At 39.6% G+C, this 139006-nt stretch overlaps 15 protein-coding genes and 1 long non-coding RNA gene across 34 annotated transcripts in view; 8 read left to right on the top strand and 8 right to left on the bottom strand.

Moving 5' to 3' along the window:
* polr2a (RNA polymerase II subunit A) overlaps positions 1-8818 on the top strand; it is a 13822-nt gene extending 5004 nt beyond the window's left edge. The window contains exons 15-28 of the mRNA XM_042401592.1: positions 1-377; positions 698-869; positions 973-1078; positions 1582-1787; positions 1891-2154; positions 2250-2457; positions 2546-2646; positions 2736-2840; positions 2961-3143; positions 3230-3433; positions 3553-3739; positions 3844-3957; positions 4051-4200; positions 4886-8818. The exon at positions 1-377 is cut by the window's left edge and continues 30 nt beyond it. Coding sequence (XP_042257526.1) covers positions 1-377; positions 698-869; positions 973-1078; positions 1582-1787; positions 1891-2154; positions 2250-2457; positions 2546-2646; positions 2736-2840; positions 2961-3143; positions 3230-3433; positions 3553-3739; positions 3844-3957; positions 4051-4200; positions 4886-6036 — 3528 coding nt within the window. The 3' untranslated portion in view covers positions 6037-8818. The remainder of the gene's footprint in view (positions 378-697; positions 870-972; positions 1079-1581; positions 1788-1890; positions 2155-2249; positions 2458-2545; positions 2647-2735; positions 2841-2960; positions 3144-3229; positions 3434-3552; positions 3740-3843; positions 3958-4050; positions 4201-4885) is intronic.
* Positions 8819-12175: 3357 nt separating this feature from the next.
* Positions 12176-27017, top strand: capgb (capping protein (actin filament), gelsolin-like b). 4 transcript variants are annotated; one of them, XM_042402085.1, is made up of 10 exons: positions 12176-12280; positions 14690-14749; positions 17799-17992; positions 22223-22377; positions 22993-23151; positions 23341-23490; positions 24219-24305; positions 24399-24531; positions 26271-26362; positions 26606-27017. In XM_042402085.1, the coding sequence occupies exons 3-10, from the start codon at positions 17800-17802 to the stop codon at positions 26669-26671; spliced, it is 1035 nt and encodes a 344-aa protein (XP_042258019.1). In that variant the 5' UTR covers positions 12176-12280; positions 14690-14749; position 17799; the 3' UTR covers positions 26672-27017. The 4 variants fall into 4 exon arrangements, with proteins under 4 accessions (XP_042258019.1, XP_042258020.1, XP_042258016.1 ...); XM_042402086.1 differs by lacking the exon at positions 14690-14749 and having other exon boundaries at positions 12178-12280; XM_042402082.1 differs by lacking the exons at positions 12176-12280; positions 14690-14749 and adding an exon at positions 14784-14977.
* A 3451-nt stretch (positions 27018-30468) lies between these two features.
* si:dkey-219e21.2 (nuclear factor 7, brain) lies at positions 30469-35760 on the top strand. The gene is made up of 9 exons (XM_042400461.1): positions 30469-30791; positions 31119-31267; positions 31448-31546; positions 33103-33234; positions 33320-33445; positions 33595-33723; positions 34605-34683; positions 35083-35109; positions 35223-35760. The coding sequence occupies exons 1-9, from the start codon at positions 30689-30691 to the stop codon at positions 35753-35755; spliced, it is 1377 nt and encodes a 458-aa protein (XP_042256395.1). The 5' UTR covers positions 30469-30688; the 3' UTR covers positions 35756-35760.
* Positions 35761-35763: 3 nt separating this feature from the next.
* On the bottom strand, positions 35764-41726 carry LOC121888892 (CD209 antigen-like protein C). Its single transcript, XM_042400462.1, has 6 exons — positions 41357-41726; positions 40253-40348; positions 39193-39315; positions 38837-38997; positions 37733-37857; positions 35764-36815 (listed from the first exon to the last, which is right to left on the bottom strand). Exons 1-6 carry the CDS (start codon positions 41406-41408, stop codon positions 36698-36700), a joined length of 675 nt encoding a protein of 224 aa, XP_042256396.1. The 5' UTR covers positions 41409-41726; the 3' UTR covers positions 35764-36697.
* Positions 41727-43000: 1274 nt separating this feature from the next.
* On the bottom strand, positions 43001-53634 carry LOC121890157 (receptor-type tyrosine-protein phosphatase H-like). 2 transcript variants are annotated; one of them, XM_042402445.1, is made up of 12 exons: positions 51880-53634; positions 51681-51774; positions 50855-50943; positions 49434-50136; positions 48238-48486; positions 47347-47598; positions 47053-47176; positions 45642-45772; positions 45251-45505; positions 44553-44816; positions 43520-43617; positions 43001-43417 (listed from the first exon to the last, which is right to left on the bottom strand). In XM_042402445.1, the coding sequence occupies exons 2-12, from the start codon at positions 51727-51729 to the stop codon at positions 43328-43330; spliced, it is 2304 nt and encodes a 767-aa protein (XP_042258379.1). In that variant the 5' UTR covers positions 51730-51774; positions 51880-53634; the 3' UTR covers positions 43001-43327. The 2 variants fall into 2 exon arrangements, with proteins under 2 accessions (XP_042258379.1, XP_042258380.1); XM_042402446.1 differs by lacking the exon at positions 45251-45505.
* A 205-nt stretch (positions 53635-53839) lies between these two features.
* On the bottom strand, positions 53840-59523 carry tp53 (tumor protein p53). Its single transcript, XM_042400499.1, has 11 exons — positions 59372-59523; positions 58062-58208; positions 57864-57969; positions 57535-57723; positions 56083-56257; positions 55874-55986; positions 55304-55413; positions 54937-55061; positions 54762-54853; positions 54594-54664; positions 53840-54054 (listed from the first exon to the last, which is right to left on the bottom strand). The coding sequence occupies exons 2-11, from the start codon at positions 58148-58150 to the stop codon at positions 53958-53960; spliced, it is 1167 nt and encodes a 388-aa protein (XP_042256433.1). The 5' UTR covers positions 58151-58208; positions 59372-59523; the 3' UTR covers positions 53840-53957.
* LOC121888913 lies at positions 56264-61383 on the top strand. Its single transcript, XR_006093380.1, has 3 exons — positions 56264-56735; positions 56809-56889; positions 61226-61383. It is a non-coding gene; the product is annotated as an uncharacterized LOC121888913 (long non-coding RNA).
* Positions 61384-63399: 2016 nt separating this feature from the next.
* On the top strand, positions 63400-78384 carry LOC121888909 (solute carrier family 2, facilitated glucose transporter member 4-like). Of its 2 annotated transcripts, XM_042400497.1 has the most exons (12): positions 63400-65797; positions 66358-66500; positions 67837-67932; positions 70009-70169; positions 72214-72338; positions 72547-72662; positions 73169-73331; positions 74894-75081; positions 75235-75339; positions 75813-75914; positions 76009-76212; positions 76802-78384. In XM_042400497.1, the coding sequence occupies exons 2-12, from the start codon at positions 66378-66380 to the stop codon at positions 77018-77020; spliced, it is 1602 nt and encodes a 533-aa protein (XP_042256431.1). In that variant the 5' UTR covers positions 63400-65797; positions 66358-66377; the 3' UTR covers positions 77021-78384. The 2 variants fall into 2 exon arrangements, with proteins under 2 accessions (XP_042256431.1, XP_042256432.1); XM_042400498.1 differs by lacking the exon at positions 66358-66500 and having other exon boundaries at positions 63402-65797.
* Positions 78385-78580: 196 nt separating this feature from the next.
* On the bottom strand, positions 78581-83141 carry LOC121888912 (Y-box-binding protein 2-A-like). 4 transcript variants are annotated; one of them, XM_042400502.1, is made up of 10 exons: positions 82970-83141; positions 81927-81990; positions 81753-81786; positions 81586-81675; positions 81237-81479; positions 81029-81117; positions 80741-80939; positions 79810-79941; positions 79633-79706; positions 78581-79208 (listed from the first exon to the last, which is right to left on the bottom strand). In XM_042400502.1, exons 1-9 carry the CDS (start codon positions 83046-83048, stop codon positions 79671-79673), a joined length of 966 nt encoding a protein of 321 aa, XP_042256436.1. In that variant the 5' UTR covers positions 83049-83141; the 3' UTR covers positions 78581-79208; positions 79633-79670. The 4 variants fall into 4 exon arrangements, with proteins under 4 accessions (XP_042256436.1, XP_042256434.1, XP_042256437.1 ...); XM_042400500.1 differs by having other exon boundaries at positions 79633-79709; positions 82970-83138; XM_042400503.1 differs by lacking the exon at positions 78581-79208 and adding an exon at positions 79225-79372.
* Positions 83142-87275: 4134 nt separating this feature from the next.
* LOC121889464 (eukaryotic translation initiation factor 5A-1) lies at positions 87276-94229 on the top strand. Of its 7 annotated transcripts, none has more exons than XM_042401437.1 (6): positions 87279-87768; positions 89689-89861; positions 90005-90109; positions 91771-91902; positions 92212-92284; positions 94018-94229. In XM_042401437.1, the coding sequence occupies exons 2-5, from the start codon at positions 89694-89696 to the stop codon at positions 92272-92274; spliced, it is 468 nt and encodes a 155-aa protein (XP_042257371.1). In that variant the 5' UTR covers positions 87279-87768; positions 89689-89693; the 3' UTR covers positions 92275-92284; positions 94018-94229. The 7 variants fall into 7 exon arrangements, with proteins under 7 accessions (XP_042257368.1, XP_042257371.1, XP_042257370.1 ...); XM_042401436.1 differs by having other exon boundaries at positions 93276-94229; XM_042401433.1 differs by having other exon boundaries at positions 92950-94229.
* Positions 93899-99398, bottom strand: gps2 (G protein pathway suppressor 2). The gene is made up of 11 exons (XM_042401429.1): positions 99216-99398; positions 98653-98770; positions 97158-97267; positions 96912-97024; positions 96734-96813; positions 96544-96623; positions 95930-96101; positions 95656-95739; positions 95490-95566; positions 95235-95330; positions 93899-95070 (listed from the first exon to the last, which is right to left on the bottom strand). The coding sequence occupies exons 2-11, from the start codon at positions 98744-98746 to the stop codon at positions 94978-94980; spliced, it is 999 nt and encodes a 332-aa protein (XP_042257363.1). The 5' UTR covers positions 98747-98770; positions 99216-99398; the 3' UTR covers positions 93899-94977.
* Positions 99399-100236: 838 nt separating this feature from the next.
* LOC121890155 (gamma-aminobutyric acid receptor-associated protein) lies at positions 100237-103417 on the bottom strand. The gene is made up of 4 exons (XM_042402442.1): positions 103151-103417; positions 101635-101713; positions 101396-101514; positions 100237-101255 (listed from the first exon to the last, which is right to left on the bottom strand). Exons 1-4 carry the CDS (start codon positions 103238-103240, stop codon positions 101175-101177), a joined length of 369 nt encoding a protein of 122 aa, XP_042258376.1. The 5' UTR covers positions 103241-103417; the 3' UTR covers positions 100237-101174.
* Positions 103418-106691: 3274 nt separating this feature from the next.
* Positions 106692-119310, bottom strand: LOC121889567 (CTD nuclear envelope phosphatase 1A). Its single transcript, XM_042401610.1, has 8 exons — positions 118545-119310; positions 115390-115456; positions 113343-113461; positions 113165-113236; positions 112480-112596; positions 112200-112311; positions 110243-110327; positions 106692-108084 (listed from the first exon to the last, which is right to left on the bottom strand). Exons 1-8 carry the CDS (start codon positions 118647-118649, stop codon positions 108024-108026), a joined length of 738 nt encoding a protein of 245 aa, XP_042257544.1. The 5' UTR covers positions 118650-119310; the 3' UTR covers positions 106692-108023.
* Positions 119311-120871: 1561 nt separating this feature from the next.
* elp5 (elongator acetyltransferase complex subunit 5) lies at positions 120872-123504 on the bottom strand. Of its 2 annotated transcripts, XM_042400678.1 has the most exons (9): positions 123403-123504; positions 123158-123278; positions 122907-122967; positions 122729-122809; positions 122129-122340; positions 121709-121884; positions 121534-121629; positions 121337-121437; positions 120872-121229 (listed from the first exon to the last, which is right to left on the bottom strand). In XM_042400678.1, the coding sequence occupies exons 2-9, from the start codon at positions 123210-123212 to the stop codon at positions 121121-121123; spliced, it is 891 nt and encodes a 296-aa protein (XP_042256612.1). In that variant the 5' UTR covers positions 123213-123278; positions 123403-123504; the 3' UTR covers positions 120872-121120. The 2 variants fall into 2 exon arrangements, with proteins under 2 accessions (XP_042256612.1, XP_042256611.1); XM_042400677.1 differs by having other exon boundaries at positions 123158-123489.
* An 89-nt stretch (positions 123505-123593) lies between these two features.
* Positions 123594-128218, top strand: phf23b (PHD finger protein 23b). The gene is made up of 5 exons (XM_042400676.1): positions 123594-124175; positions 125269-125300; positions 125419-125511; positions 125612-126227; positions 126336-128218. The coding sequence occupies exons 1-5, from the start codon at positions 124148-124150 to the stop codon at positions 126527-126529; spliced, it is 963 nt and encodes a 320-aa protein (XP_042256610.1). The 5' UTR covers positions 123594-124147; the 3' UTR covers positions 126530-128218.
* A 6633-nt stretch (positions 128219-134851) lies between these two features.
* LOC121888995 (phospholipid scramblase 2-like) overlaps positions 134852-139006 on the top strand; it is a 16289-nt gene continuing 12134 nt past the window's right edge. The window contains exons 1-2 of one of the 4 annotated variants that reach the window (XM_042400673.1): positions 138266-138284; positions 138494-138530. The gene's annotated coding sequence lies outside the window, so the exon portion shown is untranslated. Of the gene's footprint in view, positions 134957-138178; positions 138285-138493; positions 138531-139006 lie in introns of those variants that run through there. The other 3 variants (XM_042400674.1, XM_042400671.1, XM_042400675.1) reach the window with 3 other exon arrangements.

Here is a 139006-nt window from a genome sequence, read left to right as displayed (position 1 = left end):
GAGGGTAAGCGAATCCCCTTCGGCTTCAAACACCGCACACTGCCTCACTTCATCAAGGATGATTACGGTCCTGAGAGCAGAGGCTTTGTAGAGAACTCCTACCTGGCTGGCCTGACACCAACAGAGTTCTTCTTCCACGCCATGGGAGGCAGAGAAGGTCTTATCGACACAGCTGTCAAGACTGCTGAGACCGGTTACATCCAGCGTCGTCTCATCAAGTCTATGGAGTCTGTAATGGTGAAGTACGACGGCACGGTCCGTAACTCCATCAACCAGGTGGTCCAGCTGCGCTACGGCGAGGACGGCCTGGCAGGAGAGAACGTCGAGTTCCAAAACCTGGCAACAGTCAAACCCTCACACAAGGCCTTTGAAAAGAAGTAAGAGACACATCATGTATCTAATCAATTGGAGAAATGAGGCGTTGTATTTCCTAAAAATGTGTTAATGACTATGAGTAGTTTCTGAGCTTAATGATATTTGGCTGTAAGCACATTGTAGCCAAACGAACCTTCATTTATTGAGATAATTAGTATTGATGTCAAATTTATTAAGCTTGATCTGCTTTCCAGTCCCTATTATAAATGTGTGACCGTCACAACAGAGTTCAAGCACCAAACACTGTGGTTAAACAATAGCGGTTAATTTACTAGAATCAGCGACTTAAATGTCGTCTCATCCTCTCGACTAACCTGTTCAGGTTTAAATTCGACTGCACCAATGAGCGAGCGTTGAGGCGAACGCTGCAGGAAGACGTGGTAAAAGACGTGCTGACCAACGCTCACGTGCAGGGTGCCTTGGAGAAGGAGTTTGAGAAGATGAGGGAGGACAGAGAGATCCTCCGAGCCATCTTCCCCACCGGGGACAGTAAGGTGTGTGTGTGGTCACATCCACCAGACACCATCTCTGCTTTTAAAAACGTGTCTTCTTCTGCTTCTTACAAACAAAATTACTCATGTATCACAATGATTGCAGGTGGTGCTGCCGTGCAACTTGGCCAGAATGATCTGGAACGCTCAGAAGATCTTCCGCATCAACACTCGAACCCCGACAGACCTCAATCCTCTAAGGGTGGTTGAAGGTAAGCTAAAAAATCAACATACCTCACCACTGTGAACTCGGCGAAGTCGCCACTCAACCAATCTCCTCCAACCGTATTCTTAGTCAGAGGATTTTGTTGAACCCTGTGGACAAACTGTACTGTAGAATTATAGCCAAGAGTTCGTGGCCTGGCCTCTGGTGCTCTCTAAAGCTCTTTAAAGCCGCCTGGTGAAGGTGAATCCACACCCGTTATATAACAAGTAGAGCAGTCTGAGTCCTAGTGAAAATCTTTTATAGTGAGCAGAAATGATCACTTACAACATCAGTTTCATGAGGATAACACAATGACAGCAATATAAAATATTATCTGGGAGACTTTGAGACTTAGGTTTCATAAAACAGTGAATTTCTGTAAAATTTTGCATGTTGTTTTGGATTTTATTTAGATATTATATACTGTACTTACATGAAGCCTAATGAATCTCAATAAATCAGAAACTCTGCATAAATAGTAATCGTTTGGGTATCTGTCTGGCTCCTCAGGTGTTCACGAGCTGAGTAAGAAGCTGGTGATCGTGAACGGTGACGACCCCCTGAGCAGACAGGCCCAGCAGAACGCCACTCTGCTCTTCAACATCCACCTGCGCTCCACGCTCTGCTCAAAACGTATGACCGAGGAGTTCCGCCTTTCGACAGAGGCTTTCGACTGGCTGCTGGGAGAGATTGAGACCAAGTTCAACCAGTCCATTGTAAGCTTTGCATATTAATGTGTGTGGTCAGATTGCTCCCATTAATTTTCCAAGATAAGATCTGTTTTTCATGTTAGTCTCACACTTCCTGCTCTTTTCCCAGGCTCACCCAGGTGAAATGGTTGGCGCTTTGGCTGCTCAGTCGCTGGGAGAGCCAGCCACCCAGATGACCCTGAACACTTTCCACTACGCTGGTGTGTCTGCCAAGAACGTAACACTTGGTGTGCCCCGTCTCAAGGAGTTGATCAACATCTCCAAGAGGCCAAAGACCCCCTCGCTGACTGTTTTCCTGCTGGGTCAGGCAGCTCGTGACGCCGAGAGGGCCAAGGACATCCTCTGTCGACTGGAGCACACCACGCTGCGAAAGGTATTTATTCGATTTTTCCCAATGCAGTAACTCATAAAGACCAAAATGTATCCTAATCTGAAAGGAATCACTAAAAAAAAACCCTTTTCTGTCAGGTGACAGCCAACACCGCCATCTACTACGACCCCAACCCCCAGAACACGGTGGTGGCCGAGGACCAGGAGTGGGTGAACGTCTACTATGAGATGCCTGACTTCGATGTGACTCGCATTTCCCCGTGGCTGCTGCGCATCGAGCTCGATCGTAAACACATGACCGATCGTAAGCTAACTATGGAGCAGATTGCGGAGAAGATCAACGCAGGTCGGTTGTGCACACATACTCTCTTTTTAGTGCTATTGACAGAAACTATGCACTTTTTCCTTAACGTCACCTTTGTTCTCTCTGCAAGGTTTTGGAGATGATCTGAACTGTATCTTCAATGACGACAACGCTGAGAAGCTCGTTCTGCGAATCAGAATCATGAACAGCGACGAGAACAAGTTCCAAGAGGTGAATAGTAATATTACAATCAATAACATAAACTCACTGTAGTCAATTTTCACATTAATAATAAATAACTGTACGTTTTTCTCGGCTAGGATGAGGAGGTGGTGGACAAAATGGACGATGACGTTTTCCTGAGGTGCATCGAGTCCAACATGCTGACAGACATGACCCTGCAAGGCATAGAGCAGATCAGCAAGGTAACACGAGTGGACACACACCAGTATTATAGTTCCCCTACAGGACCGTTACTGATTTCATCCGAAACATAATCGTCGGTAACAAATGGATAAGTCAAAGGTCGATCTCCTCTCCTCCAGGTGTACATGCACTTGCCCCAGACGGACAATAAGAAGAAGATCATCATCACAGAGGACGGTGAGTTCAAGGCCCTCCAGGAGTGGATCCTTGAGACTGACGGAGTGAGCCTCATGAGGGTCCTCAGCGAGAAGGACGTTGACCCCGTCAGGACCACCTCCAACGACATCGTGGAGATCTTCACGGTATGAAATAATTCCGATGGTTTGTGATGAACAGCATGAATCACAGTATTTCTTCTAACCTCGTCCTTCTCGTTCATCTTACGTAGGTGTTGGGAATTGAGGCTGTGCGAAAGGCTCTAGAGAGGGAGTTGTACCACGTCATCTCCTTCGACGGTTCCTACGTCAACTACCGTCACTTGGCTCTGCTTTGCGACACCATGACTTGCCGCGGTCACCTGATGGCCATCACACGTCACGGCATCAACCGTCAAGACACTGGACCCCTCATGAAGTGTTCCTTTGAGGAGACGGTGAGAGGATAATCACATAACCCTTTAAGACATTGAAGTAAAGCACAAAAATGGAACGTAGAATAACCGGATTTCCTTTTTTCCCCCCATTCTCCACCTTTCTTGTATTTCTTCTCCAGGTGGATGTGTTGATGGAGGCGTCATCCCACGGTGAAAGTGACCCCATGAAGGGTGTGTCTGAGAACATCATGCTCGGCCAGCTCGCCCCAGCTGGAACAGGTTGCTTTGACCTGCTGCTGGATGCGGAGAAGTGTAAATACGGCATGGAGATCCCGACGAACATACCTGGAATCAGCGTGGCTGGACGTAAGTGGAGAAATATTTGAGGGAATTAATGCAGAGCTCTTTTTTTGTATCACAAATTCATTAAAAGCTATGATGTTAATTATCTCTATCTTTCCTTTTTCCAGCCACTGGAATGTTCTTCGGCACTGTTCCAAGTCCTATGAGCGGTATGTCCCCCGCCATGACCCCGTGGAACACAGGAGCGACACCGGCCTACGGCGCGTGGTCCCCCAGTGTCGGTGAGTGCGCGCTCAGGTCGAACAGCTCTCCTCCTTTTACTTTATTTAATTCCTTCCACTGACTTTCGGCTTGTTTTTTTTGTCATCCTTCAGGAAGCGGCATGACACCTGGAGCAGCAGGTTTCTCCCCGAGTGCAGCTTCAGATGCGAGTGGCTTCTCTCCGGGCTACTCCCCGGCCTGGTCCCCCACTCCTGGGTCTCCAGGATCTCCAGGGCCTGCCAGCCCGTACATCCCATCTCCAGGTTAGACACTACAGAAATATCTCTTTTAGGTTACAGTTTGTTAGGAAAAAAAATCCTAATAATTATCAACTAAATTAGGTGATGTGGACTTCAAATCAAACCAAGTACAAAAAAGTGGAAATTCAATGGAAAGTACTGAGCAAAGTTGGGGGGAAAGTTCCAAAAGAAGCTTATTAATTACCTCAACCTAAATAGTACATAGAACAATATTAGAAATATGTGTACATTATGCAAGATAGAAGAAAAGGTTAGTCTTTCTTATGCATGTTCTGTAGAACAATATAGAGGATGTAAGAGTTTTAAAACTTTAATTTCAAACCACTATATATTATTGAAAAATTTGAAAACTGAAGATTTAGATATTAAGGAGTCGATGGTGCAAGGATTTGAAAAGGTTATTTCATTTATTATGAAAAGTGACCAAAACAACAGACTTTTCTAATTATACTAATGGATAAAGTTACTTTTTTACTGACAAATTCCATAATCCGTTATCTTCAACTCAAGTTTTGTGTGATTCTTGGGAATTTTGTAGCAGAGTCTTGAGGTGTTTCATTCATCTAGAGTGAAATATTTAATAGATTTTTACTTTATGTCTAATTTATTTAGTCTGAATGATTCTTTATGAGCGAATAAACCAGACTTCACTTCAGTAATTGATGACTTTTTCTGTTTTCCTCTTCAGGTGGAGCCATGTCACCCAACTACTCACCCACCTCACCCGCCTACGAGCCTCGCTCCCCCGGCGGCTACACCCCTCAGAGCCCGGGCTACTCCCCGACATCTCCCTCCTACTCCCCCACTTCTCCTTCCTACTCCCCCACCAGCCCCAACTACAGCCCGACATCTCCCTCTTACTCTCCCACCTCGCCCAGCTACTCCCCGACCTCCCCCTCCTACTCTCCCACATCTCCGTCTTACTCCCCAACGTCTCCTTCATACTCCCCCACCTCCCCATCTTACTCCCCCACCTCCCCTTCCTACTCCCCCACCTCGCCCAGCTACAGCCCCACGTCGCCCAGCTACAGCCCGACCTCACCCAGCTACTCACCCACTTCTCCCTCTTACTCACCCACCTCTCCCTCTTACTCGCCGACGTCTCCATCCTACTCTCCCACCTCCCCCTCTTACTCCCCCACCTCTCCTTCTTACTCGCCGACAAGCCCGAGCTACAGCCCCACGTCGCCGAACTACACCCCCACCTCACCCAGCTACTCCCCCACCTCCCCCTCCTACTCTCCCACATCACCCTCTTACTCCCCGACCTCCCCCAACTACACCCCGACCAGCCCAAACTACTCCCCCACCTCTCCCTCATACTCCCCGACCTCGCCATCCTACTCGCCCTCCAGCCCGCGTTACACCCCGCAGTCGCCCACTTACACACCCACCTCCCCCTCGTACAGCCCCAGCTCCCCCTCCTACTCCCCCACCTCGCCCAAATACACCCCGACCTCACCCTCATACAGCCCCAGCTCCCCAGAGTACACCCCAACCTCTCCCAAATACTCGCCCACCTCGCCAAAGTACTCCCCGACGTCGCCGAAGTACTCCCCCACCTCCCCCACCTACTCCCCAACCACCCCCAAATACAGCCCCACTTCCCCTACCTACTCCCCTACCTCCCCGACCTACACCCCCACCAGCCCCAAATACTCCCCAACCTCCCCGACTTACTCCCCAACCTCACCCAAGTACTCACCCACATCCCCTACGTACTCGCCAACTAGTCCTAAAGGCTCCACGTACAGCCCCACCTCCCCCGGATACAGTCCCACCTCGCCCACCTACAGCCCGGCCATCAGTCCCGACGACAGCGACGAGGAGAACAACTGATGAGCGGCAGAGAAGAAGGGGAGGAAGCTGAGGAAGGCGCCCACAGAAACCCCGTCACCTCATGGGGACGACTGAAGGACAGCCGGAGGTGGCGGCTCTTAGCCACAGGGGTCCCATTTGTGATTATTTTTCTTATTTCTTTGGGGGAAATCTCCACTTTGGGACCTCTGTAACTGCCCCTCCCCCCTACCTTTCAGTCTTGACCATCTGAGGGAGTTGCCCCCTTTTACCCTGAGAAATAGTTAAAACTATTATGTGAAAGACTGGAACTGCTTTGCCTGAAGGAGAGAGAAAAAAAAAGGCTGCCTTTTGAAATAGTTTTTTAATTTCCACACGGGGTGTCGAAGCAAAACTGCAAATCCCAAGAGGGAATGAAAAGGAGAGGAAGATGTGGTGAACACATAAGGGGAGGAGAAAAAAAAGTCCCTTTTTAACTTTATAGTGTACTGCATCCAGTCTCTCTCTTGTTCTCAATCTAAACGTTGGGTGTATAGCTGTTTTTTGGAGAGCGTACATATTGCCAAAAGCCTTTTTCGAAAAGTGGATTGTAAATCGCTAAAGCATAAGCTCTAAAGAAAACGGAGGAGTTAAATGGTTTAGACTTTGTTTACCGCATATTTCACCAAGGTGTATCTTGTTAGATCTCTCGCCGCTTTCGTGAAAAGTACAGTTGTTGGCTGTCTTTTGTGGATGAGAGAAGCTGAAGTGTTTGTCGTATTTTAGAAGATTAGCTCAGATCGTCTGCGCTATAGTGGACGAAGACAAGCCGGATGACGAGCGGAAAAACACACACACACACACACACACACACACACACACACACACACACACACACACACACACACACACACACACACACAGAGGATAGGAGAGAGAGAAACTGGTTTGCAGGGGGAGAAGAAATTTCACTCCGAACATCATTTAACTACATAAGTGTACGTACCCATCGCCCTCCCCTACTTTCCTCCTTCACACCCCAAAGACAAACCTGAAAGATGTCATGATAAACACCCACCAGCACCCTCTTGTCCTCTACCATTTTGGAGACTTGTGCATCAAAAGCAAAAAAAAAAAAAAAAAAAAAAAAAAAAAAAGAAAAAACACTTTTCCAGATAATATTCTTCCCTCGACACTGGGAATTTAAAGATTTATATGAAAAAAAAATACTGTCAGAATGATTATTCTGTCTTTAATTTTTGATTCTAGGAAGAAATGGGGCGCACGTGGACGAGGGATACTAGTTTGGCGTTGCTGCTTTTGTCATTGTTTGCATGAGTAGCACATGTTAATACATTTTAATCAAGCTTTAGGTTGATTTTTTTTTTTTTTTTTTTTCAAATCCCTCCCACTTCGTCCCATTTCTGATAGCTGACATGTACGCAGGTTTTCACTTTATTTGGACTATTCAATTTATTTAAGAAAACTACTATTCTGTGTGAATATGAATAGAGGAAAATTAAGAATTTTTTTTTTTTTTTTGCTTTTTTTTCTCGTTTTGCTTTTGGTGACTTTGTAAACCTGTTTGCAGGAGGCTCATGTTCAGATACTGTGGATGAAGAGTCGGGGGACGGAGGGGAGTGTTGGGTTTTTTTTTTTTTTTGGTTTTTCTTTTTCTTTAGTCGCCCTCGTTCTTCCCAACAGTCTGAGCAGAGTTGCCGCGGCGACCACTGCTCTTTTTACTAACATTTGTACAAAGTGTTGCACGCTGTCACCAGGTCGTGACGTCGCTTCGGTTAAAGGGCAAAAAAAAAGAAAGAAGAAAAAAAAAAAAAAAAAAAGTTCAGCGCTCAGTTTTAAGGTTTTCACTTCTCGGGACGCTAGAGGGCAACATTTGTCCTCCTGGTGACCTTTTTTCATTTTCTTTTAAACAGAGATTGTCCAAAGAAACAGCACTTTTGGCCTCTCGATTTAAAAAATAATAATAATAATAATCTTACCCACTACATTAGTGTGAACTTTGTTTTGAGTATGGGTGCTTTCTGACATGACTCTACCTAGTTGGACTGATTTTAGGGAACCGTCTGTCCGCCTGATGATGACAATGGAAACATGTTTTTCTCTCCTCGTTCCATTTGATCATTCGACACAGTTTTTTCAAAATTCTTGGACTAGCTGGGTCTCCTCCCTCCTCCCTTCTTCATCCACAAGTGATCCTCATTTCTGAAATCAGTGTTTCTTTTTTTTTTTCTACCAGTGTATGTACCTGTGACTATGGGAATCATGGGGAGGGGGGGAGGGCGGGGTGTGTTGGATCTGACTGGGAGTCCTGATTGGATTAAAAAATACCACCGGTAATCTTTTGGGTTATGTTCTGAAAATGTTCAAACTATTTGTCGAGATTTTTTGTGAAACAAATGTCGCTTCCGAAATGGTCTTGAATTGAACAGACTGCCATCTTCTGGCCTTTTGAGATGAAGCAGGTTTGGGATTTGCACTTCAGTAAATATTGTGGTGGACTTAAAGCCCCCAGATATTGTGATATTTTGTCCACTTCGGTTGCATCCAATCCTCTTGTCTTAACTGTGCGCTGTCCAGTCAATTCAAGACAATCAGGACTCCCAGGTTGGTATGAATGTCTTGAGTGTGTGTACGCGTGTGCGGTCAGTGTGTGCGTCCGAGGGCGAGACAGGGTTTTCAAGCTGAGGAAGACTTCACGTGTCTGGGCAAAGGAAGGTTTAACTTAAAATTGCCACTGTATAGAAATCAATTCATTATCTCATTCTCTGTATCTTTGTTCTGTTTGTTTTTTGACTTGGAAAAAATGAATAAAAGTTTTACTACATTTCTGTCTTGTTTTTGTGTGCAACAACTAATTTTACAGTATTTGGGGGAAAAGGAAAACGCTACATTTAGTTAGAGGTAATTACGACAAGCTTGTTTTATATTTTGGGCAAATTTGGACAATGTTGGAAAGTTCACACTGATGGTATTTTAAAACCCAGCTGGTCTAAACGCAGGTGCACAAAGCTTGTAAATTAAAGATTTCAGTCTTTGATTTTCTGAAAACATCAGTTTTTGTGAGCAGACTAATTTCCAAAAAGGTAAATTTAATCCATTTAAAATAAAATCTACAACACAATTAAGTGCATAAAGTGAAGGGAGCTGAATATATGTTGGTTTACTCCAGTATTGTACTATTGTATTGTAGTTTACTTGAGTATTACCATTTTAAACTACTTTATACTTCTACTGCACTACATTTCAGAGACAAGTATTATACTATTCACTCCACTACATTTATTTATCGTTACTTTGTAGATTCAGATTTTACATACAAAATATGTGATCATCTTTAAAACGATATTACACATTAACAAGTGTTAAATTAAAGAGTTAAACTATTCAACAGCATATAAAACAGCTCAAATTAGCTGCACTTTACAAAACACTCCTTACATGACGATAAATCAGAAATAATAATCCAATATCATATTTGATAATATAACATAAACTTGTTAATTTTTACACATGTAAAATACACAAAATATGTTTAATACTGGATTAGCAAAGTAGCATTAACTCTTTTCATGAACTACTAGACTAACAGACTTTTCTTAATTAATTAAACAGATATAATTAATTACACTGATCGTGCTTCATTCCTCCTACGTGTGATTGTAATTTTCTATAATGATACTAAAAGCATCCACATATTAAATACTCGTTTATTGAAGCAACAGCAGTACATTTACTGAAGTACCACTGTACCACAATGCGAGCGCTGCAGGTAAACACACTTTTCCTCTTGATGGCGCTCTCACCTAAAGCTAAACTGTCCATCAGACACAAACTGGCAGAGAAACAGGAACATGAAATCTCAAGATAGTTTGTTGAGAACAGATACTGAACATTTTCACACTGAGAGGCGAGTTTGACTGCTGAATCACCTGTTTTTTGAGATTTAACTTGAACTCATTCTGGAAACTGAATTTAAGGTAAAACATGGTTTTTTATGGGTTTTTTTTTATTGCAGTTGGTTTTCTTTACTTTACTTTACTTTACTTTACTTGGGTATCTCTGTTTTATGCTACTTTGTACTTTTACTGCAATACATTTCAGAGGAAAATATTTACTTTTTACTCCTCTTGCCACATTTTTGTCACAGTTCAGCTACTTTTCACATTTATATGTTACATTTAAAAGTTAATATACAATCCAGCCAACTAGCTAACCAACAGTATAAGTTGTTAAAATGAGCTCTACTTTGACAACAATAAAATGCTGCTTACATCTACACATCAATGAATCATCATTGATATTACAATAATAAATATAATTTTGTATAGAGTGTACGTTTACTTTTGACAGAATGCTTCTAAATGTACTTTTATTTAAATTTGAGTCAGGATTACTTGTAAAGGAGAAGTTTTTTCTTTGTGGCTTTGACACATTTACTTCACTTTGCTTGAATTTTGTTATATCACAGATCGTTCAAGATAAATAACTCAAACCCGCTGAATCTGCAGATATGCTGTTTGGTAGGCATCTAAAAACATCACAGCAGGACTGTAAAATAACAGAACAGTTGCTATATCGCCACCACTTCATATAATATTTATTTATGCCGGTCTGGTTGCTTACAATGAACCCTAAAAGGTCGTGGCTGTTCAAAGATGATGAGGACAAACATACAAACTCTGCATATATTTGAAATACAGACGACCCTAAATGTGTTTTAATATTCACGGAGAGGTTTTTCATTGTAGGAGAATTTATGACATCACTCTCCTCCAGCAGGAAGTGAACCATCGTCACATCGCCCCTCCCTGTCCAAAAGTTTGGACTTGACTTTGGTGTGTTTGTTTCTTCACAAGAGGCCTTTCAGAGTCTGAGTCAGAGAACACATCAACGGTTTTCCCCGTTTTCCCCTTTAAGTTGATTAAACTTTCTGTTTCATCTTGTTCCAACTTTTCATCGAAGTTATAAGAAGAGCATGACGTTTACATGGAGGGAAAAAAAAACTAAGATTCCATGTTTTTTAAGGCGGCACTTCCATTAAATCTAAATATTCTTGATGTTTTGTTCATAGTTTTCCCCAAAATGCAGGCTGACATACTTGGTATCTTTAGAAAGTTTGAGATTTTCACCAGAATTTTGAATTAAGTTTTGTAAGTTTGACAAATGTTTGCATTCACAACATAAATGACCGACTCACGCCGGACCAGTGAGGTTTAAAGGGTCTGTCTGTCAAAACCGCAACACAGAATAAACTCAAAACACTCAAAACTTCTGTGGAAACTGATTACCTACAACTATTTGTCTTCATTAATCGTCAATTATGACTTTTTTCTCAGTTTGCTTAACATTTTAAAGAATTTCTTGTTGTTAAAATTGAATCCCAGCTAAAAAAAGTTCACTTCTAGTCCATCCACACCCTGACATAGAGGTCTTTCCTAATTTGTAAGTGCACTTTTAAGGTGGGTAATCTCATAAACCTGTGGAAATGTTGAATCACAGGTTTCACACTGACCACACAGGATAAAACCTGTGGGAGTACGTCATATACTGATCACAGCCTCCACTGTGCTTCAGGTAAGGGTGTGTTTAACTGGGAGAACCCATGTATGACGAATAAGTGTGTTTGAGCTTGTTACCGTGGTGATATTTACTGACTGTGGAGTCCTCGTGATTGAGTCATTAATGAGTGAATGATTGTTGAAAGGAGAAGCATTATCTATAAGTAGTAAATAATGATTTATTTAAAGCCTTGTGTTGATTATTATGATCAAACAGATATTAGAAAAGAACTTTTAGCAGAAATATGCACGTTACAAAACTCAAGAAAGCAACAATCTCTTATGTTTTTGTAATTTTTTGTTTTTTAAAACATAGTTTTTATATTTCTGATTTAAAAAAACAATCTAATGAAAGTCTAAATATTAACAAATCAAGTTTAAAATGAGCTGTTGCATCGGTTTCACACGATAGACGATGATTTTCTCAACCAAGTCTAGTTTGCATTTCAAGTTTCCCTCCACTCGAGTTCTGATTCAATCAAGTTTCCGCACTTTTGGCGTCTTTTGTGAGTGAGTCAGAGGGGCTGGGCTTGGACCGCCGCAGACAGAGGCAGGAAATATTTTGTGTGCGTGTGTGTGTGTGTGTGTATGAGAGAGAGAGAGAGAAAGAGAGAGAGAGAGAGAGAAAAAAAATTGTGTGTTTAGGACATGTTTCTCCTTGCATGAGCACTTTTCTCTCCACTCTTTGCTCCGACGTGTTGCGTCCCAACGCTACTTCACTCTCCAAGGTAAGCCTTAACAACTTGAATTATCCTTTTTTTTCTTTGTTTTTCCTCTTATTTTCCTTCCTCTGCCTTTTACCCAGCATTTGTTTTTTTTCCCCTATTTTTCCTCTCCTGCACTCTTTTCCTATTCACACATCACATTCCTTCTCCTGAAATCAGCTGAGCAGGACAATGACTCCTCGGAGAAACTCGACTTCTCTCTGAGATCCATCTCTCTATTCAAACTTTGCGCTTATCCTCTGCTCCACATTTCTGTTATCAGTAGGGAAAGTCCAACCTTTCATTTCCTTTCCTACTCTTTTCCCCATCTCACCTCCTACACACCTCCTCCTGGTCTTATTTACCGGTGTTTCACAACTTCCTCTAAGTAAGGGTGGGGTACTAAATCAACCCCTGGGCAGCCTCAGAAGAATAAGCTCGGTATTGATATCAGTTATAGGTTAAAAACACATTTTCCTTCAGCTGGAGAAGTGTAATTTAACATTTATAATATACTGTATTTCCACTCTCATTCGCCTTTGTTCTCCGGTCCTCTCAGTTTCTCCCCGTCTGCATCAGTCTGTCTTGATTTCAGTGTCCTAATCTCATAATCATACAGTGCATCCAGCCATACAAACACACACAAACACACACACACACACACTCACTGTCAATTGACCGATTGCTCTCCAATCACTCCACGCCTGCTGCTCTGTCCGCCCGCATATTGTCTCCTCTCATATTTCTGTCTGCTTAACAACGCATGAATGACTGATTGACTCAGTGACCCCTGCAGCCTATCTGTGACCCTGTGTCTCCATCTAAAGCCCTCTGTCCAAACTCTGTCTCTCTCTCTCTCTCTCTCCGTGTCTCCATCTAACCAGGCGCCAAAGGTCGCTTCAGTTGCCAAAAAGGCCTAAAGGTCAAGTTTCTATCTTCTAACCTCTCCGGCTGCCTTGTTTTCTTTTTGGTGACATTATCAAGACTCACATTTGACTTTATTCATCACTTGTTTCCTCTCTTTGTTACCCTGCTTTAAATCACTAGATTGGATTATAGAGATTAATGAGATTAATTGCATTTTACCTGAATGCATATACCTCACATTTGCTTCAATATGGCAAACCAGTATTTATGTGTGGCTGAGGTAACCAGGCATATAAATATAGATGCATATCAGCAGTGTTGACACAGACGTAGCATGTTGCTGTTTTTCACATGACTCTGACTCACCAGAAGCTCAAAATATGAAACACAAAACTGAGAGTAGAGAGTTTAAAACCTCCGGATGGCTCTGTCTGGCAATGACAGTAGATTAGAAGCAGCAACGATGTACCTAGATTTACATAAAAGCTCCTTTGTCACCTCTATGAATTTTTTTCATAACAGATTATGAGCAAAAGTCACACTTCTCAGGATACAATCTTATGGATGTCTGAAATATCATCATGGCCCAAATATTGTTCCTATTCAAAGTCTGCAATGAGGTCACTTATGTCTCTGTAGTGTTTAAAGAGGACATATCATGCATATTTCCAGGTCTGTTTTTTTTATTCTGGAACAACTTTGCATGATTTACAGTTTAAAAAACTCCTTATTTATCTTATGTTGACCCTTTATGAAGCCCATCAGTTCAGCCTCTGTCTGTAACAGGTCGTTTTAGCTCCTGTCTCTTTAAGGCTGCCCCTCAGCAGGCTATGTTTTGTCATTCTTTACTCAAAATAGAAACTTCTCACATACATCCATACATGTTTGAGCCTGAATCTGATATGAAATATGCCAGTGAACATTGGCTACAATCTTATCAACAGACGGCCATCTGTGGGCATCACACGATCTTACAATCTGACGTCATTTCGAGGAGGTAACGTTGCAAACGGAGCACTTAGAGCAGGCTGAAGCCCTGGATTTTGACTTTCAGGGAGCATTTTAATATATGTTCACCTCAAGTTTTTGAACTTTAACCATGTTTAACGTAGGTGTCCAACATCATAACAGTATATAAATGACACAAGATCACAAAAAGCACATGTCCCCTTTAACAAATAAGTCCAAATTCCTTTTTTGCGTCTTTTTAAATTCTTTCAATTTCTAATATTTGTTGCTGGAAAAATAAGTTTGGCCTTTCTTCAGTTAAAGTTAAATATGTAAAAATGAAAACAGAGACAGTGTAGTGTATGATATTTGATTTCATTTTATTCATATACACATTACAGTGAAGATGATAGTTGACTGCATCTCATAGTTGATGCCGTTGTAATCCTCAGAGTCTGAAAATCATTGAGAATCTGTGTAGAAGGAGGAAAGACAGTCAAGACTGTGAGACAAAGACGAGGGAAAAGGAGGAGGAGGAGATGGGAAGAAGGGGAAAGATGAAGGAGCCAGCGTCTTGCTCTCCCAGTAATTATCCGCTTGGTTTTTATCTTTAACCAGGAACCAGGAATCCGACTCTACTTCCCCCTCCCCACACGGCGTCCTATCCACAGGCTGCAGGTAGGCTTTCATCACACCGGCTCCAGTTACCTCTCACATATAAGCTAACCAGGCCAGGTGAGCGCAAACACTCCTCCTCGCCAGACCTCTCGATCTCTTACAACCACACGCACACACACACACATACACATACACACACACATACACAGGTTCACACACACTTCAGTGGACACGCAGAATGGAGCCGGAGTCAGACAGCATGCCGGAGGTACCAGGGGAGATCATACAGTTAAGTGGACCGGGGCTTTTTCTCTGCCTCCTTACTTACTCTTGGAGCGGCTGTCCAAGCATTGTAACCCTAACCCCCGGGGGCCCCTGCATGTGCTCCCTCAAGCCCTTTCTCCCTCTTCCTTGCACCCTCACTTCCTCTCCTCCTCTATCTGGCATGTTCTGATCAGTAAACAGCACCTGTTTATTGATGACAGAGTTGTGAAAGTATTAGCTGATATAAGATATCAAGGGAGGAAGTCGTACGAGTTTTCTGTAAATGGAAAACTTTAAAAACGGAAAGGGGCGGAGATGCTGTTGACATCCTGTTCGGTTGACCACAATGCTGACAGTTTGCGGTAACAGTTTCAGCTTTTTTTTCCTACTGCCTACAGAGTCATTTTAACACACAGTACAGGAGCAGTCGGCAGCAGTTTCTGAGATGGTGGATTAGTGTCCTTAGTTGGCTCTAATCATTATAATCATGTTAATTGTTTGTTTTTCCGTCCTACTTTATCAGTTATAGTCACTGCCTGGCGCCTGTGGGACCTAAAATGAAACATAAACTGCTGACTTGTATGAAAGCTCTCTCACTAAGTGTAGTAAACGCTCCACCCAAGTTTATGTCAAGATTGTTATATTTATTTGTTTATATTACCCTGACAGAATTTATGTAACCATAAGGCCCAGCGCTTTTCTTATCAAAATAAGCTAAACCTCGGGAAGATGTTATTTGACGTCACTACAACACGAGTATGTTAAGGCTTTAAATGTTTATGCGTTATCACCCAGTGAAAGGTTTATGATTGTCTATAGAAGCATGTAATCTAAATTTAACAAGTTGTTTTTTTTACAGCAGATATTTTGAGAAGATTTTTGAGTGAGAAACATCTAAACAAAGAGCTTTAAAAATGATAGACGACATCTTTCACAGCAGACATTTGACTTGTCATAGGAGGAAAAGCGCAGGTGTTACTAATATCATTAACGATGGCTCCACTCTAATCAATTGTCCCAGTAAGTCATGACAGTGTGCCTGCATGCAGAATACAGGGAACATGAAACTGAAGCAGCTAAATGGAAATCAGCCTTCATTTAATCTGATTATTTACAGCTGTGCTTTTCCTGCTGTGACATGTCAAAAAGGCCCATTGCGTCAAATATTTTAATATGAAGTATTGACAACAGTTGCTCAGGTCATTTAAGTCACATGATAAATACTGAGATGTGGCTGAGAGCTTTGGACAGAGCTGGAAATTTTTTGTCATTCAGCAACAATTTTGATAGTTGATTGGCTGTTTATTTATCACTTGTTCCTGCTTCCCAAATGAAAGGATTTGCTCATTGTATTTGTTTTATATCATTATAAATTTAATATTTTTGTGTTTTGGACATAAGATACAGTATAACAAGTAATTTGAAGATGTCAGCTTTGGCTCTAGGATTATGATGAGCATATGTTACAACCTTTAGATGTTTTACAGACTAAAAATGGTTAATCCGCTGAGTCTGAAATGTAACCTGGTGGTTATTCATGAAAATAATACCCAGATTTACACTCAGTTGCAGCTCAGTTACAACACAGTTGCCAATTTATTAGGTGCACCTAGTTAATACAACAGCCCTGCAATAAATTCAACCTTCATAAAGGTTACAATCTAGATTATAGAGAGATGTTTCCAATTTTTTTGTATCAGTAAGGGTAGAGACTTTGGGGTGGGTTTTGATGTTTGTTTTTGGTAGTAGCTTGTCTTGTGTATTTTTTATTTTTTTTCACTATCTTTCCAGTCCCTGTTCCCAAGTTATTTGAGCAAAAAGTGTGATTATGATTCTTGAAAGTTTGATTCTTACCAGAAATTCAGTAAATGTATCTCAATTCTAGCACCTGTGGCCACATCACAATATAGTGGGACAGAGTGAGAAACCGAAAGAAATGAAGCATGCAAGTGATTCGTGTATCTCTACAAACCTCACTCAGCTAAACCTCAAAGATAGCAAAGCGAAGACAGGAAGAGAGAGATGTGTGGTTGGGTGACGCAATTGGTACACTGTTGTCCTTCTTCCTGTGTGATTGTGTAAGAGATAAATAAATGAATATATATATAAAAATAAAAAGAGGGTGTACATTAGAGTGACTCAAACAAGTCCATACTTGGCCTGTTCTCTAACTGTGACATGATCCAGCCTGCATATAGCCACACCTTGTTTTGTGCAGTGACACTAGTGTTTTGTTGGTGAGCCCACTTGGTGTTTAGTTGCATAACAGTGATGTAATGTAGCTTTAAGCTGCAACACAAGCTCTTATTTTGTGTCAAGTCATGGTGTAATAACGCTCATCACATCAACCACATCATTATCTCTGTCTTTTTTAAAGTGATTCTGGTCTTTGCAGCTTAACTGATTTTCTTCCATTTACACCTCAAGACTAACTCTCCTCAGTCAGTTGACCTTCACACATGGTGGGAAGCTTAATTTAAAAACATGTCTCTGACTTCCGTTGCTTGTCTTCTGACTGTGACTAGTTGTGGGCACTTCCCTCATTTGTCAGAACTGTGTGGGTTTAACTTCTGCTTTTAATTCACCTTACACTCACCAAAAAGCAGGCATCTTCTCCCAAATGGAAACGGTGACAAAATGCTATTTATTCATACATCCTCTTTCAGTTAACTTCTCTTTGTGTGGTAGAGGAATTAGTGTAACCCACCAGAAAAATGTAAAATGTTTCAAACAGTCTGTGGTGACTGTAGGAATCCATCCCCCGCTATGTTCGTCCTTCTCCACAGTGACATTTGTCTTAGTTTCTTTTGTCTTATCAATCTTTCCCCTCTTCCTCTTTCCACAGCATGCTCCCCTTCAAAGCAGCACCAGGTCAGTTCAGTCCAGAGGTCCGGGAGCCGGGCCTGCGGGTGTGGAGGGTGGAGAAGATGAAGGCCGTGCTGTTGGATCCCTCTGAGGTGGGAGCCTTTTATAACGGGGACTCCTACCTGGTGCTGGAGCACCGTGGACAACTGGGAGCCGACCTCCACATGTGGATAGGTGAGAGACTGAGAGTAGCCACTGAGCAGAGAAACATCTGGATGATGTAATGTGTATCTGCTGTCGACAAAATAATTCTACCCAACGTGATTCAAAGGGATCACTGAGAATGACTTTAGGGACAATTAAAAGGCCACTACCAGAAGACCTTAGGGTTCATAGGCTAAAACCAAATCTGATAAATAGGTAGGACCAACACCATTAAGAGCTTTATAAACCAATAAAAGGATCCTAAAATCAATCCAGAAGCTGAGTTTTGAAGTAATTGTAATTGAGCTATATTCTTTTTAGGGAGACCAAAAAGTAGATCATTACAGTAGTCAAACCTGTGGGTAATAAAAGCGTGCATTAGTGTCTCTGTGTTGGCTTCAGAGAAACAATTGCACTCTGTCAATGTACATGAGGAGATAAAATACATTCTTATTCATGTGTCTAATGTGAGGTTGAAAACTGAGGTCTGAATCAAAGATAACTCCTAAGTTTTTAACTTTAATGCCAGTGCTTGCAGTTTTGCATTGAGTTTGTCTCTTTGAGCTTCAGGACTAATAACCAAGACTTCAGTTTTTTCCTGATTGAGCTGTAGAGAATCCACTGTCATCCATAACTTGATATCTAAAATACAGTTAAAAAGGGCATCTATTGGCCCAGAGTCATCAGGAGACATGGCAATGTAAAGCTGTGTGTCATCAGCATAGCTATGGAAATTTCTGCCAGGCCACCTGATGATTTTTCCAAGTGGCAGCATGTAAAGGTTGAAAAGTCTAGGGCCTAAAATTGAACCTTGAGGAACACCACAATTCATTTTATAACTTTTAGATGAATATTCATCCATGCTTACAAAAAATTCTCAATGGGCAAGATAGGATTTTAACCAATTAAAAACAGTACCAGAAATGCCAATCAGACTATGCATGCTGGTCTGAAGTTATTAAGAATTGAGGGACCTAAATTGTTTCGCTTCAGAAAAGGTTTAACTATGGTGGTCTTAAGAGCAGTGGGGAAAACACCCATCTAAAGAGAATAGTTTACAATGTTGAGTGAATCTTCATCAAAAAAAGCTATAAAATGTTTTAAAAAAGGATGTGGGAATGAGATCTAAAAAGCAGGTTGCAGGTTTTAATTGGGAAATAACTTTGCCAAGCATCTCAGCATCAACCAGGACACATTTCTCCAGTGTTTCCTCACATAAAAACAAGGTTCTGGGGTATTAAGATTCATAGGCTGACGTTGACATAAATTTGATCTAATAGTGTCTATTTGATCTTTGAAGTGGACTACAAATTTTTCACATTTGGAGTTGGTAGACACACTGCTATTAATTTATTCTTTCTCCACTTTCTTTCTGCTGTTCATCAGATTATCTTTAGTTTAATTTCAGATTAGATGTTATCCTTTGCCGTTTTAGTGGGGGCACTGTGTCAAGGGTTGACCGTAGTTTACTGTTATCAACTATCTACAATAAAATCACAAGAGGAGTGCCAAATATCTGCAGGGAATGTTACGTAAGAGATCAATAAAACTCGCAGTCTACGTAGTAAGATAGCGTTTGCTGACAGCTCTTTCTGGAATATCACGTTGTATAAAACACTTGACCGTAAGAGAGACACAGAAATGATCAATCATACATCCACAGCTAAAGAGATGTTGGCAGACAGGCCGTGGATGATTACAAAGTCTAAAATGTGGCCTCTGAGAAGGCTGAGTAACATGTTGGATAAAATTCCTACAGTTCAGAAATTTCAAAAGAGTCTGCTTGTCCACATGCAAATTAAAAAATCAACCAGTATTGGGAGGCCACTGATATTTAATCAACTTATTTATTTATTTTTTTTACAAAAGAAAAAGCACAATGAAGACTAGTTTTCACTGAAGACTTACTTTTTCTTTTATAAATCAGAGAAGAAGAGAATCAGAAAAAAAAAGAGAATAGATAATCAAAATAATGCAAATATTTCAGAAGAGATAATTGGAGATAGTCTGATTAACTGAAGAGATAATCAGCATAACTAAGAAAGGATAATTGGAATAAAATAAGAGAGGAGATCATCAGAATCAGAGAATAGAGATAATCTAAATAATTGAGAAAAGGTTATCAGAATTATTGACGAGAGATTATCTGAATCAGAGTAGAAGAAATGATTGGAATAATTGAGAAGCAATCATCAGATTCAGCAAAGGAGAGATAATCAGTATAATGAGAAGAGGTATTGGGAATAACAGAGAAGATATAATCGGAATCAGAAAATAAGAGATAATCAAAATAATTGAGAAGAGACTTTATTCACCAAAGAGAGATTGAAATTTGACTTGCAGAAATTTACATCAACCCCAACTCACAGGACGACACAAGAGCTAATAGACAAATGAAATGCTGCAAGAACAACACGCAGCTGGACATACATGTACACCAGAACAAGCAGTGTACATGATACATCACGTGATATACTTTGTATAATAATCTGTGAATTTTAAGCCCTTGACAGGAGATGAGTGGAAACTTTGCTGCTCGTTGTGAACCATGTAGTTATGACTTTGCTGGACGGAGTAAAGTAGAAATAGGACAAGTATCGTATCCTTCTCTCCAAGTAAACAAGCTAACCAATGTCCGCTGCTTACTACACACCTAATCCTGGCCCTGTGCTGCGGTTGAAAAGCTAATAACCCTGCCACTAATGGTGATGACACACGAGACACAGCGCTGACCTGCTGCATCATTGTGCGAGGAGAGAGAGGCTGGATAGAAGAGGGACGATGAGAGAAAGAGGGGAAAGAGCTCCCGAGGGAAACGGGGATGGTTTTTGAGCAGGGCCCATTAAATATGCAGGAATACTGTTACAGTACTCAAATGTGGCTGTTGTTTCCAGCATGTATCCGGTGCTTAGGTAACACTAAGCTGATTGTCACAGCTTGGAGAGGGTTCTCTTTGCCCAAGCATGCGTCTCTCCGAAACAATCCCTCCCTCCTCCGCTTGTTTACAACCCGTGACCACCTTGTTGTCTTTGTATGTTTACTGGACGACACGCTTTTCATCTCTTTGTCTCTGTGACCGATCACTTCTGTCAGCAGCTCTTTGTCCTCTCCTTTTTTGACATTTTTAACTTCCTCATTCTCTCTCAGGTGTCTCTTCTCTCATTTTTTTTCTGTATTTCTATTTCCTGTCTTCACTTCATCTCCCTCTACCATGGAAAGAATCACAGGGTGCTAAAAATAAAGTCACAAAAGGCCACTTGACTCTCATTTTCAACAGTTTTTTGTTTGACAAAATAATCCCAACTCAAGGTCCACTTACTACCTCTTTCCAGAGCTTTAATCATATCACACACACTTCACTCTTCATCAGGAGCTGTTAATTTACAAGCTCAGTTATGATTTCATCCACAGAAGGACTAATTGTCTGTGTTGGCTTAAGAGTTAAGCATATAAATTTATTCTTGATCTTGGAAGTATAAGTTTGACAAAACAAATCCAACTCAGAGTCCACTCACTAGCTTTTTTCCCCAGAGCTTTTAAGCATATCACATGGCCCCCATCATTTTTGTTGTATTTTATATAAAAAGCAAATGTCTGGCTCTGTCAAAGTTTACAAAAATTCATTTATCAGTAGGTTAGTCATGAGAAAATTTAAAAAAAACTACACGGTTTTGACCTTTTTTAAGTTGTCACCCAGAATCAAAGAAAGAGATAATACTTTGGTTTGACCTTTTTTGTACAAGTCAATTTATTTATATAGCACAACACATCACAACAGAATCTTATCTCAGGGAGCTTTTCACATAGAGCAGGTCTAGACCGTACTCTTTAGTTTTCAGAGATCCAACATTTACCCCGTGAGCAAGCACTTGGCAACAGCGGCAAGGAAAAACACCCCTTTAACAGGAAGAAACCTCGAGCAGAACTGGGCTTTAGGTGGGCGACCATCTGCCTTGACCGGTTGGGTTGAGAGAGAAAGAGAGAGGGCGAGAGAGAGACACAATAGCCCATAGACAAATGTCTATACTGGATAATTAGGACAGCAGGGGAAACTCACAAAACAAAAGTTTTGCAGAAAACAATGGCAACAGAAAAGAATAAATCAGAAACAATGAACAAAAAGAAATCAAAAGTTATCTGCCTAAATGTCACCAATATGTTTTATGCTAAAGTAAAAAGGTTAGAAAATCTTTTCTTTGCATGGATGTACTGTTGCATCAAGTTATATCAAAAGGTTTCTCGTCCCTTTCTCTGTTACAGGTGAGAAGTCGTCTCGGGATGAGCAGGTGGCGTGCGCCATGCTGGCCACCACACTGGACAACTTTCTGGGTGGTGACCCCGTTCAGCACAGGCAGGTTCAAGGCTATGAGTCCCCTGAGTTTATGGCGCTCTTCCCCAGAGGAGTCAGCTACAAGGTGAGGACCAGGGATAGACCTGATTGTAGAAGCTACTTGAACCAGCAAGATGTTCAGATACCTGAAAAGTAGAAACGCCTGGCAAAACCCTATTATTAATCGCTATTAGAATTAATGAATTGTAGGTGTACAAGTACTGAAATCTTTCCAGGAAAGTTTTGGAAATTATTCAGAAATTAAAGATAAGTAAAGTATTACCATCTAAAAACAAGTATGTACATATTTAAAGATTTTTTTTAGACCTAAGGTTTTCATCCAACAGTAGTAATGTGATACATTGATTGTGATTTATACTTGATTCACTTGCAAAGTCATTTTTCTCATATTTTAATCATAGGTGGGAAACTGAAAGCAAAAATTTTGTTTAGTCATAGCTCTCATTTTATTTAGCATCTTTTTATTGCTAGATTATCATTTTACAGCACCCCGGATATTATTGCCTCTGTACCAAAGTGCCTTCATGTTAATGAGTTTACAGAGATGCCGAGTCAAGCTTGTTAAACCAGATAAAGCTAAAATCGCAGTGTCATTTAACAACAAGTCAACTGACCTAAAACATAAAAAAAACATATAAAAACCCAGTGTTTTTAAATGAATATCCCTCTTTCCTCACAGGACGGCGGTGTGGAGTCAGGCTTCAGAAGGGCTCAGGACTCTGGGACGGTGCAACGTTTGTACCAGATCAAAGGGAAACGCAACATCCGTGCCAAGGAGGTGGAGCTTTCCTGGAGCAGCTTTAACAAGGGAGACTGCTTCATCCTCGACCTCGGAGAGGTGAGGACACCCACAATCCAGCATATTTAGTATAGCTAAAAAAGTTATGTGATCTAAAATCCATCTGTGCACAACAAAATAAACAGCTTGTCGTGAAACTGAAGCACATTTAAAACTGCAAACTACATTTAAAAAAAGTGCAAATTTCTCATCGTTGTGCTGACCTGCTGCCGCCTCTCCGCTCTCCAGATCATCGTGTCGTGGATCGGATCGCAGGCCAACATCTTCGAGAAGCAGAAAGTGCGTGAGATCGCTTCACTGATCCGTGACACGGACAGACATGGAAAAGCCCGAATCGTAGACGCCAACGAGGGGGAGGAGCCAGAGGAGATGCTCAAGGTAAACTCACACTTTTAAAGGTATACTATGCAGGGTTTTCCTAAAAAAAAAAAAAAAAACAATGTATAGACCCATACAAACATAATCCCTCTCAATCATCACTTATGACCCACTACAAGTGTGTGGCAGTGTATTCATCTGCAAAGACCCTGCCCTCTGCTTGTATTTTCTTATTATTTTGCTGTGTTTGGGACGCTTCTGGTTGTCAACCTTTGGGCAGTGGGTGTGTAGGCCACAGCCAATAACAGTGTGCAGGGTGTGAGGTCGGGGTTCGTACCAGTTTTATCTCCGTCTCTCTCTCCTCTGCTCCGCTCTGCGTCTGTGTGTCTGTTTGACCAAGGGTGGGGCTGAGCTACACACACGCAGAGCAGAGAGGTCACAGCGGACAGCTATGCGGAGGTGTGGGCTTGTTTATTTGCGCTTTAGAGCACAACTGCCGTGAAAAGAATCTGAAAAGAACATTTTATTTATCTCATTCACGGCTTTGTTGTCGCTACCGCCGCTCCCTCTCTCTGAGCTGGGGAGGAGGGGCCAACTTTGAATGGTGTGTTTACAAACAGCAACTGACAAATCCTGCATAGAGTGCCTTTAAGAACTATCCTCTCATGTCAAAGTATTTTATTCAGGTGACATTTGAAATTTACTTGTAGTGGACATAATTTGTGTTTCTCGAGCAAGGGATACTGCCAAAAAAATGTTTTAATGTTTTCTGTTTTGTTGATGAGCAGGTCTTGGGGCAGATGCCAGAGCTGGCAGAAAGCACGCCAGAAGAGGACACCAAAGCAGACGCCTCCAACTCTGCCTCCCTCTACAAGGTAACTTCAGCGATTTATCAAACTATGATATGATTGTTTTGTTTTTTTTTAAGTGAAATGCAAAATAAAACCTGTGTACCTTTTACTCCACAGGTGTCTGATGCGACAGGTTCCATGACGATGACCAAAGTGTCAGAGAAGAGCCCGTTTGCCAAGGAGCTGCTGGTCCGTGACGACTGCTTCATTCTGGACAACGGTGCCAACGGAAAGATCTTCGTCTGGAAAGGTGAGGAAATACGACTTGACCCCAAACCAGCAGACTTCTGCCGCCTGAAATGCATACCGAGGGAAAGTGATAGTTGTTAGATGCCAGCGATATTCAGTATCTAATTGGATGAAATTTTAATGAGTGTTGTGAAAAATAATGATTGACAGTTTCACAGGGAGGTAAGTTTGAGGACACAGTTGGATATGTGTACTTTAAAGTGTCCACAAATGTTTCACTATTCATTGTGCAGTACATACTATATGTTTTTATATTTTCTACATATTTTATCATTTTCAAAATAAAAAATATACAGTCGTCAAATCTAACTTGACATTAGCTGCTGTTACTGCAAACAAAGACACATGAACTCACCTGAAAAAGACAGAAATGTCGATTAGGATATATTTTCTTTCGGAGACTTCAGTTTCAAAGGAGAATGTAACATAATAACATATAAGAACAACAAAACAGAGCAGCAAAAGTATCCAGGAGGCCTTAAACCCAGAGTGACTGTTATAAACACTTTTTGTTGGAATGTCAAAGAGCTTCGACACATGTAGAAAAGTCCTGATCATGTTCTGGTGCTCCTGATCAATGGGGGTATTTTTTTAATATTGAGTATCTGCTGATGCAAAGTCTCATTTGATATTTACTTTTATTACATTTTTGCTTATTTTTCCCCACATAATACAGCTGTGCATATTTGCGCTGCAGTAAACCCACATATAATATTTTGTATTATGTCCTGTAGCAGTGACGTCCAAACTTTTGACTTGTGACTTTAGACGCTGCTTCTTAAAGAGCCTCCCACCCCGAACCAATGGATAGATATTGTAAACAGTATATATTGCACAATATGACATTCAGTTTAAGATTACAGAAAGAAAAGGAAGAAGAGTATTGGACTAAATGGGATACATACCTGACTAATGAAGAGTCTGACAACTGAAACTACAGCAAATGCAATTGTGAAACATAAAAGTGCACGTTAGTTAAAGTGTACCATGCTGTGACTAGTAACTCCAAATTATATCATCCATTATAACCAAGTGATGTCAAGTTTATTGTGTTCATAAAACAGAACTATAAAAAAACTTTTTCTGTCATTGAAAAAAAGATATGCCTCCCTGCCCATTAATAATTTTTTTTTTATTAACGACAAGTAAATTTAATGTGGAATGAAAAATGCAAGAAAAATAGCACATGACTGCCAGAGTTTTTAGACACAAAAGGCATAAATCTCTCACTCTATAATGATAGTGAACTTGACAGCAAGACAGGTTTCATCATATTTCAAATATGCCGTGTTTTACCTTCTTCCCTGTCAATCATCTGTCCATCTTATACATGTCGTGCTGTCGGAATAAATCTTTACAACCCTGAATATCGCATCATTAGAGCACATTTGTCTGGTAATTGTCCTGTCATGAATCATTTAATCCTTTAACTTTACATGCTCTCAACATCCGTCTCCCTGGTCATGTGCACCCCCATTTAGTATTTTTGTAATATGTGTGGAGAGCAGAGTTAGACCGCCTCTCTCCATCTACCGTGTGAACAGAATACCTGAAGTCCATGTGCATTTTTCAACCAACAGCAGCACTTTACAGCTGTGGTTCACCTGCAGAATGATGCAAAATGTCCACTTGTCAAGGATATCTCCTACTATATAAAGAGTGTACATACTGCAGCAGGAACACAAACTTGGTGATTTGATTTAACTGCCAGTATTAACACCGTTCATTGTTACATGTCAGGTAACGGAGCAAATGCGGAGGAGAAGCGGGTGGCCCTACAGATGGCGGATAACTTCATTGAACAAATGAAGTACCCCAAGATGAAAACACAGGTACTAACTCTTTCTAAAAATTAACCTGAGGTTTTCTTCCTGTCCTCATAAAGGAAACACTGATTCCATTCTTACTGTAAATGTTTTCATAGCAGTTATATCTCACTATAAACACCAGCTTGTTAAGATGTTAAATGATCATTTACAGGTTTTTTTATTATCACCTCCTGTGTGTTTATTGTAGTTTCTTTATGTATACAGTAAAGCTGTAAAAGTTAATATGAGCTCTGTGTTGTTCTTCAGGTGGAGATACTGCCGCAGGGGAAAGAAACCATCATCTTCAAGCAGTTTTTCAAGAACTGGAACTAAAACATTTCATGGAAACATTTGACAAATCCTGCACTTGAGGAGGGAATACCCTCAACAGCCGACTGTATATCTGAAAACAGACAGCAGCATCCGATACAAACACAACATTTTTTATATGCATTTACTGATATGTACATATTTGTAAGGTACCATGCAGACAGAACACACTGTAGTTTGTTTTGGTAGAATCAGAGATGTGATGCCACTTTTATAAATGATGAGAGTATAAAGACATGAAGAGATAAAAAAAAAGAACCTTAAGTCAATGAGTTGAGATGTTTTTTACATTTGTTCTGGTGTCACAGATTTGCCTGCATTTGAAAAATAAATCTGAAACTGACTTGTAGAGGAAGTGGATTGTGTTGTTTTTTTTTCCTGCGTCATTGCAAGATGGTCTCAGCTTTGGTGTCGAGACTCTCGGCCATGCATGAAAGTAGACCAAAGGTATCAGTGAGCCCTTTTTATGTAACTTTGTTTCAAAGTATGCTCTCTCTGTTGCCATGGCAGTATGATTATTACCTGCACACAGTAATCTAATAAGATAACACATGGCAGTCAAGGTCGGTGGTGGTTTGTACAGTAACAATTTGAGGTGCTTTACTTGAGTATTTCCTTTTTCTTATGCTTCTACTCAATTCAAGGTATTATGGAAAACATCTATTACATTAATCTGCAGATTCAAAACCTTTTTTCAGTTTATAAAATGTTTTATAGATTAAACAAGCCAATGGTATTTAAAATATTTAAAACCAGCTCCACCTCAACCAGCTAAAACAGTATAATGCTGCTTATATATTAGGTAATAATAATAATCAAATCATATATAATATACCAATCACAGAGGCCATTTTTGTGAAAAATTAGTAAGTTTTCCTAATAATATTTAGGTACTTTTTGAATACTGCATTACTTTTGCTTGTAATGCAGTATTTTTACACTTTTGTATCGCTAGTTAATGTCTGTGTGATTCTTTCAACATCGCCTATAATTTTAATCGCACATTTTTATATCAGTGGTATATGTTTAGAGCTGCACGATTAGTCAATGAATCGATTAGTCCGTCAAAAATAGTTGCCGAAAATTAATCGGCAACTATTTTGATAAGCAAATAATCATGCAAGTAATTTTTTAAAGCAAAAATACCACAAGTTTGCTGATTTCAGCCTCTCAGATGTGATGATTAGATAGTTTTCTGTGTCATATATGACAGTAAACTGAATATCTTTGGACTTTGACTTTGAATCTTCCAGATTCGGTCCAGGGTGCAGACACCCTCTCTATGTTTAAGAGTAGGCGTAAAACTTTCCTTTTTGATAAAGCTTATAGTTAGGGCCGACCAGGCTCACCTTGGATCAGCCCTTAGTTATGCTGCTATAGGCCTAGACTGCTGGGGGACTTCCCATGATGCACTGAGCTCCTCTGTCCTCCTCCTCCTCTCCATCTGTATGCATTCATGTAACATCAATGCATGTCAATAACTTGGCTTCTTCCCTGGAGTTTTTTGTGCTTTCTCATTTCGCAGGAAACCCATGGTTGCAGGCCGAGCCTTCGCAGTCCTTCACAATCCTGTTGGCATCTTTCCCTGGCTATTGACCCCCTCCCCCACCCCTCACCCTTTCCCTCTTTCTTTCTCTCTCTCACCCCAACCGGCCTGCTCTATGTGAAAAGTGCCCTGAGATGACTTTTGTTGTGATATGGCGCTATATAAATAAAAATTGATTGATTGATTGATTGACTTTTACAAAACAAGACATGTAAAGACATCACCTAGGATTTTCAGAAATTATAAAAGACATTTTTCACTACTTGAAAATAATGCATCAGTTCTTAAAACTTTACATCAATGTTCCTTTTACATTCAGTGTTTTACTTGTGGCATGTTAATGTAATCTACATTGATATAAATCCACACCTCACATGCCCAGAATGATTTTGGCAAAATCAACTCAAAGAATAACTGCATTTTTTCCAGCAGTTTCTGAGAAATTTTGACGAATTGTTCCATGATACAGAATTACCTTTAATTGAGTAAAGTTTGGGACTCTTCTGTCATATCTAGCACTGCACCGTAACTGCTCTGTAATTTTAATCTCTTGTTTATTTTGTTTTACTCCATTTTACCTTATTTTTATATTCTATTTTGCTCTTTTAAAATCCCATTTATATGAAGTGCCACACAAATAAACAACAGCAGGTACATCCAAGCTTACATGTTTATCTTACTGCAGCTCAGTTGACCCCCCACAGGTCATAAATAATGTCTACTGCAGTGTAACGTATTTATGGCCTAATAGGCTGTTGACTGCAGGTTAAGAGGGTAGAGAGATGATAAATGAAGGGAGGGCATGTTTCTTTGACGTTACTTCCCATAGAGAGGCAGTATGGTCAAAGGTTAATAGCCGGCATTCAGCATTTTTATGTAAAATGTGACGTAACTGTACTTTTTTTTTTAGCTGAGTAAATTTTTAGGATTTTGCATTGTACTTAACACACAATTGTGTGTGTGCAACAGAAAGGTTTTTTCTATTTTATTTTAATTGACATTTATCAAACCAGGATGGTCTCGTTCATTGTGAAATGTCTTTTTTTATACAGTGTTTGCCAAAAATATCAGCAAGAAATTAGGGAAAAGCATTCAAGATAAGGAAATAAAACACACAACGTCTGGGAAAAAAGTGTAATCACAGTCTGAGGAATCACATTAAGATTTATTTATACATGATAAAAGTAAAAGTTTTATGATAGTTTAGTCTGGCGCAATATCAATCTGAAAATATCCTTCCAAGATCCAAAATGGAAAAACTCCAAATCTATCTTTTATGGCAGTTTTGTTGGGGAGGAGATATGACTGATTAAATTACAGTAAACAACAACTGCTGGCAACCATTAATATTACGGTTGTCAAGGCGGATACAGTGTTGTTACTGGAATTTAATGTGTCATAACTTTACTGGCACAATAAAATATTGAAAATAGATATACTTTATAGAACATATTTAGACCAACAATTTAAAAGTAAAAAAAAATTACTTTTGTTGTCAAATGTATATTTTTACTTATTTTTAAAATGTTGACACATTTTGTTATTCAGTTTTTTAAAGACCCTCACATTGCCAATTATATCTTAGCTCCAGCTTTGAAGAATACCATTATTACATTTACAATAAATCAAAGCAGGTGTGTCACTGTAATATCCAGACACTTATCACTGTTATAAAAAAAATCATGCCCGCTTCACGTTCACTGGTAAACGTGCCAGCAGCCACCAGGAAACTGGAAAGACTTCGTGTCAGAGATCGGTGAGTTTCATCATGCCATGTCACACAGGCCATAAAAGAAAAGTCCAAAGATCAGGAAGATGCTGAACAAATAGGCTGGACGAGTAGCGGTAGCTGCCCAGTCTTCGCCACCAGCAGAGCTGCACCAACGCTCACCTCAGACGACAGGTAAGACATGATGAATATCAGGTTATGTATGATATACTGTATATATCTATGGTTCATATGACTGGACATATTTAAATATTTATGATGCTTTATATATTTTTAATAGAAATTAAATAATTATTGAATTATCTTCTCTGTTGTTTTTTTTGACCCAGTGTTAGTGTTTTATTTTATTTATTTTTTATTTATTTAATTTTTTACTTTTTAATATTAACTCTGGGTTATTTATAATTTTAATAGTTTCATTTTAAAATAAAACATGGTTGTTTTAACGCAGTGTTAGACACAAGATGCTCAAGTTTTACCATAAAATTCTTCTTATTAAAGTTATTATTACATGTATACATTTAAAAAGTGTAAATTATAACAGTTTGCAAACATATTTTAGTTTGACTGAATAACCCAACAGTAATATCAAAATTACACTGATACTGTCAGAACAAACCCTTTAATGTTAACCCATTATTGAATAGTTGCTATATTAACCCAAATTAACCAAAAAATCCAGTGCTTTATAGTGTGTAGTTACTTTATATTTCCACTTTTTATTGCTAGAGAAAATGTATTGTAAATGTGTTTAGTTATCAAACATGTCATCTTTTTCATGCGTTCTCTTCACCACAGACGTGAGGACGCCACCGTGGAGATGAAGAGTATCCTGAAAACCAACAAAAGTAGGTTTTTATTCAATAACTGTCATCCATTGCCTACTTTTCTAGTGGAGGGAGATAATGTGGCATCATGGAGCTTCAATCAAACTTTCATAAATGTTTATATATATCATTCATGGATGAAGTCCAAGCTGATATTTCACCTTAATAATGGCTTTGAATGTGGTTTAAAGCCTTATGATCAAATGAAGCATCAGTAACTTATTGCTTTGATTTACTTCCTCTGTTGGAAAAGTAAATCTTCCGCTTTCCCCTCATCTTTTGGAAACTAACCATGAGAAGTGATATCAACTGTGACTCAAAAGACGTTGCTCTCTCCTGAATCTGCAGCGGCGAAATCGCTGCTGAAGTCGGAGGATGGCAGCACCACCCAGAGCAGCTCCATCGGGGCCGTACGCTGGAACCTGCCCGACGAGGACGTCCAGGCCCACAGCTCAGCCCCCACCATACCCACCAACAACGTCACCAAACACTCACAGGTACGCTACAAATCCTTGATTTTGTTGACACTTCCCTTTTGTTATTCAGTGTTTTGCCTTGAGGTTTGTGAGTATGATCAATTTCACATTTGGCTGTTTTACTTTCACAAAAACCCACTTAATGAAAAAAACATTTAAATATATCTCTCTATATATTTAATACTTGTTATGTTCCGGCAGCAACACCCTCGTCAGAATGGCCTCAAAGATCTGCGCAGCCTGCAGGAGTGTGTGCAGTTCATCCATCACTGGAAGGAGCAAGTCGACCAAGTTTGCAAGGTAAGACATGGTAGGGAAGAAGAAAAAAATGTGAGTCAGTGGCTCAGCAGGCACATATTGTTATTACTCATAAACAGCAGTCCGATAGTCCGATTCAGAGGGGAAAGAGCAAATAGGTTGTATAAGTGCATGTGCACTGATATTGAGGGCTTTTAACTCTTAATTTCCTTCACCAAGATGGCGAAATGCCATGATTCTTTACCAAAATGGTGTTGCCAAGATGGAGCTCCCAACAGTGCGACATTGCGGTACTCTCTCAGTCACTTTTTACCTAGTTTTGTTGTTTTGTGCGTTTGATGGGGAGGAAAACAGTCTTCCCCTCAACACTGATACGACCAAGGAGCTAATCCCGGATTTCAGGAAGAAAGCTCTCCCCTCTGAAACCTCTGTGGATTAAAGGTACCGAAGTGGAACGGGTCGACAGCTTCAGGTTTCTGGGCCTGCACATCACCAACATCCTGAGCTGGAGTAAATACCTCGGGCGCAAGAAGGCGCAGCAGCGGCTCTATTTCATCCCTCAGCCTCTCGACCAGGCCTACAGAGGTCTCACCAAAGGTATAACTGTGCGGTATGGAAACACCACACTAAAGGAAAGGAAGGCCCTCAAGAGGACTATTAACACTGCAGTGAGGATCGCAGGAACACAGCTCCCCTCCATGGACACTCACCACTACAGGAACAAACTGCGCGCCATTCTCAGAGACCCACATCATCCTGGACACTCTCTGTTTAGGTGGAAAAGCTCCAGACACCAGCTATGAAACCACTGACCAGAGAGCATCAGAATAAACAGGAAGCACTTCCACAACAGTTTCTTTTTATTTCTTTTTCTATTTTTTTTATTACTTGACTGAGAGATCCGCAGAAGTATTCCAGTGCTGTGGTATACCTGTACCTGAGCAAATGGCAAATAAAGTTTTAAATCTTGAATATGGAGGCTACTGTAGGCTTGTCATCGCAGAAAAAAAGAATAGTTTTTTGATTCTGAGAAAAAAATGACAAAAGAAGACGGTACAGCCCAATATGGTTGATCATTCCACCCTGTTAAAGTTAATAGCTGCAGATCAATAGTGCAAATGTGCAAAGTTTCACTGTGACATGCACAGTTACAGGTCATTGCTTTTCTTCTCAGATATGAAGCCTTATTTGGTGTTCATGTTCAGGTGAAGCAGAATTTATGACGGTAGAGATTGGATAAGCATTGCTAGGGGGAATGATTATTTTGCTTGTTCATACAGAATAATGAATCGGTCAACTGATAGGACGTGTTTATTGGCTCTTTTACAGCTACATGACTCTCTGCCCTGTAGCGCTGAAGCACAGGGCTGGGACATGTAGAGTGGGTGTCAGGAGTTTTTACAAGGGGCTCATATGACTTCATCCTGGCCCTTTGGACATCTGTCAATGGAAAGCTTCCCACATGCGCCCCATTTAATGCAGATTTGGCCTGAAAATCAGCTGTAGATCTTTTCTTTAAATTAGAATCACCTAATGTCAGGTGGTGGTAATGTCATAATGAAACACCATTATGATGTGTTTGTATTGTTTTGTAAAAGGGTGAAAGTGATCCAGATGAAGGTACCAGTAAGAAAGAAGCCCAGAGTTCAGACCGGCGTACCGAGCGCAGTCTGGAGGAGAGCAGGAAACTGATCCAGGAATGGGCCAGCGAACTCCACCATGTCGACAAGGTCAGTGCTCACACCGACTGATGTGTAATCGAGTGGTAATGTCCTTAAATATATCATATCTTACTTATTGATTTTGAATCCTTAGCTCCTGTGGGAAACCCCATGGAAATCAGAGTGTCAGGAACAAGAAGATAAGAAAGATTTGGATGCCAACGAGGAAACACAGATGAGGATAATGGAGTGGGCGAAGGAGCTGCAGTCGGCCTCTGAGGTGAGGAGTCCTAAACCTAGAACTGAAAGCCCAAAGCTCATTGAAAGATTTGAGTACTCTTAACTGTTAGCAGAAACCAACACCTGCAGAGGAAATGCTTGCTGCTGTCATGGGAATTTAAGTGATTATTGGTGCATTCGTGTATACAGAGCTGTGGCGTGCAGAGCGAGGAACTGGGCAAAGTGTTGCGTCTGCTGGGCCTGAAGAAGAAACGCCTTTTCAATCTGCTGCCTCTGCTGGAGCTCATCACCTGGTGTCTGCTCAAGGAAGACAGCACGGTGAGTCCCAGAGACTAACATTTTTACAGTTTCTTTAAAAGAAAAACAGAAAATAAGAAAAGAAAATGTATTTAGCAGAACTACACATTCAGGAAATTCATATCTTTAAGAAAAACAATAATTAGCAAGTTTCTTCTGTAAAATTGTGAAAAAAAATTGATTCATTGGAAGGTCAGAATGAAACAAAAATGGTGGGAGGAGACTTGAAAGAAAAACATTTTCATTTCTCAGAAAGCCATAAAAAACAAAATTGGCTTCAGCTCAAAAACCAAAACCAAGCAGTTGTTAACGTTCAATGTCACGCCGTGCAGGCATGACCAGGTTATGAACAGCCTTTACGTAACGTCATTTGAGTGAACCCTGCTCTCCGAATGCGTGCTAAGCATCCATAAATGAACTCCTTGATCCAGTTTATGACCCTGATCTACCAACGTGCTGATAACCTACAACAATCAATGTTCTTTAGCAGATGATAGTGCGGTTTACATGAAGAAGTTCTTGAATCAAATCTGGAGGAATATTTTGTGGTTAAAACCCTGATTTGACTTTATTTCAGTTTGAGATCGGGCATGAGTACTTCACGTGACTTTCCGCAACTCCTGCACTAACAACCTGCTCCTTTTTGGCTTTCAGAGCACAATGAGCCTATTGTTCTGCATTATTGCCCTAATAAAGCCACGGGTCACCACAGCCACCTAAATTTAGCCATACACTAGCAGTGAGGGAAAGAGTTTCCTGGTTCAAACAGTTCAAGAATTTGCTGTTTAAGACTAATGGTTATATCTGTAAACAACTCGGTCATAAGGAAATGCAGGAATTAATATATGAGAGTGCTGCTCCTGTGAAACACATTTTTTATCTTTCGTTTCTGTCCCTTTTAGGCGATGATTCCACAGTTATGGTTACTGGCAAAGCAACGCACCTGGAAAGCAGGACTTCCAAGATACATCCCCAACTCAGGTGTGCATTTTTAATATCTGTTTATTTGAATTTGACATCTGAATCTTAGCTTTCAAAATGACACCGATTAGCCAGAGGAGGAAGTACCATTAAAACTCATAACAGGGTGACATACTGTTGTTTAGACCACTTGTTCTCAACTGTTTTGGCTGGTGATGCCTACTTGTGAGCCCTTTTCACAGGTTGCATGTATATCTTGTGCTCCTCAGGACGTAAAATGCTCCAGGATTTGAGAAAAATCAGAAAAAAAGAAACTTAAGTGTAATCTTGTTAATAATCTTCCTCTTGACAGGGCCCCAATGCCCAGGTTGGGAACTAGTGGTTTAAACAAAGAAAATAAAATATTTCCCTCATTTAACCCCTTTAGCTATATTAAAATGTATGTTTATCTATTTTCAGTTTGGAGTTGGATTTGCAAAGCAGCAGGTAAGATAAAAAAAAAACCTAATCTTTTCTCACACACAACAGAAAAACAGCAAAAATCACATTCACAGTATGACACGCTCACTTGTGCCATCTGTCTCTCTTTCTCCTGATAGCCGATGTGATTCTTGACCCCATGACCAACCACGCCTGGCTGCAGCTGTCAGATGACCAGCGTCAAGTCCAGGAGGGCCGGTCAGAGTCCGACCTGCCTTACAGCTCGCAGCGCTTTGACAGCTGGCACGGCGTGCTGGGCTGGGAGGGCTACAGTAGCGGCCGCCACTACTGGGAGGTAGACATAGCCAACCATGGCTACTGGCGCGTGGGAGTGACCACCACCGACTCCAAGCGGCATGGCCGGTTCCCCATGACCCCAAAGATGGGTTACTGGGTCCTGTGGCGCAGCACACAGAACTTCTACGCCTGTACCAAGCCGGAGACGCCACTGCCTGTCAGCCTCATACCAAGAAGGATGGGGATCTACTTAGACTACGAAGAAGGCCAGATCTCCTTCTACAACGCAGAAACAAAGTCTCACATCTACACCTTCAGTGGAAACTTCAGAGGGAAGCTGTACCCTCTGTTCGCCCCGCTGGATGGACGCACGCTCATGAGTATCATCCCGCCACACAAAATCTCAGTAAACTGAGAGAGATGGACCCTCATAACTGGACACTTGAAAGAATTCAATTTCAATTTAGGAACTGAGGATAAAATTGTTAAAAAAAAGAAAATACAAAAAACAATTCTGCAGGAAGTTAAAGATGATATTTTTGAAAAGCAAAGTAGTGTCATCAGTTAAATTAAGTGTTTAAAATCTATTTACAATCTCTTCATCTTAAGTTACAAATTGACTGTTGACACGTAGATAAAGGCTGAACTATATCAAAGTGCTGGTGATAGTGATAGTAAATAAAAACATATCCAAATACAATCATAGCACTTTAAAATATATAATGCATTTCCTCAGAACAATGTTAACAATGAGAAAAACCCAAACTTTGAAGAATTGACCTTAGGTTAATCTAAAAATATTTATTTTTAAAAGTAGATTTAAATGAATAAGCTAGCCTTTAAGTATTTTAATGCCTCACCAGAAATGAATATTTTGAGTAAATTCCTACAATATCTAAACTTGTATGTGTAGACATGAAAGCGTAAACATACTGCATTTACATACATGCATGCACCTTATAATGCACTCTCAGATATACACATAATAAATGTTTTATGCACGTATCATGCTGTCTTATTTACCTTTACCTATTTTTTTCTGACTTCTTGTTACATGCACATTTCACAGTCTGAAAGAAAAATCTTAACTTAGTCAGCTATTTTTTTTTACCAAATATCAAAAAAACTCTTTGGACACACATTTCCTCAATGTTTGCCTTTTGCAAAGCTGACTTTCATGCAAGAAAATACATAACTGTGCATCACAAAGTGTAGCTGGAGTGCAAAATTATGTAACAGATTTTTTTTTTGGGGGGGTGCAGTGAAAAATATCAATCTTTCAGCTCTTTGTGATAATATACTCTGGATATTGTACCACGACAGCATGAGTGGACTGGGATGGTGAGTTGTGTTTACATCAGGACTCCCTCTTACAAACCCAGGGTCCGTACGCTTCACAGTCAGCAGCAAAGAGTCTCCCACCCCCCCTCAGGTCCGCACAGTCCCTGTGATCAGCATCCCACTCCACCGTCACCCTGCAAAACACACACACACACACACACACACACAGTTAGGTTCACTTGGCTGTTGGCAGTTCAACATCTGAATCCAAATAAAACTCATCTGTATTGACATATTTAGAGTAAATGGTGATTGGTGTATAAAATACTGCTATAAAAATACATTATGACAAAGATTAAAGTTGCATGTATGTATCTGCATGTCACTGTATATATGTGTGTATATGGACCATAATAGTTGTATTAAAAGCAAATTAAACTCAATTTTATCAGGGTTGTGTGTTAATATAAACTTCAAGATTAAATATTTAATGTGTTTTCTGTCATTATGTACTTGACTCACACTACTAATGTACAGTATATTACTGGGAACTACTGCATGTATATATACAATATATATTAGAGGTAAAGATTATAATCCTGCTTTTATTCTCTTGTCTCAGATTTTATTCCATTCTATTTATGTCACTATTTTTAGATTATGTGGCTTTTTTTATTGTCGTTGTATTGTTGTTGTATTGTTGTTATTTGTTTCTAACCTATGTCATTTGTTTTTTGTGTTTTTTGTGATGTGGATGCTTCAGTACTGCTAAAGTACTCTATCTATCTATCTACAAATAAAATTACTGCTTCAAAAACACTGGATAAATAAGTACTTTGATCACTTGTTGTATTAAACGCTGTAATGGGCTCGAATAATGTGCATGTTACCAAATTGATGTCTTAAAATCTTAAAAATAAAAGAAAAAATGAAGAAATCATTTTGTGAGCAGATTTCTTTCTTCAGCAGAGCTTTTTTCTTTCTGTTTGTTGACCTGCAGAAGATTCTCCTCTGATTGTCTTCTCCGGTGTACTTCTCACCTCACATTCAGGTGTGCTACCCTTCTGATCTTGCATTTTAAAGACTAATGTGTCAGTGGATGTAAACTTACGGCATGTAGTGATGGACGTCGGACCCGTCCGACCACAGCCACTGACCCTCCTGCTTGGAGTCGGTCAGTCCCACCCACAGGAAGGAGAACTGACGGAACTTCTGCAGCACTCCTAGAATAAATTCCTGAGGAGGAAACGACATTTAGAGGACATTATTTCAATGCTTCTGTCTTCTCTGTAAATACGACTTCTATTGCATGTTTCTCCATCCCAAAAGACGTCTCCTCTAAAGTTTCTCTTCCTGATGTTTATTCCTTTTTTTTTGGTAAAGGGTAATTTTGTGGAGTTTTTACTTATCAAAATCAAGGGTTTAAAGATATAAGATGTTGTATGTTGTACAAATTGTAAAGCTACTTTGTGATTCTGGGCCATACAAATAAAACTGACTTGACTTGATTGCAAGATTATATTCAAGATGAAACTGAGAAAGGTTTTAATTGAGGACCACAGAGAACTTGTGACTATCAGGGCTGCAAGTGTGAGCTCTTCAGATCCCTTTTCTGATGCCTTGGACTTGGACTTATGGAGTGAAACCTATAGAGTGTAACGATCTTCAAACTTGGAGGTGCTGATTAGTAAAAATGTCCACGTGAAACTTCATCTTTTTAAACATTATTTTTCTATATTTTGAAAAACATTAGGGCTGCAACTAGTGATTTTCATCATTATTGATAATTGTTTGGTCTATGAAATGTCAGAAAATAGTGAAAAATTACCATCACAATTCCTCGGAGTAAAAGATGACATCTTCAGATGTTTTGTTTTTTCCAACCAACAGTCAAAAACTCAAAGATATTCAGTTTAATATCATAAATGACAAAGAAAAGCATGAAATCCTCACATTTGAGAAGTTAAAAACAGCAAAAGTTTGGAATATTTGCTTAAAAGATGACCAAGATGATTATTTGATCATCAAAATACTTCCCGTCAATCAACTAATCATTGCAGCTCTAAAACATATGTATGCTGTTTCCTAATCTTAACTTGAGCTCCATTTGATCTGGTCTTGGACTCTTAGGTGGTGTTTACTAGTAGCCCTAATGCTTCCCACAGGGTGTCACCATTAAGAAAAGTACATCTCCCCCTGCTGTGCACTGTGTTACCATCTCTGCAGAGTCTTTGATCACCACCAGGCTGCTGTTGTGTCGCTGGCAAAACTCGGCGCTCTCATTCCACTGACGATTCTCCTCAAGTCCCCTTGAGAGGAAGTAGCAGTGACCCCTCCACCACCGCCAGCCGTCGGGACACAAATTACACCTGGAGTCTACACACAGCAGGATAGGAACACTGATGAGAGCTAATACTCCAGCTCTTTGTTGTTTTAAACAAATGAAAGTGGGATACAGTAGGTTTTTGGTAAGATAATAAGTGTATATGTCTTACTGACAAAATCCAGTGGGCTTGAGACGGTAAAATGTTATATTTAGCAGATGTGTGTGTGAGAGAAAATATAAATCACCTTGAGTAGCAGCGTGGAGCATCAGGTTCAGATCACTTTGTTCTTGCTGGCACTGCTGTAGTTGCTCCATCAGTTCTGCAGCTTTAGAGGTCTGATCCGCTTCTGGTGACGCTGTCCACTGGACTGATAAAGGAATTTTATTACACAGGTTTTACAAAGTCAGACTGACGGTTCATTTTTAAGATTAAGTTTGTGTGATTTCAACAAGAAATGTCTGACAATGACAGGAAATGATGTTAGATGGAGCTACAGACGAACGTGACTTAAAGGAGCCCGCACGTGCACACGGGTGTTTTCACTTATTTTGATGAATTTGATTTTTGCTCAGTTAGAGGTTGAGCTTATAGCTCCTCTGAAATAATGTGAAACCACCAAACTACATGGACCAATATGGTGCAGTCAGACTGAAATTTGTAGAGAGACTGACCTCTCATCGAGGAAATTATGTTTGTTTATATTCATGTTTTATAACTGCGAGGCAAAGTAATACAAGAAGCAGAGAAGAAGAGGTGATCTGTGACTGGATACTAACAGTGAAATGTCTGATAAACGCTGGTTTCATATTATTATCGTGCTAGTAATTCTGCCGGAGTTTAGATTTACAACCCTAACCATGCTATTTCCTGTCCCTGTTCCTCTTGGCCACGCCGCAGAATGTTAATGTCTAACTTCTCCCGCCCTATTAGGTGCAATAAAACTAATAAGAGGGTCAATCAATCACATTTTGAACATGACCGCACAGTCCTGAGAAGAGGTGTAATCAGGCAACAGATGTGAAAACACTTGTGTGGGTGAACTTTGACTTAAATTGAGATGTGAACAAAGACAGTCATGAGATGAACATACAACTACATGCAAAAGTGATAAAACATGTTCACACTTAGAAGACATTAGAGGATGCAGTGAAACTTAACGGCGTGTAAATACATTTTTAAAGGCATATTGAGGTTAAACTAGTTTTATAAAGCTTCATATAAATACACTGAAAACATATACATACTGTATATAACATGTTATATGTTTAGGTCTGCATGTTTTTCTATTTCACATTTATACTCACCAAATAACATCGAAGACAAAATAAGTCCCATGACCAGGATTATTGTTGTTATAGCAACAGCCACTCCAGTGGTCCGATGACAAGTGTGACAGGATCCTGCATGTGGTAAAAAAAAATAATAATAATAATAAAAAAGGTTTTCTGGGACATATTTCAACCTGATGTCTCTTTGATCAACACGCATTCATTTTTAAAGTGAAGTTTCCAATAAAATGATCATTTACGCCGTCATCATTGCAACCTTTTTTAACTTTCAACTTATATAAAATATTATCTATGTATCCTTGTTAAGAATCAGACCAAAAATATTAGTTTTTGTATAATTTTTGAATCTTTGATGCCTCTGAAAGAACCTCAACATCTTACAGTAGGTTTATTATTCAAATTCTCTAAAATGCTGAGAATGTAATCAGTGTTTATTGCCTATATACAGTAAATACTGTATGTAGACCATCACCTTTTAAACTCTGATGACTCCTTAAGATAAAACTGACATTTTTTCAGAGGAGGAAAAGTAAAGTTGGACTTTGAAACCAGAGAAACTGTAGTTTTGCTTGTTATTGCTGCGCAGTCAGATGATGAATCTTCTACTTACATCACTGTCACTTTAATCCTTGCTGATCCGAAAAGTGTCCCATTTTTCTAAAGCTTCATCTTTCTGCCTCATATAGTGATGAATAATTAGAGCTGCTCAGAACTGTTGATTTGAAAGAGACAGGACGGCCAAAAAGTTGGCGAAGATGGAAATATTCGAAGACGACACCCTCTCCGTGTGGAAACTGTTCTTGTTTTTTAAGCTTGTTTGATAATTTTTATTGGATTTATGTTACTGTTCTTGCAAAACAACATGTATCAAACAAGTATCAAAGTTATTTTCATTGTAAGTAAATCTACCGATTGTTTTCTCACTCAATCAATTAGTCTAAATTGCCCGTCACAAGTCCCTAGATGTCATGGTTGCTTTTCAGAATTTCTTGTTTTGTCTGCTCAACAGTTCAAAAAGTTAAGTAGCTTATTATCATAGAGTGTTAAACCTCAAAATATTCACACAAAAGTACAGTTTATTTACAGTAGTCGTGTTATGATATGCTGTTAATAACTAACCTCTAGATGTTTCCCTCTTGGTATCATCTTCCTGGCTCAGAGACAAATCCATCCTGCTGCTTGATGCTCTTTGCTCTTTTTACTTCGACTGTTTAACACTGTTTTTGACTCGTGATTACATTTTCACGCATCTAGTTGATCAAAATGTGACCAGTCCACCCCTTCCTCATATTATAGCCGCTCTCCTCAACATGGGAGCTAAAATAAGCCCCGAATTGACTTATGTGCACTTAACAGAGGAAGCTGGCAGGGTGTGCTGAAACATAGCACATTTGGTTATTATGCTACCATCGGACGCTCGAGCGGTTATACGCGTCACATTTGCATGCATGTTGTTTTATTGCAGAAATGCTTCACTGGAAGCAGTGGTGGAAAGTAACGAGTATTTCCATTTGATGCTACTTTATACTTCCTCTCCACTTTATTTCAGAGGGAAATATTGTACTTTCTACTCCAACACATTTATCTGACAACTTTAGTTACTTTCAGATGAAGATTTGACACAGTGGATAATATAACAAGCTTTTAAAATACAATATAGTGTTAAAGATGAAACCAGTGGTTTCCAACATTTTTGGCTTTTGACTTCTTACAAAAAGCAGTGTGTAGTCAGGGTCACATTTCAGATGTCTATAAGTTAACAGCTCCACCAAATAGTGATTTTTCCCTCTAAACTTCTCACATGATTTCATTTCAATAAATGTTAAAAGGATCCAATATTTCACCAAAAATCAAAGATTAGAGGAAAAAGTCCAAAAACTGAAAACTGATTTGTGTATCAGAACTTTGTTTTTTCTTCTTCTCTCTCCCATTAATCATCTCACGACCCCTCAGGTTTATCTGGTGACCCTTTGGAGGGGCCCAACCCCTAGTTTGGGAACCGCTGGACTGAACTAGCTAACAAGCTACAACAATAACATGCTGCTCTAACACTGACGCTTCAGTATTAATAATCTAATGATGTCATATATATTGATATATCAGTCAGAGGGACCAACCCACTGCAATAATTTAACTAGATAACTTCCGTATGTGTTTATCTGCTGACCTGACCTGCTCTGTCTGCTGCTTATCTATTGATTATCTTCATAATCAAACAAAGCCATCAGGTCAATCTGATTCTCACTTTGAGGTGTAATAAAGTTGGTTTCTTTTTGATTTAACAAAAAAAGCTAAAACTGCAACTGTTAAGACTTTATTTAAGCATAGTTGATGAAAAATATTTTCTCATTTACAGCTTGGAAGAAGCAGGAGAGTTAGTGTAAAACATACATAAACACAGTTTTTAGTGTGTTAGTATTGTTATTCTATCAAATGAACGTTCAACGACTTTTATAAGGACTGTGTGATGTAAAATCAGCTAGAAAAATAAATGATTTCCAACAAAGAAACAATCCCTTAAAAAAACTTGACTTTTTAATTGTTTAATTGTTTCTTTAGTCAGATAAGATGCATATATGGAAGCCCATTTCTGCCTGGAAAATTTAAAAAACTTAAAGGTAGACATGATGAAAATACAAATGCTCATGGTTTATTATCTTATAAATTTATTTAGTTTCATAATTTTGGACTTACTGAATCAAACTGTTGACCTACTAACTATTAATTTTGACTTTTACGTGTGTATTTTTACTTTGTCATGACTTTCTTTTTTTTTTTTTTTCTTCCTGATATGGGCTCCCATACACAAAAACCAACAAGGAAAAAAAAGTAATAAAGTAAATGTAAAGAAGCAATAGTATTAAATATATTGTAAACAGTACTTCTGAAAAATGTTTATGATTATAATTTTGAATATGAAACACAGTCAGTTGATGCATATTTGATGAACTGTAACTAGATTTAAAACCACACCAAACAAAATGATAACTCTTATTCCTACTGACTAAATATCACACACACAGCTGCTTGATATTCTATTTTCTGAGCAGCAGTACGCTGCCAAAAGCTTTTAGCATGAACATGTTGACATTATGTTTCTATTGTCCCTGAGTTTCCAGTCATCCGCGCCAGGGTCCAGTTAATATTGTCCCCCAACACACTATGGAAATGTTGTGTCAACTGCATCAAAACAAACACAAAAACACAAAAATGAAGAAATCTGTTAATAGACAATGGAAGATATCTGTTAAAAAACATTTCCCCAAGTGGTGACTGACATACCTCTTCAAACACATGTTTCTTTGTGCCGTTTCTATCACAGAGCAGAGACTCTTTTGAAGAGCACATCATAGACAGAGTGATCTCCCTAAAGTCAGCGACTGGGGAACAAACAGAGTGTTAGATGTGTGACGAGGAAGCTAGAACAAGCTATGCTCATGCTGTAAAATTTGCAAATGGAGGAATGAATAATAGTTACCAGTTATATATAGTACAAACTGTATAAATACTTCCAAAGAACATCTCACAGTTGTCATAAAAGACCACAGTGGTGAATTTGCATGTTTGGCTCGTTAACTCCAAGTATACCGCAAACATGAATATAAGAGTTTATATGAAGATAATGTGAAGCTTCGGCCATCCAAATGAGTCAAATCAAGTAGATATCTTTTAAGGTTACTGTCTTTTTAGTGCCAAATTCCCCGTTTGTGTTACAATCCTTTCACTGCAGCCGAACAAAAGCAGTCTGTCAAGGGACAAATAGGGATTTGTTTTTTACTGTAAAAAAAGACTGTAAATGTGCCAGATGTCCACTTTATTTGACTAACTTAGACTGCTGAAGCCTCATAAAAGCTTCAGATAAACTTTTACGTACATTTTTGCTAAAAATTACTGTTCCTCATCCCTTACATTGAAAGCACATTTGAAGTGGATCTTTTAATAGCCAGATTTCCATATCAAAGTCGGACTCAAAACACTAGTATCTAGTAGCTGTTTTGAAAATTCTTGTTGCATAAACGCAAGTTTCAACACTCAAGAATGGAGAGTTGGTGCCAAACTACAACCTTTTCAATAAATAACCACCAAATTCTTTTTCATGTTGGCTTATTGTTTGTCGTCTCAGTTGATTTCCCAACAACAGAGTGTGTGAATGTAACGTTTTTGAATAGCTGACTCTCGAACCTCAGATGTTGGAGTTTCTCAAGAACATCTCTACCAGTTTGTTTTAACTTAACTGACACTAATGAAGAAAATCAGTCTGGAAACTTATGGAAAGCTCTGGAAAATGTAATGTTTGTAGGTCAGAGTGTCTCACCTGTATAATGTATCTCAGATGCAGGCTCGCTTAGACTTTCAGCGCTTGTTCGTACTTCGAAGTCATACTTGGTCCCTGACTTTAAAGGACCTAATATGATGCTGGTTTCGTCTTTCACAGAAACAGTCCAATTCTGGCCCCAGAAGCTGGAGTTGACAATGACTCTGTACTTGGCAGTCGCTGTGTTATTAGGGGCAGTCCACGTGAAGTTCACATGGGTTGCATTGAGATTTGTGACATTGGGGTTAGTAGGCGGCCGCGGCACTAAACAAAGACAAGAGAGAGAAAATGAGGCAGTGATTTATCATATTATCTTGCAGTTTAAAGACTTTCATGGTAAAAATGTTTTCAATCAGGGAAAATAATGAGAATGACTCATTTTAAAGTTATGATCTGTACATTTTTTTCATGAAATCAAGCCCTGTTTTTGACACTATTCATTTTGGTATCTTTTTAGCAAGAGCCATTTGAAGTATTTACATTCTGTAATTACTTTACACTTTATTAGACCAGATGCTTATATTTTTATTTATGTATTTCTGACAAAGTAGCTGGTCAAGGAGTGCTTACTGTAGTATTAAACTGCACTTGCTGCGAACACGGTATTTGCAGGTGTTACCAAATCAGTCATGACCGAAATCTGAAGAGTTATTTCGTTAAAACACACAAGTGGGGGAAATACAATGAAAGTGACTCACAGGTGAAGACAGTCTTTGACACTGGTGAGCTGCTGATATGTCCGCTAATACTGGAGACCGTCACTGTGTACTCGGCTGCGCTCTTCAATGTGTCAAAGTTCGTGTATTGTTGTGTTACGTTGCCCACGTGTTGATTTTGGCCATAAAGACAGAGCGTAACATTGAAAAATGAACAATTGCCCGAAGGATATTCCCAACTGGCATGGATTGAGTCAAATCCTGCCTTCAATTTCAGGTTTGAAATTGGTTCAGGTTCTATGAGGGAGTCACAAAGTCAGATTATTGATATTCAGCCCAGCAGGAGAGAGTGTTTGTTCTCTTTCTGTCAATTATGGATTTCTCTCCCCACCAACATAAGCAGTAAATGTCAAGAGCATGAATCCAAAGTTACCAGTGTAGCTGACCACCGTCACTTTGTCTCCCTCCACAGTGTCATTGGCCAGTGCCACCACGCTGAGCGTTATTTCTGTGCACGTCGGCAGCCCGGTTACATTAATTTCTTTCTTATCCGTAAGTAATGGTCTGTTTGGAAGAGAAACAGTTAGTGATTCAAACTGCTGCTGGCAAAGCCAACCATGCATCTCCAGAGTGACATGTTTTCAGAAATTAAAAGATTTATTACAAGTTGTTACAACAATTTGTGTTGTATCAGTCTCATATGTACATCGCTGTGGATGAAAGCATCTGCTAAATGAAAAATGTAAATGTAATGTAATGTAACTCGTGTCTGATTTTCATAGTTCGGGTCATCATTCCTATTGCATTTCCTAGCATTGCTCAAATTAAGTTGATCATACCAGTTTTAAATAAACTCAAAGTTAGACATATTTGGAAGAGAAAATAAAGGCGAACAGTAAAGTTATAACCCAAACCGTGCGCTTTGAACATCCATCACGGTTTACAGATTACCAACTTCTGGTTCAACTTTGATCCACTGTAGCTGTACACATTTTTGGTGCACTCACTTTCAGTTTTACCTCCAAATGAAGTGGATTATAGATAATCATGTTCATCTTTTTGCCTTGTTTACAATCTGCATGATCGTCTGAGTGCTCATGATTCTTCCCATTGGATTTTGTTTTAGCTGTATCATCATGTTCCCACACCTCAGGAACTACTTTGGTGAGTATTATTATCACTGATAGAAATTATAGCAAATACAAATAAACTGTAAGGCCATCTGAGGTCAGGAAAAAGACTTTTTATAAGGGAAGGAACAAGTGTTTTGTGAGTCCAACACAACCAGAATGCAGCGCTGAACCAGTTGAATTCCAGTGCTTGTGAAACGGATGTAGTGATGTGTGATTTAGGTTAACCTTTGTTTATACAAATCTTAGATAGACTTAGTGTCTAGAGCCATGTGGCGGCTATTTGAGCTAAATGCTAATGTCAGCATACTAACAGGCTCACAACGAAAATGATAACATGCTAATGTTTAGTAAATATCATTCTAACTAAGTTTACCAGCTTAGTTATCATGTTAGCATGCTAATTAGCATTTAACACAACATACGGCTGAATCTGGTTATGAGTTTTGTAGGTATTTGGACATAAATCAAAGTATTTGATTATAGTAAAAGTCAAGGTATCACCAAAGTTATTGAGATTTATCCTAAGTGGAACCAAATTTCATGGCAATCCATCTGATAGTTGTTAAGATATTTCAGTCTCGACCAAAGCGATGGACTGAATGACAGGCCTACAGCCATGCTGCCAGCATGCGTAAAAACAAACATCACTGTAAATATACCTGAATTTAATTAAGTAAATAAAGTCTGGACTATTCATCTACAAACACATACTCTTTAGTGTGATTCACAGCCATCACCCAGAAACCTGTGTAAACTCCTTCGGGCGGATCCCACTGAAGCAGCATTGAGTGTTTGGTACTGTCAGACACTTTCAGGTTGGTCACTTTCCCGGGCTCTGAGAGAGAGAACAAACAGACAAATGAGAAACGGTTGCGACATCATTTTGCACACTGCTTTCGCTGCTCTGTAGTCTGTAGAGAAAAGTGCAAGAGGTGTAACATACAGCTTACTTAGCTACATCTCTCCTGTCAGGCATTATAACCATTTTATGTAATATCAACTCACTGGTATATGTTGCTCTGTCAGTTGCTTTGCTCAGTTTAGGATTGTCTTTGTCGATTCCTGAGTAGACTTTGAATGTGTAGCGGCTTCCAGGTATCAAGTTGGTGATGTTTGTGGGTGCTGTGGAAATGTTCAAATGCTTATCCAGGTACTCGACTTGATAGAATTCCACGTTTCCATCTGGTTTGCTCCAGTTCAGGAAGACAGAGGTTTCTGTCACCTTGACGACGTCAATGGATTTGATTTTGTTAGGTACTGAAAAAAAAGAGAGATGTAATCAGGGTTTATAAGCGTGTTATATTATTTTCTGCTTTTCATAAAAAGCAAATAAAGTATCTGGGAATTTATCAGTGCATATTTTGATTTTTAAAATAGGAGTGAACATCTGATCGATAAGACAGGAATCAATTAGAAAATGTATTAATTTATAGATAAAAAACGATTTGCAGTGAAATCTTCTCTCCTCACCTGCTATTATTGAAAGGATTTTCTGAACTTTGCTTGTTTCTAGAAACTGTGTTGATCAGTTTTCTCTTGCAGTGCGAAAAAAACAACTTTAGATGAGTGAAAATCTGGATGTTTGAACTCATCTACATCAGTAAATCCCATAAATATCACTGTGTAATGTGTCTCATGAATATGTGGTATTAAAATTATGAATAAATTATATCCCTTGAGCCAATAAGATTTAGTCAATTGGGTGGAAAAAATTTATGCTTGAAACATTCGTGAAGAAAAAAGATGGAAAATGGTCATGTGGCCTTCAGACATGTTGTGCGCTCATGTTGATGTTTTGTCTCAGAGTATAAATAAGCAACTTACTTATCTTGCTCTAGTTGAATCTGAATAACTGTAATCTTAACAGCTAAAACGATTGTCAGCTGCCGAACTCACAGGTGTGGATGTGGCGCTGCTGTGGGTTGAGGTCTCTCCCACACTTCACAGGGAAAACCTTGATTACGTAGGGGGTGCCTTCTGTCAGGTTTTCAAAGACATGCATCATATCAGTTGCGTTGGCTGTCAGATTCTTGTCACCTTGGATTTCTACACGGTAATGGCTGATGTCACCAGGCGCCTCCAGCCATGTGAAGCTGACGCTGGTGGAAGTCAAGTCGGTCACGTTGACTTTACCAATGAAAGGATCTGTGTTTGGAAATAAGACAACGATTGTGACAGGGAAGTAGAAATACACAGAAAAGGAGTAAAAAAAAAGCTGCAAAACTTGAGTATATAATACTGAATAAAACGGAGCACATCATGGATTAGATGATAAATCAATACAAGTTGTACATTTATCCTCTAATTTGTAAATTAGTGTGGACAACTTCAGTAATAAGGTCATTTTTCATATTGCCCTGCATGTAAAAGCAGAAAATAGACATGTATCCCTTTTTTTTTTTTTTTTTTTGGCAGGCTGAAAATTGAGCCATATTTAAATCAGTGTTAGATTTAATGGTTAATTTTAATCCTAGATAGCAGACAATGCAGGATACTACTTATGATTACTTATCTCATAGTCATATATAAAGTATATATAAATGAAGGCTGTGTTGCAAACTCGAGAGCTGTGGTTGCCGGGTCCGTTTTGATGTTGTATCTCTTGATGTATGGAGGATGAAATATGTTGTATTCATAAATAAACAAGTGGCAAGAAAAAAACAAAACAAAAAAAACAACAGAACCAATTTGGCTGAAATTGAAGTGCTGCCTTAAAAAAATGGGTGACTTCCTTTAAATTGAACAAAGTTACTGCATCATCACCAAAACTAGGTGATGATATCTGTAGAGAGATGCGCCATTTTGAAAAACCCAAACAATATCTTTGTGAAACTGTGGAATTATCTTATAATAAATCTAAGAAAAATAGATGTAAAGAACAATGGGATTTACATTTGTATGTATGGTTGTATTTTAGAATACCGTTTACATATTAAAGTAGGGAAAATTAATATAAATAAAGGTAGATTTAATTTAAAAGATACTGTTTGGGTGCAGTGCTGAGACTGGTGCAACCGCATTGTCACATATTTTGGTTATTTTTGAACTGTGTGAGATAAACTAAACTCAAAGTGGCTTTAAATGAGTCCTACCTTCATAACAAATAAAACGCAGAGGCTCTGAGCAGTTTCTTACAACCCAAGCCCCAAAGCTGAGCATGGCCACACAAGAGTCTTCATCGTTGTCCTCATCGATGTTGAGTACCAGTGGTATTATATCTGAATTACAAGTTGCTTCTTCTGACGTCTGTGTGCTCATCGGGGGTGGAGCTGAGGTTTTATCAGAGGTTGTCATTTCTGAGCGCGGCGTCTCCGAGGTCATGGTGGATGGAGCTGAGGTGTCATAAGAGGTTGTCATTTCTGAGTACGGCGCTTCCAAGGTTATCGCAAATGGAGCTGAGGGGTCATCAGAGGTTGTCATTTCTGAGTACGGCGCCTCCGAGGTCATCGTGGATGGAGCTGAGGTGTCATAAGAGGTTGTCACTTCTGAGTATGGCGTCCTCGTGGTCATCGTGGATGGAGCTGAGGTCATATGAGAGGTTGTCATTTTTGAGTAGATGCAGGAGCATCTGCACCCATAGACTCTGGCTATCTTTGGCCAACCAGGGTACCAGTTCTGGAAGGTGAGGGGATCCTTGTTGGCCCAGTGGGTCCAGTGCATACTGGAGTTGCTGGTGGAGTTGCCGGTGGAGTTGCTGAAGCTCTTGCGGAGGCCGATCCAGTAGTCAGAGGTGAGATCCTTGGCGATGGCCTGGATGTTATCAGGGGTCAGTGTTACCAGGTCTTTGAAACAGACCTGACAGGATGTGAAAGGCTACAGTTAATCTCTTATGTTTAATACGCTTAAAGAATTTGAATCTTTTCAGATTCTTTATTGGATCTACTTGGGTTTAGCTTTTGAACAAGAGCTTTAAGTAGTTTTAGTCAGACCAGACAGACATTCATGGTTCCCAGAAGATGAATCCAACTGTCCCCTGACTTGGTTCAAAGTGAAATATCTATAGGATGATATTTGGTCCAGACAATTAAAGTTCCCCACAGGATGTATTGTTATTATTTTAGTGAGAAGTAACTTCCTGGAGTCTAGTTGTCACCTTGATGTTGCCAGACAACCAGGAGAGACTCAAGAAAGTCCTGGTCAAGAGATAGTCCTACTCGTAACCCCCTACTGTCATTTTTAACTTTTTACATTTTTAAAACTGGTTTTTGTACAGATTTAAGGAGATACAACATCATAATTGTTTTTTGAGCTTTAGAGGTGCTGGTAGCTGGAATTTGTTACCTTTGGACAAATCCAGGCTAGGGCCCCACCCCAGCCCAAACCCCCTAATCCTGACCCTCAATTCAGTACGATATCAGTTTTTACTGTACTGTATAATTAAACGCAGCCCCCCCAACCACACACACACACACCTTAAAGATAAAAAATCATGACCTCATCAGCTTTTTTTTTTTACATTCTGGCCTCAAGTTTCAACATCCTCGTGTACATTAACCCGCCATCCATGTTTTACCTGGCAGTGATTCCTGGCATTATCCCAGGGGAGAGTTTGGTCCTGGTGGAAGTACTCTCGACTTGCGACACTGCACATCAACAGCAGAGCTGAAGTGAAACATACAGACAGGAGTCAAAAGTTATTCTATAGTTTTCTCTAATCTGTCAGCAACTGAACAAATTTCTACCATTAACCAACAAACAGATTATTTACTATACTCAACAGTGAGAATTTGAGTTTTTCAAAACTGGCAGTAATATTTTAGTCATAGCTTCAAATTAACTGTATCTTGCACCCTAATTAAATTATCCATGATATTCTTTTATGTTTGACTTGCAGACAATTTTACGGAGCCCCTGACATTCCTCAGTCTGGACTCAAACGGATGACCCCAGTGTTTGAATTACTAGAATAATTTAGTGAGAATGTTTACATAGTTAACAAATCTGCTAGACTGCCAAATTAGCTTCAATTTTTGAGTAAGGGCCCTTTAATTCTGAAATCTTACAGTATTGTAAGATCGTTCAGATTGTTGGTTCGGACAAAATAATTGATCTAATCTCTACATATTCGTAATGTGACAGGCGCATCAGAAGAAAGCTTGAATAAAAAATGTAAAAACTCCTGAATTATGTCTTGATTTCTGCTGGTATGATTATTATTCATGTTTCAGTTTGCTCAATTTTCATCAAGTATACCGAAGACGTCACCTGGAGACATTTTCTGCACCAAATAAGTAGATTAAATGAAAAAAAACCAAAAACAACTAGATTTACAGCCCTGAACTTTGACCTTAAAAAGTGCTGCATACAAAATGACAACAATCACCATTAAGAAAACTCACCCCAACAACTTAAAATACAGATTTTAACCTGGAAAGATAACTTTCCCATGTTGGTTTCCAGTGGATCCTACACAATTTCACCAGATCACAGCTACTGTATTGACAAGAAACAACAGGTATCAAACAATATAAATATATTTCAACCAAATCCAAAAATATTTTTAGAAAATTGTACTGAAGTTGACATGTCACTACTCACCGAGGCTACAGGGGCATCCTCTGATCTGTTGCTCTCAACAGAAGGAAATGATCTCTCGGTATAAGATGAGATCATATAAAACACAAAACACACCTCTTCCAATAACAGGTAATAAAACAGCACATTTGACTAGCAGCACAAGGCTCCATTCAATCAGGTCAGATGACTACCCATCAACCTGGTTTTGCAGAAATGCAAAGGCAAAATAAACAACATTTGCATATGTTGTATTAACAGAGGACAAGGAACAGTTTCACTTTACGCATTTATTTTTTCCTTAGAGCTTTAATTAACAAAATGAAAAATTAGTACAAAAAAAATCCATGAAAAAAAAAAAAAAGACAATGAAAAATAGAAATACCTCTTTTAAAAAACTAAGTTCCCATAATAATCTATACGGATACAGAAATAAAAACAAAGAAATGCCTTAAAGTAGTTTTTTTTTTTTTTTTTTGGCAGTGTAAAAAAAAAAAAAAAAAAGAAAGTGGTTATATTAAAATGACAGACGGGTCACAACAAAATGAAGTGCTGGGGCAAACTAATTAATGACACAGTGATTTCTTTTTAAGGCCTGATAAGAACTAAACTACGTCCCTCCTTTAAAAGAACAGGGGATTTAGCTTGTGGGGTGATCCAGCCAGCCCCTCGGCCACCAAATCTAGTGTTGATTTTAACAAAAATAACAACAGTAATTGTTCCCTGCGAACAGCATCACCGCCATGGAAGAAGTGACACTAATGAGTTTCAGTATCCTTGGAAATAAAAAAAGAAATAAACTTACAGCTTTGTGATGAAAATAAAATTTTAAAAAATGGGAGTAAAAAAAAAAAAAAAAAGCCCCACTGACAACGTGTGATTTCTGTTAAACCTGCATTTTTCACTACATTTGTTCTTCTGTTTTTATCTTTAATTTCGCTTGCATAGCAACTCTGATCAGAGCTGGACAGAAACATTTAGGGCCTATGGATCTTACCGACAGACATGCAAATAAAAACGTCTGAATTTGCATGAGCTATGGCAGAGTAATACAGCAACATTAATGGAGGTAAAATACCATTCAAGTTTCACAAATTTAGTTTTTTTTTTAAACAAATGAATGGCAGTGACTCGTGTTAAAAGACATGGTCCTTGGTAATAACATCTTCCTTAATTATTGCTAACAACCAACCAAACTGGAGCTCGTTTTAACCCAATTAAAATCAGAATTACTATTCAGACAAAACATAAAAATAAATGTCGTTGAAAACCAAGAAACAAATTTCAGTTTTTGTCAACAATTTGGCAGCATGACTGACATCAAGTTTAAAAATTAAACCATTAAAAAAATCAAAATGAACACTGATTAAAATGCAGTCCCTCTCAATTTTAGGCTCCACTGCAGCCACAGAACAGATGATCTCAAAACCATTTTTACAGGACTTTTAAATGCAACAAGAGCACTGAGGAGGATGCAAAACAGCTAACAGCTGCTCTACTCTGCATAAGCCCCTTTATTCATTTGCATCAGTCAAAAACAAAGAACACTGTACAGTACTTTCAAAAGGACCAGGATGTAGGATTTAGGGGATTTGAGCAGTGAGGTTGCAAATTTCAACCAATTGACAACCCCTCCCCCCTCCCCCCTCCCCTCCCAAGCATGTAGGAGAAACTACGGTGGCTGTAAAACTCATGAAAACCGCAAAAGGCCCTCTCTAGAGCCAGTTTGATTTGTCCATTCCAGGCTACTGTAGAAACATGGCAGTACAACGTGGCAGGCTCCCCATGTAGATATAAAGGGCTCATTCTAAGGTAACAAAAACACAACAGTTCTTATTTTCAGGTGATTAGACACTAATGAAAACATACTTCTGAATATTATATTCCATTTCTGCCGATTGATCCCCTTAAATCATACACATTGGTCCTTTAAGAGCAGTAACCGGTCAGGCAGTACAGTGATGGATCAAGTTTTTTTCGAACATACTCAGGCAGGACGTGATTTTGGGGTTCAAATGACGAGTAAGAACCTGAAATAAACGTGATGGTTTGGAAGGGGTACGAGATTGAGTTTGCTCGCATGATCAAGGCAACAAAGCTTCTCAGTCGCTGTCACTCCTCTCTCCTCTTTGCAGGAGTCTCTTGCCGCTGGAGGGCAGAGGAACCTCTTGTTTCACAGACGCGCTGCTCTTGGTTTTGCTGTGGAGACATTAAAGCACATGTGACTCATTCGTAACAATAATAATGTTTTAAAATTGTTTAATCTGCATCCTGATGTACATCAAAATATACACAGAGACCGGGACGATGGATTCATGTTTCATATCGACTTTTTCTTTATATAAGAGCGGCAGCAGTTCATGAGAAACTAAACTGGATTAACAATCAATAATCCAAACATATCTTACTAGTGATTATTTTCACAGTGATGTTACAATAATCTGCACAACACCTCTGTTGATCTGTGTGCAGCAGGTTTAACTTAAACACACACAGCGACCTCTAGTGGCAAATGATTTCTACAAGACACAGCAGTGAAATTCAGACAAACATGCTGCTGCGCAACAAGCTGCAGCTTCTGACGTCACATCATTCTGGGACTTTGGGTTCAAACTCTCAATAATGTGGCCAAACTAACGACAGAGGGTCTGTAATATGCGAGCCAAGTTGAGATGTTTTTGCAAAGTTAGAAGTTGTTAAGGTCGTTTTTAAAGGACGGTTTCTGTTGCACTTCTTACTTCTCTTTCTCGAGCAGGTCCTGACCGTCGTTGATTCTCTTCAAAAACTCATAACGCTCACGTCCACGAACCTGCAGATGAGATCAACAGGAAAATTTTAGCCTGGTAAATTTTGTGATAGTATCCTGCTTTATAATAACAGATGTGTGTGTGTGTGTGTTTACTCACATATAGAACAAACACCTCCTTGTCGTCCTCCTCTGCACTGGAGGCAGGTTTGGACTTCTTCACAGAAGTGGTGTCAGAAGCAGGAGCGCTCTCTGCAGGGACGAAAAGGAGGTTAACTGGGATCAGCGAGCAGAGACAGAAAATTAAATCTACTAAAATCGCAGCAAAAACCTACTTCGCTTTTTGGTTTGTTTGGTGCCGTTCTGCGTCTTGGTGCTGTTCTCCTCCTCAGTTTTGCGGTCCCTGCCTGGACAAGCGCAGACACGCACCTCAAAACACCTCCGCCCCAAAACCAGTCCCCTAGAAAGTAGATGAATATCAGTAAAGGTCTCAGAGCTTTCCTGGGCAAATACAAACTGTAAGACTTATGTGGAGCATCCTTAAAGAAATAAACCCAAGACCATTTTCAAAAAAATGTTAACCAAGATATCCGGTTACTCCACATCCCCCACCTCCATCTCTTCTCTATACCTAAAAAAAAATCCAACAACTCTCCACCCTCCCCCCGTCACATCAATTAAAAAGAAAAAAACAGGACGTACTCTGGAGTCTCGAGGGTCAGGATGGTGAGGATGGGTCTGCGGTTCATTCCTCCCATGCATGAGCTGTTGCACATAAAGCTCAACAGGATGGTTGTCATCTCGGAGCCCAACTGAAAAAAAGGAAAAGCGCAATTATTTTAATTATTGCAGACTGAAGTTCATATGTGGAGAAACAGTCTGACCACCTCTTGCTAAATTGTGTCATGTTGACAAATGTTTTTTAAGCATGACTTTTTTGTCTTTTTTTTTTTTTTTTTTTTTTTTAATTCTTTGTCTCCTAATTGACTCTTCTGGACGTCCAGTATGCAGCTGCTTTAAGGCCACATCTTAATTTGGGGGACGTTATTTAAGGATTTCAGAATTGCTGTAGTAGATGTGCAGTTTGTGTTCACGTTATGATTTTTTCAAGCTAAAACATGATGTGGTTGGTTCAAATACTCACATAGAAAATCTTGTAAGATCTGACATCACAGGACATGTGAATGACAGGTAAAAAATAACAGCGCTGTAAAAAGTAGAACTGTGAGTAGAAACATTCGCCTTCAGACAGATCACGTGTGACTGGTGTACCTGCGGAGGCTCGTACGGGACGGTCACACTCTGCCTCTTTGTGTGCAGATCTTCGAAATACAGAGCTCTCTGGCTGCCCTCCACTCTGATCAGATGGCTGCGATGCTCCGCGCCTACATGGGTAAGAAAAATAAAAAACATGCTATGCTGACAGATTCTTCTAATAACCACCTTACGTACAAAGTCACTCTTCAATGAAACTTTCTTACTGTCTTCGTTCTGGTGGTGGGGACATCTACGGACCACGTCGGCCACGTGCTCGGTCTTCTTGTAAACCGCCGTGGCCCTGAGTATAGCACCCTGAGGAGGCTCCTTGCTCACCAGCACTTCAACAGGGCTGGTCTTCGCCAGCTGGCAGTACAGTTTGTTGAGAAGCTCCGAATACTGAGAGGAAGCACAGGTAGAAATCCGACAGCTATTATCAGTGCGTTTGTGGAGCAACAGAGCTGTGAGTACACAAGTGAGGATTCAAAAGTGAAGCACTGGTTTGAGATCAGTCTCAGAAAAACACGAGCGCAGCAGTTCTAAAACTCAAAATACTAAAAACGCTTAAAGTCTTTAAGTCTCTTTCTTCACCAAAAATAAACAACTCAAGTTTAAACTAAATCTTCAAAATCATGAGTATGACCAGATTTATCAAACTAAAAGATGATTTTTACCTTCCTCTGTTTCATTTTTAACCCTTTGGGTGCTGCCCAAAGACAGGAAGACAGTGCAGGAACATGTCCTGTCATGTCAGAGCTGTGCTTTATAACCAGACTGCTCCTCTCCCACAGTCCGGAGCACAAGTCGCAGCGGGCGGGAGTTTGAGTGCAGACCACCCTAACATCGACTAAACTGGCCAACTGCAGAGCGCTGCTGGGTGAGTCATCGTAGACGCATTAATGTGATTGGTTCTTGAAATGCAGCGACTGACTCTAGACCTTAAAATTTAGCAAATCGCCACAAAAGAATAAGATTCCACTTGAACGCCACCATGAGAACTACGAAAGAACAGATTTCTAACGCACACCAAGGTAAGAGATTTTATTTTACTTTATTTAAAAAAGTTTTCAAACTTCTACACACTGTTGTGGGTGATAAAAACTTCGGAGGCCAGCGAGTGAATTTACTAAATAGTAACAACTTTACATATAAAAACGTCCAATTTGAAAATTCTGTGTATTTCCTTTGAATTCAATTTAGTGAATTACAACAATCCCCATCAGGAGCAGAGTTCCTGCATATAAAATGTATACTGTAGTGGAAGAAACTGAGCTGAAGAGTGAAATAGCGCCTGGACACTGAGCAGCTGTTGAAACGCCTTTTGTCTCAGTCGAGGGGCTCAGACAGCAGACTTCTACATTTTACCATGTTAAGTTGCAGGAAAATCTGCTGCAAGTCCCGCTGAACTTTTAACATTTGTGTCGTGGCATTTAGATTCTTTGTCTCTGTTAAAATTATACACTATGAGCAGTATGTACAAGATATTTATAGCTGTGATTGTCAGTAATTGGTCTTAAATTGATCTGGACAGATAATCTGGTAAATATACCATTTGTAATTTGTGAGATTTATTTGTATATTTACTAATCACTTTAAAAGAAAAAAAACAAAACCACATGAATCAACAAACAAGTAGAATTTCTAAATTTTGAGAGCTAAAATCTGGGGTTGCTTACGGTGGAAGTGACGGACTTGGCGGTGCCGGACTTCTGAAAACGAAGCTGGAAGCCAAATTCCCCCGGGTAGTCGGTTGTGACTGGGACGGTGGAGGCTGGGGGAGTGACGCCATCTTTGATGGACACCTCCGGGGCAAGCTCAAACAGTTTCTCATCAAACCCCTCATGCAGCACTTGGTCATCCATAAGCTGTAAAAAGGAGAGCAAAGAGAGTCAGTCTACTTAAATATATAAATTTATCATATGAATATCAACAATTATCTGAGAGAAAACCTTCTCATACAGCAATTCAGACTCATGTTACACGGGGGACATGAAGGCATGCTCACCATGATATCATCTGTCTTCCATCCCTCATGAGGTGCATCATTCACCGTTAAAGCGGTAAACATGGAGGGAGTTACAGCTGGAATGGTGGAGATGGAGGGTGTACATCTACAAAACAAACATACAAAGAGATGTTGACTCATTCTTTTTAAACAAACTGAAATATCGAGACGTTGTCTACTATTAAAAGCACAACTTACACACTCTCCCACAGCTGCTGAAAGGAGTCCTGGCTCAGTGGCAGGTTCTGGCTCAGAGACAGATTGTCGACACTTTGCTCTTCCATCATTAATTTCCCTCCTTTCCCGGCTGAGAGAAAATGAGGAAGAGCCGAGATGCAGGAAATGCTGTGGGGATAACCCGGAAGAGAACACTCCAGTTAGACAGACAGGGTGTGTATCTTCATTAAACTAGATGTTAACACTTGAGTATCCATGTGTGCAGCTAAACTTTAGAGCTGCAAGTGAGTCTTACTTTAAATATCCTACCAACGCTACAAAATTCACCTATGATTCATTTACAATTATATCGAACCAGAGAAAACCAGACATCATTACATTTCATTTATATTTTTCGATTAGCTGATTAGTTGTTTAATCGTTTAGCTGATAGTGTCAAAAATGAGTGGCAAATGACATACCATGATTAACTTTTAGAGCTCAAGGTGTCTAACCAACAGTCCTGACCCAATGATATTCAGTTTACAATCAAATAAAATGCAGAAATATAGCAAAACCTCTTATTTCAGCACGATTAATCGAGTATCAAAACAGTTGGCGATTAATATTTAGTCAAAAAAATCGTTTAAGCACCGCTAAAATTGTAATAAGCAAGGTCAAACAAACAAATGGACAATGTTAAAAGGACAAGCTCGGACTAAATGTGATACATAGCATGATGGAAAACGTTTAACTCTGGAAATGCAAGTTCACAAAGTTCATTTTCACAGGCCTTCAGCCCTACGAGCTGCTAAATAACGTCAATCTGCGTAGCTACCGCTTGTTAAAACCGCCATTATTATGTTATTTATAAACACAGATGATCATAATTCTCAAATACACTGTTTGCACGTTAGTCTGTCAGTAAATGACTTCACAGTAAGCTGCACCAAAACAAACACGAAAAACCATCCAACATGCTAACGTTAGCTTCCACCATTTTCTCTAAAGCAGGCCCACAAACACTGAATGAAGTTAGCTTCATTCGACCGATTTAACTACCGATAACTCGATGAATAACAGCACAGCTTTTCAACTAGTTATGCTATGTTTATGACAAACTATATATCATCTCTGGTGCTAGGTTTCGGTTTTCATTTTTAGCGAATAAACGTTTTGTGGCGAGCTAGCTTTGCGTTAGCTTCATTGGCTAATTACGTTAGCTTTACGTTCTGAATTCCAACGGACTAACGTTGGTTGGCTAAACTGCCGTAAAACTTTCTTTATCGGACAAAATAAGTTGCTTTCGTGGTTTGTTTTGACGAATGAGGTGTGTGTGACCATTCAGCTACCTTGTATATCCCGCTACGGCTGTCCGAAGGAGATGAGTCACTGATGAGTGTGAGGGAAGCGAGCTGAAACGGTCGAAAAAGCCAAAATATTTTGAGACGAAGCTGAGCACGTTGTTGTTGGGGATTTCCACAAAGCCAGGGGGAGGGGCAGGTCTCCTGATGTGCTTAAACGCAACAATGCGGCCTTCACAGACTATTGGAATTATTGCAACTCATGAACGACAAAACAAAATTATGATTACAGGTTATGTTCTGTACATAACAAAATAAACTTTATTCCAAAATTCTAGCGATAGATAGATAGATAGATAGATAGATAGATAGATAGATAGATAGAAACTATCAGCACCTGGACACATGGATAAGTGATGTGCACGACAAAAACACAAGACAATAAAAACTCCACAGAGCAAATAAAGAGTAAAAAAAGACCTAACAGACAGCAGTAATAAATAATTATAAAGGCCACTTAACTCAACTTTATTTTTCACATACACATTATCAGGACAATGGCAGTGAAATGTTTTCCCACCATATGAACAAGCAGTATAAAATTTTTAACACAGATAGTAAGACACATAATATAAACATACAATATAAATGTAATATAAACATATAATATAAACATACATATGCAACATATAAATATGATATAGACAACTCATACTAAATTTACCTACATAATTTCACTGAAAAACTTCACCGCAGCAGGCACAAAGGACCTCCTCAATCGTTCTGTTGAGCATCGGGGCAAGAGCTGTTTAATCCACTAAAGAGTTTATTGAGGGGTGTTCTTCATATTTTAGGATAACTTAAATGTTATGTCCCCTGCCTCCAAGAATGAGTTGATGTCTTACCTAAAGTTCCTCTTCAGCAGATGAATGTGAAAACAGCCTTCTAGTGTCAAACTCTGCACATACATCATTCTGTACAGTGAAGCTCAAGCATCCAACTGTAGGAACAAGAAGAAAAACATATTTTTGAGTGTAGACAGACTTGAAATAAAGATAATAAAAATGCTAATTTCTTCTATAACATATGACACACTAAAGAAAACTACAGCCTTCTGATGAGCACCTGAATGCAACATGATGACATCATGACGTACCACTGCTCAACTTGTTGTGAAGATAGTTTGTGTGTAATATATCAGTAACCAGTGGAAGTTATTATTAGTGGAAGTGCCATTTCAATGCATGGGCTATATACATTCAACATAAAGAGCTACATACAATATAATGGTTAATGACCAAGCTGTGAGGGAAATATTACTGTATATACATCAAGTTTCCAAGTATCAGACTCTCCAAGATCATAATGATTGTATTCATTTTTGTGCACTCACAGGAAACAATTACATGATTGTGCCTATAGTTAAAAATACTTACCACTATGTCTGTACTGTGTGATATTAGTATATGTATTTGTGCCCTGCACCTTCTATTATACATCTGCAGTGACCAAAGCAATGCTGATACTTTGATACTTTAGGGTTACCATCCCAACGACAATTTTGTACCTTAAAGTAGCAAAAGCATAAACAAACACCAATATTGTACATGAAAGTTTATGTTTTGATGTCAGAAATGTCATTTTGCCTTGAAATGCAACAATTTCAAGCTAAGATCTATAATCAGTTTCTCAAGAACCATTGTCCTGTACATTTGATTGCTGTCAGGATGATGTATCACCAATTTCAGGTCCTAACTAACATCAGAGCGGGCAGGGTCTCATTCAAGGACCGTCATGGATGGTTTCCTCCAGTACATCTTCCTTCCTTTAAACCATGTATGTTGACATTACCTGATTCCACACCTAAACACTGTAAAAAGACTTCATAATCTGCTCTAACAGGCTGGATGACGTTGCTTCTCATCACCCTTCAAATGCCCCTTTGCTGATAAGATAAACCTCTGCACCGGCGGGGCCTGGAGCTGTGGAGAAACTCCGGGAAGGACCTAGGTGCTGCAGCCAAGTGGGGCCACTTTGTGCTCGGCCGCTGGTGACTTGTCGTCAACTGACAACTGGAGTCACATCAAAAGCCCTGAAGGTTGGTTCTTGTCCATCTCTCTGAGTGCCACTTTGGGGCTACGTAGCTGTTTGACCTTTGAATGAATGTGCTGATGGTGCCAGCGAGTCCACTGTGAACTTGATCCCTGTGGCACTGCATATAGATACAATAGTGAGGTCTAACAGAACGGGACCAGTGCAGAGAGGGAAAGAGGTTTTGCATTATTAGGTTGAAAATTTGTCATGTTGCCGGAGAAAGTTGAACTAATCTGATGCTATGTGTAATTAAATCGTCATAGTGTGCTTTGCATGAGGCAGGAGAAGAAGGCTGCATGAGTGTGCGTGTGTTTTGAACCTCTTCCAGTTGTTACCTAAGGCCGCATGGATACAGTCCAGGATGACTGCAGGAATACAGCAGACAGCTTCATATAACATTTCACATTTCATATCGATCATTTTTCACCACTGGAAATAGAGACTCTTATTATAATCTGGTGGTCATAAAGTGTCTTTCTGCATGAGGCCATACGCTGTAGGCTTTTGAAGACGAGCCCTTCTGTCCTCTGGTGAAGGCCAAAATACAGCCTGAGCGACATGCATGATCTGGTGCCAGTCTGTCATAGTGCATTTATAGGATTGACTGCAGTGCGTAGACTTTATTATTCATTGCACAACCTGTGTACGTGCCAGTCTACAGTGGCTGATAGTCTTTTATTAGTAGGGTCCAAGTGTTTTGTGTATAAGCTACGTATAAAGATAGAAAACCTACATGTTATAATAATGAACCAACTGAAAAGTCGGTCCTGTTAGTACAGATACCAAATATTTAAATTGTTTTTTGTTCCTGTCTCCCCCACTTAAAACAGGGAGAAACACTGCAGGGAGTAGGCTCAGGCTTTCACTGCATGTAGGGTGGTTAGCATTTAAAGGTTCATGAGCATTAGCAGCTTGGCAGAGTTAACGGAATAGTTTGACATTTTGGGAAATACCTTTAGTTACTTTCTTGCAGAGAGCTTAGTGAGAAGATTGATACCACTTTCACGTGCATGCAGTAAGCGATATTTATATTGCCAGAATGGCAAAGTCATTCCCCTCCGTACTCTGCCTCTGATTGGCTTGCCCTGATATTCTTACCCTAACCCTAACCAATCTCACTCCTCATGCCTAAACCTAACCCACCCAACCATCAGAGGCAACGAGTACTAGCCAATCAGAGGCAGAGCAGGGCAGGTCATGACTTTGCCATCCTGGGGAAAAAAAATTTGACGTACGGTAAACATGAAGCTAGCTAATACCCATGCGAAATCAGCAAAGCGTAGTGTTTAGCGTCCTTTTGTTGATTCTGGTAAGGACAAATCTAAAGTAAATTAAAACAATATAAGATTAGAAAGGTAAGAAGTTATACTTCACTTTTACACCATTAAATCAGTTGGAAACATTACATAGCCATTTATAACAGTAGTTGAAGTAGATTTTTAATAGAATGTTAGCAAGAAGGCTCAAGACACAGTGACGTTACCTCTGCCTGCAGCTAGTTAGCTTAGCTTATAGCATAAAGACTGGAAACAGGGAAACAGCTAGCCTGGCTCTGTTTGAAGGCAACAAAATACACCTGCCAGAACCTATAAAGTTCACTAATTAACATGTTATATAGTTTGTTTAATCTGTACAAAAGCTGAAGTGTATAAATGACAAGTTGACATTTTACTGGAAGTTATGTGCCGGATTATTTTTTGGTCTTTTTTTCTAACCTTTAGGCAGAGCCAAGCTAGCTGTTTCCCCCCCATTTCCAGTCTGTATGCTAAGCTAAGCTAACTGGCTGCTGGCTGTTGCTTCATTTTTAAATTACAATTATGAACGTGGTATAAAATTTTCATCTAATTCTCTGCAAGAAAGTGGATATAAAAATATTTCTCAAAATATCAAATTATTCCTTTAAGTTTGTAGCAAAAAATTACTATTTCTTTAATAATTATTGAAATAAAGATACGTGTTGAGATTTACTGCTTTGCCCACATTTTTATTTGGTCATTATAGAAACTTTTATGAAGTGAATGTATGTTAAATTTGTGAAATCATGGTTGGTCATTTAGTTAAATCTAATTTAACTACACTTTTTCCTAATTATCCTCTGTATTGGGTCCCACATCGTTGCATTATTTCTGGACTAGCTAGTTGATTTGCTGACATTTTCCCACCACGTAAAAAACTGAACACATAACTTAATATTCATACATGTTAACTATACAATGACCCTCATTACTGATGTTTGTTTCTGAGGTTTTTGATCATATGAAGTCAGAATTTCTCTCCCAGCAAACAGTCTGACAAAGAAACGTGATGTAAATGTCATTGCCTGTCACACACTGACAGTGACCATACAACGCAACACCTGCCAACCATCACACGACTCAGTTTACTGTAGCATGATTTTGAACCAGCTGACCCCACAAACCACACACACACACACACATGCACACACACACACACACACACACACACGCACACACATACAGGGTCATGAGAAGGAGGAACATTATTTACATTGGTTGTTTCTCGTTATGAGGCGAGTATTAGAGGGCAGTCACATGCCGTGTGGTGGTGTGACTTTTTGTTTCAGATAACAGTAAAACATGCGCCGGCTGACGTCTCCAGTTTAGCTTTAGATGATTGGGTTTAAAAAGTTTCACATGGGGCGAAGTTGTGAGTGCAAGCTTATTTATATCTTTTTCTAAGTCGGTACGTGTAGTTCTAACATTGTTCTTGGCTCTCTCTGTATGAATTCATGTGATACTTTTTGGAAATGTAATACTATCATCTGGCTACGTACATGAACCCCCAAACTATGTCTGTAGGGGCTCTACGCCACTGTTCTGATGGTGTAAAGTTTCTCTACATTTAGTCAGAGTCACATACTCACACATACATGCTTGGGGCCCCCTGGCTGCAGTTGAGAGGTGTCAGGTTGTCCTCTTCTTTCTCAGTGTGCCTGTGAGGGAAGGGAAAGGCAAAAGGCAAAGGCGGTGAGCTCCAAGGAGAGAGTGGTGTGAGGTGGGGGTGTGTCTGCGAGGGGTGGGATCAAATTATTTTATTGAGAGATCTAGAGCACATATTTTTCCACTGAGCCTCTTGGCCGACCTGTACATTTCCCGCTCGCGGTAACCCTCCCACAGCACACCCCCTAATCCCCGCCTCAGTCACACCATCACACCCACCTCCAAACTTCCCCTGGCCACACCTAAACTGCTAACTCAGGTGGCACAGTCCAAATTTAGGGTCCACCTGTTGCCTGGTGGAGGAGGATTAGGCTTTGTTGTGTGCAACAGGGGGAAGGGTTTGTGTGGAACGGGGTGAGCTTTGGTGTGTGTGACCCCTTTGGCATGCGCTCTGAAATAGAAAGGGATTTATGGATGTTGGGAAGACAGACAATGGCAACCAGAGTGACAGAGACGAGCCCCTCTTCGCTGGCCATGAGAAGTGTTGAGTCATGGCTGGTGGTGCTGGTGGTGCTGGCAGACTCTTGGGTTCGTCTGAGGTCCAGCACCTGTGAAACTATGTAACCTCTATTATTTTAAGTTTCGGAGCTGATAGCATCAGAGAAGTTGTAGCTGGAAATCTTGCACCTCACGAGCAAAGAAAAAGAGTGAAATACACCACATTCTTGTTGTGAGGTTATTCAAATTTGTCTCTTTTTTGTATCCACACAACTGAGTTTATCATTCTTTACAAGGGCAGCACACATAATATAACAGGGCTCATAAAACTGGATAAAATTTGGGCTCAGCAAACCTCCTGCACATGATTTCCAGGGAAATTGTTGATTTAAACAAGAATCTTCAACTATAATCACACCTCTAGCACTCCTACACCTCATCTCTTTGGCCCCAAAATAAAAAGCCAGACCCCCTTGACTGAAAGACCCCCTTGGTTCTGTGTTGCACGGTCTTCTTCCCGCACACATGCTCTCTCCTTTTGCCTTCAGCCAATGGTAGTTAAGGTCAAGAGAGCTTCCTGCTTGCGTCTCGACCTCTGTTGCAGGACCTCAAGATCAGTCAAGTGGGCCTCTCTGGAGCTGCAGCCTCACCCTCTCCTCCCCTCCCTCCCCTCCCCTCTGGATAGAGGCGTGCACGTGGGTGTGCGGGGGGTGTCGCTCTATCCCAGCTGGACGGACACAACACAAACTTCAAAGAAGGGAGGACACCCTGCAGCACCGGACGCACCAGATTAATCACTTCGAGCTTCTCTTTTGGATTCTACTTCTTCTAAAGTGCTAAAGGTTTAAGTCCGGTTTTGTTGTCCTTTTGGGGGAGTTTCACGTGTCTCCTTTTGGCACCAGACGCATCTGTCACCAACTGCTATTGGGTGTCTGGAACTGCCAAAGTCATGCCAGCCGGGTTTCACCAACTCGGGGGGGAGGTAAATTTCTTTTTTTTTTCTACAGAGCTTTTCACAGCTCATAAATATGGCTGTGATTGCTTTTTATTCCCAAAAAAGTTGTGTGATGAATTATGCGGTGTAAGAAAAGCTTTTATTTTTCTCTGTGCGCATTTCTTTGCTCAGTGTGTATTTTTATTTGGAGAGATTTTACGCACAAGTGTATCTCTGTTATACACCAAAACTCTTAGAGAAATTGCAAAAAAAAAAGGTTTAAAATGTGTTTAATAATTGCCTGTTTCAGCAGGGAGAGACATTAACATCAGCCTCGATCTAAAGGGACGTTGGCCCTTATTTAGTTTCTGAGCGTTGACCTTGACAAGGCAAATATGTGAGTTTACAGGTCAGAGCTCAGTATTGTGGGTTTTGTTAGGCCATCTAGTTGGACTGGTTCCTTTTCAGTGCACTCATAAACAATGGCTGTCTTGTATGCTACCTCCAGACAAAAACCATTTCTAGGCCAGATGGATGTAAGTGTCTGTTTTAAGTGTTATTCCTCTGATTGTGGACAATTCATTCTCACCATATGTTTGAAACAAGAGGATCCGGACTGTTATCTGTGATGCCATCAAGAAACAATTCCCGAAGCTGCTTCCTTGCCAATAAACAGGAGACTGACTGTGGACTGTCTGTATCAGGGCAGGTTCCAGGGATGTGGGAGAAGCTTAGAAGTTTTGGCTTCGATGTAAGATAAATCTCTTAAGCATGAAAACTCAAACAAAGCAAAAAGCTGACACATTGTATGAGCTTCCCCTTTTAGTGCCAAGGTTTTTTTTGTTTTTTTTTAAAAAGATACCACAAAAAAGACTTAAATAAAGCTTGAAAATTGTACTTATAAAACTGTACCAGATGATACTTATGTCTTCATGAATGAATCTGTACTTGCTTTTGAAAGCTGTAAGAAATAATAGAAGTCCACATTTCTATTATATCTTACAGTTTGTTAAAAGCAGGTACCGCTTCATTCATTATAAGCGACGAGTAACCTGCACGTTTTCGTGAAATGGGGTTAACATGGAGTGCAACAGAACATAACTGGCTGCTTCTGATGTTTTACCTTTTCTGCAAGGACACGTGCACAGACGTGCGCGCAATCACAAACACACACCCTTTTGTTTTGGTGCATGAATACTAAACAGCCCTTATTTTGAGACTCAACACAGCAAGGTCGAGTCACAGCGTCACAGACTCAAACAAACTTAGAGTAGAATAAAAATGAAAACAACAGAATGGAAAGCTGAATACATACAAAAATACTTTTAGATGTTTTGTCATTATATTGGGTAAATTATCCAAATAGTAAACATTAGCCAAGTGTGTATGATCTGTAAAAACATCTTTCTATATTTGGGGCCAAACATCACTTTAAAACTTGAAAATTGTGAAAAACCCACATCTGTCACATCTGTCAACTTTTCAAGAAGCCTTGTTATCACCACAGTGTCTTTTTCTTCTCATTCAGCAGCTTGAAAGAGTTCATAAGCCACAAACTTGTAGACTGAAGCCCTAAAAAAGCATAAAAATGACTAAATAACCATGAAATCACTGTAAAAATCAGTTTTCAGCTTTTATGCCTCTAGCATCTTAATGCTAGGTAACCAATCTGCCAGTTATGAAATGGCTTAAACACAGTTCGCTGGAGGGGAGGATCTCAGCTCCCCAAGGTCGTCTTGTCTGTCACCGTGGAGACAGGTGCTTGTGGGGCCTGATGGGAAACTGGAGGGAAGTTAAAGTTGAGACGGGTGTCAGCAGTAAAGAAGCCAGTGAAGTCATTGACAATGAGATTGTCTCTCATCAGGATCACAGTTATATATAGTTGATATTAGTGGATAAAGGCTATGAATGTGTGTGTGTGTGTGTGTCCGTGAGTGTTGAACTCTCAGTTGTCCACCTAAGCTCACTTATAATTTGTCACTGTTATCTTTACAAAAACAATTCTCAGTATTACTCACTGTTCTGAAAATAGTGTTGTTTTAATGTGTGTGTGTGTGTGTGTGTGTGTGTGTGTGTTTCTACTCCAGACAGTGACAGGAACCCTTGCTCTCTCAGTCTTCACCGCTGTACTGGGATCTCTGGAGTTTGGGTACAACATCGGTGTCATCAATGCACCTCAGAAGGTAAGATTGATCACTAAAATAATGTTCAAAACCATCCAATAGTAACAGAAGCCAATCTCCATTAAAAAAAAGAAGCGTTTAAAAGAATTGCAGAAGTAAGATGCAGGAGCCTCACACACTGACATTTAACATGACGTCAACAAGTCTTTTACAAGTTTACAAGGTGGCATGTTTAAAGACACAACATCTTGTGATGCTGCTTCAAATAATATTTGGAACATAAACTTGGAAGAGGGGACCAATCCCAGGCGTGGGAAATAGGAGATCTGTGTGATGCGTAGACAAACACTTGCTGTTCAAGAGGGCAAGTCTGTTGTTGTGGGAAATAGATATTTCTGTCTGTTTTATGTCACATTTGGACAGAAACATGCTGCTGCACACGTATAAGAAGCCATTAAACATTGCATATACTGTATAGATATCTATATCTACATATATCCATCCATCTATCTATATAGATCTATCTATCTATCTATCTATCTATCTATCTATCTATCTATCTATCTATATCTATATATATATATATATATATATATATATATATATATATATATATATATATATATAATATCTATCTATCTATCTATCTATCTATATATATATATATATATATATATATATATATATATATATATATATATATATATATATAGATATAGATATATAATATCTATCTATCTATCTATCTATATAGATAGATAGATAGATAGATAGATAGATAGATAGATCTATATAGATCTATCTATCTATCTATAAAGATATATATATATATATATATATATATATATAGAGAGAGAGAGAGAGAGAGATGGACATATAGATATAGATATATAGATATATAGATAGATCTATATAGATCTATCTATCTATCTATAAAGATAGATATCGATATAGATAGCTAGATACAGATATATATAGATAGATAGACAGATATAGATATAGATATAGATATATAGATATAAATATAGATATATATATATAGATAGATAGATAGATAGACAGAGACACATGATTCTGAAAACCTGACTTGCTCAGCCCATAAAACGTTGCTCCTCATATTGCAGGCACATCTGGTCTTCCAGTATGGAGGAATGCTTGAGTACTACATGTGAGACACGTATCAAGATGATTTATGACTATATGTATACAGTATGTACTGTATGTGTCTTACTCTTTCATAAATACTGAAAAACGTATGTCGGTACAGAAATGCATCGCAAAACGACTAAATATAAACTAAACTCTGTTGCTTAGCGTGTTGGAAAGTGTTTCTTGTTTTCTGACTCAGCTGCTGGTATTCAGGCATCACCTTGACTCTCAACATCAAACGTGACTCAGCTGACGTAGTTTCACAGTGACACTAAAACCAGAAGAGACGCCGAGCTGTTTGCATGACATTTTGAGATGGTTTTGTTGGTCATTACAATAGAATTGTTTAAAAGCTACAGAGTGTTGGTTTTACTGTTACCTAAAGATTATCCCTTCATCATGCATGATACGCATATTCAGTTGTTTTTTACATTAAATATTATTATCAATATTAGAGCCGATACAATACCTGAATTTCAATATAAAAATGATACAAATACCCTAATTTGAGAAAATATGAGCATGTTCAGAGAACAATACTACAAATTTGACCAGACATTCAATGCTAGCTTTCAGTACTTGACAGCTTTAAATACTTTGACATATTTTACTAACACATTTTAGTTGGTACCTAAAAAGTATTGAGTAAAAGTAAAGAGTAAAGTTCAATACTCATGACTAGATGTGAATAGGATGTGTTAAATCCAGAGATTTTGCCAAAAAACAGCATGCATGGCAAGTAAATCCTCCTCTGATTAAAAAAGGTGAATTGAGTTTTTTTTTAGTTCTTTAAACTTTTTATTTTTGTGCACTTGCACAGTGTCCTGGGATATTTAAAATACGGTAATATATTTTAAATATCAATTATTAGTTTCACAAGCCCTGAAGGTAAACGCTATTTCAAAAACTCTTTAAATGTAACATGTTAAACATTTAAATGTAACAATAAAACATTTAAAAGTAACTTTTAACATGTTTCTCGTGCAGATCATCGAGGCGGACTACAATGAAACATGGGTGCAGCGGTACGGAGAGCCCATCCCCACAGGGACCCTCACCTCCCTCTGGTCCCTGTCTGTGGCCATCTTCTCCATTGGGGGCATGCTCTCCTCTTTCTGCGTGGGGTTCCTGTCTGAGTGGCTGGGCAGGTAGGATGTCACACACCCCAGTTTAAGTATTTTCTACTGGAACCTGCACGGTGCATAAACACAAGCTTTGAGATGCAGCAGGCGTCAGCTGATTAATCCTATATTTTAAATGTGGAATTTTAGGTTCAGGTTTGGATGTTGAAGCAAAGAAAGATCTTCTAACAATCCAAAATCTATCCTACAATGTGTTTTTGCATAGAGATGAATCAGAAATTCACTTATTTATCTTACTTCTACTTGAACAAAACATTTCAACCAAACAGCAGAATGTTTTAAAAGTCTTATGTGGTTCCCAACCAGAGGGTCAGGATCCCCCAAGTAGGTAACAAGGTAAATCCGGTATAGTAAGAAAATTCACAGGAGAGGAAAGCCAAAAAATGTCCTATACGAAATATATTTTTTTCAAATGAAAGTTAATCTAATCTTGGCTTATTTCTTGTGAGTTATGAAATAATATTTTGTCTTTTGGTCTCTAAAAATGACTCAAATAACTACTTTTTGGTTGATTTGGTCATATCTCATAAAACATATGACAAGAAAAAGACTTTGGGAACCACTGGTCTTATGTAAGGGAATTTATACATATTTGTCTATTTTGTTTGAACATATTGTAAAATTAAAGCTTCTAACTGCTTCATCCATGAAGTCTTTGGGGAGGCAGTAATGAGAGTCAAGCACTCACAAACTCTACATGCATCATGTCACAGTCTGATTCACTTGTGCAGAAACACACAATGAGGACAATGCAGACAACTTACTGTTGGACAAAAACTTAAATGCACTGTGTCACATCTGAATAACCTCAATAACTGGCATATATAAAATGGACCCTGTCGTCCAGTCTTAGTCATTCAGGGGGAAACTCTACCCAGGATGTTACTCGTCGACCCAATTTCCCGCTGTAACCTGAGCTGGGATGCAAACTGGACTACAGCCCACAGCTTTACTGACTAAAAGGGGATCTTGGCTGTGGAGCGGTGGGGGGTCGGATTGGGCGTTGAGCTCGAGTGCACTCAGGACAAGGTCTTCCGAAAAAAGCAGCGTTAAAGACAGCAGGAGCTGCGCGACCTCTGAGGTCAAAGCGATTTAGATGCAACTCAAGTCTCCTGTGCACAAAGAGTTCCTCGTTAACAGTAGCTCTGACTGTTTGCTGGGAGACACTAGAGTTTAAAGTGACAGATGTGAGCACAGGCAGAACAGTAAGCAGTGCTGTTAAAAAAAATATTCTGGAGGTTATTACAATTATCTTGATGTTGATAATTAACTTTTAAATGTAGGTGGCCCTCAGTGATAACCATAGTAACAGGAAAATATGTGGGAAGCATACCTTTTTGGCACGATTTGCAATGATCAGGGTCCAAAAATAACTTCAGATGAAATGGAGTGATGCCAAAGTGCAAGGTGGACTATATTAAAGTCCATTGCTTCACTGTGTGAATCATAATTAGGTTTCCCTAAACGGTTAGTCAGCATAAAATATTTGCTGACCTTCTCTTCCTGCATCCACTTTTTTGTTCTATCTGTGCCTTCTACAACATTTTACATTTTATAAATAAAGAAACATTTCTGTTTTCAGTCAGGTTGAGCAGCCAACTTCAGTGTTTTTGTATGACACTGCCCTCTGGAGGCTAAAATGTCACAGATTTATGATGTGTGCACATCCAAAGGACCTTTGTGTAGACTATACTGTACATCTAACTACAGATAAATATTATAGTCAAAGCTGTTAATAATGTTCGTCTTTCAAATACTACAAAGTGTGTTTTTAGCATTCTATATATCAACTTTAGACAAACATCTTTCCATCTGTCGGTAAAAACTTTGTTTTGTCCTAATATTTACACTACTAGCAGTAATTTGTATGTTGATCATGATTTAATGCTGTAGTGATTGTGTAGCGAGTAGTGTTTTTTAAATGTATGTACTCAGAGTGTTTGTCAATGTCAGATTTAATATTTCAAATATAACTGTCATTAAAAAAGTGAAGGTATGTAACATCTGAGAAGTGAATGACTCCAACGATACCTTGTTTGTGTTTTTCCAGGAGGAAAGCCATGCTCATAAATAACTTGTTTGCCTTCATTGGTGGAAGTCTGATGGGGCTGGCCAAGCTCTGCAGGTCCTTTGAGATGATGATCCTCGGACGTTTCATTATCGGTGCCTACTGCGGTAAGAACCACACTTTTTTTGAATTTGAAAGTTGGCAGACTTATGTATGATTGAGAGTTTATCTGACTACATCTGGACATCTTTTCCATGCAGGTTAAACATACTGCTAACAATTATTTGCAGCTACTTTTTGTTGTGTTGCAGTCACTCATTTCCCTCATGCCTGATAGACAGTTTCTGACTCTCACCCAACTTTTTCTCCCTGCAGGGCTGGCATCAGGCTTGACACCGATGTACGTGGGTGAGATTGCTCCCACGAGTCTGAGAGGGGCACTGGGCACGCTGCACCAACTGGCTATAGTCACTGGTATTCTCATAGCACAGGTATGATAGTGCACCGTGATGTTTTTTTCTCTTCCTGTCTGTACAAGGACTGAAATAAACATGTGAAAACAGCATATGTGCACTTTTATTTGCCATAAAAACCACAACATGGCCATTTCTCAAAATCATATTGATGATTCTGGATCCTCAAACTTGCAGCTAATTTGTGACGAAACATCTTAAGATTAGTCAGAACTTGTTTTTGTCTCCTCCTTATCCTTCCATCCTCTGTTATCCTGTCTTTAACCATGAAACTCTACATACAAAAATACAGTGATGAGGCCTCTACAAGCAGAAAACAACCCAACCTAGATCTATTAAACCCATTCACAAGAACATCTTGAAGCTTTGCAGCCAATTTCTTTATGTCCATGTTCTATTATACCAACAAGGATAAGTGTTTCATGTTTTATATTAATATTTTGTAATAGTTTTTTCTGATATGTTTTATGTGAACTTTTAAAATCTTATTCCATCTGTTGTATCTGTCTCCTGTCTCTGGGCAGATCCTCGGTTTGGAGTCATTACTGGGCGGTGAGGACTTGTGGCCCGTCCTGGTGGGTTTAACTGTTGTCCCAACTGTACTTCAGATGGCTCTTCTGCCTTTCTGCCCCGAGAGCCCCCGGTTCCTCTACATCGTCCGCTGCCAGGAGCACCACGCAAAGAGTGGTGAGTGAAGCTGGAGTACTCCAGACTGGTCTTTAAAGTCCAACTGAATTTTTTTTGTCTACTACAGCATACATACCTGCTCTGTAAATCACTTGTCCTGTGATCTCCATTGAGAAGAAATCAGAGACCAAAGGGGGAAATTTACATTTTAAATTTGGTGTTTTCATGATGGTGCCCCCTAGTTTTGCATTAATTCAATCTGACTACATAGCTGGAGTTTTTATTTTGATACAGCAAATCAAAACTTGCATAAAGCCATAACGTGGCGTTCTATCATAGGCAGAGCAGACGGTCACACTGAGCCTGATAGTATCCTGCTACACAAGAGCCACAGAATCTGAACAACAACCCACATTAGCTTTCCTGCTAAAGTCTCCTTCTTATATCACTTACAAACATGAGGACACCTTAGCTTGTGGAATCAGCCGCCAAACAAACATTCACTGGGGAAAAGTGTACCGCTAACATCATTTAGCAGGCTGGATAGCTAATTAGCTGCTCAGCTACAGCCCATTAAACAGCATGTAAACATACCTGCAAGTGCCACTTCTGACCTGTTGGATGCTGGTTTGGTCATTGCTCTTCATGACCAATGACTCCATGACTTGTAGCTACAGCAAATTTTTGTTTACTTTATCTCCGTTCAGTATAGTGCAGCACTTGTAGCCTACCAGCTAATGTCAGTCAAACACACCAGCCAGCCAGCTGAGACAAAAAGGCACATTTCTGATATTTCCCCAAAGACCTTTTTTTTAAAAAAAAAAAAAAAAAAAAAAAAAAAAAAAATTGATAATAAAAAACTATTAACAGTATATTTAAAAATATATACTGTTTTACTTTTACTCAATCTCGGACAGCAGACACACAGAATCTGTGAAATAAAAGGATGCTATTAATGAAACATGATGTTATTTTTCTTATTTATTAATAAGGTTAAATCTACCAAAATCTAATCTATGTGACTAGAATCTAAGGGACGGTTGAATGTTTCACCAATCAGCTCATACAGAAGGTCAACAACTTATATTTCATAGATTTAACTATGACAGTTGAATCGTGCTTCACAAGCTACACAAGGAGACACCCTTTTGACACTTTCAGAATCTTTTTCTCGCTGTAAAATATGACTGTTGTTCAAAAAGAAAGGCTGAGATGAGTTTGGATCAAAATGTGTATTTGTTGGTTCTACAAACCTCAGAAGACATTTGACATGAGGCTGAGCCAGTAAGGGTGGATTTCTATTCTGGGGTGAACTAACCCCTTAAAAAATCAGTCAGATTTACAACACTACGTAATCACTACAGTACAGTATCTTGCTATTTGTACTTAAGCACTCTTGGGTCACCTTATGTAACATTTATGGAGCTGATTGTACTAGAACAAGTGTCTTGTAAGATCTTAAGATACCCCTCTTAACAAATTAGGGCCTCTCTGTGGCCTTCAGCATGATTTGTCTTCACTTCATGGGTCTAAAACTCAAACAGATTCTCAAACTTTAAAAATACACAAACATACCTACAGCATATCTTGATTCTTACTCCTCACATCCCTCCCTTTTGCAGGCCTGAGAAGGTTGACAGGCAGGCCGGAGGTGGGGGACATGCTGGCAGAGATGAAGGAGGAGAAGAGGAGGATGGACATGGAGAGGAAGGTGTCCATCCTGGAGCTCTTCCGCTCTCCGCTCTACCGCCAGCCCATCATAATTTCCATCCTGCTGCAGCTCTCCCAGCAGCTGTCCGGAGTCAATGCAGTGAGTTGAGGCTATTTTTGCATCATTGTATGAGTGTCTAATGACAACAATACACCTCACATGAAGCCCCAAAAAAGGAAATCCGTGAAAAACGAGAAATCAGTGATATCAGTAATATTGACATAAGCTAATCTTGTTTACTCCTCTGCACAGATTTTCTACTACTCCACCAGTATCTTCATGAAGGCAGGAGTCCAGAGTCCAATCTATGCCACCATAGGGGCTGGCGTAGTGAACTGTGCCTTCACTGTGGTCTCGGTCAGTAATCAAACTAACACGCTATCCACTTGGCTTTTTGATGTGCTCCTCCTTTATTGCAAAATTATTTAATTATTCAGGCAGTGTTCAGTCTTTTTAAATATCACTTTTATAAAGTTTACAGTTCTGCTATGTACCAAAGTGTCTCTATTACTGTTTAACATTGTTATCAAATTGCAAATAAGATAACAGACGAGGTTGGTCACCCAACATTCCTGCATCACAAATAGGCCAACATTGATAAGACAGGTCAAGATGTTTCAATGTCACTTAATGGGTCAAGAAACATGTTTTACAACTCAATTATTTTGACATTGCTGCTTTTTTTCTTCCTAATCATGGAGAAAATATACTTTTAAAATCATATTTCAGTACACCCTTGGTGAAGTTGTATGATAATATCTCTCTGAGTCATTTGTTTATCTGAAATAGGATAGCTCCACTTTGCTAACCTATTCCGCTCCTATAAACAGCTCTTCCTGATTGAGAGGATGGGTCGGCGGACGCTCCACATGCTTGGGCTGGGTGGGATGTGCATCTGTGCCATCATCATGACCGTGGCTCTTGCCTTATTGGTCAGTCTCCCAAAAAGATGCAAATGTTTGGTACTATTACAGATAATTCCCAGTTTCTATGAACACCTGAATCTTGTCTTCTTCCACCTAACAGGACAATGTTCCTGCGATGAGCTACGTCAGCATGCTGGCCATCTTTGGTTTTGTGGCCTTCTTTGAAATTGGTCCGGGCCCCATCCCCTGGTTTTTTGTCGCTGAGCTGTTCTCTCAGGGTCCAAGACCGGCTGCCATGGCTGTGGCCGGCTGCTCCAACTGGACTGCCAACTTCATCATTGGCATGTGCTTCCAGTATGTTGCTGTGAGTATTTTTTTTTTTACCTTTCCTAATGAGGTCCTATACAACCATGAAAGTAGTCCACCAATGATTTAATTATCTTGATGCTGGCTCCAATTTATATGGCTTAAGTAAAAAATTTGTGCAGTAGACAAATATCTCAGCTTCAATCAAGTGTAGTTCTAACAATTTCCGCAAAATGCCAAAGCTAGCATGGTTCTAGGGATGGTAACGTTGGTCTGTCCACTACTTTAGACAGAAATGTCTCAATTACTGGTTGGATTGCTGTTAAATTTGGTAAATACATTCATGGTGCCCAGAGGGTGAATCTTAATGACTTTTGTAATCACCTGAAACTGCCTGTAGCGCCACCATGAGGTTGACATTTTTTGCTTTGAGTAAAATGCCTCAACAACTATTGGATGGATTATCATGAAATTTGGCACAGACATTCACGCCCCCCTCAGGATGAATTTTACGAACTGGTGATCCTCTGACTTTTCGTCTAGTGTTATCATTAGGTCTGTTTGGTTTGTGTTTACTGCTAATTAGCAAACGTTAGCATGCTACCATTGATTTTTTTTAATCGTGACTTCCTCCCATCCTTCCCCAGGATCTTTGTGGGCCATATGTCTTCCTGATCTTCGCAGCACTCCTCCTCTTCTTCCTCATCTTCACATTCTTCAGGGTGCCAGAGACACGGGGCAAGACCTTCGACCAGATCGCAGCAAATTTCCACCAGCGCTCGCCAGGAGGAATGATGGATATGGACTTGGACCTGGACAAGCCCAGCACCGAGCTGGACTACTTGGGAGAGGAAAGCATTAACTGAGAGTCCCGGCCTGAAGGAGGGAAGACAGGCTGGCAGACATAGATGGGACAGCACCACTTGGGGTGAACTGTGTATAAGGGCTTTACTCCAAAGTTTCATTTTCTGACATGTATATTGAGGTCTATTGTCATGTTCTTATAGATTGCGGTGCCAAAGCAGTGTTAAAGGTGTGTGACAATTTGAGTGGAGGATCATTTTTGGACTGTCCTGTGCTGGTGCCACTGCAATACAAGGTTAACGGTTATGAATTAAGCCTTAAAGAGAAACCTGTGGATTACAAGTTGACTTCTGTAGTTTTAAGGAATAAGGTGCACATAAGTGTCTTGACTGTTGAGGCATTAACTGCCAATGTGGTAGGATTTTATTCCATGGTGATGTACTCGGTTGCAATATTGACAGACAGGAGGTGGTGAGACTTTGGAATTCCTGCACTTTATCTACAAAGACATCCAAAGTTTTCAGAGCTTGAATGTTTAAAGAAAAACTGTAGAATAAACAGCCATGGAGTTGAGCATGCTTGCCTATTTTTTTTACTAAAGCTGGGAACACTCTTGAAGACGTGTTAAACAAGAGACAGCACATCCAGATCTACACAACACCTACATGATCATATCCTGATTTGTAAAAATGCAACGATGATGTAATTGTAATGGCTCTAACTGGTCTAAAGTTTGAATCCTAACTCTCTTTACGTTACACAATAACTAGCGCTGGGTATCAAGTGGATACTTTTTGGTAATGACCAAACTATCAAGTACCAGAAGCTGCTCAGATTTTGTAATCTTCACATACTCTTGAATCTTATTTTGTCAATTTGAGGCAAAGTTCTGGTATAGCTGTTCAATCTTTGAGGGAAAAAAAAGAAACAGCCTTCAAGCTTTCATTTTCAAATTGAGTTAAGTTGTGTAATATGTTCCCAGCTTAAGTAAAAGGCAAGTGCCAATACAAAGTATTTTTCTGATCATGAGTAACTCATTGCACAGCCTGCAGAAATGCTACTTTAAAGAAACAAAAATCTATTTTACTACGTCATGTGTACATAGTGTGTGTTGGTTGTCGATATAAAGTTTAAAATGGTATGAGGGTCTTCTTTATGCACTCCAGTAGGTGTTTGGTTTTATAAACAGAAGCCCAATTTACTAGACTAGAGCAAGATGTGCAATCACAAGGGCTGCCTGTAAAAGAGATCTTCTTGTAGATTAATTTTGTATCACACAGGTATCATGTTTGTGTATTTTTTTTTTCCTGGCATCTGTTGTGTGCTGTTTGCCATCTGTTCTTTAAACGGTGTGTATCACCACCTTCTGAAAATTTGTATGGAGATTGTTCAGAGAGAATTTGTATAAAGAGTGATTGATGCCGTGGTCATGATGTGACTAAAAGATGTACTGTAAATACTGAAAAAAAGGCCTCCACTAATTACTGACTAGTGCTGCACTGTTAGCTTATATATTCCAAGTAATCCAGTTTAAAAAAAAACAAAACAACAAACACAGTCAAAATGCAGCATCTTATTGGTATCAAGTCATTGTCAGACATGAAGAAATATAGACTGAATCCTGAGATTTGCAAACATGATTTATTAATTAGTATTTTTAAGTACTGACATTGCACATATTCCCCTCCAAAGAAAAGCACACACACAAATAAAACAAAGAAATAAAGTTTCTTTTCATCAATCCATCCTGAACTGAGGAAAATGAGTAGGTTTTAAGAATTGATCGAGGTGGTAACAGAACTAAACTGACTCCCTTAATGCACCACCAACCTCACACCTGCTTGGTTTTCCCCTCTTCAACCAAATTAAAAAGTTAAATAAAAATCAAGGCTGGTTCCTCTAGTAAACTACTTGATGTGGCCCATCTTGTCAATTAAAGAAAAATGTTTTTAAAGGGGGGTTGGAATAACTGGGCTACCAAGCAGATCATCCATTCTTTCCCATTTTTCTTTTAAAAAGATGTACTTTTACATTTCTAAATATGTTCCCACCACCCACCTGTATCCCCTTCTTCCCTACCCCGTCCCTCTCCAAACGTCAGTGTCTAGACAACACATGACAAGATGGGAGGGGGTGAAGGGGGGTCTGAGGGATGACAGCGAGACAGGGTGGGTTGGAGGATGGGGGAGTGCAGGGAGGGGAGAGCAGTGCATGTGTTCTGAAATAGGTCCAGTTCTTCAACCCTTGGACCTATGAAAAACAAACAAAAAAAAAAGGAAATAAAAAAAACGCAAGAGACACAGGGATTGACAAAGAGACAGTAAAGAAAACGGACATTAAAATACAAAAAGACAAATCTGAAAACAATTTCAGTCCAGGTTCCCAGAGTCTGAGATTTCACTCAGTAATGTTCCCTGGATTTAAAAAAAAAAAAAGACCAAACATAAGTGGACAAGTCCTGAAAGACTGCATAAAACTATCCCTTTAATACGATCCCTCCACCTTAAATCCATATACAAGAAACCTTAACCAAACTGCCCGTTAACGTCCGTCATTTAGCCCTCTATGAAAGCCAGCCAGTGAGGCACCTTTAGCACAAGTTATGTCACCCTACACCCTCACGTCTCCCACCCCGCCTGACCCAGTGTTGCACCACTTTAGTGTGGGGTCCCACCTCTTGCCAAGGGTAACATGACTGTTTTCTTGCGAGCGTCACTCTGTTGGTGCCGGGACTGTTGTGGCAGCTTCCTGCTGCGGGGAAGAAAACAAGTCACTTGTGATTGTATCAACACAACCAGTCAAGAAACAGAAATCATGTAAAGATCAGAAAATTGCCATTTTAGCAACTTACCTCGGGTGATTTTGGTGGTTTAGGGGAAGTTCTGGGGGAGGACTTTGGTGATTTGGATGTGGATTTCAGGTCAGCTTGCTTTGAGGTCGGAGGAGGGGTACCAGGCTCCGATGCAGACTTCTCTGTATCGTTCTACAATATGCAGAAACAAAGAAATAGTTTAGTGTTCAACATGAAAGTGTTCAGAGATCATCTGTGTAGTAAAAACACACATCAGTATTTACATTTGTTTAACTTTTTGGACCCACAGATTTGCATGGCTGCCCAAAGGAAACAATGTTTAACAAAAATGTTAAAAATTATAACCTGAACACTGATTCTAGCCGTGTCCCATCACCCCATTTTGTACAATACTAGACTACCGACTTCACACTGCACTCACAGACTGCTAACAGTTAAACTCAGGTCAGTGTCTTGATTGGCTACATCAAACCCATGATTCCAAGTGACGAAGCTGCTTTTCAGCAGAGAAGTGAGTAACGTTAGGTGCACCGAACGCCATTAAAAAAACAAAAAAAACAAACCCCCCACCGACAATTTAACATGATTGGTGATGGATCACTTGTTAGTCATTTAAGATACATTTTTACTGAAACAAGTCCACATTTACATACAAAATATGTGCCAATTTAAACAATTCCTGTTTTAAAGTTGTGTATTTTTTTATACAGGAGTTTGGTAAGAGCGTTGTTAAGACTGTTTAGTTGGGCCGTGCTTTCAGCGCCTTCAGCAGACACCCCCAGCATTTCAGAGCAGAGAATATGCTTATTCTTCCATGATTTTGAACCCTTCATTTAGATTTTTCTCTAGTGTGACAAACTCAGAACACGATTATTGCTTTACACAGACTAAAGAAAATGTCCACTGTAGGTTCTGTGTTACTCATGAATACCAAACTGCTGTAGTTTAATACAGAATAAATCACACTCACTTTAGAGGTAGAGGACTCAGAGTTCCTTTGTCTACGTCGTCTCGACTGGCGCCGTTGTTTTTTCTGGTCTTGGCCCTCAGCTGCTTCTCCGTTGGTCTGGGGGGCTTCAGAGGCCTCCGTCTGCTCCCGGGTCTCCTCTGGAGCAGCTGCCTGCTGGCCCTCTGTTGGCTCATCAGTAGCTGAATTTGGGCGGAACGGCCTGCGGATCCGAGGACAGAGTATATCAAATAAGCTTTGCATTTGTGGAACCACAATAAACACAAAATATAGGCAATGATGTCAAGTCACCTGCGGTATGGGCGCCAGAATCTACGCCGTGGTGGTCGCTGCGTTTGATTGCCTTCTGCAACTCCGTTCTGTTGCTCTTCAGCTTCCCCCTGACAGAAAAAAAAACAGACAAAACTTAAATCTGATATGACACAGAACAACCTCATCCTCAGTTTTCTGCTTCATTCTAAGCTCCACACGATGTTTTCTCCCTCATACTTCTGCTTACATCTTGTCCCTCCTGCCGTGGTCTGCGGGGCCTACGACGGCGCTGCTGAGGTCTCGTACCATCGTTCTCCCCTGATCCCTCGCCCTCAACAGAGGGGGCTTGGCCATCAGCCGGCTTGCCCTGGTCGCCGGGCCGAGGGTTGCGGGGGAAGAACCGTCGACGGAAGCGGCGTTTGTTCGGTGCGTAACGGCTGCCTTTGACTGGAATACCGCCAGGGCCGGTCACATTTGCTGCTTCGGAGCCCTGTGGGACATCAAAAAAAAAAAAGAAAGAGAGGGGAGGGATTTAAGATCAGCGGACATTTGTTGCAATAATCACATTATTGTCAAATTGATTTCACAACTCTCACCTTAGTTGCTTCAATCACATCAAACTCCACAACCTCCCCGTCTCCCACGCTGCGGAGGAATTTCCTAGGATTGTTTTTCTTGATAGCAGTCTGAGGAGACAGATTAAGCATCAAAAGATGGTACTAATCCATAAAACATTAAGTCCCTTAATTTCCCCTCACCTTACCTGATGAACAAACACATCCTCTTTGGTATCATTCCTGTGAGGAAATAAAACCTGATTAAAAGCAAACTCTGCTCACAGGGATTTAAACCATTGATTTAATTCAACCACTGCTACTAGAAACCTGATTGTGCACTCAAGTCGTAGTGACGTAGGTCATTAAAGGGAACATAGTACCTGTTTATGAAGCCATATCCGTTACGTACATTGAACCATTTCACTGTGCCTTGCACCAAGGTGGCTGCAACAACAGGTAGCACACAATTATAAAGTTATATATCTAGACAATAAAAGGCAAAGAACATAATATACTCTTATCTTGCTTGTATTAGTGGCAGATCTGCTAACAAGAAGAAATGGGAGCGCAGTGGGTCAATCATTAACAGTAAGACTTTGAAACCAGGTCTACACTAGGTCAAAAGGGAGGGGCTGCAAAACAAGGATACCCGTTTTTCACCTCGGAAAAAAAAAACCCCTGAAACTTTTTCATCTTCCTCATGAAGCAAAAGCAGTGAGTGGTTTCTTTTATTTATTTATTTATTTTTTTAAAAAGCACCTGATCGCATTTAATTGGTTCATTTGCTTCTCACAAATGATTTGCACCTGTGTGAGAGCGCGTGCACGTCCTGCTTGGAGCGCGTGGCAGCTGATAAAGACAAAATTTAGATCATGTGTTCACATTCTTAATACAAAAATAATACAGATTCATCCTGTTTTTCCCATTTAAAAAGGAGAACTCATAAAAAGTTGAATCCATTAAACTCCAGATGAGCGCAAACATGTAGAAACACATTCATGTCCAGGTGACCTTTTTTTTTAAAAAAAAAAATTAAACTAACTTTTCAGCTCTGTGGCTCTGGAGCTGATGTTTAGTTTGTGGACGCATTGGCGTCATTGGTATAAATAGTTGCGCCCCACAAAACCCACGCGTAAAACACCTGACACGTGTTGCTGCCAAAAACGAAACTCACCACGGTGTCAACCAAAGAAGTGATAATAATGATTGATAATCATTTGTCGATATTAAAATGAGTGACAGCCTGTAGTTTGGACAACAGACAACCAACACAGTCACACACATGAAGAAGCTTTACGTTCCTGAGACAATATCAGTCAACTTTACGCAGCAACAACACAGTCTGTATAAGTCGCTCATCCATAAGACGCTCATGAACGCGAACTGGTACAATCAATGGACCATGATGACTTTCTACACCCACCTATGACTTTCCTCTCCGGCTGAGGCTTGTCTTCCACCGGTGCCGATGGTGGAGCGCTCTGCGCCTCGGCGTCGGTCATGCTCGCTTGTCGGTTTATTACACTTTCACTCCTGGTGTCCCCCTCCCTCCTGCTCTTCCCGAAAGTTTCTATCCGACACGGCTAAGTTTTTATCCCGACATCCCCTCTGTTTCCCGGACGAAAGCCGCGCCCTCATTGGTTTCAGGAGAGCCCGAGGCGGAGTGTGATTGGCTGAGCGCGGCCGGCAATTGGGAGGGAAAAATTGACAGGTGGAGGGCAGGTATGACTAGGAGGAGCCTGATTTTATAACGGGAGAGGGTGTGTTGTTTTTTTCTCCAGGATGTTATCATAACGGTACATATTAAACAGGAGCACAAAGCAATAATCAGTTTAAAATTATTGTGTGTTTATGATAAGCCTTAACAGTTTATTTTAGTGGTTGTGAAAGACAAACAATCATACAGACAAGACATTGAATGCCTCATATCTCATGCTTGATTTAACATCACATGGAACAACTATAGACTCCTTTAACTGAAATTATTATGCCTTTGGTGCAAATTTGACTCTAAACCTGTCAAAATATGTCTGCAAGACACTAGTCCATGCAATAATACCACAATTACATTACAATCATTCACTCACACCAGTGAGTGAGAAAAACAGTCTTCACAATAAAAAAAGATGAGAAAAACATGACATATTAACAGTTTTATCTGCTGCTAAGGTGATATACGAATGTTTTGTTATTTAATTGTAATCCAGTCAATGATAGATCTATAAATTACTGTTCTCTGCAGGATGCTGGTTTTGGCAACATGAGCAGCTCATGACTGTAACAGCTGGAGAGTTATTTGACTGGGTTTATTACAATAAATCAGACTGTTGTGCTAAAATTGCATGAGATGTATTTCAGTGCATAACAAGTCAGCTCCAATCTCACCAATTTGCACTTTCAGACATCGATGCTGCAGCACAAATATCCCAAAACATATTTGTGCTTGTTATATATAAATATTTTCTCTCTTTTTTGTCAGTTTTTGCTTTTTATTTGTTGTCAACAAGTCTTGACAACCTGTTGCTTTGGTTCATCAGACAAATGCAGCCAGTAGAGGCAGAAAACTGTGTGTGACGAGATGATGATGAATTATATTTGGATGAAAATCTGTCTGATGAGAATATGAAGTTGGGATAAAATATGATATGCTAAGTGAGAAAAAAATCTCTCACCAAGCAATTACATCATCGTATTAATACTGTATCATATTACTGGAAAAACTGATCTAATTTCCTTGCCTCAGTCCTCTTATGGTTTTCTGCTGCTCTGCACTGGATGAAGCTCCGACAACATCTGGATTATTAAATGAGCATTATATGATGATTATAATCTTTAAATAAATATCCCCTCTAACTTTTAAATGCCGGTTTCCCCCGAGAGCTGGCTTGCTGTGGTTTCATGGACTTTAATAATAAAATTTCAGCTGTCGTAAGATTAAGAAGGTAATTTCTGAATATTTATTCTGGGGGTTAACCGTGCACCACAAGCCTGAGCATATAGGTCATACCCCTCCAGTTTCAAACCACTACATTTAACCCAGCAGCTTTAAGAACTGCCAAGTTCATCAATAACATTTGCTGAGCACAGAAGCCTCCCTCAGTCTCTGAGCAGAAAAAAAACACATTAATTAATTAAGTGTAATTATAAGTAACAGAGGGAATTACAGCCAGTGGAAAGACACACAGTCAGGACGATAGCAAAGTATTCAAAGATATAGGGAAGATTTCTTTCACCATTTCACCATTTCTTAAGTTCACTGAATGGAAAGTCCTGTGCAAACCCTGATCATAGACTGTAAAACATAAACCCTGACCTGCACTCTCTGTATGCTGCATATGGAAGAGAAGAGCTCGTTTTTCCCCCTTTAATATGCAAGTAAAGACAGTTTCTACCAGATATGATGCGCTATAAATATGGTCTCAATATGGCAGCAAACTTTGTGGAGCAAAGTGAAATGAATAACAAGGAGATATAAGTGTTTTAGTGAGAAAAGCCTTAATTAAAAAGCACAGCTGAACATTTTTATTCATTACAGACGCCTGTGAACAAAACAAGAGATGTGTGGATGAATCAGCTGCGTACAGGGAGGGCTCCTCTCAGAAAAGTCAATAAGTTCAGGACAAGAGATGATCAGTACATGATGCACTAGAATGAAAAGTCACGCATGCGCACAGTGTGCTAAATTGCCGAGGTTTGCGATTGGATGAAAGTAACGTCAAGCCCCACACAGTTAGCCACGAGGAGACCGGAAAAGTTGCAACTTCATCTTCAATGTAAAAGTGTGTTTATGTCAATTAAGGGGGAAAAAGAGAATATTTCTGTGCACATTTAAGTCTTCAAGAACAAGACAGATTCTCTCTTCTGAGCTTTAAATTCAATCATAATAAGAAGACGTTCAACAATTAAACAAATAATTTTTTTTTTTAAAAACTCAGAACATCTACAGAAGACTCTTCCTTCCACCACTATGTTATACAAAATGCCTGTGAGGGTATCGAATCAAAATGGTCATATATCACATTCAAATGTTTACTCAAGCAAATAAAGTAAACCAGTATTAACAGCAAATTGTAGTACCTGTACTAAGTCAAATGAATCCAAAGCTCAGTTTTGTGCTTAAAATGTGAGTAAACAACCACCAATACTATAAATATACTTTTTATCTCTAATTGAAGCACATCTAAAACAGGTGAAACCAAAATAATGTTGTATACACTGTATACAAAACAAATTAAGTATTAAAAATGAAGAATAAAAAGCTTTCAGACAGTATCATAACTTTACATTACTTACATATATTGTGTCACATTGTACTCTGTATTAGAGCATGATCAATATAACAGCACAGTTATTGTCTGACTTTAGTTTATCACAGATATATCAGTATTGGTGTTTGCATCAGCCTTTATGTAACAAGGTGCAACATGTTGCCATTAGATGGTTTGTCCATCAGATAACGTGGTCACATTTTTTTTTTTTATAATAAGGGATCATTATCAAGAATGTTTTTTATGTTATGTGTTAAACATACATATCTGCTGTCAATCGATAGCTTATATAAGAAAAAAAAAGAAGAAATTAGAAAACAGACTTTATTCATCACAACTAATTCCATTTAATCACAGTCAAAATATTAAACATTGTAAATTGAAATTATAATCAGGTCTTGTGACAGGAAATATAAAATAGAAGGACAATGACAATAAAATACGAATAACAATTAAAAAGAAAGTGAATTATATATATTTTCAATTACCTTTACTATACCTATACTAATTACCTATACTGCAATATCACACATCATATTATACTGAGATTACATTTATATTCTGGAGTACGATGTAGCAAAATAACTGACATTAAAGGTGCAGTTTGTAGAATTTAGTGGCATCTAGCAGAACAGACTTGGCAGAAATGGAATATAATATTCATATGTATGTTTTAATTAGTGTATAATCACCTGAAAATAAGAATAGTTGTGTTTTACCTTAGTGTTACCTTAGAATGAGCCCTTTATACCTACATAAGAAGCAGGTCCTCTTCTATGGAGGCCGCCATGTTGCACCACCATGTTTGTACAGTAGCCCAGAATGGACAAACCAAATACTGGTTCTAGAGAGGGCCTTGAGTTTTTTGCAAGCTTCGCGGCCACTGTAGGTTCTGCTACATGCTCGGAAGGGGGGGGGGGGGGGGGGGGGGTGCCTCTGATTGGCTGACCCTGCACCCTAACTCTAACCAACCTCACTCCTCATGCCTAACCTAACGAAGGCTATGAAGTACTAGCCAATCAGAGGCAGAGTAGGGTGGGTCATGACTATGATCTCCTGGGAAAAAAATTTGCAACCTCGCCACTTGATGCCATTAAATCCTACACAATGCACCTTTAAGCTTACAAACTGCCATCTCCATGACAACTGCTCAAACTCCATCCTCTGACGAAAAGATAAGATGCGGGTGAAAGCCCCCGAAAAAGCTAATAAGTGGACATTGAGTTATGTATTGAGTAATATATTTTGGGATTTTTAAAAAATATTTCTGTAAAAAAAAAAAAAAAGCAAGCTACAGACGATACAGGGGTGTCATGACGTCATAATACTGTTGTATTTAACACATGTAATAACACATTTAATCTGTACCGCACTTTTCATTCATAGTGAAACTCAAAATGCTACAGTATTGATAACATAAAGATAATAATAATAAAATCCTTCCTGAATAGACGCTTTTCAGACAGTTTTTGGGGGGGTTTTACTCTGATGGCTCCGACAGGAAAAGGAGTGTTAGACGTGCTCGGTGTTGTGACAGTGGTGAGGAGCTGGATGAGGGAGAGCCAGAGAAGGTGGAGTGCAGGCTGCAGACATACATACATACATACAGACACTCAGACATACATCCAGACATTCATAGCGGGGTCCAGGACTGTGCTGACTGCTCACGGTTGTGCGCCTCCGTAGCTACGAGGTGATCTGTACTCTGGATTACCAACCAGCAGGAGACGAGAGGAGAGTAGGAACGACTGCAATGAAAGAGGAATAAAGAGAGATAGCTTTAAAAAAAAAAGAAAAAAGAGGGGGGGAGCAACATCGCAAACGAGCCAGCGAGCAGGAGACAGACCCCGGCCAGACGCACGAACACAGGGCGGTAAAAGAGGAGGAAGAGGAGGAATTAAAGGGGAGAAAGGCTGCTAAGTAACACCAGAAGAGGAGAGCCATTATCACTAGGGTAAGTTCCCTATCATAACATCTAATAGACGGGGCGTGTTTGCGCCTGAGCAGACGAGTTATCCTATGCACATGTCTGTCTCAGGCTGTATTATGGTATATTCCCTTTAAACGCCCCCCGATGAAGTAATAACACCCGCCTGCTGCACAAGAGGAGCGGCTCCGGTCAACTTAACGAGCGCGTCTTTATGACCCAACCTAAAATAAATGGAAAATACCGCTCGCCTTTGTTTCATTGTTAGAAGCTTCTGAGTGTTTCCAGACTTGATTTGTCATTCATGGAGACTTTGTATCGCTGTCACACGCATGCCACTCAGCCCACAACATAACTAAACTTCACTGTATCGCCTCCTCTGTGCGCTGCTGCGCGCCGTAGCCATCGAGAGTATTATTAGCTTAGTCATTACTGTACAGCAGCGGGCCAAAAAATGCAACCAATGCACACATATCTGTGGGCGTGTTGACGCTCAGCGGGGAGTTAAAATAACCAGAGTCATTTAAACGAGAGTCTGCATCCACATTGGGGTTTGATGCATTGAAGGTTGTCATTTTGCCTTGAATCTCTTCGTCAGGAGGGCCTCGGCCTGAGTGCAGTCAGTCAGTGCGCATGGATGCGCCTCCGGGACACCGTCCCGTTTTTTATGCGTTACCGACGACGGGGCCGTGGCACGTCCTGTGCGCACTAGGCCGCAGTCAACACTGCGGACACACTGTACAACAAGCTGTCCCGAGGTGCGACTTTTCGCCCCGAGCATGAAATGTTTCATGTGTTCGTTTACACATCACGGGAGGTCGTTAAATATAAGTCACGCCTGCTAAACGTTTGATTTATGGGTCATTAGCGCGGATTAGCGGCCCCGGTTTAACCCGGTGACCAGACGTCCTAAGTGGGCAGTAAAAGTCACAACTTATTAGTCAGGGATGTGTTTATCTTTTAAACCCTGTCAGGTAGTTGTTAAACTTTTTACAGTGAAGTGTCAGTTATATTGTACTCGTGGCAGGTAGCTCTGCTGATCCACCGGGACAACACAGATATATAAAAAAAAAGTTGGACTGTGCAGCTTGTAACGAGCAGGTTTAAGGCGCAGCTTGTTCAAAAAAGTGCAGATAAATAAGTTCAAATTATAATGTTTACTTTGTGATAATGTTATGTTTTGCTTTTACAGCGGGACGAGGCTTGTAAAAGCACAACAGCATATGAATTAAAGTGTCATTTCCTCTGCAGCTTTGAAGTTTTAATTGGTGTCACTGGACAGCTCTCAGATTTCTTCTTCTGCTGATCTACAGTAGCTGACAGATATTCACCAATGCAGCTCTGACTGCTTGTCTTTTCATTACTAAATTAACATTGTAAAGTTGGATCTGACCTGAAAGTTTTTTTTTGTGTAGGTGTTGGTGCTTTCATGCAACATTTAGCTTATATAAACACAGTGGCTGATGATTCGCTCTCAGTGGGGAAAAAGTCATTAATATTGTGATTGTTAAAGACAAGCTGGTGAAGACTTGGGCTTGGTATTTAACCTCAGTACTTTTTTTTGGCACTGAGTATGGAAAAGTACAGAAAAGTACCAAAAGTTAGCATTGCCAAAGGTTTAGGCAAGGTTCTTGTTAGACAACTTTTAACATTTGAGAAGATTGGTTGATTTTGTTTAATTGGAAAGGGGTTAATTGAAAAAGTATCAAACTTTGGGATTGTATTGGCACTAGTATTGAAAAATGTAAAATACCCAGTTCTAGTAAAAGCATTCAGTACTCGTTTCACTCAGAGGTCAGAAATGTGTATCACTGATTTGTGATGCATCCATTCAGAACAGTTAAAGACAAATTTCACAGTATATCCTGATACTACAGTAATCATATCTGGCCTGATATCACAGTCGATATGAACTGTATTAATGTGTGTATCCTGTGACCTCTACAGCAGGCATGGCAGATGCAGAGCTGGACTTCCAGACGGGTGATGCCGGGGCATCCGCCACCTTCCCCATGCAGTGCTCGGCCCTGCGCAAAAACGGCTTTGTCGTGCTGAAAGGCCGACCTTGCAAGATCGTTGAGATGTCCACCTCCAAGACTGGCAAGCACGGCCACGCTAAGGTCAGTAATGGAAAACAAAAAACCCACTAAACGGTGCCAGATGATGATGACTCTACAGCTGCATCGATTTAAATCAGTCAGGTTACGAACGACTCCATTAGAGGCCTGATTGTTGGTCCTCTCTGCATTTTGTGCTCGTGCAGGTCCACTTGGTTGGTATCGACATCTTCTCTGGGAAGAAGTATGAAGATATCTGTCCCTCCACCCACAACATGGACGTCCCTAACATCAAGAGAATGGATTACCAGGTGAGACAGCTGCAGGACCGAGGAGGACTGCTGTTACCTTGTTAACTATTTCAGAGTGTTTGTGTGCTCTGTACAACTTCTTTCAAACTCAACAACACCAGTAGAAGCTCTTAATCCAGATTTAAGTCATATTATGTGATGTTACTTGTGTCATTTTCTCAGATTTTCTGTCCAGAAATCTGGGTCTGCATCCTGTATTGATCAGTGATAATTGTTTTCATGGTCTCCCTTTGCAGGGAATGAGTTATAACATTATAGTCACGACTTTGATATTCCGGTAATATTCACAAATACGCTCTGGTCTTTGATAAGTCCTAGATTTGGCTGCTGAGGGACAATTAGTGGTTGGATGGTAATTAGAAGAAGCCTGATGATTATTAGTCAGCTAAGAATCTCTTTAGTGAGAAAAAGCCCCAAGGAAGATGAGCTTTGCAGACATAAAGAAAGAAAAGAGAAGCAACAATCAGTAAATCTGGTACTCGAGTGAAGGGAAAAAGCTGGTTCATCTAGAAGTGACTGTTGGAAACTCTCATTCAGTCTTTTAGGTTGTTACTCAGCTTTAGCCGAAGCTCGATTCACTGTGAAACAGTGCAACAGAGCACATGAAGAAACCATATTAACATGTTTTAATTTTTTGTCAAAGTGATCATTGTGCAGTTACGCAGCTCAAAGCACAAATCGATCTGAAACGTCTCTTCTTATGGGGCGTTCACATGCTCGTTAGAAGCAGTAAGAACATCGATATATTAAGAAATGGCTGATGAACAGCGTTGCATTCATGAGTGAGGACAGTACTTCTTAAGAACCACTCAGCCCTAGAAACCAAAAAGTCACTATTAAAAAATATGAAAACAACAGAGGAAGTGTTTCTGTTTGTAAGAAAGTTTCTTTGGTTGAGCATAAACAAGACAGATGCTCACATAATTAACATACTTTTAATTACTTACAGCTGATCTGTTTATGATAGTGAATTTAAGGCAACACATTGACAGTCAAAAATGAAAAAGCCTGTCATACCAATGCTGTAAAAAAAAAACATAAAGATGATGATTTGTATTATAATCGAATATTTTTTCATTAAAAAGTAGCCAACCTTTAAATCTACACTGACTGATGTGTATAAGATCATTTTTCCTTCTCTTTGTCACCTTTGAAAATCCAATTATACACTTATGCACATACTGTATCTCTAATATGTTCATCCCAACCCATCATGTAATTTATACCAACATACTTCAGAGGAAATACAGATTTCAACCGATCAAACCAGTAGGATTAAAACGGTGCCAAACAAACTGCAGAGTGTGTTTATCACATGTAACATAATATGCATCCTTGTATGCCTGCTCAAGGGTAATAAAAATGTTTAAAATGTTATTTCTGCAGTGTAATATCATGCAACATTTAATTTCAAGTGTAATAGTGGGAATAGTTGTTAATGGTTCCAGGAGGAAATAACGTCAGTTGTGTTTGAAATGGACGTAAGCTGAAATGTTTGTTCATGAAATCAACTTTATGCATGCTACATAAAATTTATGAATCGCACATGCATACTTCGAAAACTACCAGTTGTAGAGATACACTTGATTAATCCTCTGCTTTCCTTTTTTTCCTCCCTCTGCCTGTATCACTCTTCCTCCCTCCTCCCTGCGCTCTCCCAGCTGATCGGGATCACGGATGGCTACCTGTCCCTGCTCCAGGACAGTGGGGAAGTGAGAGAGGACCTGAAGATCCCAGAGGGAGACCTGGGCAAAGAGATAGAGAGCAAGCATGATGCCGGAGAGGAAATCCTGGTCAGTACTGTAGTATTTTGTTATGTTCTGAAAAACAGGCGTCAGTTATGAACTTCTCTTGAAAACTAAACGAACCTTTCTGTTGGGTTAGGAAAGAGACATTTCAGTGTTCGGGAAATTGTAGCGACGTTGAACATGTTGACATGTTTTACAAGTGCATTTGCTAGAAAATTAAAGACTGTGAAAAAAATACATGAATCTGGTAGTTTGAGACTTTCAATAGAAAAACCAAACTGTGGTGTGAAGAGCATCTTATCCAAACCACACACACACACACATTAACAAATCCGCCTTGTTTTGACTCCTCAGATCACTGTTCTAAATGCAATGGAGGAAGAAGCTGCAATCGGCATCAAAGCGTTGGGTAAATAAGCCACCGCAGGTAAATACAGAGACACAGCTGTATCGACACACAGCTGTCCTCTCACCCCCCCCCCCCCCCCCCCCCCCCCCCCCCTCCCTCTAACCACCGCCTGACCCAAGCCTGCCTGAGGAGGAGCGTGTGTGTGTGCGTCATATAAAATTATATATGTGTGTGTGTGTGTGTGTGAGTTTGGGTGTTACACCCCAAGCCACCAGCATGTGCCATGCCAGTGCAGTATGTATGTGTGTGTGTGTGTGTGTGTGTGTGTGTGTGTGTGTGACGTCATGCAGTTCATCAGTGGAGCAAACGGGGGAGGTCGAGAAAAAGAAAACGCCACTTTAAAATGTTACATATATTTACAATTATACATTTCCGCTATACTGGAAATAGTTTCTCCATATTATTGCATTGCATAAGTATGTTTTTTTTTTTGTGTATATATTTGTTTGAACTGGACATATCGGTGACGAGCGGGAAATTTTATAACTGACGAAATGTAACTGAGTCAAAATTTGAAGCTTGTATGAAAGGTCGCTGGTTACTTACCTGCCCCTTCATTTGTTTTCATGTTAACACTATTATGAGCATGTGTACCTTTTATTTTTTATGTAGCACTATGGAATATAAATGAGAACTATTGTATTTTGGAGCAATGTTGTATTGTTTTTTTTTCCTGTGGCCAGCACTTCATTTTACAGCCTGATCTGATAACGCGACGCTGAACGAGTAGCCGTTCGCTTCCTGTATTTCCTGCTACAACTGTTGAAACTGTCTCCTGCACTTTCTTACCTGCAAAACTGTGGGGCTGTAGAATAAAGTGTCCACTAAAAAAAAAAAAAAAAAAAAAGAAAAGCTGTCGGTTGTGCAACGTTTCCTCCACAAAGGCTAGTTGAAACACTAATTGTCACTTTAAAATTCCTTTTTTTTCCATTTCTTTCTCTGATTTCTCACTTTTCTTCCTTTTTTCTTCTTCTTCTTCTCTTTTCTTCCCCTTGTAATTCTGTTTCAGGGGCAAAAACGAGATGCACTGGACCTGGGGGGAAAAGGAGGGGATGTTGCCTCGTCAATGCTATCCTCCCTCTTTTTTTTCTTTCTTTTATGTCTTTTCTTTGTCATACTCGCTCTCCCTCACTCTGTTTTCTGACCCGCTTTCGGGTTCAATTAGAACTTTTAATAATTGGAAATGTCAAACTGTAAAAAAACAAAACAAAAAAAACACCCCATGTACATGCACACATAACTGTAATAAAACAGTCCAGATGTATAAAGAAAATAGGTCAGACTTGTCAGAGGAAGGTTTCTAATGATTGAGTAGCGATTTGCCATCAGGGGAAAACTGGTGATAATGTCACAACTGTATTTTTTTTTTTTTTTTAAATATGTTCCCCTGTTTTATGAAGGGCTTCAACTCTAAATCTGTATTGTTCTGTTGAGGCTTGTTCAGCGTGTGTGTGCCATCCAGGATTGGTACTGAATACAAGACTAGATCATGTCTTTTCTGTATGGCACTTTTCTCTTGGTGATTCATCTGAACAAGCCTTCCTTGTTGTTTATTTTCTGGAACATGTATCACCTGAAACTTGTCTATTAAACAAAAGGTTACCAACATGGCGCACAGAGGTTTGGTTTCTATTTGTCTCAAGGCTTTAACAAAAAAAAAAAAAAAAGAAAGTGTCAAAGAGAAACAAAAACCCTGCTTCAAGAACATACAAATTCAGCCAAACCTCCATTTAACTTCATTCACTTCTTAGAAACTCCTTGGCAGAGACACCTCAGCCCGGGGGACTTCACACTGAGCTTGTTTGGAGAAAAAAACGACTGGATTGCAGAGTATTATTTGGAAGTACTCTTAGCAGACAAGTTGTGGCAGTTTGGTATCCTTACTTTGTGTTCATACAGCAAGTCCAAACTGTGCAGAATGTCTCCATGGCTAAAAACAATAAAGATGACACAAACTCTTGGATGTGGCGTTTGCTTATTTGTTTTTTTATTAAGCAACACAAAAGCTTTAAAACAGCAGAGACTTAAACTGCATTTTTTTTTTTTTTTTTTGCTGCGGAGGATGATGTAGAAACACTGAAAATCCTCCATGGGTTTTGTCAGAAAAACAGTCATGTTAACTGAATTTAAGGTAATGAGATTAACCAGAAGTCAGCAACACATTGAAATTGGGTCTTTCAATTAAGCTGCAGTGTTTCAGCTGTAGTAGTGTTCATTTAATCCACATACGCTAACTAAGTGTTGCTGTTTTTTTTCTTCTTTTTTAAAAATTTTTTATTTACTGCCGAGACACTGAACCCTCTGATGTTGTGATTATGAATGCTGGTATACAAACAATAGTCTCTGATTCATGCTGCCTTTGCTTTATACAACATATTAACATTTTCAGTGCACGTGAGCACCTCCAGAATGGCTTTACAGTGTAGGTAAAATAAGCTATTTTACAAATTCACATTGTTTGAAGTCATGTAGAAAAAAAAAAAAAAAAAAAAAATCAAAGCTGGATGTTTTACAGAAGCGCACGAGTTTAAAAGGGACAGCTGATCACTCATGAACAAAGTTAAAACAAAGCTCAAACAAGATACTGTACAAGAAATAAAACACAAATCTTATTATGGCAGAACTCATCCTAATGACTTTATTCGTTTTGAAGTCTTCGGCCCGTTTCCGATCCAACTGGGACGACGACGAAGGTTGACTGTGGCTGTGAGTTACTTGCTGTGGTGGTAGAACCTCTGCCCGCTCTGGGAGTGGGGGAGGAAGCCGTGGCGAGGAGCGCCCTGGGGAGAGCTCTGGAACGGGGCCTGGCAACGGAAACGGACGACAAACGTTGACAAATCAGGCGACAGATCTTTAGAAGCGTTTTTAAACAGTTTTCCCGGTAAAGGACGTACATCATGAACACAAACACATGGTGGCGGTAAAGGACGTGTGGGAGAGTTAAACACGGGGGGGGGGGGGGGTTCACCTTTGCAGTGGGGATCTGGACCGCCATCGATGGTGTGGGCAGCAGGCCTGGAGCAGAAGGATGCATGGCTGAGGGGTGCATGGGCCTCAAAGCACCCTGGGAGAACATCAGCGAGACACAGCACAACATATTTATCATCACATATGAATTCGACTTTTACTATTGTCATGTTCAGTTTAATATTTTCAAATTAGTGCATGTTTATGAGTCTTCAACAAGACAACACTAAAGCATCTATATTTTAAAAGCTCTTACTGCGTCAGTGAAGCCCGACTGTTGGTTGGCATGTTCCAGCTGCTTCTGGAGGGGTATTCCTGCTCCGGGGATGTATCCTGCATGAGATATAAAACTTACGTCAACTACAGAACCTACGTTAAGTTATTTCATAATTCCTTTGTAATATGACAACATGGGAACTGACCAGGCTGAGAGGTGAAGTGATTGTGGACAGGGTAGCCAGCCTGCTGGTGGGGGAGATACTGCATCGCCTGAAACGCAGACGCACCTGAAGGAGAGAGGTGCAGAGTAAGGAAATGATCTTTGAGAGTGCCAAAAAAAAAAGAAGCACCAATGACTTTATAACACTGATAAACAGAACAAACTGAACTCTAAAATCCACATTTGGAATCCACAAAGAGCAGATAACTGTGCATTAGTTTCTTGATGTTACAGATGTCGACACACACGTCCTGTACCTCTGATCTGAGAGCTGCTTGCGAAACTGACTGGTACAGACGGTCCAGGGGCGTAGGTGGAGGGATGCTGGGCTTGGGCCACTCCGTATGGCTCATGGACCCCCTGACTGCCGCTGAACTGCCCGTGCTCCGCTGAGCCCGAGCTGAACCCTGGCGTCTGATAGTGACGTGCCTGAAAGAAGAGGAGGAGGAGGAGGAGGGGTGAACATTAATCGCTCCTAAGTGTCTCTCTCTCCAGAAATATGTGCTTCTACTTCTGCAAACAGTTGAAAAAGACTATGAATATCAGAAAAATCTGAGAAATTCAACACTCCAGCGTTATCACCTGTGGAGAGAAAGTGACAAGTTGTATACATCTACATCGAACTGAGACATGTACTTTTCTCTCTAAATGCACTTTAATGCACTGTGCTGCTAAATGCTCTTTTTTTTTTTTTTTTTTCTCTTGGGAATTATATGTTTTTATAATTTCTTAAAGGGAATTTTTAGATATACAGTAAATCTTTCCTTTCTGTTGTTGCTGCACTGATGTGGGCTCGGAGGAACAGCATTACACAAGAAAATGAGAATAAACTAAATCCTGAAATCTTGAGGTGAAACACTCCTTCACTCACTGGAATCACAGCAGCTGGGAACAGCTGTTTGCTTCGTTCTCCGAGCAGCGCACCAGGTCGACTGTGACTGACCGGACTGCCTGAAAGAGACGAAGAAGATAAAAAGGATCAGCTGACTAATAATAATTATGTCAAAAGGATAATGACTATTTCTCCACATGAGAAATGATTGTAGGAACTTAGAACGTACCTTGAATGCTGAGGAGGTGCTGCCCTGCGTGCATGGGCAGACTGGGCTGGTAGCTGGCTGACGTCAATGTTGTGATGTCACTAGAGGACAGGAGGTACAGAAGCTCGTTAACATCCTCACACAACATTTGCTCTTAACTTTGGGAATTTTAAAACAGAGGCACTGACGTCCTGATTACCTCTGCTCCTTTCTGCGTCTTTTCTCCTCTTCATGAAGTACTTTCTTGAGTTGTAAGAACAGCTGGTGTTTCTCTTCTTGGAGTCCCTGAAGCTTCTCCCCCATCTTCATTACCTGAAGTTGAGATTTAGGTTCAGAATGTAAGAAAACATACTGCCGTATATCATTTCTCCCAACCCAAAGTGAGACAGCAAACGTCAAACTTCTGAGCAGTTTGTGTATGTGTTTTTTTAAGTAGTTTTCCAACCTGTTCTTTGGTTTCCTCCAAGGACATCCTCTCCTCTATTTCTTTTGTCCTCTTCCTCTCTTCCTCCTCCTTCATCTTCTGCTCCATCATTTTGTCCACTTCTTCCTCCTCTGAAAAAAGGATTTTTGTGTTGTTCAGTGGAGGAAAACATATTAAAATCCCTTACTTTAAACAAAAAGAGGCAACAACACAATACAGAAATACTCAATTAAAAATCCTACCACTAAAGTAAAAGTAAATGTTATAACTATAAGATTTACTTAAGTATAAAAGTGGACATATTCATTCTTTAGAGCCTAAGTTTTCAGAGAGTTAAGTGTTTATCTACTAACATGTTAGTTCAGTTCAGTTAATCTAAATCTAAATCTAATTTAATCCAATGCAAACTCTGCAATAAAGCAGTATCCAGTTTTTGGTGAGTTTTGCTGTTCTTATTGCATTATACCGAGAGGAATTCATAAAGATATTTGTTTACATGTAGAAAAAAAATACTAAAAAAACACCTTTAAACATCGCATTACACTATACTAAAAGGATTTGTTATGTTTTGTCCACCAACTCTAATTTTGGTGGGAAAGTTTTATATTACACATCAATATAACGTACAAACTTATAATAAACTGTATTTCTGGGGGAACAGAGAGAACTGTATATTTGGGAAAATGATGCATAGATTCTGGTGTTTATGCTAGAGTTGAGAGGCTGCCCTCATTTTTGACTTTCCATATATTAAAGGATAGGTTCATGGTTTTTCAAGTCTTTCTTAAAACAACAGTCAGGTGTCCATATGAACATTAAAAGAGGTTTTTCTCACTGTAATCATTTCTCCTGTTCATACTATTATAGACTATTAAAAGATTCCCGTAAAGTGTACTTTCAATGTAAGTGATGAAGGCCAAAATCCACAGTGTGTCCACACAGTCGTTTTGTGCAAAAATGTATTTAAAAGTTTATCTGAAGCTTATATGAGGCTTCAGCAGTCTGAGTTAGTCAAATCAAGTGGATATCTGACACATTTACAGTATTTTTTTGTATCAAAATCCCTCTTTGTGTTTCCCTGTTGAGCTGTGGCGGAAGTATAGTAATAAAAAGAGGAACTTTGATGGTAAAAAGACTGTAACGTTGAACGATATCTACTGGATTCGACTCATTTGGACAGACTGAAGCTTCATATTAGCTTCAGATAAACATTCAAATACATTTTTTGCACAGACGGAGGATTGTGGATTTTGTCATCCCATCACTTACATTATAAGTGCATTATGAGGGGATCTTCTAATGGTCAGTATGAACAGGAGGAATGATTACAGCAAGAAAAACACGTGTCAATGTTCATTTGGGTACCTGAATATTGTTTTAAGACAGACTTTAAAAACTGTGAACCCTTCCTTTAAATGCCAAATTGGAACTAAATTGCAAAACAAAAAGATTATTCAATACTTGTACACTTCTGGCATTTTTACACCACACAGACACACACACAGTGACAGCACACCTTGTCTCTTGCGCTCCCTCTCCCTCATGATGTGTTTGTGGAGGGCTCTGGCCATCGCGTTGGACAGCTTGGGTCTCTCCAGCAGGGCGGGCATGGTGACAGGCAGTGGAGGGGCCAGCTGATTTTAGGGTCGAAATGTCAGTTTACAGTTGTGCAAATTTACAAGGAATAGCTCAGATACAGTTTACGGAGTCAAGAGAGGTCTCAGTAGTGAGTGTAACCGGTAGAAATGCCCGCTACATGGATGCAGAAGCATATTCAGTCTCATAAATGCAGCCATCAGTTAGAGAAAGGCCTAAGTTAGCTGCTACTCGGCTAAGACAGCATTACTAACTCTAGCTGCTCTTAACTGATAGTATGTTGTAGTGTCATCTGTCAGTGGACACAAGATAAAATTGCATGGAGCTTAAACATGCAAATTGGCGGCAACAATGTTATTTTCAACTGTGCAAGAGGGCAAATATGAACTGTAGTTAGCTTGTCGATTAGCATCAACGCTACGCAGTTCATACCATCTGTTCTAACGTTTCTTTACTGTGATGAAATACGAGAAAAAAACTTACTTTTGTTGCTTTGTGGGTCGTTTAATAAGAATTTAACCGTCTTGCGGTTTAAATATGAGGCCACTTGGCTGCGTCTGGAGCAGTTAAACAAATTAAAATCAAAACTTCTCCCTTAAAACATAAACAGACGGGAGAGGTTTTTCTGCCCGGGTGATAATGTTGAGCTTCCGGTGCCACGTTTTTTTCCCCCCTTCGAATTGCATTCTGGGTCTTGTAGTTTATCATTAGAGTCGTTCTGAGATTCTCCAAAGCTGCCCCTAATTACTAAGACGTTTATATTGAATATTATATATATTGTATATATATTTTGATCATTTTACTGCGTAACTCACATGGAAGAAGTCTAACAGATATCCCTCTTTATATTAATTTCTGCTCAAATTTAAAGCAAAGATGAATAGAAAAACAAAAAAACTTCATCCTGATATGTTGACCTATATTGAATTATCTCTTGTACATTTAAATTTACTATATTTATTTTTGCCTAGCTCGTTTTTTTCCCTCTATATATCTTGTGCCTAATTTCGTCATCTCAGTTGTTGTTCCCCTTGTTCTGTAAATTGTTTAAGTAATTTTATATTGCTTAATAAAAGCTGTAGAAAAAAACTCTCATGCTTAGTCAAACCAGCTTCTTGGACAAGAAACAACAAATAGGAGTGGCCTTGTGTAAGTAGGACAAGCACACAATATTTGAGCAGCCACAGTAGTTGATATGATAACACATCTTATTCAAATACGGCATCAAAATCTATGAAAGTTAAACTGAACCACCAACTCAGAATAACACAATAAATGACCTTATAGCACTGACACGATCCGTATCAAAAGTATTATACACTTGTGATTTTGGACAATATAAATAAAATGGATTTGATTTATGTAAAGACTTGATGTCTTTATCTAGCCAGGTTGCAGTCTATACCAAAACTATATGCAAACGGTGAGCCTTTCACAAGAGTAATAATTAAAAAAAAAACAATAAACAAAACTCTTAAGATATTCAATAAAGACAAGAAACACATTAGCTTTTCATCACATTTTATCATGTATGGTCATGAGTGGAGAGAAAGAGCCAGTAATGCAGCTGTATACAGAGTTCAAATCTTTTTTTAAAAAAAAAAAAAAAAAAAAAAAAAAGGAGACAAAACTTAAAAAAAAGAGAAAATTGCACTCAGCTTTACAATACCTTTAGAAATTAAGCCATCTAAAATTAACAATAATAACAACAATAATCATAGTAGCAGTCAACATAATAGTCTTACCACTGAAAGCAGAGGATGATTGTTAAGTCTGAATTCTATGATACTCCTTTGCAAAAAAAGATGCGGGGCAGTACGCTAAATCCTCATTCACCAACTTCATAGTGGCTGGTGACATCAGTTTCTTCTAGGAAAAGAACTGCTGCAAAACAGTTATCCTTTACTCTGCTAGAGACAAAATAACCCGCCGTCAACTGGTGGATGCTATCAAATTCATACCCGAAACTCAAAAACACACTTTTATCTTCCTGCAAGCTTGTCAAAACTGAACAACCAATACTTGAACTATCGTCATTATCAACAAGAGCTGATTTGAACTCACATACAATGTCTTTTTTTTTTTTCCCTTAACCCTGGAGTAACTATAAGTACGGCCTAGTCCTAAAATTATTTCATCATTCTTTCTCAGTTTTTTTTTTTTTTTTTCTCAGTAAAGTATGATCAATGATGACACTAGAAAAACAACTGGCCATGAGACCACGTAACCAAAGTCGCTATTAAAAAGAAAAGTGGAGGCAAATACAATTCAGACTGCAGAATAATAAAGACGTAAATGAACATGTTTTACTCTGGGAACTCTAGGCTGCTGAGCTGGATTTAATATTTAAATGAATGAATGGTTGAGGTCTCAGAAAGGTGGGTAGTGGTTGGGGGTGTGGAGGGGGGTTGGGAGAGGGGGAGGCGGGGGGTAGTAGCGGGATCAGATTTCCCTTTGGCTGTTCCCATACACACTCTCATCACTGTAGGCAATGTAGAGGAAAAAGTCCTCTTCATGATGCTCCTGAGAAAGAGAGTTAAGAGAAAAAAGATGTTAAAAATGTAGAAGGAGGCTCAGATTAATGTAAGTAAGAAACAAAAACATAACACGCTGGTAGAGATTTAGTTTGAGAGCGGTTTAGTGAGGTAGAAAAAGAGTCTCACCTGGTACAACAGGCCCATGGTAGCTGAGGTGGGTGGAATGACATTGTTTACAAAGAAGAAGAGAGCATCCTCGGCTCGCAAGTGGATTCTTTTCCGGATGAGGAAGTAAAACTGGCCCACTGAAGGAAAAAAAGGATAAAATATTGTGGAAAATTCATATGTTACTGTGACATAGTTCTGACATTTCTCAAGAGATCTGGCACATGTTCATATCTGTTTAAAACTGTGTGTGTGTTTACCTGTCAGGTCGGAGGGGACAAGGTATTTCTTCTTGTCCAGATCTCCTATTCTGGCTTTGGGGGCTTTCTCCACGATTACCTGAACAAAAGAGGAATAAAAACTGTTGCAAAAACATGTCCTGAGCAAATAAATCTTGTACATTTTCCACCGAACAAAGGCTGTATATATTGAGTGAGAGATACTTTAAAAGTATGTTTCACCTTTCTCAGAAAAGGGATCTGAGAATGCACTACATTTTCAGTCAAGCGAGACCTGAAATATATTTAATCCAGATGTTAAAGAAAAAAATTCCCCTGGTATTTTGTAGTTAGTTAGAAAGAAACCAGGTATATTTCTATGTTCACAGTTTATACCTAGGATTTCATTACAGAGGACTGGAGGAAGGGCAAAAATGAAATTATTAATAAGTTCCCACTCTTTGGTCTAAAATTAGGAATTTGTAAAATACTTTCAGCCCACAAACCAAGCAGTGACGCACTGTAGAGCCTAAAAGATGAGCCGATGGGCAGAAAATCATCAGCAAATTTTTGTTTTGTTTTGTTTGGGATATTTGATTTATTGTTTAAATAATTTTCTTAAGCGTAAATGTCAAAATCTGCTCATTTCAACTTCTTAAATATGAATATTTTCTGTTTTTTTAGTCCTCTATGATAGTAAAATGAATATGTTTGGGTTTTAGGCTACTGGTCGCACAAAACAACAAATTTTAAAATACTATTTTGAGTTCTGGGAACCTGCAGATCAAATGATTGATTAATTTCAGATTAATTGACAGTCAAAAATAAATTGTTATTTGTAGCCACACATAGTATGAAGTTCAGTCTAATCTGTGGCTGATAACAGCTGTAAAACATGAAAGACAGTGAAACTAGATAACTATAGAGACAAGTCAAGCTCGTCATACATTACAAAAAGCCCCAAAGCACATTAATCTGCTGACAGTTTGATTTTTTTTTAGACTCTAGACAGTCTAGTCCGGCCAGTTTAAGGGGTAAAAGACCAAAGAGTGACTGTGGAGCTGCGTACAATCCACCTACAAGATCCCGAGCGACGTAAACAAGTATCCTGTCTGTCTGTTGACAACAACTATTTTAAGGTGCGCTGCTGTTAGCATAACGTTACACCCAGCCACCTCTCCATAGTCACTTCAGACTGTATGTCTTTCACTATATCAACCACCTAAGTCGTTATAACCTACAAGATGTTAAATTATTTAAGACAAAGGCTATTTCTCTCCAGTTATTTAGAGTATATTACAATAATAAGTCAATCACAAAAGGATTACACGAAGCTAAATAACGCTATTACTAGCTGGCCTGTTCAGTGCGGCCATAATTCTCGATGGCTAACGTCTACCACTGTTTGTTTACTAACGTGGCAGCCAAATAGAGACAGAGATAAGAATATTATCAGTATGTAGGATTAAACTATACCACTATATTTCGAAAATAAGTGCGTACACCATCTGTCAAAAACAATCAGCCGTGCTCCCCCAAGCTAACGTTAGCTACTTACTGGTACCCTGTCCGGATACTTCTTCCTTATTTTCTCGCCCTCGGACCGCCTTTTCTCAAAAGGGTGCTCCTCTTTGTATTGAAACTTCATCGTGACAAAAGAGATGACAGACAACAAGTCGTCGGTCACTCCAGGGGGGTCTTAAGATAGCGGTAGATTCGTTCAAGGGACGGCTGGAATCGCTGACACACACACACACACGACAGAAACAAAACGATGCTAGCTCGCTTTAGCTTGCCACAGCTGTTTTCCTAGTGCGACGGCGGCGGAGGGATACAATAACAATATGACGTAGAGGGGAGAGTCTAGTCCGCAGGCTGTATTTAAACGCTATTACAAACTACTTTATCGACTATTGTGAAGGAATAATCAACATGTATCTAAGAGTTTTTGTATTGACCAATTTCTGGGATTATTTAAATGCAACGCTGATATTTTTTGTGGGACTATTTTATTTTGATCAACCGCCGCGCGTAAAGACGCAGGGTAGGGCGGTGAGGAGGCATCTGTCCTTGTCATATGACCGAGGCCCAGCTAGTTAGTTAGCAGCCACAGGGAGGAAACTCAAAAACATGCGATATGGAACTGTGAGCGTGGCAATACAGATCATTGGTGCTCTAAATCTGTTCCCAGATACATCCAGTAGAAAAAGGTGTTATTGTAAGTTAACGGTGTATTCGTTCATTATCCGAGCGCAGTGCTGATTAAAGACTCAATTTGGATTGAAGTTTCGAAATTTCCACTCTTGCAACAACACCAGACAAGTAATAACAAGTCACTTCATCCTGTGAACCCGATTTAAGAAAAAAAATATAAATGAAAAAATTCCCTTGCTGTGTCATTGGGGAAGGCTCTCTTCCAGGTTCAGTGCTGTTCTGTATCTGTGGCTGACGAAATGCAAAATAATGTCATTTTAAGTATCACAATAACTTCCTAATTTAGTTCCTCACCTTTTCATATGGCTAAATTCACCTGATGGGGTTAATAGCTAATGGGCCCCTTTTGTTCTTTCCACTCTTTTACCAATTTGTAGTATGACCATTTGATAAAACACTCAATTCATTTAAGCACATGACTGAAATAATTAGCACAAATCAGTTGACACGCAATAACAATGGAGCTTTCAGGGGCCTCTGGAGTTTTGGGGCCCCAAAGTAAGCAAGCCTTGTCCTTTTTGGCATGTGATGCCAAACCAAAACAAAGAAAAGTCTTTACTGACTGAGTAACTTGTATAGATCTAAAAGTCTTTACTGACTGAGTAACTTGTATAGATCTAAACTGCTGAACAAATTCTCTTCCTTAGCAAAAAAATAAATAAACGGTTTAATTAGATCCATGATGAACCTCATAGTTCAACACAATGAGAGAGAGGGACATCTGTACAGATTTTGAATTGGAAAGTCTTAGTGCCAATATAAAATGTAATGACAAGTTGATAGATCAATGGCAGCCCAATGATCTAAGACACACTGGACACACAATGTTTCTATGTCATACATATCATTCAAGAGTGATTTTCCTCATTTGAATCATCAGTCCTGAAGATGTTAAATCACTCAGTAACCCACAAGAAAAAAAGATTACATAAAAGTCTGAATTTGTGAAGCAGAAACATAATTTTCTGTAAAGGTTGTACCAATTTAAACCACAGTTCAGTCACTACTAACAAAATACTATCAATATTTTTTAAAAATAGTGACATATATTTTCATACAGACTAAAGTAAGTCTGAAAATGTTTTAAACCAGATTTTCAAATGTTTTTTTCCTGAAACACTCCGGGGAAAATTTGTTATTGAAAAAGTTTATTGCGCAACAGACCCGCAGCTCCATACTCGCTCATGTGACATCTCCACCTAAACCGCCCTCTATGCTTCATACTCATATGACAGTTTACGCTGATTAAGGTGACAATCAGATAGATTATATAACTCTAAAAAGTCCCTCTTGTGTTCACACGCTGTTCTCTCTCACAAAACAGAGGGTGAAACAAACCTACAGATCATTAACCATTTTAGATGATACAATTTGTTTTGTTTTTTTTAAATTTACTAGGTCCTGACCGACAGTATTCTAACTAATTTACACTCTTTTCATCATAGTACAATGTCATAAACTCTTCCATGTCAGAGATTTCTGATTACAGGAGTTATTCTGCTCTCACAGCCATATTGTGGATTTTACTTAAATTATGAGCACACTACATCATAAACATACATTTCTGATGACGGAGTTGGAAATAAACTGTCCCAAAAAGGCTCACATGCTCTTTCTCTCCTTGCCTGCTTTCCATATTTCACTGGTGGTTCATATCTAATTCAGAGGACCACTGTTGGCACACGATGCAACCGACAGCACACAGGACAACCTGTCCTACTCTTCCTATCTCAGTCTCTTCCAAGATTACTTCACCCCTCCAGCAGTCCAAACCTGAACTCATATGTCGGTGCCAGGAAGGATTTTCTTACTTGACGTGTCTTGATTTATGATGTAGCACTTGTTTACATACCACTCCTAATTTCTTTTCATTGCAGCAACCATTCTGCTGTAGGTAACCGGAGCACATTTATTAAAATGCCAGATAGGGACGACTGAAAATGCCGCATGATTCACCTGCATCCCCCACACGGTTAGTTTCCACAGTAATGGGCTTAAGCTGCAATGAAAGTGTAGGAGGGAGAAGGAGGAAAGAGTCTTTCCCCCCGGAAGCCCCTTCTCCTGGGAACCCATTGACGCACACGGATCAGGTGAGATTTAAAAAAGGTGGAAGGTGTGACTGGATTGGAAATGAGTATGTTTTCATATAAAGTAAAGCGAAAGAGAAAGAGGGCATGTTTGCCATTTCAAGCTTTTGGTTTTACTTTAAAACCCTTGTGAGGAGGTCGAGGTGTTAATAACACCTTATATACTAGTAAACTCTTTTGCCTGTTCCTGCTCCACGGTGCCTGAAATTTCAGGAACATATATGCTGCTTGATCAGTTTGGATGCTAAGACTGATGCTAGGTGTTAGGAAACTTACCTGTTATATGTCATAAAGGGATTGGGAAAAAAAACAAACAGTGAATGGCATCAGTATATTTCCTGATTTTCTTAAACAAGGTGCGACCACAGCAGGTATAACTATTTAAAACACAAAAATCACCAAGATGTGCAATATCATAGAGAGACACTACAGCTGATATGACAGTACAACAGCCTTAAATTGTGAGGTAAGAGTGTGTCCATGTAGATTCTTTCAATAAGAGGAAGGGGACAAAAATGCCACTCTTCAAACTCTGGTGCTTTTTACAAAACAAAATAAAATTAGTTTGTCTTTTGAACAGAAGAGAAATACTGAGCAGACAGATGCAGTTTTCTGTTACACCACATGATGGCAGCAGATTATCAGCAAAAAAAAAAAGCCCAAAAAACCCACAAGCAGCTCAGTCTGCCTGAGCTTCTCTCACCCCGTTAAAGTCAGTTAGAAGCAAAATGTTACGCCTCAAACGATACAAAAAAAGACGGCAGAATGAATTGCGATAAAAGAAAAAGGAGCTGGATATAACTGGTCGATACTGACAAGTGTTTTTATTAGTAACACAGACCTGGAGACAGAGCCAATAAGAAGCCGCTGTGAGCCTTGACAAGACTGACATTGTTCAGAAGGCATTTAAAGACGGAGGGTCTAACAGTTGAACCCATACAGTAAAGAGGAGCAGGTAAAAACTGAACGGGGAAGGCTGCAAATATGAATCAAATACAAAAAACCAACTGCAACAAAAACAGAAAGGGGGCGGGGGGGAAGAAAGTAAGTGCAATTCCTATCAGATGAAATCAGGATGGCATCGGATGGCAAAGGGGGAGAGCAAAATGTCATGGTATGCAGAAGTCATATTATCGTATATTATGGTAATAGAGAAACAATCAGATATGGAAAGGTGACACGGCAGTCCACATATCGTTACAAGTCATTCTTTTCTTCTTTTTTTTTTTTGTAACTTGTAACTTTTCAGTCTTTATCACTGAGTCCCAAGAGGAGCTTTGGGGGAAGAGTGATGGTTATGGCTGAAATAAAGAAAAAAAGAAAAAAAAAAAAAAAAAAAATCTCAGGCTGCTTGGCTGTTTGTCCAGAAAACGTCTATGGAGGGCATGTTGCAATCAAAACTCCATCAAATTACATCGTTTAAATGGATCCATTCATGTTGGGGGTGGGGGGAGGGAAAAAAAAAAAAAGAACCGTACCTCAGGAATCAATCAATCATCGTTGAGGTATGAGGTTGATCTTAAAAAGGGGCGGTTTTTCTATTGTCCCCTACTCAGTTGCTCCGAGAGGTTAAGACAGTAAATTGAAGAGTTTTCTGCAGAAGTGCAATATCTGGTAATGATGGAGAAGAAGAAGAAGAAGAAGAAGAAGTAGAAGAAGAAGAAGAAATAATAATGTAGAATTGTCTTTGTTGCTTTGCTGATCCTTCTCCCCCTTCCCGAATCGTCAAAAAAGTTTAAAAAGGACTAACGAACTCAGCAAGCATACTTCGACTCACGTACACAAGCTCACCTCCATACGCACAGTCAGTATCAGGAGCGATAAGGCAGAGAGGCTCCGTTTTGTTTTGGAAAAAAAAAAAAAAAAATACAAATAAAGAACCAAGAGGAAAAAAAAAAAAAGAAAAAAAAAAGCTGGCTCCCTTCCCTCCCCAGTAGTTTCTGGGCTCTGGTGATCCCGTACTGTTCATCCCGTGTTAGGCGGTCACCCCAACCCTCCTCTCCTCAGGACGCGTCTGAGAGGCTCAGAGAGGGCTGGTGGGTCGTCTGAATGGGAAACGGAGGACAGGGTGGAAGCCGGCAGAGAGGAAGAGGCTGGTCAACAAGCCCCACCCCCTCTCCATTCAGCCAATCACCAGAGCCGGTGCTGGTGGAGGTTTCGACTGAGGACGGATCGGACATCAGCAGTGAACCTGGGACAAAGAAAGAGAGACAGTCAGGTTAACTGTTTGAAATTTTTTAAAAAAAGGAATAGTTCGACATTTTGACCAACACGCTTATTTGCTTCCTTTCTGAGAGCGATGTAAGAAGACATCAATCTCATGTTTGTATATTCAGAACAAAGCTGGAATGGTTAGCTTAGCTTAGCATAAAGACTGGAGGCTAGCCTTGTTGTCTAAGGTGAAAAATTGTGCCTACCAACACTTGAAAAGCTCACTAACACTTTGTATCTCATTTGTTAAATCGATGTATAAACAGAAATGTAAAAATGACAGTTTATGCACAGAGTCAACAGCTACTAAATGTACAAAGTGTCATTTTTTACACCTCTGTTCACGAGTGGGTTAAACATATGAAATGTGTTAATTACTCAGCTTTGTTCGACATGTTTTTAAACTTTAGAGAGAGCCAGGCAGGCGGTTTCCTCCTTGCCTCCAGTCTTTATGCTAAGCTAGGCTAACCACATCCTGAACCCAGCTCCATACTTAACGCACAGACATGAGATAGACAGATCTTTTGATCTCACTGGAAAGAAAGAACATAAGTGTATTTCCCAAAATATTGAACTATTCCTGGGAACGTCTTGCAAAATATTCCCCAAGATAGCCTTCAAAGTGAACCACGTCTGCAACATGACAGACAAGTCAAGTTTCAGTTTCATTAGTACTTTAAGGGAAACTTCAACCAGTATCATTACAATGTGGGTTTGATATGTAAATGAACAATGTTCAACTTCCCTGCATGTCGCCTGCACACAGAGCTCCCCGCTCATTTGCAACAAGTCTGCCAGGTGACGCAAAACTTTTGGAGATCTGCCTTCGGCTACAAACTACGTTTCCGCATTTTCTGTAGTGGTGCCTTCAAGGACGATAAAAAACACTCCCGCCTACCATGTTACACTAGCAATAGGGAGAAGCTAAAATATCACACTACTAAATGCTTTAAAATATCAGTATATTTGGAAGAAATCTAGTTTCATGATACAAGGCCGAATATTGCGCTGTTGAATCAGACACAACAGAATCTGGAAGAGGAAGCGACAACCAGAGTAACGTTACAGCCGCAGACTGACTTTCAGCTGCTGAGTTTCTCTCAATAACACAAACAAACAACTATACAATATGTCAGAGCTGAGATGTGATATCGCGCTGTGTGATCAGACAAAACCAAGTCTGGAAGAGGAAGTGACCACTGAAGCTACGGTAGAGCCACAGCTGAAATAGAGGGGCTGCAGCCGGGTTAGCTTTGCATCATCAACCGGCGCCTGCCTGGTTATCATCGTCAGAGACAACGGGATCAGAACAGAAAACCCTGCACTGCAACAAACTTCATGGTCCTTTGGTAAACCTGACTTGTTTTCGGACTTTGCTGGCTCTGAATACAAAACACAACAACAGCAACTGTGTGCTGCCTGTAACTTGCGGACGGCTGCATTCAGCTTTGACCGCAATCTGATCCGGCTTGTTGTCGTCCAAAATAGGTCAACGAAACAGTGTTTATTTGCAAACTGTTTCGATGCACTTAGACTTAATGAGGAAAAACGTTTTTGTAAATAAAAATAAGCCTCAGTGAAGAGGATATAACGCTGCACTAACTTTGTCTTTGGTGCTACTCTGGCTGGTAGAGTGAGTCAGTCTGATTGGACGAGACGCGCACAGTGCATTCTGGTTGTTGTAGGATTCCCCTTTAAGAGCGGTGCGGGGGGGGAATCTACAGCCTTTTTCTCAGTTTTCTGTTGTTATAGGGCACAGATTTCCAAAATGACTGCTCATCTCTACTACAAAGGTGACCTAGTTTTAAGAAATCATCATATTCACTGCAGGGAATTTTTCCTTTAATCAGACTATGCACCATATTATGTAAAAAAACATTTTGGAGCTATAAGCAACCAGTGTCAGTTACTCAGAATAAGGTCAATAAGTTGTTCCCTGCAGTCAGTGTAAGTGTAGCCACAATTTGACAGGTGTTCACATTTACCAAAGACTAAAATCATGTGAGCCAGTTGCAGCCATTAGTTTGCACCTCTTAAAATACCACAGACCATTTAAAAACAGGCGATATGCACAAGACATGAAACGGTGGCTGAAGTAAAAAAAGTGTTTTCATGACAACTTCTTTGATGTCTTTTACCTTAGTGCGTCCAGCATAGGCAGCAAGTTAAGAAGTGCTGTGTCACTAGGGTCGCTGAACCAGGACTTGATGGGTATTGCATTGTCTGGAGGGCAAAAAAACAAACAAAAAAACAGCCGGTCAGTCATGTCAGAGAAACGGACATGGTTGTGATTTTACGCTGCTCTCTTAACGAGGCCACTGAGAGTTAGAGGAGCTGCGGATTTAATGTGCTGTTTCAGCATTTACAATACATGCCTTGTACTGAGAATAAACTGCTCAATTATTTGTCCTGTTCCTGGCGCAGCACATGATGAGTGTAGGACGAAGCCCCGTTTAATTTTGTTGGAGAGAGAGAGATGAATGTACACAGAATATAAACAGCTGAATATACACTCCGACCTGTTACCGACAGAACCTTTTTCACAGCAGACGTTTTGACTTGTCACAGCACGTTTAATAATAACAACGTCAGTAATGGCTCTGTTCTACTGAAGTGTCTCAGTAAACCTTGACAGGAAGTGTGTTTCCACCCACCTCTTCTATGCATCTTTTCAGTTTGTGCATAAAAATACCTGAGTTGAAACCCTGGAAATTAAAAAAAATGCAAAACCGACAACAGAAATACTGCAAAAAAAAAAGTTGGTGTATAGATAAAAACAAGATGCAACCAAGTACAATGAAAACAAGACTTGTGAATAAATGAATGAATAACGGAATAAATCATGATGTCGCTCAGGTCTCCTCCGCTACACATACCTTGCGAGGCGGCTGGATTTGCGAGATCACGCGAGAATCCATCTCCAAGTTATTCGCTTGTGTCCAAACCACCAGTGGTTCGGATGCGCTATGAGGATTCTCGCATGATCTCGTGAATCCAGCTGCCTGGCAAGGTTAAGACGGTGATGGTTCATCCGATCACCTGCCAAGTGTTTTTTTTTTTTTTGAAAGTGCCTGCTCATTTTCCGAGGACGACTTCTCAGATGGTTCTGTGTAACAACAGGTCAGGTTATCACTACATGGAAGAGCTGAGAAATGGCAGCAGACTAAACTGCGTTCTTAATTATGTCATCTCATTGCCCCCCTTTTCTTCTGCAAAGATTTAATGACACTCGACTGGAGAATTCGTGCCAACTGTTGATGTTGATGTGCTCAACTCCTGATATTCACATTACTGTAGTTGATGAGAACACGCATTAATACTCTTTTTTTTTGCTGATTTTTGGGAAGTTCGGTTTCAATTTATGCTAAATTTGAATAGTAACTTTACTATTGTGACAGTGAGCAACAATACCAGGACCCTGAAACTGAAGCTGCTAAAAGGAATTCAGCCTTCATTCATTTTATTATTATTATTTATTATTTACACCTGTGTTTTTCCTGCTGTGACATGTCAAAATGTCTTTGTGAAGACGTTTAAGCTGTGTCGCTTAAGGCTTCTTTATTTTGATCCCCAATCAGTGACTCATGATCGACCTTGAAAGCATGTTTATTTTACTGTAAATTCAGAGACTGAGTGAGTCAGTGGTTCCCAAACATTTCTGTGGTGTCCCTCCTCCCTGTAATTCAAAAATGAATCAGATTCATAGACCTTTATAACAGAAACATTTTAACTGGTAATAGAAAAAGCAAAGGTGGAACTAATAACATTAACGATGGTTCTGTTCCAGCGATTATTGCAATCAAATAGTGCAATAATTGCTTCATTAGCAACACCTGTGTTTAACACTATCAAAACGTCTCCTGTGAAAAAGGTTCATTCAGTTTAACGCCATATTTAACCTCCTGCTCATGTGTGACCCCCCCTTACAATCAATCTGCAGCCCCACAGTTTGGGAACAACTGGTGTAAGCGCAGCTATTTGTATCATTTGCACAAACATAACATTTCACATATTTGAAATTTATCCAAACAGTATTTTCCCCATGGAGACTGATGTACAGTGATTCTAAGTGACTCTGTGAGGTTTATGTCTTACCTGGATGGCTACGATAAGCACCAGGCGAGTTGTCCAGGATGACAATACTGGACAGGTCATCGTGTACTACAGACAGGTCTTTAATATAACTACCTAGATCCAATGTACAATGCTGAGAAAGAAACAAAAACAGGTCAGTGACACCATCAGAAAGGTGTTCAATAGAATAAAGAGACTAGTCTGAAACAACAATGACATTTAAAAGACTCAGTGGGACCAAAGAGCCTCATCAATATAATGCCTCCTGTATAAACATATAACCGTGTTCACGCTGCAGTACCTGTCTGTAGTATCTGCGTTTCAGGATGTTCCTGTTATTGTCCAGCTTGTCTGCCACCGCTGAGCCGTAGATCTCCATACTGGCTGTGAAAACCACCAGCTCATACCACTGGCTCACCTGTGTACACACACACACACACACACACACACACACACACAGAGTACAGTGCACACAATAGTTTGAGTACACAAGTTACAGTCAATGCTTAAGGATCAACATCCAAAGCAAACACAGTTTTAAGTAGGGCTGGGCAATTTACCGATATTATAATCAATATCGTGATATGAGACTAGATATTGTCTTAGATTTTGGATATTGTAATATCATGATATGGCCTTAGTGTTGTCTTTTCCTGGTTTTAAAGGCTTCTTAACAGTAAAGTGATGTAATTTCTGAACTTGCCTTTACCCACTTAGTCATTAAATCCACATTACTGATGATTATTTATCAAAAATTCCAGTGTCGCAACATCAATATCGAGGTATTTGTGATATTTTGTCCATACGGCCCAGCCCTAGTTTTATGACATCATGTTGAGTGAGAGAGTGATGGGAAAGATGACAGACAGGATAAAAGGTGAGAAAGACTCGAACAATGTGTGCTTTCATGTTCTCGAACATGTTGATCTAATATTCAAACACAGACAGTAACACCGATCACAGCAAACTGTTCGACCGAAACTCACCACTTCTAAAAAGAAGTCAACATGCGGCCTTTTATGTACGAAGAATCTGACTGGGTGCTTATCGATGACGACCTGCGTGGAAAAGTTAACAGAAGAATGTGGTTCATTTAGGGAAAAAAAACAAGTGTTAGGGCAGATTTGTGTTCAAACATGCACGTGTACAGGTGAGCGCCCGTACTTTGAGGATGAAGTCTGGCGGCGTGCCAGGTCTCACTGTGGGTCTGAGGACCCCGTCATGGTGAGAGTGAATCAGCGTCTCATCCAGGTCCAGGACCAGAATCTTCCTCTTTACTGCATCTGGAGTTAATTAGAGAAAAATGTAGACGTATGTGATACTTTATTTAGTATGTTGAAATGCACACAAGAGACCAGTTTACAGGGAGAAACCGGGTCACACAGGAAACTGCGCAGCATGTTTACATGCGCTGTCGCAACCTGGTTACTATCACATCTGTATATACACAATACATAAACTAGGTCAAAATTCAGATTTCAGTTCTACCCCTGACCCCGTTTTTGGAATGATGGCTAACTTAATTGCTGCTTTCTGATTTTTTTTTTTTTTCCCCTCGAGCGTTTGGACAGAGACAACAGGCTCTGACTTTAGTGAGAGAGTTCACAGTTTCACCTCACAGCTCAAATGCTTCCAAATTTTACAAACAGACAACTCTTCATCTGTGGAAACTGACTTCTTCAAACTTATAGAGGCTAATTTGTGGCCGAGTAATTAAATTAATAATTATTTCCCTTCTTTCTTTCTTATTTTTAGCTGCTGCTGCTCTACCGCAGCTAATTCAATTCAATTTACGTTATTTCATGCTCACAATGCTGTCAATAAAAAGCCACTTTACGACTGAAGGAATCAGTCTTTAACTGGAGACTGGACCTGGCTCTCCAGCCGAGGTCACTGTAAAAGAGTTTAGAGAGGCGAGTAAAGTAGAACTGAAATACAATCCTTCCTCCGAGTCAAGAAGAGTGTGCCTTTGAATGAGCTCCCTGCAGACAGAAGGGAAGCTCATTCAGAGCGCGCGCACACACACACACACACACACACACACACGCACACACACCAGTCCATGTTAGTGTAAGGGCTGCCTGTAACATTTGCATTTCCTCTCTACTTCCACACCACAGACATGTCAAGTCAGGACAGGACAGGAAACTAAATTTATTTTACTTCTTTTGGTCAACATGCCAGACAGTGACTGTTTCACTCAAATGTTTTTGGGGCAATTGCTGGTTACCTAATACAGCGGCTTACCATCTACAGCCAAATTAGGCAGTCTTTTAATATAGCATTATGGTTGCAGGTCTCTTAAAAAAAAAGCTGCCTTTTCATTAAGAAAGGTTTGACGAGGAGCGTAACTCTAAATGTCATATATTATTTACATTATGCAGTTTTCATACTACATTCTTTTGGTGTTTTACACTAAATACAAAGCGTGAATGTTATAAATGACGTGTGGTTTTGGCGACAGATATTCATCTCATTGCACACTGTACATTTACAGCTGTCCGACAGGCTGACATTTCCTGTTAAGTGCTGATGTTGTCTTGAGGCAAAGTCAACTGTAATGATATGAGGATGTAAACTCACTGTACTGTTGTGTTCTCAGTAGGAAACATACCTTCGTCAAAATGCCTTAAACGCAGAGCAATCTTTTCTTGGTATGCAATTAAAAAGTCTCAAGACAAGACAATAACTGACAGATGTGCAGTAACACAAGAGTCTTGACTGTGGTTTTGGATCTAGACATCTGATCCGCCTTAATAAATACACAACTGTAACCCAGACGAGAAACGCAAATTACAGCTGACTGCTCGTCTGACTTTCCTCACACGGAGGAGAAATGTCTTGTCGAGTGTGTCTGAATTCAACAAACGGTGATGTTGGTTTACTGAGGTGAGGGGCAGTCGTGAGAAAGGGGGTCAAGCTGTGTGTTTGTGTGTCTCTGCCGTATTGTCGTGTGGTTGATAATGATTTTTCTTCCTTGACAGACTGGTTTAACTTCTACTTGAATTTCCACAATACAAATATTACGTGATAGTGTCTCCACTCTGTGCCATCTAGTATCACAAAAATTCAAAAAACAAAAAAAAAGGGAGTCCAGGTGAGCTGTATTTGTCGTACTTCCCCAGTTATCTCTGGTAATTCTTCACAAACTCACACAGGGGCCTTGGCGATTTACCAAAGCAGTCATATCATAAAACAACTGTGTACTCACTGAGTCTGTTTCTGGAGATAGGCGACAGAGGCAAAGTGTCGTATCGCACCGTCTGATATTGGATTATCTGCAAATGAACAAGGCAGATGAAACAGTCAGACGACGCTTTGCAGCAGAAAATCAGGCTGCTGCACAAACAGTAAACCACACACTGAACCATATTTTATTAATTATAATGTAGACAGATTCCTAATGTGTTTTGTAACTTTAACTGTGAGAAATTTGAAAGAAAGAATGAAAGAAGTGAACTAAACCCTCCGATCATATAATTTCTTACTCTTAGACACTCCGTGTCTGTCTTCATTTCCAAGGCAATAAAACTTTGTGTAATTTCTCACAGATGGACAGTCAGGCTCTTTTGGGGTATGAGGAAGTGGCTTATGTTATCTTAACCACTAAGATCCACTGTCCAGTTTTTAAAAAACATCACGATTGAAACTTAAAACTGAGCTTAGGTTGAGTTAAACCAAATGTGATTTAATATTAGAACAAATATGTCCATTTATCACCATCCTAAAAGTTATATTTTGAACCTTTAGACAATACATTCTTGGCAAACTAGTTCTCTTCTTCTGCTATACATCAGAGATTTAGAGCAGCGGACACCGTACTGGAATCCTGAAATGAACTCAGCTGTGTCCACTCTATGACTCCACCACTCTAACTTCCTCGCTCCGCTGTGGTCAAAGTGACTACAGAGAGGATCCTTTCCAGTGCCGCTCTTGCCCAGGGGCTATGCACTTTTCTTCACAGGGCTATTTTTATCCCCCCCAGCTGTCAGTGGGTGTCAGCGGAGCATAGGGCACACGTAGAAAGGGAGACTTGCAGGGTGACTTTGACTGAGCCTGGGCTGCTTGGTACCTAAGCATTGGACAGGGCCTCCCTGTGTGTCCCCTCCCACTGCTGCCTGGCAGAGCAAGCTTGGGGGAAGCCTATTGGTGGTGGCAGCAGCTGCTGGGCACCGCAGGGGGACCTCACCCTCGACTCAGCTCAAGAGCGTCCATCTGGACCCCAGACCTGCAAACTTGGACTGAACCCTCTTGCCTCCTGACTTAGAGCTACGACTAACATTTCAGCTAGTTTTGCTTTAACCCCAAAAACCCAAAGAATTCGACTCATAATTGAGATAATGAGTGAAGAAAAGAGGAAACCCTTTGGCGTAGATGTAACTACGGCTGAAACTAACAAAATGCCATAAAACAGTGAAAAAAGCACATTAGATTTTCCTAAAACCAAAGCTGATACCTTAAAATTAAATGTTTTGTCTGCTCCAACTGTCTAAACCCCAAAGATATTTCATTTATGATGACGTAAAACTAAGAAACGCAACAAATCCTCACAACTGAGAAGTTAGGAGATGTTTTGGCATTTTTGCTTGAAAATCACTTAAAACAATTCATCGATAATCGAAGAGTTGACAATTCATTCTCTGCCAACCAACTAATCTACAAACTGTTTCCGCTCAAGCTGTAACCAAGATACAAGTAATTTTACTTTAGAAATGGCTGCAAACTTGATTTTGGAGTTTTTTGTTGATTATCTAATTGTTACTCAGCTACACATCTGTCGTCTCCGTCACTGTATCGTTCAGGGAGATAATGTGCAGGACCATTACGCAACATCGTGGCAACAATCTCGTCATCTGTTTACACAGAGTAGGGTGCGCAGTATTATGACCTGGTGCCAATATTTATAATCCAATAAAGCCTTTAACGATCCAAAAGTTTGGATCTGGTCAATGTTTGCGTTGGTGTCTACTCGAATGGAAAACACTTTAAACTTGACTTGATTCACAAACAACAGAAGATGGAGTTCAAAGAGGATAATTAGATTTATAAAAGGGGTTATTATAGTTATAGTGAGGCAAACCCGGGCAGCTACAGACTTAAAATTCATATAAATATTTTAGTTTTAGAGGTGTTAAACGGGTCCTAAAATCCTCTCCTTACAATATCTTTCATCACATGCACCTGTCACGGTTTACCTGCCTGCTACCTATAGGATCACCTACATCGCGTCGCTCGTGTACATAAGCGCTTGCTGGATCATGACATTGTTCTAGTGCATCACACGCTGTAAACAACAGAGCTAAACTGTGAGTGAAAACGAGAGAAACAGAGGGAGAGAGAGGGAACAGTGCGCTCTCTGTGCTGACATAATCCCTCTCACTTCAGCCATAACATGGACTGGACTACTCACTCTCAGGGCCTGTTGACAACCCGCAAGTGTTACTGCCACACAATAAACTGCAGACAAACCTCGAACAGCGAGATGATTACAACACGCAGGGCGCTCCTCCAAGCTTTGTTGGCTTGACACAGAGTTGGAGTCGAAGTCCACTCATACATTACAGCACATATGCAGGTCTATTAACGACACCAGCGACACCTGTGCGTGTGTCTAAGTTACAGGCTTCTGTCACCTTAAATGCCATGTTTATTATGGAGGCATTTTGTGAGCAACTGAAGGTGACCTGCAGGATTGCGCTGGCTGCTCCTCGAACATAGGAGGTTGGATGTGGGAGATTTTCCACTTGGATGAGCCAACATCTTGTCACATCAAAACAAAACAGCCTGATGTATTAATTTAGCGCTGAAACAGTAGAATGATTAGTTGATCAACAGAGAACTTTTTGTGATAATCGATAAATTGCTTGTCATGTACAAAGGGGGGAAAAAAGTAAAACATTACCTGATTCCTGCTACTCAAATGTGAGGATTTGCTACTTTTCTCCATTTTAAATTGATATCTTTAGGTTTTGGACTGTCAGTCAGAGAAAATAAACTTTTTGAAGCTCTGGGGAAACGGTGATAGACACTTTACACTATTTTCTGCCAGTTTATATACATAAATAATGTACTGAATTGCAATAACCATTAACTGCAGCCCTATATGACACATATATGTTGTGATGCACTTATTCAGTTAATGGGGATTTGTCCATACCTTCACATGTTACACATCATTTTGCTAAATGTTCATAGCTGATGGACACGTTGACACGTGACACTTCATGAGAAACACAGACAATATAACAAGAAAGTAAACTGAGCATCTTTCATGTTTAGGCATATGGGAGCCATGGCAACGTGAATACTTTTTTCCTCACTTGTCTCAAAAGCAATAAACCAAATATCTTTTAACCCCATTCTCACCGTCCGTAGGTGCTTCCTGAGGATGTACATGATGAAGCCCCATATTCTCGACGTTACGCCGAGAAAAGTGCGGATGCCAAGTAAACACTGCCGGGTCTTCAGCATGTTGACGAGCACGCAAAGACCCCCCAAAGAAACTCAACTTCAATTCTCAGTTGATGGCACGCTTTTTGCCCGATGTTGTTGAGACAATCAAAGAAGTCAAAATCCGTTTTTTTTTCTTTTCTGTGGCCACAACCGCCAAACTAGCAATTGTTCAAATTAAGAGGCCAAGCAAACGTGTGAGTACCTCGCTCTGCACACTTGTGGCACAATTAACATTTAAGTAGACTGCATTCGCATCATAACTGTGAAAGACAGACGTGGTGAAAAGAAAAGCTGCTGCACGACGGCTGGCTGCTGCTGCTGTGGATCTTTAGCACGCAGCTAGTTGACAAGCTAGCTCCAGAGCTAGCGCTAGCTCGACGGGGTGACCACCTTGAACCTCGGACAAAAATACCCCAAAAGAGCTGCGGGGCCGCTCGCTGTCAAGCACCGGTTCAACGCTCCTTCTCTCTGCGCGGCGCCCGAAGAGAGGCCGTTTAAAAAAAAGTTCCCCAAAGTGTAACCGGCCCGGGTAAAATCAGCTTGTAGTCCAGTGGAAATCCGGAATGAAACTGCGAGCCGCCATCGCCGCCTTTGCCGTCACTTCCGCGAGGGAGTCCTGAGGTCGCGCGCAGCACGTCCACGTGGAGAGAAAACAAACCGACGTGGACGAGCAACAGAGTGCCAATGTGCTAAATACATGAACCAGTTTTCTAGTTGTTGTTTTTTTTTTTTTTGCTTGTTCCGTTGTTTCTCTGATACTCTCGCAGTGCATTTTACCACAAACGCGCTTTCTGGTTTTACTTTTATGTAAATAAATGAAGTTTTGTTCTAATTTTTACAGTCAACAAGCCTCATTAAGCCACTGTGGTTTAAGACGTTTTAAGATGACACTCTACTTTGAATAATAATTTGCGTCTAATATGTTTTTTTCCAAGAAAAAAGTATAATTACCACATTGCCGGTTATTTCTGAGGCTTGTTGTGCTATTTCTTAAGATTGTTGTGTTGTTATTTTGTGTAACTTCCCCTTAGTGCCACCAAACTGTGCATTCCTTGTACAGTGGAATCCAAAAGTCTGACACCACTATTCAAGATACTTCTATTTTGTTTTGAATGTAATACTATTTTTTCATTACAAATGATAATATCAGCTTAACACTTTGAGTGAAAAGTTGAATCTTTGAACATGAATTTCAGAATATCTTAGTATTTAGTATACACCCCTTTTATATTAGATAAATATTAGACTTTCAATGTGGTCTCACACTTTTGGACCTCACTGTATGTGTACACATACTTGGCCAATATAGATGATTCTGATTAAAATCCTTAAAATGACATCTACTCTTTGTTCATCCTTTTGTCACAAATCATGCTTGTAACCCCTTAAATCAGATTTTCAATGACAACAGAGAAACTTTCTACTTTCAGCAGATGAAAACAGCCTTCTAGCGTCAAACTCTGCACATACAGTACCTCATTCTACACAGTGAAGCTCAAACATCCAATTGTTAGGAACAAGAGGAATTTTTTTTTTTTTTTTATTGGAGGGGGACTTTCAAGTTGTAAAACAATATATGGAAAAATCCCCAGGGTGCGGTCAAATACTTTTCATAGCAACCATATATCTATTTGGCAGAGACGGCTTTTACAACTTTTATCAGCTGTTAAGTTCAGGGATTGCCAACTACAAAGTTAATGCGAAAAAGTTTATGTCCAATGTAGTATTTGAAACTGTTAGGAAGCTAATAAACAATATCCATCACTAATGATTTTGTGATATTTAAAATTGGAAATGGTTTAACTGGAGATTAATAATCATTTGGGGCAAGTGGACTTGGGGGGAATTAAAATTTTTAAACATAATTTACAATAAAACAACCTATTAGGAAAAAAACTGCATTCTGAGTAATTAATTTTATGAGTTAATCATACCTCTAGTTATGGCAGGGTTCTCAAAAAAGACAAAAAAGTATCCAAGATTTTACAATAAATAGAAAAACTAAAAAAACATTTTTTTGTGTAATGAAAATATACTGTGTTCTTTCTTATGACTTCAATCATCTTGTGACCCCTGAGGGTTTATCATGAGACTCTCTGAAGGGGTCCTGACCCTCATGTTGGAGACCACTGCTATGTAAAAGGCTACAGTGGTAATGCAATAGTTTGGACACTGAACTGTACATTAAATATCTACCCTTCTCATTCAATTTAATAAATAAAACAAGGCTGTTAGTCACATCAAGTGATACCAGCACAATTTTATTCAGTGAGAAAAAAACAACACTAAAAAAAAACAACTAATGTGATCAATATTATTAGTTAAAGTTCTTGGATAAAATCATTTTATAAACAGAATACAGATTTCCAACAGAAATATTAGGCATCATTTTATATCTTCAAAGCTTTTTAAGACGATGTTAAGGCGGTCGTTCTGCTCAACTTGAATGGCAAAGAGGACACGAAATGTATATTTTTTGTGCCCTAGGCCTACACGTCAAGATCATCATCAGGATCCTCCTGGTCATAGTCGTCGTTGGCATCAGGCTCGTACAGAATTCGTCCTGAACCCGGGCCTGAGTGAAGCAGAGCTGTTTTCCTGTCAAAGGGAAAAAAAGGGGACAATTTTAACACGGTGAGTAAAAATATCAAAACATATCACTGAAGAAAAAAACACCCATTGTAACTGCGGAAAATGTTTCTCACTTCTCTTTACTGAAGACAAAGGGAAGTGCAAGTTTTTCCTTGGCCTCGCGCTCTGTGTCCGATAAGCGAAGGTTGAACGTTAAGTTGGCTGTTGGGTCCGTCTACAGAAACACAAAAAGGAAACTGTTCAGTCCTGCCTTGCTTGAGCCCTTTCTTTATTAATCTGAGTATGATGTGTAGATAAACATCTGTTGCACCTCCTGTTCCTCAGGGTCAGTCTGTTTGGATCCAAGATGGCTGGGCTTACTCTGTACTACGACTGTAAGATCTTCTTTGATACAGAAAATTGCCTCCTAAGGACAAAGAAACTTATGAATAACTTCTGACAGTGCAGGAAAACGAACAAATCATCCCCATGGAAACACTGCTTACTTCTTGCATAACTTTCCCCGATTTTGAGCGTTTTGTAGTCTTTGCCACTGCTTCATCTCCCTTCATTCCTGGTGCCACAGTGATGACTGAAGTAGCCAAGTGGCATACGCTTCCCACAGTACCCCACTGATGCATATCTGTATGCAGCAGACCGATGATAGCTCTAACAGCTCCCCCTAATGAAAACAAAGAAACACACCCTTAAATAGATGAATTACAGCATGGGCTCTCAGTTACACTTGACTCAAAATAAATCAACCAATATAGCTTGACAATCAGATGGTGCACTTTGCAGTTTTCTACTAACATCTCTGATGACAGATAATCAAAACTAAAAGCCATAATTGCTGAAGCATCGTCTTCATGCTTTCCACCCAGTAAAAGTATATAAAAACATAAACATAGAAGATAATTAGACACCTTTTTTAAGTTGCAGGAGAGTCTTACAGACATCGGGAGAGCTGCGATGTCTCAGAATCCACGAAAGAGAGTCGATCACTAAAGTAGCTGGTTTGTGTTGTGATGTTTGCTTGATGAGGTGCGTAAGTTGCTCCAAACAGAACTGGTGAACTGTGAAAGCAGGGTGATCAGTCCAGCCGAGGGGGTCGGTGTAAGCATCGTGAAAGTGTAGCCTGACGGCACAGAAACAAGTGATTAGAAGTCAGTTTGGTTATGAGTTATATAAACTGCCTCATGCAGGGAATTTTAATCTTAGGGCCACAACATATTTTTATCATTGATTCATCTGAAAATCTTTTGTGTGGCAGTTAAATTTTTGAAATAAACAATATTTATATATACATAAGAGTAGTTTGTAATATAAAGAGTTTTTAACGAGGTAATTGAACATGTTTTGTTAGTTAAAGTGTTAGTCAAAGCTGAGTATTTTCATTTCTTAAAACCATGTCTGAAGGGAATCTTCTATTTACAAAGATACAAAACAGAAAACATATCAGAATTGTTGGCCATTTATTTTCTATTGACTAATCGATTTATTGTTGCAGCACTTATCTTGGTTACCTTTGAGTAGCTGATCCTTTCAATCCATCTTTGAGTTCTTCCTCACTGACCTCAAAGCCAAGTACATGGACAGCTTCCTCCCTAAATTCACAACATAGGTACAGGCAGCACTTATTTTTCAGCAAATAAACACAGTACATACTGTATATAACCAAGCAGCTACTGTAAGCATGACTACCTGTTCAGTGCAGCACTGATGAAACTCCTCAGGAGGTGTCGACCAGAATAATTAATAGAATCTATGAATACAAGTAGAAATCACATAGTTCAGTTTGTTACTGTGAGCCATTTGAAGTCTATGACAATAACAACAATACAATGCACTGGACTGATAAACACTGTCAAATCAGTAGCGACACTCCTTTAAAACTAACGTTAACGCTGCAACAGCAGTGCAGCAGATAAGTTTCACAGGTAAAACTCATTTACCTTGTATTATAAGAAACCCTCCGCCATCAGTTCCTTGCAATAATTCAGGCAACATGATATAGCAGTCAACTGTATAGAGTCCAGATAGCTTCAGCTACTTAGCCTGCTTCTGATTCACCACCTATTTAAACGTGAATATCTTGATAAACATCGGAGAACTCATAACGGCAGAAAGCCTGACATCTCTCAAGAGCGACAATGGCGAAAAAGAAGTAATATTGCTACGAGAAAGAAAGCTTTTTTGCCTTATTCAAACTCAACATGTTTCACGATGTAGCATGTCAAGTCTAGGTTGTATCGAGTCGAAGACTTCATATCCCAGGGTTCACTTAAACTACAATATCATGAGGGAAATGTAGTTCGGTAACGTTCAAATCTGTGCTTATGCCGGGGAGAACGACTACTCAATAAACTACATTACCCAGCATCCCCATCAGGCAACCACTCCGCTGGCACACTGAAGAGGCTTCGGCTATGCTTCTGCCGCGCACAGAGAAGACAGTGGAATTACACCAGTAGTGTTGTATGCCTTCAACGAAAGAATCGGGGAAAAAACTTAATCTGAGAAGTTCCCATCATGGACCTATATTAACTAGCATTCGCGTAAATCTAAAGAGGTTTTACAGTTGTGCCGTATTTTAATACTGCGCATTGCATGTATGCAGTGACGAAGAAGAAGCTTGTTAAGCGACAAGGGAATTAACGTTAGTATTTTGTCGGGCTAATATCGTCAAGTGTGGCGACAGTTTAGAGGCGGTTTGCCTTGGGGGACGTTAGCGGACTTTAACGGATCTCCAACGAGGGAATATTACAACTTCAACACCAACAGTGGAGTGTTTTTTTTAAGGAGAGTTTCTTCTGCTGCTGCTAAAGTTGCCCGGCGGTAAGGTGCAGCCACGCCGGGAGAAGGCACAGTGCGACGGCCGCCTCTCCGGCTAGCTCGCCTGCTGCTTCTGTTTCTTGGATCGCGGCCTTGTCGATGAGGCGACAATGCTTGACATAATGTCTGAGCACCAAGGTAACGTTATGTTTTGTTAGTATAAGTGACGAGTATGTTTAACAAATTGCTTCTGTACGACGCCGAAATGTGGCTGCCGTGTTTTGCGGATATTATGATTGCTAACTTACCGTAAGTTATGGCTAACGTTAATGCTACGTTTGGTTGCGTATGCCTCCACAATTACTTGACTTGCTCTATAACTGCCGATGTTTGTCATTAAAATGCAGTGAAAGTAAGTAAAGTAAGCCCTGTAATGTTTAATGCAGCTAATTTAATGTTAACGTTGTATTTATTGCAGAGTCAAGTTAACGCGCCGATCCATCTCATCAAATAGCTGCAAGCTAGCTAACGTTAGTCAACTACCTCGGTGAAAACACACCAACTTGTCGGTTTGAAGTTAATGCAGCTCATGAAAAAACACCATTTTCTAAATTAACACGATATTTAACGTTGACAACACCGTCGGTTAAACGTTACGCCTTGCTAACGCCAAGCTAACTTGATGGACGGTGTTGAGCAAGCGTGATTAGCCGCTAGTGGCTGATGGTTAGCACCTCTCAACTCTCCCTCAATTCAAAAATAGATGTTACCAATGCACCACTATCCTTCTGGCGTTTGAACCAGACTCGTTGAATCTACATAAGCTAGCACTAGTCCAAACTATATTTTGTTATCGTTGCTCCTGTCGACATAACGTGTTAGCTTCCCCTCTAAATGTCAGCTAACGTTAGCAGCAGGTAGCATCAAGACAATACAAAACTGACAAGTTTAAATCCAGACTTTGCGTAACGTTCAGATGGTGACCAAATGACACCGGTTGCGGTTGTTGGGAGACGTAATTAGCCAGTTAACCAACTGATGACCGATCTGTTAATTTTCTGCTTAAATGGTTATCAGTAAACTGTTAAATGAGCTCAACATGCACATCACTAATAACCCTGATTAAGTTATTGAGCCGTGTTAGCAAGCTAATGCTAGCGATGGTTCACTCGTGTCTCATCATACCCAAAGACAACCGTGTGCTTGCTCTTTCTCTGTGTAGGTTTTTTTCTATGAAATAAATACGAGTGGCACACTTGTGACTTACAGATTTGTTTTTTTTCCTCACCAGATTCACTGTTGACGTGCAAAACTGAACCTTTGGTGAGTACTCTGTAACGTTGCTTTGAAAGTATGAGTTGTTCATTCAGTAGGTTTTCTGTTGTTGAAGCTTGTTTAGATTAGTTGAACCTTCTTTAATAAAGGTGTGTGTTTTATGCAGCCCCCAGAGAGGAAAAAGAGGACCGTTGAGGACTTCAATAAGTTCTGCAGCTTTGTCCTGGCCTATGCTGGTTACATCCCCAGTCCAAAAGAGGTAAGCTGCCTAGAATGTCACTGTGGATTTTAGAAATTATGTTATTGTCTTGTTCAGTTTGTGAAGAAATAGCTAAAATGTGTTTCTTGTTATTTTGCAGGAAAGCTCATGGTCACCAACATCGTCCAGCTCTGCACACAGTTCAGGGCTGTCAGCAGATGGTGGTGGTGGAGGCAGCAGCTCCATGGGTAATACTTGGGCAGATGGAAGCTCCGATATCCACACTATCCACACATTCGTCCGCAAAGCTCGAGCAAACAAGGGCAAAAACATTCGCCGCATGCACTCTGATAGCACTCTGCTGGACAAGATGCGCCTTAAAGACTCCCTATACGAGAGCCAGGCCAGCACTAAGGCGGAGCGCAAAAAGGACAAAAAACTTAAAAAGTTGTCACTGGGTTCTGCCATGACGGCGGCAGATAGTGGCAGTAGCGAAGGCGAGAAGAGAGCCCGCATCAAGCGCAGCAAAAACTCAAAACAGCCAAAAGCTAAGAAGCTTAAGAGTTCAGCAACTCAAAGTGAGACAGACTCTGAGGCGAGGCACACACACACAGAGGTACGAGCCGGGACGGAGGAGCTGACGGCGCATGGGGACTCAACCCCGAGCGAGCAGGGCCTGGGGAAGATGCAGCCAGAGGAGTCCATAAGGGAAGCAGAGATGAGCTCCAGCGAGGGCGAGACCTGGATCGCCGATGAAGACATTATGGTGGAGTCAGGTGTGTCTTTGTGCTTTTGTCCTTTGAAAATAAACTACCGATAATTTCTTTACATGCCAAAACTCTTTTACTTAATATCCTGTAACTCTGTTCTCTTTATCGACACAGGTGACGACTCGTGGGACTTGATCACCTGTTACTGTGGGAAGCCATTCGCGGGACGGCCGATGATCGAGTGCAACCAGTGCGGCATATGGGTGCACTTGTCGTGCGCAAAGATCAAGAAGTCCAACGTTCCTGACATCTTTTACTGCCACAAGTGCAGGGACGTGCGGCGGTCAGGACACAAAAAAGACACTTAGAAGTGAAGCGGACGGGAGGGACAAGGAGCACCCGCCCTGTTTTTTTTTTTGTTTTGTTTTTTTTTTTTTTTTTTGCTGTCACACTCGTTTTCTTTGATGCCTGCAGCCAAAACAGCCTAAATTATCACCTGGATGGCAACTGTATTGTCAGGTTGTAGGATTTCTTTTGACAATCACAACCATTCTTATTTATCCCTCACTGTACTTTTCATTTTTCCCCTTTTTTTTTTTTTCTTTCTTTCTTTGGCTACTGTGAAGAACTGGATAGAAGGCAACAGTGACAGCGGAGAATCATTTATTTGTTACTAATTAATTGGCTTTGTTGTGTACTGTGCTAGTGACGTGAACATACAGTTTTCATATTCACTGAAGGTGCATTTCGACTTATAAATGATTTCTTGAGACGACAAATCAGTGAAAATTTTCATTTAGCGTCACAAGGAGCAGCATTTTCTTCTTGATAGCCATTTCCGCTCTTCTTTAAATCAATGCAAGTTTTACACATTGACTCAATGTATAAGCTTAAGAGATGGAAAATGTCACTCCTGTTATTTGTTTAGAAGTACGTCATGATGCTAGACGGGCAGCTCATTTTTATTTTTGATTGTATTTTGGCGATTTATTCCTGAGTTTGCTTCGGTCGTCAGTGGTGATCACTGAACCTTGCGATGTAGAGATCTCACTACTCTAGAGTAAGTGATCCTTGATTTAATAGAATCGGCTAACAGATATTATTTTTGCAACTGCATCTAAAATTTCAAATTGCACACAGACAATTCTTTTAGCAGTGCACTTTTTTTAAACCCAAATACGATTTCCACTGCATATATGGGTGGTAATTGGGATTTATGATGAACTACAGCTGATTAAATCTGTACTTGGCGTGTGGCTGTGTACATTCATGATTGAGCGCTTAATGTTTCTCCCTGTCTGGCTTGTTAATCAGTCACTGATAGCCATTCACCATGAACAACATTTACAGTGAAAGCTGTTCAATTTTGATGTGTTTCATGTGTTTTTTTTGTTTTTGTTTTGTTTTTCATGTTTAAAACCTCATCCGATACGAGGGAGGGTAACGTTGCTGTAAGATGAATGGTTTGGCAGTGCTTTACGATGTCAAAAGTGGCTCTGAGGCTTGTTTTTGAATTGTTGTAAAATATTTGTTTTGTTTTGTTTTTTTTTTTCTATTTCACGTAATTGTTTTATTTCTTAGCTTTCTGAAAAGCAGGATTTAGATAAGCGCCCCGCATCAGAGAACGGACATAAGATTGTCTCACATCGAGAACAAAAAGTTGTAGTGTACAGAAAATAAGTTGACGCCACGTAGGTCGTGGCATTTGTTTATGTTGTTTGGTTTTACCATGTGCTTTTTCTTTTTGTTGGCAGGGAGAGTCTTGGTAAGTCCAGTAGCAGTTGCACTCTCTCTACAACTTCAACTCTGTGTACATATCCTTTCTTTTGACAACTGTACATATGTGAAAGTGAAGAGAGAAAATACCCAAGCAAAATCTATATTTTCTGCAGTCTGATATTGTTTTCTTTAATTGTAGCTTGAAAATAAAAAGTCTTTGGGATCATACAAACGGTTTTCGGAGTCATTCACACATAAAGAGACGTTTCAAGTTCTGTTTTTGTCACTTTTTATTAAATGTTGGCACACAGCAAAGTGTTTGTCATGCTTGTCTTTCACCACTAGAGGGAGACGGTCAACAGTCACTTGTTAGTATGGCAGTGAGTTAAATAGGAGTTCATGAATAAATATGGAAGATATATGATGATTTTGCAGGTGATTTGATTTTAAAAAATGAGGCACTCTTTATTCCTTGTAGTCTTCCTGGGAGGCATCAGGTTCATCCTGTAACACAAATAAATGCATGTGTGAAGACTCAATTCTTCATACCTGACAAAACAAGGTCTTTATGAATTATTAATGCTAAACCATTGTTATCGTCTATTTGAGTGACTCTACAAAGGGGTAATTAATGACATGGAAAACCTGAGTAAGGTATGCAAGTTTAAAATGGTTTATGCTTTCAAGACTGCTATTGTAACTGAAACATTTAGACATTGATAGAGATTGATGGTGCTCATTAATATTGCACCGTTGCTTTACTAACTGTAAAGACTTAAAAGTCATTGTGATGAAGGTTGATTTTCTTCAACAAAGTTATTCAACATTTATGGAGTAAGATCGAATAGGCTGCAATATCGTCCATTTGTCTCAGTATAGCCTCTAATATAGTGGCTTCATCAACATATTTATAAGAGAAATTTTAAATCGTTACTCACATTTCGATTTCGGAAGCCGCTCATCTGAAAGCTGCCGATGGAATCCAGACGAGCGACCTTCCTCCTGTAGACGCAGCGAAGGCAGAAAGACAAGTTCAGTCTAAAACACTAAAATTCTGTGATGCACAGTAGCCAAAAATCCATTATAATACATTCATATTTTATTTATTAACACTGTCTCAAATAACCTACTGTGTTCATATGAGCAGTCCTATCAATGAATATCACAAAAAAAGAAATTTAAACACATTAAACCTGTTTAACTTTACATGACTAAAATCCACAAAAGCAGCAACAACTTCTCATAGTTACTAATTATCAAAAGAATAAAGCAAACATGATTTCTAAATGCAGAAAACAAAATTTAAAAATGTCTACACATTTGTTGTTGAAAATTATATCATAATAGATACTGTTTATATTAAATATATTTGATTTAATTACTCCAAATACTTAAAAACTCCTGACGGCGCATCTCTCACATGTCTAACACTGCTCCTCTGATTTTGTCCTCACCTCTTTTCGTTGCTTTTACGCTTGTACTGGTATTGGTTCTGGTTCTGGTTCTGGTTCTGGTTCTGATGTTGGCGCTGGAGAGAAAGTTCTGTTGGGGTGAGGAAAGCCTCTGACTGAGAGGGGCGGCCGTCCACATCCCTGCCCATGTCTCCTGCATCACCCACAGAGAGGTCTCCCTGGTCTGACTGATCAGACTGGCGGGCAAAGAGCTCTTGGTCCATCCAGTTGACCTCCTGAGGACGGTAATCAAATAGTAAGAGGCCACACAGGATACATACATAGGATTAAATGCAGTCATTTGAGTTATTTGTAGGCCTTTAAAGGGTGCAAGATTTTAGTGTGGTAAGGCCTACCCTTTTATTTCTGAATCCGCTTGGCAAGACAGCTGCAGATATCTTCTCCAGTGACAGGTAAAAAGCCAGAAAAGGTATCACACATCTGGAGCAAAGCATCTGAGCAGAAGAAGAGTGAGTTTAAAGTCTGATCCAGTGAAGTGACACGGTAACACACAAGTAAAAAAGTAAATTATAAAAGCGACCACACGCTTACCTTGAGTCTTTGTTTCTTGCCCTGTTCTTGCCCTGAAAGATGCTGGTTGGTTGAAGCTCTGTGTCTCTGTGCTGTCGACCAGTTTGGACTGGAGGGTATTTGTAGCCATGCATGTAGGGTGGGTTTATATTATGGGACTGCCATCATGGGCTGTTTAGGCTAAGTGTGTGCCAATTAAATCTGCCGCCTTGCCGCCTGGCATTGTCATCATTAGTGTCGAACCTCTAAAGCCACCCTTCAGAGATTTTATGTGCTGACAACATCCCTTGACACACGCACATACATATACACATACCTCACCGCCTCACCCTTATCCATTTTCCTTGGAGCTGATACAAGGAAAGATGGGAGCATGATAAGGTCATTGTTGAGGATGTTGTAACTGTTTACAGGATTACTTTAGGGTTACCCTGTGGCTGGTTTCAACGGGTTTGCCTTCATCTGGATTAAAATGTTTTTGGTTCAAACTTGTATTTAAATGTAAATTAAATATACATTTAAACTATATTATCTTCTCATATCACTTATAAAGGCTAATAAGGCTGAAATCAATATTATGATATTAATTATGTGATTTATGTTCATTGCAATAAACTGTCTTGTTATGCATTACATAAGACTTTTACATACATACATAAACTTTTCACTCATGTAAAAGAAAAAGCTTAAAGGACAGGTTCACAGTTATTCAAGTCTGTCTTAAAACAACAGTCAGGTGTCCATATGAAAGAGGGTTTCCTCACTGTCATCATTCCTCCTGTTCATACTGGCTGTTAAAAGATCCCCTTCAAATGTGTTTTCAATGTAAGTGATGGTGACCAAAATCTACAGTCATTTAGAGCAAAAATGCATTTAAAAGTTTATCCGAAGCTTACATGAGACTTCAGCAGTCTGATCATAAAGTGGATATTAGGGAATGAAATGCAGTGTTTGTATTTGTATTTGTTGAGGCAGCAAAATTATTTGTATTTGTATTTTAATAAAAGTGGAAAGAGGCTTAAAACTCCTGTTTTTGTTTTTATTACGCTTTTTATTTTAGAAAATTAAAGTGTTACAATAAGTGTTCATGAATAAACTACCTTACGAAGGAGGTCCCCACACTGAGTCTTGACCTGGAGTCTCCCAGATCATAGACGACTGCACTGACTACTGAGCTAAAACTTTACTCATCGCCATTGCAGACAGACCTCAACCTATTTATACACCCATAACACAGAGACAGCACACCGTGTAATGTGTAGAGAAGAACTTCAAAGACGATTATTGCTTTGCACTTTTCATTTATTGCCTATTTTTTACAACATAATTTTATGGGAAGGAGAAGGGGAACAACAGGTTATGGAGAGTCCCTTGGGAGCACTTCGAGTGTGTCAGAGGCTCAGCTTTATCTCTGGTGAACACCCCAAACTCCTGAAGTGATGTCCAAATTAGGAAATGTGCGTCATGTAGCAGGTGGATGTGACTCCCCTCATTGAGATCTGCTGATAGACGTTATTTGTGCTTCGCCAAATAATGTATTTGTTTTCGAGTGCATCCCTGGCGGATATCTTCCACATTGACAGTCTTTTTAGCATCAAATTCCCTCTTTGTGTTTCCCTGTTGAGCTGTGGTGGATGTAAAGTAACAAAAAGAGGAACTTTGGCAATAAAAAGTGTAACGTTGTGATATATCTACTTGACTTGACTTATTTAGATGCCGAAGCTTCACATTAGCTTCAGATAAACTTTTAAATGCATCTTTGCACAGAAGGAGGACTGCTGATTTTGTCCCCCATCACTTACATTATAAATGCATTATGAAGGGATCTTCTAATGCTCAGTATGAGCAGGAGGAATGATTACAGCAAGAAAAACATGTTTCAATGTTCATTTGGGTACCTGAATATTGTTTTAAGACAAACTTGAAAAATTGTCAACCTGTCCTTTAAAAACAACAGTAATTTTGTTCATTTTGTAATTTTAACTTGCTTGCAATCATTAAGTTGGACAACAGAATTTTAAAAAAATGAAGCCTTTCTAAAATATTCTTCTAATCAAGTAACTTTTGTTAATTTTAACATTAAATCCTAAAAGTCTTATTTTCTCAAAACAAGGGGGAATAGTTAGCTAATTCTGTAGAGTAACTGCAACTTTTCCCTGAAACAAATCAATTTGTTAAAAGTAATTGTAAGCAGTTTGAAGTTCCCCTATTTAGCATTTAGTATATAAACATTTAATGAACAGTTTATAACGCACTATAATATAGTTGTTAGCGGACATAAGGACATTTTAAGTGTTTATTAATGTACAGTATGTGTCAACAACTATAACTTCTCCTATGAAGACATATTTACGTATTTATCACAACTGTGTTTCACTATATCGTCATTCATTATATTTACACCAGCTGCAGGTGCTCACAGGAGAAATGTGTTAGTGTTACCGAAATTTAAAATTTGTTAAAAAAAAAACCAAGCTGTTTATCGTTCAATTTTAATATATGATTCTATTGAAAGTCTCTTAGTCATTGTCCAAACCTATCTGTAGTTTAGATTTGGCAATAGGTTCATTGTATTTTGTTCTTAAATGGTTGTTAAATGGTCTTCTAAAGAAAAAACAGTTAATGCTCCTTATTAACTCATCCAATGGCCCAAACTTGTCACTGTTACTCTCTAACCTTGAAGAAATTATTACTTTTAATAACTAATTAATCTATAAAATATCTAAAATAATGAGAAAAGCCATCAAAAGGTATCGGAGCCAAAACGACACATTTAAACTGCTTAACTATGTAACAGAACAACCATAAAAACCATGAAACTTATTCAGTTTCAAACAAAACCAACATATGTTTCATTTTTTTACTAACAGACCATCAGAGTTGGAGTTGATTATTACTAATCAATGAATGACAGTTTTCTATCTGCACTAATTCAACAGGTTTTGGTTTGAAAGACCAAAAGAAAAGCGTAGAGACAGAGATCAGAGATAGTATCAGGATCCCAGTGTGTGTGGTCATCTGGAGGACTTGATCACTCTGTTACGCCCGACTTCACCGGCGGATTGCCACCCAATCCAGACCACACACAACCCCCCCCTCCACCCCTCCTCCTCCTCCGCCTGCCTGCTGCCTCTGTCTCCAGAAAACAAAACAGAGAGGCGACAGTGAAGCAGGGATGGATGGAGAGATTGGCTGAGGATGGGGTGGATGGTGGATGAGTGGGTGGAGGGGGTAGTCAGCATGGAGAATATGCGCTTTCAGACACGTTTTCACTTTTCCTCTTTTCCCGCCCTGTCCTAATTATTTCTATTTTGGGACACTGAGGCTCACCAAACATAGAGCTATTGCTGATAGATCAGGCGTGTATAAATAAACCGAGGGAAGGCTAGCAGCATGTCAGCAGGGGCAGAGGCCAGATAGGCTGCACTGATTACCTCCATTATCAGGGACAGGGCTCATTAGGGGCCTCTGTGTGGGTGTGTGACTATGTGTGTGTTATTTTATTGTATATATAATACAACAAACTTGAGGAGAATCCTTCAGAGTGGGGACATTTCGTTGCCAAACAATTCTGTTAGGGGTTAATTTAGGGTTGAAGATCAGGTTTGTGTGAGGTAAAGGTTATAAGGTTAAGTTAAGAGGCTGCCAGCATGATTTGTCGGCGCAGGTTTTCTCAAATCACACTTTCAGGTGTCTCATAAAAATATCTATTTGATTATATTCAAAAGTATGCTATGATTTCTGTAGTTAAACTGTGATATTTTCTGACTGTGCTTCTCTTTCAGACACCATTACGTTAAAACTAGTTACTTGTTGTGTACTCAATTAACTGTTTCAAGCATGATACTTACACATTCAAATCATATTAAACATGTATCTCTGTATATTAAATTTATGTTAATATATCCCCAAAATGTTTTACATAATATGATTTGTGTACACAAAGCACAAGGAAAAAACATCCACCATTAGTACGGATAAAGTGAACTAAAACTCAATAAATTACAACTTTGCGGTGTCTCAAAATAGCATATTAAAGGGCACTTAATTGTAGTAGAGTATTATATATTGTTAAAACATTAAGTACATTTTTATTACATCATAAATAGCATACTTTAAGTTCATCAATCATCAGTGCAGTGGACATGAAAGTATACTTTGTATACTACATTTAAGTACAATTAATACTTTTTCCCCCAGATTATCTGTTAGGACAGGAGAAAGTTAGTTTAGGGTTACTGTCTGGAGTTCTAGTGTTAACTAGAGTTGTAAATAAATAATATAATATAGTAATATAATAATAAAATAATATACTCATTGATGGTCTTGAATAGTATAGCAATACAAAAATGTGTATTTATGTGACAAAATCTGACGACGCCACAGCTTCATCCATGGTTTAATATGTGCGGTGTGTGTGTGTGTCTGACATAGGCTACTTTTGGGGACATATTTCAGACTTAGGACCAGTTAATTGGGGACGGCTTATCCAATTGGGGACAAAAGCCGTGTTCGCAACTGGGAAAAAGCTGATTTTGGGGTCAGTGGTTAAGGTTAGGATTAGGTTAAGTCTCCAGGAAATGAATCTAAGTCTATGTAATGTCCCCAAAAGTGACCATGGTCTGATATATGTGTATGTGTGTGTGTGTGTGTGGTGAGTAACTTCCCTCATACCCCGCCCCAAGTCCAGTGCCCTATAAGTATCAGGCATTACAGCAGGTGCCAAATATAGACTCAGCAGAGACCGTTTCCCCCCCAAGAAAAGTTTGCAGACAAGATTTACAGACAACAACGAGACATTTAGCAGATTGAATCAGTCCAGAAATTCAATTCCAACTCAACCATTTATGTTCCTGTTGATCACAGACACCCTGACTGGTCCTTGTCAGCGGGGATAAAAGAAACGGCAGATATTTTGACTTCACTGCCATAGCAGGAAAAGCGCAGGTGTAACTAATAACATTAACGACGTGTGTGTTGTGTTTAGGTGTTCTAGTAAAGCTTCACAGACCGCCATTACTATTAATCATTATTATTTTTTGTTATTCAGAGAATCAGAGTTTTTATCCCAACACCAAACGACTCATGAAAAAGGTAAGATTTAAAGTTGACTTCGAGCACATATGGTTTTATAAAGGAAGAGGAAGGTAGGGTTGTAATTAGCAATCATCTCCCTTTATCAAGAGCATAACATCCAACCCGGCAGTTTATCAGTCTTCAATCAGTCGTTCAATCAGTTAATTATTTGCATACTCCATTTGGTGACTAATTTAGAGCAGAGAGGAATTCATTAATTATATCCCGGTGTTCATATCGGATCCTGTGAAAGTCTTTTTTTAAACCAGCTGCACGTTTCATCAGGTCTAGATACACTAGTTTTAAACAGTGGTCCCTTGTACTATACTTGAGTATTTACATTATATGCTACTTTATACTTCTACTGCACCACATTTTGAGTAAAATATTGTACTTTGTTGTTAGAATTGTTACAATTACTAGTAAGTTTTTTCACATTCAAGATTTGACTGTGTTTCAACACTATGAAAGGTTACAGATGTTATTAATCTTTGCTCTTTTTAAATAAAAATAATTTCACGTCTGTTAATTCATATTTGAGATATTGATATTAGATCACATTGGGGATTCACAGTGGTGGTTTAGGTGTAAAAATTTGCCGTTTTTGTGTTTTGTCTGGTCTAGGGGGGAAGTAGGCGTCTTCAGCTGGGAAAAAATGTTCTAATTTTCTTTGTGTTTAACTCTCTTTCAAATAAAATATTGCTAAAAAAGAGATGTGACATGCAAAGCTTATAAAATATGATCCATTGTTACAGAGTAATCTACTGCCTCGACCAGCTACAACATTAAAATGCAGCCATAATATATCAATAATCCAAAAATACTTTATACTTTTATAAAAATTACTTTTTATACAGTTTTTAAATACAGTTTGCTGCTAATACTTCACAGTGGTGGAAAGTAACTAAGTACATTTACTCAAGTACTGTACTTAAGTACAATTATGAGGTACTTGTGTTTTACTTGAGTATTTCCATTTGATGCTACTTTATACTTCCACTCCACTACATTTCAGGGAGAAATATTGTACTTTCTACTCCACTACATTTATTTGACAGCTTTAGTTACTTTTCAGATGAGGATTTGGCACAATGGATAATATAACAAGCTTTTAAAATACAACACATTGTTAAAGATGAAACCAGTGGTTTCCAATCTTTTTGGTTTTTGATGTCTTTCAAAAAGCAGTGTGTAGTCGGGGTCACATTTCAGATGTCTATGAGCTGTTAACAGCTGCACCAAATAGTGATTTTTCCCTCTAAACTTCTCACATGGTTTCATTTCAATAAATGTTCAAATGATCCAATATGTCACCAAAAATCAAAGATTAGAGAAAAAGTCCAAAAACTGAAAACAGATTTGTGTATCAGAACGTTGTTTTTTCTTCTTTCCTCTCCCATTAATCATCTCACGACCCCTCAGATTTATCTGGCGACCCTTTGGAGGGACCCGACCCCTTGGTGGGGACCACTGGACTCAACTAACTAACTGTATATAAAATAGTTCAACAGTTAAATGCTGCTTACACACTGATGCATCAGTATTAATAATCTAATGATGTCATATAATATATAATAATATATCAGTCAGAGGGACCAAACCACTACTTTTACTGCAATACTTTTACTACATCAAGCTGATAATACTTATGTACTTTTACTTAAGTAGGATTTTTCATGCATTGCTCATTATGGAAAAAGACGCTGTGGTTTTATTGTGAAATGCGTGCTTATTACGACCTACGACTACGACTGCCAACAGGAAAAATTAAAGGGGTAAGCTATGTTCTGTTATCATTCTGGAGCTTGTTTTCTGCCTCTTTCTTGAGGAAATAACGTTTTTGCTGTGTGTGCTTGAGAGTGGGCGACTTGTCATTGTAGGGGTGTTTTATTGTGAAATGTGTAGTGGTTGACAGAGGAAGCTAGCTGTCTCATTAGCCGGAGAGCTAACAGCTGCAAGGTGTTTCTTCTTGGATAGCACCTTTTTTGTTGTGGTAGATGCCAGTCCTTTGTTAATGTTAGCGAGCGAGAGAATCGCAGAAAATCCAGCCCGGTTCCTTCACATAGAAATCTGTCCACACGAGAAACTGAGAAAGTCGGTGAAGGTCTCATTTTTCAAGTTACTTTACAACGCGTTGACTCATTAACAATAAAAAATGATTAATAAATGTACAATTCTTAATTATAGAACCTTTAAAACTGCATAGGTGGAGCTGGCCGCTTTGGACTGGGTCCTCCAGAGCCCCCATACATTGATATTTTTCAACAGCACTAATTAAAGGGTGTCCGCAACTACGGTCATTTTTAAGTCCCAGCAGTGAAATTTTGGATTTAAACGGTAAATCCGGCTGGTCGAGGCAGTAAATTAAAACGGTACTGCATACTAAAACATGTTTTTTGAGCTGTAAACTAAATTACATGACTATACATTGATGAAACACATCAGCGCTGGTGTTAATATTGACATTGACAGCAAATTTATTTTTAAAAAATTATGGTCATTTTATTTTTTATTATCTCGTCATCCGCTGTTTAAAATCAGCCCTGAAAAGGCGGGGCCAATGCTGACGTAGAGTCGACCGTTGGGAGGGCCATTTTAGCCTCAAGAGCTAACAGCAGCTAACAGCTATGCTAACCTGATGGAGGGGGTCTCTCTGTCTGTGACTGTCTGTGGAAGGAAGAGCAGCTGGCAGCCACAAAAACAACAGAAATCCTCGCATCTCGCCCTGCAGCTCTTCAACTCTCCGGCTGTCTGTTCCTGTGGTTATCAGCTGGTAAAGTCTTATTTTAAAACGTTAAATCCCGCCAAAACTGTCCGTCAGCTAAACATGTCCGCCTCGGAGCAGAGCTGCGCTCGGACAGGTTCAGCTCTGGTTACAGACCGATTTAACGTTTTAAAACAAGATTTTACTAGCTGACAACTGCAGGAACAGACAGCCAGAGAGTTTAAGAGCTGCAGGGAGAGATGCGAGGAGTATTTCTGTTGTTTTTGCCAGCTCTGACTTCTGGCTGGTTTAAATGTTGTTGCACTGTTTGTCTTCCTCTCATTATTATTATTGTTATTGTTATTATTATTATTATTATTATTATTATTATTATTATTATTATTATTATTATTATTATGATTATGATGATTATTATTATTATTATTACATGACACTGTCTCTTTGTTTTTTTACTGATCATTTATATGATTTTTTCATCTAAATGCGCCTGTCCCCCACACTGAACAAATGCCATAAAGTTTTTCCAAAGCCAAATAAATCTAGTTTCCATGGAAACAGAAGTTAGCAAGTGAGTACATGCATGACAGGTTGACAAGCTCAAGAAAAACAAGGTTAAACAAGGTAAAGATAATCTTGTCTCCTGAAGTATTTATTGTGTGTCCTTACCATACAGCTCAGTAACTGTATTTTGAACGACATTTTAAAAATCAATAAATATCACTGTTGAATTCATGTATATTAGTCGCTAAGAGTCAAAGCTAACGTAGCAGACCTTGCTAGCTGTCGTTTTCTGCAATATTAGCAAAAAAATGTCATTTCTTCAACAACAGCAGCTTTAGGTGTCACAGGTGTAGAGACAAATTCAAGGTGAGTTATATATTATATTGCAAACATTAAGTCAAACTAAACATAACCATGTCATTTTTGCAACTCTAGATGAGACCAAATTCATCTACAATATCCTGGATCATGTTCATACCTTTTGAAAATGCTTATAAATAATTTTTGTATGTCAGTGCTTACACAAATTTGTTTACACACATCAGGGATGTCCAAACTAAGGGCAAGTGTGGGTGTATTTCAACCAAGCAGAGACACACCTGATTCCAGTGTGCCAATTAGTGGTGAGGTCACCTGTCACTGCTTGGTTGTAATACAAGCCTGAACACACAACAGCTGACATTATAGTATTATCAGAGAACAGAGCTCATTTTTAAATATCATATGATGTATGAGGTAGGATGTGTGTGGTAGATGCATGGACTCTACCTTCAGTAGCATCTAGTTTTGTTTTAGTGTGGAATTCAAACTCAATTATGATCTACTGAGTAGACCAGAAATTC

Source organism: Thunnus maccoyii, chromosome 22 (assembly GCF_910596095.1).
Source record: "Thunnus maccoyii chromosome 22, fThuMac1.1, whole genome shotgun sequence".
NCBI lineage: Eukaryota > Metazoa > Chordata > Actinopteri > Scombriformes > Scombridae > Thunnus > Thunnus maccoyii.
The sequence above is the reverse complement of the archived record's forward strand: the minus strand, read 5'-3'. Positions and strand labels throughout refer to the sequence as shown.

Coding starts and splice junctions, on each gene's coding strand:
- LOC121888892 (XM_042400462.1), bottom strand. CDS start 41,408: ATGGATTTGTCTCTGAGCCAGGAAGATGATACCAAGAGGGAAACATCT. Junction 39,316..40,252: donor TTTGTCTTCGATGTTATTTG/GTGAGTATAAAT, acceptor TTCCTTTATCAG/TCCAGTGGACAGCGTCACCA. Junction 36,816..37,732: donor GACGTCCATCACTACATGCC/GTAAGTTTACAT, acceptor TGTGTTTTGCAG/GGTGACGGTGGAGTGGGATG.
- LOC121890155 (XM_042402442.1), bottom strand. CDS start 103,240: ATGAAGTTTCAATACAAAGAGGAGCACCCTTTTGAGAAAAGGCGGTCC. Junction 101,714..103,150: donor AGTATCCGGACAGGGTACCA/GTAAGTAGCTAA, acceptor TCTTTTGTTCAG/GTAATCGTGGAGAAAGCCCC. Junction 101,515..101,634: donor TGTCCCCTCCGACCTGACAG/GTAAACACACAC, acceptor TTTTTCCTTCAG/TGGGCCAGTTTTACTTCCTC.
- LOC121889567 (XM_042401610.1), bottom strand. CDS start 118,649: ATGCTGAAGACCCGGCAGTGTTTACTTGGCATCCGCACTTTTCTCGGC. Junction 112,312..112,479: donor AACGCAGATACTACAGACAG/GTACTGCAGCGT, acceptor TTTCTTTCTCAG/CATTGTACATTGGATCTAGG. Junction 108,085..110,242: donor CCTATGCTGGACGCACTAAG/GTAAAAGACATC, acceptor TCTTTGTCCCAG/GTTCACTGCTGATGTCCGAT.
- LOC121888909 (XM_042400497.1), top strand. CDS start 66,378: ATGCCATCAAGAAACAATTCCCGAAGCTGCTTCCTTGCCAATAAACAG. Junction 73,332..74,893: donor GGAGCACCACGCAAAGAGTG/GTGAGTGAAGCT, acceptor TCCCTTTTGCAG/GCCTGAGAAGGTTGACAGGC. Junction 75,082..75,234: donor AGCTGTCCGGAGTCAATGCA/GTGAGTTGAGGC, acceptor TCCTCTGCACAG/ATTTTCTACTACTCCACCAG.
- LOC121888912 (XM_042400501.1), bottom strand. CDS start 83,048: ATGACCGACGCCGAGGCGCAGAGCGCTCCACCATCGGCACCGGTGGAA. Junction 81,480..81,585: donor ATGTGATTGAAGCAACTAAG/GTGAGAGTTGTG, acceptor GATGTCCCACAG/GGCTCCGAAGCAGCAAATGT. Junction 79,710..79,809: donor AACCACCAAAATCACCCGAG/GTAAGTTGCTAA, acceptor TCTTCCCCGCAG/CAGGAAGCTGCCACAACAGT.
- phf23b (XM_042400676.1), top strand. CDS start 124,148: ATGCTTGACATAATGTCTGAGCACCAAG. Junction 124,176..125,268: donor CATAATGTCTGAGCACCAAG/GTAACGTTATGT, acceptor TTTCCTCACCAG/ATTCACTGTTGACGTGCAAA. Junction 125,512..125,611: donor ACATCCCCAGTCCAAAAGAG/GTAAGCTGCCTA, acceptor GTTATTTTGCAG/GAAAGCTCATGGTCACCAAC.
- elp5 (XM_042400678.1), bottom strand. CDS start 123,212: ATGTTGCCTGAATTATTGCAAGGAACTGATGGCGGAGGGTTTCTTATA. Junction 121,885..122,128: donor TCTCCTGCAACTTAAAAAAG/GTGTCTAATTAT, acceptor TGTTTTCATTAG/GGGGAGCTGTTAGAGCTATC. Junction 121,438..121,533: donor CTGACCCTGAGGAACAGGAG/GTGCAACAGATG, acceptor GTGTTTCTGTAG/ACGGACCCAACAGCCAACTT.
- LOC121890157 (XM_042402445.1), bottom strand. CDS start 51,729: ATGGGAAAGTTATCTTTCCAGGTTAAAATCTGTATTTTAAGTTGTTGG. Junction 50,137..50,854: donor ATGCCAGGAATCACTGCCAG/GTAAAACATGGA, acceptor ACATCCTGTCAG/GTCTGTTTCAAAGACCTGGT. Junction 44,817..45,250: donor GTCAAAGACTGTCTTCACCT/GTGAGTCACTTT, acceptor GTCTTTGTTTAG/TGCCGCGGCCGCCTACTAAC.
- capgb (XM_042402082.1), top strand. CDS start 14,928: ATGGAGCCGGAGTCAGACAGCATGCCGGAGGTACCAGGGGAGATCATA. Junction 17,993..22,222: donor CGACCTCCACATGTGGATAG/GTGAGAGACTGA, acceptor TCTCTGTTACAG/GTGAGAAGTCGTCTCGGGAT. Junction 23,152..23,340: donor TCATCCTCGACCTCGGAGAG/GTGAGGACACCC, acceptor TCCGCTCTCCAG/ATCATCGTGTCGTGGATCGG.
- si:dkey-219e21.2 (XM_042400461.1), top strand. CDS start 30,689: ATGTGTTTAGTTATCAAACATGTCATCTTTTTCATGCGTTCTCTTCAC. Junction 30,792..31,118: donor TATCCTGAAAACCAACAAAA/GTAGGTTTTTAT, acceptor CTGAATCTGCAG/CGGCGAAATCGCTGCTGAAG. Junction 33,235..33,319: donor AACTCCACCATGTCGACAAG/GTCAGTGCTCAC, acceptor TTGAATCCTTAG/CTCCTGTGGGAAACCCCATG.
- LOC121889464 (XM_042401434.1), top strand. CDS start 89,694: ATGGCAGATGCAGAGCTGGACTTCCAGACGGGTGATGCCGGGGCATCC. Junction 89,862..90,004: donor GCAAGCACGGCCACGCTAAG/GTCAGTAATGGA, acceptor GTGCTCGTGCAG/GTCCACTTGGTTGGTATCGA. Junction 90,110..91,770: donor TCAAGAGAATGGATTACCAG/GTGAGACAGCTG, acceptor GCGCTCTCCCAG/CTGATCGGGATCACGGATGG.
- tp53 (XM_042400499.1), bottom strand. CDS start 58,150: ATGATGGAAGAGCAAAGTGTCGACAATCTGTCTCTGAGCCAGAACCTG. Junction 56,258..57,534: donor CCAAGTCCGTCACTTCCACC/GTAAGCAACCCC, acceptor GCTTCCTCTCAG/TATTCGGAGCTTCTCAACAA. Junction 55,062..55,303: donor CTGACCCTCGAGACTCCAGA/GTACGTCCTGTT, acceptor TCTACTTTCTAG/GGGACTGGTTTTGGGGCGGA.
- gps2 (XM_042401429.1), bottom strand. CDS start 98,746: ATGCCCGCCCTGCTGGAGAGACCCAAGCTGTCCAACGCGATGGCCAGA. Junction 97,025..97,157: donor TGGAGGAAACCAAAGAACAG/GTTGGAAAACTA, acceptor TCTCAACTTCAG/GTAATGAAGATGGGGGAGAA. Junction 96,624..96,733: donor GCACCTCCTCAGCATTCAAG/GTACGTTCTAAG, acceptor CGTCTCTTTCAG/GCAGTCCGGTCAGTCACAGT.